The following is a 144,179-nucleotide window of genomic DNA, read 5'->3' as shown; positions in this document are numbered from 1 at the left end:
CTTATTATTCGGATATTTGAAAATGAATAGAGGATGAAAATATTTGGAGATTGCCTCAAAGGCCTTAAGAAGAGTCAGGAGAGACAGGTGGGAGAGAATGCAGGGAGGCTCAGCAGCTGTTGGTATTTGATGCCCTTTGTATGAGTATTGCCGACTCTTAGATGGGCTTCTCCAATGGCAGCAAGCTGGAGTGGTGGCTGCCCACTCCTCAGGACTGCTTTCCCCTAAATCACCAAGTCTTACTTGCAGGCAGAGCATAAAACTTTGAAACTGGTCTAATTAAGGTAGCAGTGCAGGGGGAGGCATCCAGAAAGAAGCACAGTGTGACTCCAGGGGCTGAATACTATCATTCCCACCCAATGATGCCCTGAACCTCCTTTGAAGAATGGAAAAGAAGGCTTTGACCTGTGGAGGCAGCTCTCTACCCAGCCAGAGCCTGTCCCTACGCTCAGTGTTTAGCAGCAGACTATCTTAGCAAGAGCCAGAATTAGTGAATGGTTCCTAGCCAAATGTGCAGCAGAGTTAGGGATATAGCCCTGTTCCCTGCCAAGTGCCGGGCTTTAAACATTTCAGCACTACTCTGTGCTAGGTGTTGTCACACTGTTACCTGCTTCCATTTTCATAACTACCAGGTCCAAACAGAACTAAAGTTCTGAGTGACTCAGAGTGACTGGGCCTGTCTGGACTTCCCAGTGCTGATAGGCCCCACATCTGAGATGCAGGTGGAGCCAGCCAGAGGCATGTTTCTGAGGTTGTGACAGGCACACACTCCCTGCCTGACATACTGTTGGGTATCCCCAAAGCTGCAGTGCACTCCCCCCCCCCCCATAATCCCTCTGAGGTCATTTTGCCTTCTCTACTTCTCTGAGTACAGAGGCTGCTCAGACTGCAAGGATGGAGAGCCAGTGCAGAGATCAAGGGACATGGACAAGCATCGAGTCCCGTGGAGGCCAGAGATGGAGCCTGTGACAGGGAGGGGCTGGGATACAGATAGCCTCTGTTGGTCTGGAAGACACAAGCACAGTGTCCCAGGAAAACACTGCTGTTTGCAAACAAATGTCACAAGCTGGGGAAACAGCACATCTTTGTCTGTCCTGGCTGCTGCTCATGTGGCCTCTTTGCCCCCACTCCATCTCCCTTCCTAGCTAGGGTCCTTTTCATCTTTGTCATTATAGCCTTGGAACTGAGTAAAAAGGGTGACTGGGTGAGCTGAAGCCCAGGCTTAAGGCACCTGGTCTCCAGCCTTTGGGATACAGTTCTGGCCCATGGCCTCTCGGGTCTGACTCTCCAAGCCAAAGGTCATGGGAAGAAGATGACAGGCCACTGCTCATCCTGCTGGCCTGGGCCTGTGCTGCTAGGCCAGCAAATGCTCAGACTACACCAGCAACAAGGCTACATCTCTGTGCTATGTCTACCCAGAATCTCAGGCTCTCATAGGACCTCAGTGATAGAGACAGATTAGATGGTTTGCCCAAAGCTGCTGACTAGCTGAACTAGTTCCCCATGTCCTTAGAACCTTCCTCCTAGTCCTGCTCTTGTCCCCTTTGTGTTTCTCCTTATCTGTCTCTCTCTGTCTCCCTCTGTGTCTCTGACTTTGTCTCTGTGTGTGTGTGTGTGTGTGTGTGTGTGTGTGAGAGAGAGAGAGAGAGAGAGAGAGAGGAGGAAGAGAGAGGAGAGAGAGAAAAAGAAAGGTGGGGGGCTGCGATTGGGGATTGAAGCTAGGGCCTTATGCATACTCTACCACTAAGCTGCATACTCAGCCCTCCTCTTCTTCCTTATGTGGGTCCCTCCCAGACCCCAGCCCACCCAGGCAAACTCAGACAGGGCTGGGCTGAGCTTTCTCCACACATGTGGTGCTTATCACGCAAGCATTGCCTCGGAGGGTTTCGCAATGAGCCTTGTCTTCTGGTCACCCCAGTGGGCCTGGAGTTACAGGAGAGCAGGGGGCCTCTCATGCTTTTCTCAAACTGCTGCCCGGGTCATACCTCACCCATGGCCAGAGTTGGGGCTCACCAAGTCCCCTGCTCAGTGCAGGAGGAGTTGCATGAAGGCCTTAAGGATGAACCAGATATTTTGCCTCTGAAGATAGAAAGGCAAAGAGATGTCTGTAGGACCAAGCTCAGGAATGGGACTTATAAAACAGGGAGGTGGCCAAATCACTCACATTGGTCTTGGAACAGGCTCTGTTCACAGGGCCAATTGAAACACACAGATCCGAAAGCCAACCATGCTCCCCAGAGGCTTCTGGAGCATGGCCCAGCCTAGAGCTGGCAGTAGAAGCGCCAGGCTAAAGAGGTAACGGGTACCCCAGATTGGTTGCTGGCTTTCAGAAAGGCGGCTAGGGCTTTCCTGGGATGCCCTTCTTCTAGATTAATTTACCCCTCCTCCCTCCAGTCAGCCATTGAATCCTGCTTCCCGTATGCCGGGCAAAGTTAGCCGGGTATAGTGCAAAGGAGGCAGACCCTGGAAACTGCCTTCAAAATGCATTCAGAGTCTGCCTTCAAAATGCCTGTAAACAATCCAAAAGATAAAATGAGCACACACAATTCAGACTTCAGCTGAGAATGAGAGCGTGGCCAGCAGTGGGAAACCAAACACAAGGGCAAGGGAGGGGACAGCCATCCATGGACGCTGAGTTTTTATTTCCTGCCTTTCCTGCAACCATCCCCCACCCCACACAGAGTGCTGTAGAGAGCAGGGATCACAGCCAGCAGCAGTGACCCAGGAACAGCCACCTAGTAAATCAGGAGCCTTGAAGCTTCTGAAGCATCATAGGGACAGTCCTGGATTTATAGCTCTTAAAAGACACACTACTTTCAGGAAATTCACTCTGCTCTGAGGACACTATACTGCTGACATCAGCTCCAGGACATCAAGGCTGTGACTTGACAGGCTAATAATTCTCGGTGGCTTACAACACTCATGGTATCAGGGAAGATGGCACACACGGGAGGGAAAAGACAGTATGAACCATCAAAGCCAGCCAGTCTCGTGCTGGAGGAGCAGAATGGATTCTGCCTGCTGCCAGTGACATTTTTCCAGAGCAGATTCTTTGGTTCTCACTTCTGAACCTTTGAACTTTCCTAACAGCTGGAACTTCCCCACCTCCTCTCCCCAGAAGCCCCACCCTTATTCGGAAACCAGACTCTAAGGAACCAGTTGTAGGTCTTGCTCTTTGACCAAACCTAGTGGACCTGACTGAAGATGTTTGGTGTGGGCACCCAGTGGTTGGTCTGCACTAGCAACATCTTACCCTCTGGTCTATTCTTATGTTCAATACAGCTTTTACACACAGAAAAACCTTCTGAGTACCCACACCAGACTTACTTCTGTGATATATCATCAGGAGATAAAGTGGTGCAGTGGTTAGTTCTACTGTCGCCACGCCTTCCCCACCATGATGGACTGACTACTTACCTACAGAGCCAAAATAAAATCTTCCTTTCTTAAGTTGCTTCTTTCAAGAATTTTATCACTACCACAGAAAAGTTACTAATCACAACCTGGAATCACCTGAGAAGAGAGTCTCAGGGGTTCTTGGACAGTAGGCATGTCTGTGAGAGATTGTCTTGATTGCTTTAATTGATGTGGGAAGACCCAGTGTCTTAGGGTTTCTATTGCTGTGATAAGAACACAGAGCCCAAAAGCAACTTGGGGAAGAAAGGGCTTATTTATATTACAATTCACAATTCTAACACTTAGGGAAGCCAGGGCAGCAACCTGGAGATAGTAACTGAAGCAGAAGCCATAGAGAGGTGCTACTTACTGGCTTGCTTCCCACGGCTTGCTCAGGCTGCTTTCTAACAACTCTGGACCACTTACCCAGGGGTGGTACCACCCATGGTGATCTGGGCCCGTCCCTATCTATCACTAACCAGGAATATGTCCCACAGACTTGCCTATGAATTGAGGCATTTTCTCAATTGAGAAAACCTCAAGCTACAGGTTCTAGATTGTGTCAAATTGACAACAAAACAAAACAACAATGACAAAAAAAGGGGTGGGGGGACAAACCAACCAGGACACCCAGCCTGAAAGTGGAGACCTCGTTACTTGGTTCTGGGCCCTGGACTATATAAACGTAGAGAAATCTAGCTGAGCTTTAAGCATGTATGCATCCATTTCTCTCTGTTCTTGAAAGTATATGTGACTAGTTGCTTGAGTTCATGCCTTAACTTCCCCTAACTGACATACTGCAATCTGGAATTCCACACTAAAAGAAGCCATTTCTTCCCTGTGTAGCATTTTGTCAGGGCATTTTATCATAGCCATGGGGGTGGGGGTGGGGGTGACTAAAAGAAGGGCTAAGCCTCAGACCTTACTGCTCCACCCCAAAGCTTTAGGAAGCACAGATACACACCCACCAGGATGAATTTAACCTCGTCAGAGCCTCCAGTCAAAGTCACGGGAGCACAGGAGGCTTCCACATTATCTTTTCTTTTCTTTTTTTTTTTTTTTTTTTTTTTTTTTTTTTTTTGTTTTTTCGAGACAGGGTTTCTCTGTGTAGCCCTGGCTGTCCTGGAACTCACTCTGTAGACCAGGCTGGCCTCGAACTCAGAAATCCGCCTGCCTCTGCCTCCCAAGTGCTGGGATTAAAGGCGTGCGCCACCACTGCCCGGCTACCACATTATCTTTTTGCTGGCAGCTGCTGCAGTCATAAGTTCTAAAAACAGAAACAGGGAAAGTAACTAATATACAGATCATCTCATGCAGTTACTGTCCCACCCTCGGCCCCATAACAAGAAGAGTTCTAACAGGCTACTTAACAAAATTCCTGACTACAATACCTTATGGACCACGAGTTTTTACACACTGGAAAAGTACTCTAGTTCTTCGAAAGAATCAGACTTCAGAAGAACTGGGACAAGTGAAAGAGAAAAGAGGGGATTTCAGAAAGAGGAAATTGCTTTAGTTAAATATGGAAGGCTGAAAGGGTGTAAGCCAATGTAAGGCACACATGACATGCCTCCTGTCACACACTGTGACTCTTGTCTCTTTCCCACAGCAGACATTGCTAATTGACTGTAGCATCTTTTCCCACTAACTCAGGATGTAGGCTCCTCAATGAAGCCATTCCAAATCAATTAAAGCTAATGTGGGGGGGGGGGAGCAGGGGTTGACTTGTCCTCCTGTCTAGAGTCTTGAGAAGGTGTAAGAAAATGGATCAGGCTGGAGCAGATTTGTGCTTTGGAGGAGAGAAAAAGAAAAGGCCTACTGAGAACAGCCAGCCACAGGACCAGCTTCCATAACTTTCACTTAAAGTCTAGAGGAAGAAAGAAAGTCCATGGAGGCCAATGGCCAATGGTGTTGGAGTCAAGCCTTGTGTCCCTTGGGCAATAGGGTAAGGCCAAACATTTGAAAGCTGCAGTTTGCAAATGCTTTTGTGTGGTATAAGGCTGGCCACACAGGGGCTAAGGTCTCACATGAAGGTCATCTGAGCTCTCTGAGTTCTCCTTGAACCTTAAGACACTCTCCTTGCCCAGATTCCAATGTTCATATAGACTGGAAGCCTGTGGTGGGTGGTGAAAGGGGATATCAGAGAGGGAGGCATACCCAAGTTCATAGAGACTTTGGGACAGACGTAGAAGACCCACTCCTACTATCTCCAGAGCCTAAACCAAGGGAGTAAAAGTCCAACGAAGGATCTCCTCTCCCCTAACTTCCAGGTATGGGGCGCTTCCAAAAGTTTTTGAGGATGACAATGTTATGATTTAAAAAGTGATATTTATAAAAACATAATCATGAAAGATTTGTATGTCCTGAGTCCTGTTGGGAGAAAATATCACCTGGTAGGCCATCTTTGAATACGGAGCTGTGTGGAATGGGATCCTCTCAGCCTGAGAGCTCCAAGGGATAGATTACCCACAAATGGCCAGAGCACTTGAAGGGGATCTCTGTGGCTGAACTGAGATGAAGAAGAGGAGGTTTCACCAAAGGTCCAAAAGGTCAAAGGCCATGAGGCTTTGACTCAGGGAAGGGACAGGAACACAGACAAGGAGCTAGACACAGCTGCAAGCACCCTTTGTCAGGATTCCTAGGTCCCCATCATGGTGGACTTGTTGCTTGTTTTGATCTTTGCTTTCCTAAAAGAGATGTGGATAAAGGTGGTTTTGTGTTTTGTCTTTTGTTTTTGTTTTTTTTTAGAATGGTAAGATGAGGTGGGGAACTAGGGAAGCCATGGCTCCTTTTGAAGGCAGACTTGGGCTCATGGGAGGGAGAGGTGCAAGGCAGACTCAGAAGAGCACATGGCAGTGGGGGGCACAGAGGGCCAGTAGGGTGACTCAGTAGATAAAGACACTTGATGCCAAGCCCAACAACATGAATTCAATCTCTAGAACCCATATGGTGGAAGAAGAGAATGAACTCCTACAAGTTGTCCTCTGACCTCTACACACATACACACATACACACACAGACATACAGACACACAAACACGTACACATACCACACTGAATTAATATGATAAAAATATTTTTGAAAAGAGAGTTCAGAGAATAATGCAATCTTCAAGAGCTGCCTTGGAATCAGGGATCATTTCTTAGCTGATAAGGGGCAGAATTGAGTTGTAGACATGCCAGACACTTCCATTAGATACCATACCAGGGTGGAAGCTTTATCCATATCAGAACATAGTTCTAGGTTCTCAAGACTAGACAGATAAGCTGTAGCCTACCCTACATGGATTGGACTTTATCCAGACATGCTACTGACCATCCTCCAAGTTAGAAACCAGTCTCCCCATTGTAGAACACAATGGGGGTGGGGCAGAAAAAGAGGACCTGGTCATTGAGGGTCCATAGAGTGATAATGGAGTTAACCCAAGAAATGCTCTAATGTTCCTCTTTGGGCTACTGCTGACATCCTTTTTTCCATGCACAGTAGTCACTTCCCAGAGCTCCCCCTTTCTGGGGCAGCTGACTGTTGCTCAACCTTTGCTTCTTAAGTGCTGCCCTGGTTTCCGGCCTTTATACCTCCATGTCCTCCTTCCACCTCCACGACACTAGTTCCTCTTCAGTTTTTGTTTACTCACTCCTGTTCCTACAGGAAACCATGTGTCTGGGGCTAGCAAGTTCTCATTGGTCACTTCTTGGGCATCTCATGTTCTCCAAGATGGCTCTCACTCCACACAGTGTTGTGATCACTTGCTATGGTGGTTCCCAAACTTAATTTATCCTTGATCAATCCTTACTTCTAGGACACCCCCTACCCCCTTTACAGCAGTTTGCTAAGCAGGTATCCTAGATACCTTCCCTAATCCCCAAAGGTAACATACAGCTTGCTAAGCAGTCTTCATGGAGGGTGGAGGGCCATGCTGGAAGGCCACACATCAGGATCTAGCCCTGGAGACCAAGCTGCCATAGGTGCCGACTTCTGACTTCCACTCATTAACATCGTGCTGCTAGAGGCTGCCAGGGCCTCCATCTGACTGTTCTGCCTCTCTCCTGTGGTTATGCATAATTCAAAGAACACCAGAGAGGGACTGGGCTTTGACACTGAACCTGGAAGACTGAGACACTCCACTTGAAGACACATAGGTGTAAAATCTAACCGTCTTTTTTTTTTTTTTTCATCTTTGAGGCAAGATCTTCAGTGAACTAGACACTACCACTGACAGCATCAAAAGCCTCAGGGGGTGGGGGTGTACACAAAGCTATCACTCTCTGTAAAGGAAGAGTTTCTCATGTTGGCAGCAGTATACATTCTCAGGCAGAATTCTTGGTGGCTAACAGAGTACATCCACTATGTGAGGGCCCACTGGGAATTTGGTGACATGTTTATGTCAGTATAGAGCCTCTTCAGACCCTGGGCATCCTCAAAAGAGAAGATTATATATCAATACAAAAGGGTTGAGGCTGGGGACTCTGTTCAAGAGGCACTCCCTGGGGTACTACTCAGAACTCAAAACTTCAAAGGAACAACAGGCCATTACTTGGGTTGCTTTCTGTCATGGTATTTGTCAACACTCAGCTACAGAGCAACCTCCAATGCAAGTATCCTGGGGGCACTGTCCTTGTGGACACTTCATCTTGGCCTGGTGACTCACTGGGCCTCCAGATTGGAGGTTCCACTGACAGGTAGAGCCACTTGTACAAGTCATCCATCTTCACCTAGTCATCCATGCACTCTTCATCCAGCTAATATGGCCACTGTCACTCTTGTCTATGCCTCTCCATCATTCCAAAGTGCTGCCAGAGCTCACTGGTAATTCCATGTTGCTCAGGTCATAGTCTCCCTCATTTGGCTCCAACATACTCTGTTCCTCTTCGGACAGTTCTGTCTTCATTTATGAATGCCTGAGTCCTACTGCTGCCATGCAAAGGCTGCGCAGACCTTTTGAGATATAAAGAACTGTAGTGATAATCTTCCCAAGCCATGGATGGCCACAGAAGGCCCGAGAATGCTCCCAGACTTGTACTCAGAGCACTGGGATCCTGTGGCCCTTCTGTAGGTATTCTGTAGGTGACTTCACATCTAAGCCTTTCCAGTATGATAATGTTGTTAGCACTATGCATACATTGAATGAAAACATCGAATAAAACAAAATCAAAGCTCTCCATCATGAGATCCCTGCTGCTCTCTCTGATTGAGAAGGTCCAAGTGGACACTCATGGACACGCAGCAGGCCAGTGGGCATGCAGGGGTCTTTTCTTTTTTTTTTTAAACATCCATTTCTTAGGGCTACTTTGTTCTGGAGCTCACAAGAAGACAAGAGGAGCCCTCTGAGGATGGGTGGGGAGGAGGACCAGACTCTCATTCATTCCTGAAATATGAATTGCACATGTTGTCTGTACAAGGTTCCGGATACAAAGGAGAAGGCAGACCAGGTCCTTCTCAAAGAATATCAGGAACTGATCTGGTCAGTAGAAGATGACACATTCTCCACGAAGGAAGTACAGGGTTGAAAGGTAACAAAGGACAGTGGCTAAGGCCTAAAGGGCTATCCTGAGCTAAGAACAAGAAAAGAGGAAAAGGTTATTCCAGGCAAGGGAGTGTATGTGGGAAAACTAAAGGTAAGAACAAACTGGGAACTCTGAAGGAACTATGAGAAACTTGGAATGGCAGTAGAGAGAGGAGCAAAGGCTCACAAACAGGAAGGAGGGCAAGAAAAGGCTGTGCCAGGCAGGGCATCAGGGGCTCATAAGAGTTTGGGATTTTAGAATTCAAACTAATAAGAGTCATAATAAAATATGAATAAAATAAAAATAAATAAAATCACTTGGCCATTGTGTGATAATCCCTCAACATCCCCAAGCATCAGAAAGAACACTGTGGCAGGTGGAAGATTTGGGTGACTTTGGCCAGGGTGATTAAAAGGCTGGACATTCTCAGGCCTTCTGTAGCCATCACATGACATATTCATTTTAGGGCCATTTGGAAGGGCTTAGGAGCAAAGAAGACCACAGGAGTCAAGGACTCTCTTCACTTGTATAACCCAGTGGATAGTTCATCGGAAGTTCACCTATGGCTCTAATTGTGTGGAGCAACCTACCTGTAAGGCCTCAGATAAAGTTGTCAAGTCACAGGGTTGCCAGATAAACAAGGACACTCAGTTAAATTTGAGTTTTAGATGAACAACCAATGATTTTTATTATAAACCACTCCTAAACAGAATATACTCGTGTTTTTTAAAATCACTTATTAATCTGAAACTCAGATTTAAACAGACATTCTAAGTGTTTGTCTTCCATGTCTGAAAATCCTACATGCAATTGGTTATGCAGATCTGAGGCTCAGGAAAGAGAAGTGCACAGGACAAGGTCAACATGGAAGGCACTTGAAGCATCAGACATGGGGCAGCTGCCAGTTGATATTTGAAAGAGACAAACCCCACTGAGTATCTTATTGGCTCCAGTGTTTAGTGTTTGAAAGAGGAGGCAAAACAGGAAAACATCATAGAAGCTGAGGCAGAAGAAAGAAGTGACTCACCACGGGGGGAAATCGCACATCTGAGAGCAAGAGCACCGTCCACATGGAGAAGGTCGTCAGTGACACTGTGGACCACCATTTACTTACATTGTGTCTGAGGGAGAGCATCACGGCTGCCGGTCCAATGGTGGGTGTTTGAGATGCTTTTTTAGGAAAGAGGGATAGTCATAGGTGGAAGAGGTTGGATCAAAGGAAAGATTGATTTGATAGTGGGGGAAAGGAAGACATTTAAAAGTAAGGAAAATAGGGGGAAGGGCCCAAGCAAAAAGAGTTATGTATAGAAGAAAAATGACAAGGTCAGACAGGGCACATATCTTCCATTAAGCCAGGAGGCCAAAGGCAGAGGAAGGAACTGGCACATTGGTTTATGGGACAATTGGAGGAGTTCTTGTCTCCAGGCTTTATTTTATTCTATCATTTGTTTTGTGTTAATGGGGATTAAATACAGAGCTTTGCACCTGCTAGGCAAGTGCCCCTCGCTGAGCTGCACCCAAACCCTTTAGTGTTTTTAAACTGGTCTTTATACCTTGCCCAGGCTGGCCTGATGGTGGCATGCACCACCATAGCTGGCCCATTTTTTTGTTGGAAGAAGAATCTTTATCATCTGCTGAAAATTCAGATGTCAAAGGCTTAAGAATTAGAAATGGGATTTTCAAAGAAAATTGTTCAAGGAGAAAAACAGATGTTCCTGAGAAAAGCATAGCAGGTTTTTCTGAGGCTCAGATTGAAAAAGAGACCATGATGGTCCAGGTAACTTTCTTCAGCAGAAATTCATGTGGCCAGGCAGCCAACATTCCAAGGAAGAGGAAAGCTGTTTTATCCATGTTTGGGATTGTGCCGGGGGGGGGGGGGTGTTACAACAAAGAACTTGTGTTCTAGAGGAGATTCTGACCTATTAGAGAGGCTAGTAAACAAGGAAGATGGGCTTCAGACTGAGGAAGAAGAGGGCTGAGGGCTCAAATAAAGAAAGTGTGATTGAATAGAGACGATGAGGATTTAGAATGATGTCAGGATGATTAATTTCAGAGCTGAGGTAGTTCTGGGTAGTGACACAGTCTAGAAAGTGTAATGGGAAAAGCCAAGAAGCAGTAGGATGAAGATAGATGTACCAAGTGTCTGAAAGGCTAGGGTGTGGGCTGGACCAAGGAGGTCATCCATGATGACAGCAGAGACTCCCTGTGTCCTTTGCACTATCCCACTTCTCCTGACATCCCTCACCTCTCTGTTGCTAAGCATAAGAGTTGCTATGGTGGTGGGTGGCAAAAAGAGGGGGTGGTGGCTAAAACTGGGTGAGGTCTTTGAAACATTTTCATAAAATAAAATGATGTAATTTGTGTAAGCTTTGAATTCCTTTAAACACTCAAGGCAGAAGGCATTCAGAGCTTATTATCAAGATGTCCTGGAACTAACGATGACTTCTAAAACTCTTCTTTCCTCATTGTGATGTCAAAGTCTAAGGATTACTTCCCTGATAACAACTCAGAACACCATGCCGTGTCGTGTCTCTCTTCCCCTGCCTTGGCATCTGCCATTCTGTGTCCCCTCAGCCACTCTGATTAGACAACACAGTCTCACTTCCCATATCCAGTTGCCACTAACTTTGCTTCTGTCTTTCTAGTCTCACTGTCATCTATTTCCTAACATTACAACACTTTCCTAAATGACTTCTTTGCTAAGTCCCTACTGGCCTCTTCGTCACTCCCAAGAGGGCAGAGGTAGAGGCAGAGAAGGCAGAGGTAGAGGTAGAGAGGCAGAGAGGCAGAGGCAGAGAGGCAGAGAGGCAGAGATAGAGGCAGAGAGGCAGAGATAGAGGCAGAGAGGCAGAGAGGCAGAGAGAGAGGCAGAGAGGCAGAGAGGCAGAGAGGAGGCAGAGAGGCAGAGAGGCAGAGAGGCAGAGAGGCAGAGAGGCAGAGAGGCAGAGAGGCAGAGAGGCAGAGAGAGAGGCAGAGAGGCAGAGAGGCAGAGAGGCAGAGAGGCAGAGAGGCAGAGAGGCAGAGAGAGAGGCAGAGAGAGAGGCAGAGAGAGGAGAGGCAGAGAGAGGAGAGACAGAGAGGCAGAGAGGCAGAGAGGCAGAGAGAGGAGAGGCAGAGAGAGGAGAGACAGAGAGGCAGAGAGGCAGAGAGGCAGAGAGGCAGAGAGGCAGAGAGAGGCAGAGGCAGAAGCAGAGGGGCAGAGGCAGAAGAGACAGGAGATAACTCTATTAGTGATTCATTCCCCCAAATAGACCCATCACATCACTATCAGTTTAATCTTCCTCAAATTCTGTCCCCTTCTTACAATTTCTCAGAGGAACTCTGAGTCTATAGAACAAAGAACAGACTCACTGTCAGACTCCTCGATCTGAGGAGGTAGGTTTCTTTTCCCCATCTTCTGTTCCTTCTTCTAGGCATTATGCACTAGATCCTGTAGTAAACCATATACACGCTGGCTCACGGCCTTTGCCCCTGCTGTCCCCTTCCCATGGGATGCCCTTGGCCTGTTGTTCTTGAGGACCTGGATACCCTCAGGGCCTGCCTACAATTACACTTCCTCCTGCCTCTTTTGATCCTCATTATTCGGAATTAATCATTTCTTGTTCTCCAACAAAGCAAGTGTGCTGCCAGTGTCTCTGGTATGTATTACAGTAAGATGTTTCAAAGTCATCATGTTAAACTTATTCTGAAAATGTGTGCAATTGTGTAAGACACCAAGGAGACCACAGAGAGCAGCTGTTCCCTCCAGATGCTCAAGCTCTAGAGGAGATGGGTGCTGATAGACTGAAAGGTAACAACAAAGCCTCATAGTGTAATCGGTGGTAAGTGAAGGACAGCCACACAAACAGGGCTTAGAGAAGACATATTGGAAGGTAGACTATGAGCCAAGGCTGGAAGGAGGAGCCACCTGCTTTTCAGGTACTTCTGGGATAGAATGGACTTACAGGTTTCAGTGTATCCGCCCCCAAATACAACCTAAGTTCTTTGAGTTGCATGTTGGAGGAGTGTGGGGCCATAGGGGTGTGTCTGAGCTTTCCCCAAAGGCTAACAAAGAACTGAACACACAAGGATCAATGTGAGTAACGAGAGGTGAAAACAAGTATTTACTGAAGCCGAAATCAAAGATCAGAAAGCATGTTGTTAGGAGGAATAGGGTCTCCAGAGCTGGTAGACAAGTGTATTCTAGGGATAGTCCTTTATAGAACCCCATGGGCTCTTTCCTCCTTTTGATAGCCCCTTTTATCTTTCTCAGTTCTCTCCTGCCCACTCTCATTACTCCTTCTCCTTTGCCTCCATGTCCTTAGTTCAGGGAGATAACAAAGAGCAAGGTGTTAACCCAGCTTCAAAGTGGAGATGTTACCACTCGCCATAGTCTAGCTGCTATGTGGGAATGCTATCTTCTTTTCTTCTAACTTCCTCCCCGAATGCCTATCATATGCTAACTCCACACTCACACCCCAGCCCAGAGCCTGACATCCATTGAAGCATGTATATCATTGTTAGGACGAGCCTGGCAGCTACTGAATGACAGAAGCCATGATATCCTCATTCTGTGTTCTTCCCCCATTCAGTACCTTGTTCTGAGGCCTGGCAGAGACATCAGTTGATGAAATGAATTAAGAGACTGGCCCCGAGAAGAGGCAGGTGCTCTGAGACCCATGAGTCAACAGCTGGCCTGGGACATGTCTCAGACCAGACACATACTCAAGATTCATGTGGTTGCTGTCTAGGCCCTAGACACCAGCCAGTAGACACTTACTTACTCCACCAGGGTCCCTGAAGCCGCTGCTTAACCAAGTCTTCACAGCTGAGCCTCTGCTGAGCCAAGGGGAGGAAAAGAACACTTAGAGTAGGCAGAGGCAGGGTGAGGGACTGTATGAGTGTGCTGGAGTGACTCATGTGACAGACAGCAGGAGGCCCCCTGATATGTGCCAGCAGAGTCTGAACAAATGCCTCCTCCCTAGCCAGAAACACAGACTCTGGGGGTTTGAGGGCTATAGGTTCAGCAGCCTGGGAGTGTCAGCAGCTGAGTGACCACCTTAATAGAGGCCATTCTCTAAGCGTGGCCTCCAAAGACAACAATTTCTGAGGCAATAGTGGGGAGAAAATCTGCTCCAAGGTGTGTATGTGTGTGTGTGTGTGTGTGTGTGTGTGCGTGTGCGTGTGCGCGTGCGCGTGTGCGTGTGTGTGTTTGGGGAGGGGGATCAGTAGGTGAAAGGTAAAAGCATTATAGTAAAAGCTAAGATGTGTCCTGAATTCCTAGGCTAAGGAAAATTCCGCCAAGGCTCCAGTCTTCCTATCAGGAAGTGGGGAATTCCCAGAAGCCTGAGGAACAAGCAAACTGCAAAGATTCCAAGGGGAGGGTTTCAGTAGCAAGGGCCCTCCCCTCCAGAGGCAAGTCCCTGATTTTCCCCTGGACACTGACCGCTGGGACCCAAACTGTCCCTTAGAGGTCCAGTATAGTTCAGTGCTGCTTGATTCTCAGAGGGGAGTCTTGGCAGACTCAGCTCCCTACAAGCCGGGTCCCTCTCCCCAGATCCTCAGGGTCTTCTAATTTCTTTTAGAGCCTATGTCCCTGATAATTTCCTCCTCTGGATATTTTTTCCTTCACCACACTCACCTACACTGGAAAGAGTCTGAAGAGAGAACCTGGGGTTTGTTTTTCTCTGGTCTGGGCATATTCCCAGAGTAGCCTGTGTTCTCTGATGCTGTTGCCATGAGCTCTGTCTTGGGACTAGTCTCTGAACCTTTCAAGTCCATGCATGCCCCTCTGTACCCTGGGGATGCCCCTTCACAGCCAGTATCATCAAGGCTCTGCCAGTTTGCCATAGATATTATTACCAGGTTCAGGGAAAACTTAGAGGAGGAGACACTTGAACAGAGACCTGAAAGTGGTGATGGAGAGAGAAGACAGTAACTTTGGGAGAGGCTTTCCAGCAGAAGGATGCTCTCTGGCAAGGGTGGCTGTAAGGGTGAAAGGAGGGAGTATGGGAGGTGAGAGGAAAGAAGTCAGAGATGCCCTTAGGGCCTCATCTCTCCAGGGAGCTTGGCTTTTAGTCTAAGTGTCAGTCTTTTTTTTTTTTTTTTTTTTTTTAGACAGGGTTTCTCTGTGTCGCCCTGGCTGTCCTGGAACTCACTCTGTAGACCAGGCTGGCCTCGAACTCAGAAATCTACCTGCCTCTGCCTCCCAAGTGCTGGGATTAAAGGCGTGGGCCACCACCGCCCGGCCTAAGTGTCAGTCTTGAGCAGGGAAGTAACATGATCCGAGTCACACTTTTGAAAGATTTCTCTGTATGGAGAATTCCCTGCCAAAATGTGGTCAGAAGAAAAGTTAGGAAGCTGAAGAAGTTATTTAGCACCACCAATGGCCGTCAAACAAACTCATCTGCATCTCCCTTCTTCTCATCCAGTCACAGACTCCTCCCTTCTGTGTCTGCATGAGGAAAGCTGTCCTGGGTCTTGCCCTAAGGAGGGATTTCACATGGAAGCTATGAAGCATCTGATGCTACACAGTCACTTTTCAACAAATCTGACTAGCCAAGGGTCCTGTGAAAGTACAAAATGCAAACTCTTTTAAAGCTAGATACCCAAGAAGCACCCTCTGAATGGTCTGCCTCTCCCCTTCCTTCTCATTTTTGAGGTGTGGCATCATGACTCCTAGGCCCAGGAACTCTCCTCCCTCTGTCCAGACATCCGCTGCCATGTTTCTCCTCACCTCCAGTGCAGGTTCACACCCCTGTCAGTCAAGTTGCTTCTGGTCAGCATTTGCCTGGAGATCCATTCAGAACACTCCTAGATACCTGCTCAGTGAAGGGGAATAGACTAAAAACTTGGCTAAGGGAAGCTGAATTCTAATGTGGAGACAGAAAGCTATGATCTGCTGTTTTGGAATTATAAATTAATATAGGGTAAGGGGAAAAGGGCAAGGTCTAGCCAGGACCCTCAATTACTATAACTCCAGACATTCCTCAGCCTCAGACTCCAATGTCCAGCGACCCACTGCACTCCTCCAGCTACCAATCTGTCAGATGTCACTAGGAGCTTGGTGGGTCTATAATTCAGCTCTTCTTTCTTGCACTTCTTTATCTTTTCTAGTGCCACTTTTTGTAGCACTAGAGCAGTACTAGAGAATCAACATAGGACCTTGTCCATGCTGAGTAAGTGCTCTACCACTGAACTATATTCTCACCTCATTAATCAGTCTCTTAATCCCTAAAGCAGCTCCTCTAACTAATCCCTAGTCTACTCTATCCATGATGGTTAAGCTATACATGGTCCTGGCTGTTCTCCCTTTACCAGGTACTCCTGGTAATCAATCTCACTCATCAGCACCCCTTAAAAGTGCTTTTAAATCTCCACTCTTTCTGGGTCAGACCCTTATCCCTGCCATGATGGCCATGATTGGCCAGGACATCCTCACTGACGAACCTTTGATAGTTCCCTGGTCACGAACATGATCATTCACAGAGAAAGTTGAATAACAAAAGGCAGAATGCTGTGTGCTGGGAATAGCTAGGGTCAGTGAGCTGGGGAGGGTCTCTTCTCAGAGACCTAAACACTTGTCCTGGACTGGCCCTCAGGCAGCTCAAATGGATACATTCATATTTGAGCTGACCATCCTCCTGCCCCAGGATCTTCGTGATCAAAACCAGGAAGCCATGTTTGTCCCTCCTCAGCACCCCACACCTCAGCAACCACCAGTCCTCTTTGCTGGAAAGCACCTAGATCTCTCCTCCTTGCTTTTGCTCCCCACACCACTTGGATTAAGCTACCTTTGCTTTCACACATATCTCTTCATTAGCCCTCCGCGCGCGCGCGGCACCTCCAGGCCCTCTTCTAGCCTGTGCGCTAGTGACTCCAGTCACTCTAGAATTTCCAAGGTATAAGCCTGTTCATTTCAAGTCACTGCTAACTCTTCATTGACTTTTTGTGACTCTTTGGTTAGCTTACTAACTACAAAAGGCCCCTGGGTAAACCAACCTCTCACCACCCAGTTTACACCTTCTACTCCAGACTGTCAGTCTTTCCGTTCCTAGAATGCATCGTCTTCCTACTTTCTGCTTCCTCCTTCCCATCCTTGTTCCCTTGCCTACCCAACTTCTACTCACATCACAATCACTCAGCAGAGGTGTTCCTTCCTCCAGTCATCTTCTCTGATCTCTCTAGGCTGGGGAAGGTATTTCTCCCCGTACATCAGCCGAGTACCCCCTAAGATACTCGCCACCTTACAAATATGTGAAAATCTGCTCCTCAGGCCTGGCAGATCTGTGTTTGTCTAGCATGAATTAAGCAAGATCTTCAGATCAAGGCATTGGGCTGGCACATACAAACTCAATGGCATCTCCCCTCTCTGGAAATAAGGCCTTAAATTTATGATCCTCCCACCCTAACCTTCTCAGCACTGAGATGACAGGCATGTTTCATCATGTTTGACTGATAGTTTTCTAATAGACAGATGAGTGATGTGAGGGTGGAGGAGTGTGGGCTCTGGGTGCATCTGGAGAGCAAGATGTATTCCAGAGAAGGAAGCAATGCAGAAAGGCAGCTTGATGAAGGTACAAGTGTGGGATAAACACGTCCACCATGTTGCAGTCAGAATGCAAGAGGCCAGCCTACTGGGGCAAAGGTCATAAGGTAAAGAAAGGGTGATGAGGATGGATGTTAAAGACAAGCTAAGGTATTTGAGCTTTATCAATGAAGCATCACAGAGCATTGCAGCCAGGGTTCGGGACACACATAGCCGTATTTAAGGATATCAGTCTAAATCAGCTACAGTCAGACTTGTGCGGGGAGACAGGAGGAATTTGAAGAGTATCCATATTCTGAGGAGCCTATTCTGAGATCCTTCTTCAGCCACAAGACTTTTCTGCAGCTGCAAAATCCTAGCCATTTTGACGGCGGCGAGAAGGCAAGTTCTTTGTGCCAGCACTTGCTCTTCAACTGGGCAGAGGTAGACTGCCTTTCCTGATGACTCACACTGGAAGGGTCAGCTCCCAGCGGAACGTCATTGTTGACAAGAAGAGGGGCCAAGTTTTTCCTTCTCCAGCCAGCTTTCTGGGTACCAAGACAGCAACACAAGACAACAAAGTGTGTGGACTGGAGAACACATCCACATCATGTCACCCGCCTGCATGCTAGGACCCACGGTGCCACGTGTCAGCTGGCCTAACAATTGGTGGTGACTCAGGCAGCTGTAGAAACTCTCAAGAAATGACATAGGGCCATGAAGGAGAGATCAGTGCCACTTCCCCTCAGGCCTCAGGCAAGGGAGCAAGGCAGGCCTTCCAAGCAATGGTGGTTACCAAACTCATATTAGGAAGAGTACAAGAGTCAGTAAGTGTAACTTAATTGAGGACAACATCTGGTGAAGCTTCTTTGGAATTAAGAAGTGAAGAAAGGGGAAAGAGACATGTTCTCCCAGAAGGCTATGGCCCAGGCCCAGTTCGAAAAAGCTGTCACTCTGATGAAGGAGCTGCAACAAGGACCTTGACAGGCTGGCTGAAGTTCCAACTGTCAATGTTTATAATTTGTTCTCTACAGAAAACTGATGTCACATGGCTGGCCTTCCTGGGGTAGGCCATCCTAGAAGTCTGTATGAGCAGAAAATGCAAAACAATGAGAGAAAGCTACAGACCTGAGAGACAAGGAAGAAAGTGAGCCTGGAGCATCTTCTGGGCCCAGAATCCACATGCACACATGTATATTCTCAATCAGATGTAAAGCTCTTCCCTGTAGGAGGGATGTTCAACCCACCTGGTACAAGAGACCGGGGTATCTAGGCTTCCCTCACCTGTAGGGAACAGGAAAGGAAGGCTCTGGCTTAAGGTGGTAGTTAGTTAGCCGGCTTAGCCACACTAGGACTTAAAGATAGATGTGGGGCATAAAAATTATTCTATATCTAGGCTGATGGCTAAGGCACTAAGAGAAAGAAAGATCCTGGGAGAAGGGCTGAGGGTCAAGAGGAAGGAAGAAGCACTCCATCCTGCATCCAGTGCTACGCACCCTAATGAACAAGATGCCAAAGAACTGGGGTTTTCCTCCTGTCCATTGCTCTTCCTCCCTGCTCTCCTCTCCCCCTTTGCATTCCTCCTGGCCTTTCCCACACCACTCTGCTGCTGGTGCAGAGCTAGGCTGATGGACCAATGAGAAGCATGCTAGTTTGTTCTCTGCCTGGAATCTCTTTTGACAATAGCCACAGAGCTGGCTCCTTCTGGCCACCCTGGTCTTAGCTTACAGGGTACACTCTCCAAGAGGCCTTCCTTGACTTCTCCTTTGATTTAGCCAGCGCTGGTGACACTACTGTTTTAGTTCCATGTTGCACTCACTGCTACCTAGTACTAGTCTCTGTTTCCTCGTTTTGTTTTTCTTGTGTCTCTTCATGCAGAATGGACACTCCTGGGGCACAAGGACCTTGTCTATGTTGTATGCAGTTATATTTCCAGAACATAGAGCAATGCCTGGTTCCAAGTAGGCGCTCACATGTTTAGTTTATTTGTGAGTAATAACAGCTAGCATTTCTTGAATGCTCACTGAATGCCAAGCACTTTTTTCATGTATGGCCTCAAGAGTCAGCAAACTGTGAGCTTCAAAGCAAATATGGCTCCCTGAAAGTTTTCATAAATAAATCTTACTGGAACACACCCATTCCCATGTGTGCTGTCTACAGCTACTTGTGTGATACAATGATAAAACCGAGTAGTTGATACAAGGACAGAGCATAGCCAACCAGCTAAAACTGTTTACAGCCTGGCACTTCACAGAGAAGTGCTGGCTCTGTATTGACTCACTTAACCCCTACCAGCAGCACTGAGATCACTGCTGTGATTGATTCCATTTTACAGATAAGGCCACCAAGGCACAGAAAGCATAGCATACAGAGTTACTAAGTGCACAGGCTGGATTTGGATCCAAATAGTTTTGATCTAAGCTCCTTGCTAGCTACAATGTTTCCTGATTTTTCTAGGAATAATGAAAAGGGAGGAGAACTGAGCTTCTCCTAGATTTTGGGAAGTACTATATAAAAAGGAGAAAATGGGGAATAAAGAAACCCATGGCAACAGAGCCCTTCCAACTGTAAGTCAGTAGAAAATGTTCATTGTTCTGAGGTTTTGTTGTTGTTTAGGTATTATTATTATTATTATTATTATTAGTTTGTTCACTTAAAGACAGAGCTTTTATGTACAGCCTAGGCTGATCTTAAACTCTCATTTCCCCTGCCTCAGTCTCCCAAGTTCTAGAATGACTGGTGTGTTCTATCATACCTGAGTTTCCATTGATGTTTTATTAGGTTGTTTGTTTGCTTTTTAACCAGTACTGGGGAATGGCCCTGAGCACTACACATGCTAGTCAAATGCTCTACTGCTGAGTTGTATCCCCAAGTTGGATCACTGGTTTTAGCTTGACTCTCTTTTGAGACCCAGAGTCTCTCTGCTCGAGCAGAAGCCCCACCCCTAGATATGAATAGAGGTACCCTCTTCCTTCACTGTGAAGATGAAGTGCCAAATATTTAGGACTTGGAATGCCAACATTTCCCTTAAATCTTTGATGTCTGGTTTTCCCTGCCTACATAAAAAGCAAGGTTCTAGTGGTCTCTGATGTGCAGTTGATGTACTATTTTTAAAATTGTTTTTGTAGCTACACACACACACACACACACACACACACACACACACACTCAAGCTTCGAGAAGCCTCACTGTTTGAACATGTTTGAGAACTTCTCATTCCTCCGATTTTGAAATGTGGATGCAGTTCAATTCTGTGGTTACAGAAACCCAGAATTAGAGACTTGGTGGATAAACTGCAGGCTCAGAAACACAGCCCCACACAGAAAGCCTCCCAGGACGGCTGCAAGTTTCTCATGGCCTCTAGAAATGCAAGAAAAGCAGCTGGGGGAGGATGCAGCAAGCTGCAGAGGGGGGCTGAGCCTGGGATGGCCATCTAGGCGGAGAGTTCTGGAAGACACACCAGAGCAGGAAGGGGGCGAGGTGGGGAGGGGGGAGCACCTTCCCTGGCTTCTGGCTTTGAAGGCTGCTTTAAGATTTATCAAGCACTTTCACATTTTGTGAAACATTTCCCCATGATAAGTTTCTGAGAGGAGATTTCCATTCCCAACACCGATGTTACACAGTTGGGTGAGAGTCACAGTTAGGGGCACCAGGTGGGAAGGGACCGACTTCCTTCCTTTTGGACAGATTCCTGAATCCTTTGGAGCAATCTCCGAGGGCTTTCTAGGAGGCCTGATACAGGGACATCAGGTGAGGGCTAAACTATTTTAATTCAGTTTACCCACCTCATTCTCTGGTACAGCTCAGTGCCAAACCCCTGGCCCAGCCCAGGTCCTTAGTAGACATGTACGCAGGGAGATGAAATGCCATCTCCTGTTCTAGAAGTGTCCCTACCCTGGTGGAGGTGGTACAACAGGTGCAGACATAAGGCTAAAACAAACTGAACCATAAAGAGACCCAGGAAAAGAGTATGCCTCAGGGCTCCAACAAAGACACTGCCATGGGGGTTGCAGAAATGGGATCTTCCTGGAGGAAACAGCTGCAGAGAGCCTTGCATTGGGTTGCCTCTGATATGGAGAAGGTGTCATGGAGCACCGAATGGCAGCCTCTACCACCTTGACGATGCCTCCAGCCATCTTACACTCAGCCACATAGAACCTCTCTTCCTGCTGCCCCTTGTCTCTGCTACTCACTTTCCCTGGCGTACTCTACTTCTCTGCCTTTCTCTTTTTCCTTGGTTTACCCAGCTCTAGAAACTTGTCCATTGCAAGCTGTCCCTTATCCATGCCCTTTTAATGATGGATTGCAGTAATTGCCTGCTTGCTTGCCTAATTGCTTGCAGCCCCACAGGACTGTAACCTTCTTGATAGTAGACTGGCTATCTCTATATTTGGGAGATTCCAGCAATTAACCTTGAGTAAACTTCAGCCAAGACATAGTAAACATTTAGTGAGACTATGGCCAATGGGCAAGTATCCAATTTATGTGAGGTCTAAGGATACGTAATACAAGGAAAGGCTGCAGCTGAAGGTTGGGACCGCTCTAAAAGTGTTAACATTGGTGAGTGAGTGTGTGGGGCTGCCAGCAGCACCAGAAAGGTGTTGCTGGTTGTATTAACTAATAGAGTGACAGCCATATGGAGGGGTAGCATGGAGCAAAGGCAGACTAAAGTGGGGGGGGGATGGTGGTTTCCCCAGAATTTTGGTGCACAAACAGGTCTCTAGAACCTTTGGAGGAGCCTGGGCATGCTATCCAGGTTCAGCTTGAACACTGGGTCACAAACAGTGTGAATTATTGGCCTGTAGATTTGCTATTGTGCCAGAATTTATAATTTCACCCAAGTGGTAGAGGGCCTGTGACAAGCATGTGACTCTTCAGCCAGCCTGGGACAAGGCACAGTGAGATGGCTAGAGCTCTACTTTGAAGTCAGAAAAGTGAAAAGTCATCTGCAACATTTGGAAATGACTTGAGCTCTTGGACTCCATTCATTCATCTACTTGGCAAAACTTTATTAAGCACAAATAAGTAGAATGAGTTCTATGGGAGATAAAAGGCTGCCTCGAGGGATGGAGAGATGGCTCTGTCAGTAAAGTGGAAAGTGTTGTTTCTCAGATATTCCTCACCATATTTTATGAATCAAAATCAAAGGGCAGTATCCTAGTCTCAAAAACATTTGCTGAATGAATGGCTGGATCTGATCCTGACATGTGACCCATGACTTCCCAGCAGTCTGCAGAGCAAAGTCAAATGTCACACAGTTGACCTGTAGGTGCAATTAATGGTGTTGACACTGTCTCTCATCCACTTTTCCTGGTCTCCCTCACCAGCTCCAGTTATTCCAGAGTCTTTGCATTACGTAGACCCCTTCACACTGCCACCATCTCCTCCTGACTCAGTGCATGCTGCTGCCTCTCTCTGGAATACTTGTCTCCTCCTTCCATAGTAGGGTCACATTGCTCTCCATGTCCCTGCAGGATCTCCTCAGAAAGCATTTCTGTCTTTCCACTCAAGCACCTCTCGAAATGTGAGAACAATGTGTTACAGGGTGGCCTCCTCTACTGTGAGCTCTCTGGGAGTTAGGATGAGTCTGGATTTCCCCTCTAGTGTGTAGGGCCTTCCAAAGGGAACTCAAGAAACACATTTTAAGTAAATGACGTGGGTGGTACAGGGAGACTGACTGCTGGAGGTCTCAGGAGCTCATGTTGATAGCCGCAGTTCTCTCTTGCAAAAAAAACGAGTGTTGACCCTTGGAGGCATAAAGTATCCAAGTTAATGTGAGTCTACAATAGAGAAGCTCCTGAAACTCAGCTCCAGGAATGTCTCCTCTTGGAAGCCGGAGTTTGCTTTTTCTTAGTTTTAAAAACTAGGCACATGATCCACAGTTTTATTTTTAAAACTCTAGGAAGAACAGGAATATGATTTCTATTGTTGTGTTCTAAAAATACATTTTCTAATCTTCTGTTTGCTTCACAATAAGCTAGCTTTGGCATGACACTCTCCTTGCAAAAAATGAAATCACAGTGTAAAGAAATAGTACACTATGAGCTTTAAGGAAAGTAGACATCTGACCTAAGCTGGGGTGAAAGGAAGGGAACAGGTCTCTAGGGCCATTGTAGCCCTAGAGAAGGCCCAGAGCCAGCAAGGGCTTCAGGCCTCAGAATTTCAGGAAAGTTGGCACCGGAGGCCAGGGTCAACCCTCCTCAGTCAGTTAGCAAACATTCACTGAGTGATTAGAGCATGGTGAGCTATGGCAGAGAGGGATGTAAGATGTACGCACTCCCAGTGTGGTTTTAGTGGTGTGCTCTTTTGGATGACACCGTGGCCATGATTTCAAGGAAAAACTGTAGCTAGAAGGCACTGGAGCCCCAGTCTATGGCAAGGCCCCAGGGGACACTCCTCTGACTTTCTACCATGCTTGGAGACAAGCTGTATAGCTTCTACCCTGTGAACAAGGAAACTGAAGCTCCAAAGGGTTTCACACATTATTCCTGGCCTCACAACTAGGAACAACAGATCTGGGGTCTGAGGGTAGATAGCTCTGATTTCAGACAACACTGGCACATTGCTTCCAAGGCAACAGAGCATTTTCTGGTAAATTTACAATTTGATCTGATCACTAACATATGAGATTCAGATTATGATGATCCTCATTTTACACATAAAAAACCCTGAGGCTTGGAAAGCTCAACTCATCAAACATCCCTCTGAGTAGGTAGATAAGGTTAAGGCTTAGGCTGAAGCCAAGTCCTCAATTCCTGCTGCTACATTATAGAAGAGACCAGGTCCCTCAGCTACTTCTAGCCCAGAGTGCTATGATGAACCCTAAAAGACATTTAATTCCTATAACACAGTTCTTACCTAACAGCCCCAAAGGTCTGTAGACCGAGCAGTAGGTCATACCTGGACTTTGCCTCAGGCTCTCCTGGGAGGAGAGAAGAGGAGGTTGCTCCAGGGTGAATGGCCTCTAGTGTTCAGCAGCTCAGAGTTGCATGCCAGCATGGAAGGGGAAGGACTGGGAGCTGTTTGGGGCTTCAGCAACCAGGAGGCTTTCTATTGAATGGACAAAATGGTGGTTATTCGTTTGTGGGTCCAGTGTGCTCAGAAAAAAGAGGTTCTCAAGAAACAGAGTATTCCTGTTCCTGACAGCAACTCTGAAAGTTCTACACAAGGAGTGGGGACAAATACCTTTCCACTCCTTTGTCTGCAAGGGTAAGCCCATACCTCAGGCCCTTGGTCCCCAAAGCAGGGTTTTCCCACCACATAATATCCAGAAGTGGAATTCCTGGCTACACCCTGTCCTGGCCATATGGCCTCTTTCCCAGCATTCCTTGGTTGGGGAGGCCATAGTGGAGCCTCTCTCTAGAACCCTCCCTTAGTAGAACCAGGGTGGCCCTGCTTGAACAGCAGATGCCATACCCTGTTAGCCTCAGCAACCCTTCAATAATGACAGCCCTGTCTTACTGGACTTACTATAGTCCAGTGGTGATATGGACATTGTGCAGAAAACTCAACTGCTCTTCATAACAATTTGTAAGAAAGGTGCTATTGGTTATTCTCATTGTATAAATGGGGAAACAGGATCCTGCACAGAGCTAGCATGGAGTGAGATTTTTAACTCAGGCATGCCGATGCATAGCTAATGGTCTTCCTTGCCATATTTCACCTCGAGGAATGTTATGACATTTCCTTTTCCCAGGGGAGAGATGGCCAGCACTAGCAAACTGAAAGGAGAATTTTTCAGCTGGCTGAAGGCCCTGGGGCTGACTGGCCAGGGAAAACCACAAAGATGAGCAGTTTAGAATCTCTTAGCCCTCATAGGGGGCAATCCTAAGGTGTGTCTTCTGCCCCTCACTCTCCTCTTGATTCTTCTACTTAACACTAAGCAAAACAGCCTAGAAGAACCAAGGCAAGGAAATCACGTGGCATGAAACAGAGAGATCTGCACCCCCTGGCTATCTCTGACTTAAACTCTTCCGATTGTCAGTCTCTGTTGAGTGCTTCTGGTTGTACTCGGTAACTCTGGGCACTGGGAACCTTCTCCACCATCACTGCCTCCTGTTTAATTGTCCCTTGACACATCTGCCCTGGTAGCCTGTAAGCAGGAAGAACATACAATTCACCTGGCCATGAACAAGCACAGGCCAGCATGCAGCAGGCACTCAGAAATGTTTATTGCACTAGCAGACAAGTTCCTCATATCCTCATTCCAGGTAATTCTCTGCTTCATTTGCTCTGAAACCACACAAGACCAAGGATATGAAGCAAGGTTGGTGCATGGCCTAGACAACAAAAGACATGCTTTCCTCTTAGTGAATCTCTTTTCTCAGGAAAGTTCCTCTGTTGGAGATTTTGACTTTAAACTCTGTGGAGGGCACTGGATAAGTAAAAACTGAACTGTAAATAAACTGCATCTTAATTTTGGGTTAGATTCATCCAGATTACAGGAGTCAGGAACTTGGAGCCTGGGGAAACAGCTGGGCTGATGAGTAGACAGGCCTCCTAGCAGACTCTGCCTTCCGAGGGCAAACCAACATCATGAGCCTGGAAGCAAGCAAGCCTTTTAAAGGTAATGATAGGAACAAGGGAAAAGACTGTCTTCCTCCCAGTGGGGAGAGGTGGGCTAGGCAAACATTGGTAGCTTCTCCAAATATCAACTACTGGCACTTTGTAATTTTTAAATCCAAAGTCTACTGTAGCCTTAAACACCAGAAGGTTGGAAGCTACCATTCCCATTTAAATGATGGAGAAACTGGGTCCTGAGGGTCCCTCCATTATGGCTGCTCTGCAGATGTAATTTAAAGAGCAGTGGGCATTACCAGAGATCACATGGAGAACCCTACTTTCCTAATCTGGTTAATCTGGTGTGTATGTGCAGTGGTGGTGGTAGGGAGGTCATCTAACACACTCTAACCTTCCTGTAGTACCTTGCCAAGAACACTGAGACTCACAACAGCCTTGTACAACTCCAGGCTGTAGTATCTATTTTGATCTACTTCCATGGACCCACTTTGGTTGAAAAGAGGAGGGAGAAAGACAAGAAAGGGTGGAAAAGATAAGAGATAAACTGTGGTGGGAGGAGCACCCTGTGTGATAACAGTCAGTTTGCTAGAAAGATCTCCAGAGGAAATTGCTTGACAAATCATTTCAGAACAATCTACAAAGGAGGTTTCCTCCCATTTCCTGCCACCCATCTCAATTCTCTCTTTTCTATCACTCACCCTTCCCTTGATTCATTGCTCTAGCAAGGAAGGTCTCTCCCAAATTCCCTCAGCCTTACCCCAGGGTCAGCTGAGTGCTGCCTCCTTGGTGATGCTGCAATTTGAAAATCCCTGGAACCCCAAATCTCAGACAGTGCCAAATTCCTCTCTCCCTTCCCCCAGGACCTGGACCCAGACATGACTCTACCAGTAGTCAGCATGGAAGACTACAGATGATCTCTGATCAACCACATGGCGACCAGAGTCCTCTCATTCCAGACTTGACTCTCAATGTCCCCATCCCAGACTCTCATAATTCTTGTGTGATTCTGGAAGAGGTGGCTTAGACTGTCTGGGACTCCATTTCCTCATCTAAAGCAGTACATGGATTTAAAAAGGTTTCAATTCTATGATTCCATTGCTTCCCTGGCATGGAAGGGCTCACACTGGCCTGTCTGGATCCACAGGACCCTGAAACCCAGTCAAGACTCTAGTGAGTCAGGCAGGGAAGGAGATACCAGAATCGGTCCCTTTGGGCAGTCAGAGGAGACCACTTGGAGCAGCCACTTTAAACACATCATCAGCTCTTCCAAACTTGACTTCCCTGTGCATGAAGATAATGCTTGTTTAGCCCTCAGAAGCACAATGTCTTATTTTAAAGTAACATAAGTAAGGTAGCTACAAGTCTCACTGTGGAAGTTCAGGTACGGATGGTCTTGTTTATTTCTCTGCAACACCACATGAACAGAGATCTTTTCCCCCCTTTTTTATTAGATACTTTATTGTATTTATTTACATTTCAGATGTTATCCCCTTTCCCCATTTCCCCTCACTAGAAACCCCCATCCCATCCCCCCTCCTCCTTTTTGCTTTGATACCATTTTAATTACATGTAAGTATTAAGGTCAGTTCTAGTTTGAGGAACTAGCAATACAATAGATACAAATAGTCAAGAGACAAGCAAGACAATAAACACAAATAGTCAAAGAACAAGCAAGGCAATAAACAAAGTTCTGTGAACATTCCTACCATCACTGTTACTAAGGGCTTATCAGGATGATAAAATATCTGAGCCTACTTCCCTGTCCTATCCCAAAGCCATTTTCATGTCTGAAGTCTACTTCTTTGTTCTAGCCTAGGATTTAGATTCCTGCCTGAAATTACTTCTTTGATGAACAGAAATCTTATCATTGCCTTGGGTAAATGAGAAAAGAAGAACAGAAAGGTACTAAAGTTACACAGCAAGTGAGTGGTCAAGATGGGAGAAAGTTCTGACATTGAGATTCCCAAGTCCACACCACCACTGCTGTGTCAGTAATTAGAGAATAAAGAATAAAAATAATAAAATAGGAGCTGGTGATATGGTCGGTGGTTAAAGTTGTCTGCTACCAAAACTGATAAACAGAGTTCAACCCCTGGGACCTTTATAGTGGACAGAGAGACCCAACTCCATTAGTTTTCTTCTGACTCCTACACAAATACCATGGTATGTATAACACACAACCACACACACACACACACACACACACACACACACACACACACACTATTGCTTTAGTTTGCCCAACAACTTGATGGAAGGGAAATCATTGGCTTCATTTTATATATTTTGAGGCCAAAAGATGTGTATCCATCCACAGCCACACAGCAAAGGACTGGGTAGAACAGTCAAGGGCAGATATCTTGTAAGTGGTGGGTTCAGGTTAACCCTAATAAGTGAAGGGCTTCAGTAGGGATAGGATAGGGTTCCATGCTTTGCACTTATGTGATGGATGGCTGAGCATGTCCTTGTGCTGATGTAGAAGATGCTTGCATTCTTCCAGACTCAGTTTAGCTCTAACTCCAAGCTTCATGAGCCTGGGCAGAAACCAGTTGTTAAAGGAGGACGGACCCAGTAAACTGTAGTCTTTTGTCTCAGCTACTCTGCAGGCTTACCTTGCTTACATGGCTTCCTCTTGCTTTTTGTCTTAAAAGCTGTGGTTAAATTTATTTATTGCTCCAGACCAGAATAAAGAATATTCCACCAAAGAAGGAAGTAAACCTCGATCATGTCGTTAGCCGAGTGCTGTCTCTGCATTCCTCTAAGAAGACCTGAGACCCTATCAGTACCCCGACCCCTCAGCTTCTAGTGGCTCACAAATGAGTAGGGGGGCCATGTTATCACGTTCACTGTTACACCTCCAGGGTTCAGGGGCCTGGCCTGTAGTTAGCAGTGAATATCTGTCAAGTGACTTATCCATTCCATCTACCCAGTTAACTTAACTCCTATTATGTGCTGTGGCAGTCAAAGGTAAGTGAAATGGGGTGCCACCTAGAGGAAGTCTCCTGACTCAGGGTGCAGGTCAAATGTAATCACTAGTATCACTAGTATACAGTGGTTCTAAACCTTCTCAATGCTGAGACCCTTTAATACAGTTCCTCGTGTTGTGGTGACTCCCAACCATAAAATTATTCCATTGCTACTTCATAAGTATAATTTTGCTACTGTTATGAATCATAATGTAAAACATATGATATGCAGGATATCTAATATGCGACCCCCAAAGAGGTTGCCACCCACAAACTGAGAACCACCAGTTTAAAATAATGTAAAGAATGAATGAATGCCAACTTAACTGGGAGGAATGGGTTGAGTCCAGTGGGAACACAGAAAAAAAAGGAATGATCCATCAGCCTGAAGCATCCCAGAAGGCTTTGCAAGACAAGGGGAGAAGATGAGATTATAACCTTAAAAGGTGAGACATTCACCTTAAAATGGATGGAGGAGAGGAAGAGGTTAATTTAGATCCATTCTCATGTAAAGACAAAATGTGATTATCTCCACAAATGCATTTCCAACAGAGTTGAGGGAAATCTAGGGCCCAGACACACCAACCTTAACACCTAAGCTGGATTTGGCAGCCCAGGAGCAGAGGACCAGCCAGAATTTTCAGGTCAAGCACCTGAAGTGTACAGAACCACCCAGCCAGTTGTCACAGATCTAGGTCCTTCCTCTCCTGGCCAGGTAGCTGGATTGCTCCCCACTTCTCCCTATAGCCAGGGGAGAGGACATTTAGCAGATTCTTTGAACAAAGCATAGGAGGGAGCAAGCCAACCTGCAAACCTGCTGCCCTGGGCTCCATGAGGGAGTTGAATGGAGCTCCACCAGAGAGGCGTCGGTCTTCTGTGGTTAGGTTAGTCCATCTCCATTCAAGTCCTGTTCAATGTATTCTGTCCGTTTCCTGCTCAGATTTGAGGATTTTCGGGCCTAGAGGGAAAGTCCCTAGGGGCCAGCATTAGACCGAGAACAATCACACGAGATTGACAAGAGTGGCGAGCACAGAAGGAAAGAGCAATGTCTTGTCCAGAGCTCGAGAGAGGAGGGGGAGGGCGCTGAAGCCCCGGTTACTTTGCTGAAGGCTGCGGAGCTTGCACAGCCACAGAGCAACTGGGAAGAGAGCTAGCGAGGACGACCAGGCTGCCCGCTTGGGGGAAGGGAGTCGGCGGCTCAGTGGGCCTCTGGGGTGTAGTATGTGTCAGTGCCTGTGAGTGTTTGTGTGTGTGTGTGTGTGTGTGTGTGTGTGTGTGTGTGTGTGTGTGTGTGTGTGTGTCTGGCGGAGGGCCAGGGTGATTTCCCATAAACCACATGCACCGCCAGCCCGCCCGCTTAAAAGGCTGTGCCGAGGGCTGGCCAGCGAAGCTCGTCCAGGGGAAAGTGAAAGTTTGCCTCGGTGCTCTCGGTGTCGCTGCGGCTCTCTGCATCCCAGGACAGCGGCGTGGCCCTCGACCGGGACGCAGGCTCTCCAGCCACTATCAAGCAAGGGGGCGAGCGAACCAGGACGGCCGACACGCCGTGCCGGGACCCAGCTGCCCGTATGACCGCGCGGGGCGCCGCGGGGCGCTGCCCTTCTTCGGTAAGCTGCAACCGTGGCGCGCGGGGCCCGGTCCGGGCTGGGGCAGGAGCTATGCAGCAAGCAGCAGGCGGCTTGGCGCGGCCCCTTGGAGCATACAGCCACTTCTCGCCAGCTGCCCAGGCTTCCCGACCCTGGGTTCTGGCTTCCTTACAACTTCTATGCTAGGGCTGAGGCCCGCGGTAATTTCAATAGCTGCTCCTGGGGTTGCAGTGCTTTGCGAGGTAAAGGGAAGGCTGCTCATCCCATTGCGCGGAGGAGAACACTGAGCTATCCACGAGCAGGAGAGAGAGATGAGGGGCGAGGGGTGTCGCAGCAATTGGTACAGGCCCAGTGTCTGCCAGAATAAGAATAGTTAACCAAGTCTCCAGGTTCCTAGTGACAGAGACCCGAGTGTGGCATCATCCCCAGTAGACATCTTCCTTTGACTGTTGCACATGTGTTTAGGCCCCAATTGGGAGTGGGCCTTCTGGGTAGGGAAAATTCAGGGTCATTCAGCTTTATGCCAGGACTTGTGCTGAGCAACCTGTTGGCAGAAAAAAAGAGATGGGCATGCTGCTACTTGTTCAATGGATGTGCAGGAGTTGTTAGGGACTTGGGTGGCTCTTTGAGGGGAATTGGATCTGATTTTCTTGAAATATTTGGTTCAATGAAATGGGGCTATTCTGGGCTCTTCTGCTGACTGAGGAAAGTGCAAGGAGAGTTCAGAGCTACAGGGCTAATGACTGCTGCTCAGAAGAGTCCCCAGTAGTGGCAGCAGATGATACTGTGACTCTTACAGAGCAAAGGATGACACTTTCAATGAACAGCAAGGGGGCTTGCTTAGGGGAGAATGAGAGAAAAAACCTAGAGGGCAGAAACAGAACTTGTGACAGGCAGAGGTTGCAGATGTTTGGGAGGAGAGAGAAGTACGTCCACAGGGAGGGAGGGATAGCTCAGTAAGAGGAAGAGGTGGAAGATGGGGTAAAGAGTTGTGCCATAAGCAACGAGAGAGAGACAGAGACAGAGACAGAGACAGAGACAGAGAGAGAGAGAGACAGAGAGAGACCCACAGAGAGAGACAGACAGAGCCGGAAGAAATCAAGAAAGAAGACTAGAAGGGGAAAGAGGAAAGTGGAGGCCAGCATTAGACAAGGTGAGTCGGAGAGTTCAGTCAGGCAGTCAGGCCAGGTCTCTGCAGACTTTACTGATTGGGAAATGGAACGTGATGTCTTCAAATGCTCTGAGACTGCAGCAGTTTCCTTCCAGGGCTGCTCTCATAGTCAGAGGCTGAAGCAGTGGGTGGGAGGAAGAAGCAAGCCAGGAAGAGCTTGTCCAGCCAGATGCAGGCAGAGTATTAACCCTTGGGCGTCCATCTTTATCCCTATCTAAGGTAGTATTGGGGTTACACATCCAGATCCAGGAGTGGCCCCCTTTGCTCATCTTTGAAGCTAGCGGCTGTGCATTATTTCTGTGCATGCTTGAAATGCCACCAAAAGCCAGGTAGCCCTTTACCTTGCTATCTTCAAACATCAATGACTTGAAGTTCCCGGATTGAGGTGTTTCTGAACATCTCCACTCCCAGGTCCTTTCCTCCACACCGTACACACCATGGGCTGACAGCCTGGGCCAGAGTTATCTTCTGCATAGTCATTTCCTTTAACAGGTCCTGTGCCTGGGGTTCTGGAGGTCCGGGCTGCCACTCCTACTCAGGGCTAACTTTCCAATTGCCCAACTGTACCCAATGCAGTTTATCAACCCATAGCTGGCTGCACCTTCTCTCTCTCTCTTTCTCTCTCTCTCTCTCCCTCCCTCCCTTCCTCCCTCCCTCCCTTCCTCCCTCCCTGAGGTCAGGCAAGGACCTCAACAAGTCCTGTACTTAATGGCATTGGGCAACCCTGTGCCTTAACACCCATCACCATCTTCCACCCTTTAAGGCCTCACTGTGGTCCCTCTTCTGCCCGCACTTCCCAGCAAATGCTGCCTTTTCTCCCTGGTACGAAATGGCAAAGCTTTGGGCTTTTAGATGTAAACCAGTGTTGTTATGGACGATTTCATAGCTTCCCTGTGTTTGCAGCATTTGTCTCATCATCTGGACTATTGGGGCAGAGCCCAGATCCAAGAAGGTGCCAGTTGTCACTCCACCCTGCCAGCATTTCCCTGAATTGGGGATATCAGCAGCCAGAATGCTCAGAATGGCAGCCTCAGGCCAGGGAAAGAAAGCCCAAGAGCCCCTCTGCCTCAGGCTGGCATCTCCTGGGACACCTATTGGAGCCCGAAGGGATGGAAGGATCTTAGGGTAGAGGAGAAAGGGAGAAAGGAGAAAGGATTGACCTAGTCAGGTATCAGGAGCCAGACCTGTTACTCTAAGGACGAGCAGCTACTGGGCCAGGTGGGTGTTGATGAGAGAGAGAGAGAGAACTTCCTTGCTGTGGCAAGAGCTTGCAGACCAGATGAAGGGCCTGATGGGCCTCAGAGAAGCAGATGCAGGCAGTGCAACACAGCATCATCTTTGATTAGTCAGATGGACTCTTCTCGAAATGCAAGTCCAAAGCTCCAGGAGGTCTCCCACTTGTATTGAGTTCCCAGTGTTTGGGCCTGGGGAACCCTGTAGAACCAGACCTGTGGAACCAGGTGGGAAGAAAGGTAGGTGACAGGGGTAATGAGTGTTTCTGGCTTGCAATCTGAAAGCTAGTGTCTAACCACAAACTTGAAGCCAGCTTACAAGGTATCTATTTGTCTCAGTGTTAAAGTTGAAAGGACAGAAAATCTTATCCTTGAGTCTCTCAGTCACTAAAACTTATACTGGTTATCATTAGATGTTCTCTGTAAGCTGAAAAGATGGCTCATCATTTAAAAACACTTGTTGCTCTTGCAATGGATCCAGGTTCAAATCCCAGAACCCAGATGGTGGTTCACAACCATTCATACCTCCAGGTCCAGGAGATTCCAACAGGCAAGCACATAGAGTGTGTACATGCAAGCAGGCAAAACATTCATAAACACAAAACAAAAATAAATAAGCTTTTAAATTTTTTAAAAAAGTTCTCTGTATTATTGAGCTGCCCTGGGTTAACCTGAAAAGAGTTCTTGGAGAAGATGGCACTGAGGTTATTATCAAGGGAAGAGTGAGGTGGTACCCTGGCTGATAAGAATCTATTTGGGGAGTGCTGCATTAGGGGAATGGGGCTTTTATTTTAGTGGGACATAGGGGTATCTAGGGAGAGGAAGTACGGGAAAGACATGACTTTCTTCTATTGTAGACATGGATGGGCTCCCGGCTGCTGCTGGTGTGTCTCCTCGTGAGCAGGAGTATTGCCAAGGAGGTGTCAGAACACTGTAGCCACATGATTGGGAATGGACACCTGCAGGTCCTGCAGCAGTTGGTGAGTATGAGACATGCCTTCTCCTCACTGAGGAAACTGAGGCAGCAGCCAGAAGACAGTCAAAGCGAGGCTTACAGAAAATAGTTAACTGGATAATGGCTATCCTGGTACTTCTCTCATTGATCTTCTTGAGGTGAAGACCTTAGGTCCTCCCAACCCCTTTGTCTAGGTCCTCTATAGTGAATAGGGTGGGCTTTTAACTGTTGCTTGAGTTAATGGTAGCCCAGGAATGTCCACTATGGATTCTAAAAGACTCCTTGACCTGTTCTGACTCAGACAATGCCTCCTTTGGGAAGTGAGCCCGGTCTGCCTGTTGGGTCCAGATGGTTCATCCAGCTCCTAGATAGCAAGATCCCCTGACAGCCTGGCACCAGGGCCCCACCCAAATTTAAATGGGAGGCTCTAGCCTAACTCCCTGCCTTCTGCCTTTACTCTCCTGACCCTTACCCCTGAGGTTGGGGTACCCTGCTCATCTGGGCCGTGAAGGAACCCAGATCCCATTCTAATAGGCTTAACGGAATCATCAACAATTCTAAATGTCATCTAGCCAGGCAGGATCCAGTTGTTGTCATGGCTTCTGCTCCTCTCACTAAAGAATTTATCGTCTTTCAACAAGCTCGGCGGGGTGGGGCACCAGTGGGTAAGGCCATCTGCAGAGCCTGAGCTTGGGCCCTGGAGCTGAACCTCCCAGTCTCCCTTCTTAACAGCACTTTCTTTGCATGCAGCTTCCATGGCAGGCTGAGGTACATGAATGCCATCATGGTCTCTGAGGGTTAGAACATTGCTCCAGGGAGAAGCAGGGGCTGGAGACCCAGACTTCCCAGAGCTTGGCCAGCCTCTCTTTGAGGCTTTTCATGATAGAGTGCTTACCATCTTCCAGAAAAGATTACATCCTATATTTTCCTAGAGATAGTTCTTCCTTATACAGACTAGATTGTGTGATTTCATAAGTCAAAGTAGAAGTGTCTGTCTGTTTGTTTGTTTTTAAGTTCTCTGGGCATTTGGAAGATACAGCTTTTCCCCTAGCTGTGGCTCTGTCATTTTGGCATTGTTTTAGGGAGGTAAAGTTAAAACATCCTTCACCCCCAAACCTGGGTCCTCATCCTGAAGCTGAGCTGATCTGTAGGTACCATGTAACCACTGGCCTGTTCTATCTCACAGATCGACAGCCAAATGGAGACGTCATGCCAGATTGCCTTTGAATTTGTAGACCAGGAACAGCTGGTGAGTAGCAAGTGTTTGTAAGCCCTTTGTGCTTAAGGGAATACTCACAGCCCCCCTGTGGTGGCATGGAACAGCATGAAGGCAGCAGAAAACCTAGAGCAGACAGGATGAAGATATGAGGGTCTCTGGGTGCTCAAGTGTCAAGTTCCAGCTTGCAGGGCTGGGCAGGGTCCAGAGCTTAAGTCCTTTGCTGTTTCCTTACTTTGACCTGGCATAAATCAGGCACTTGCCAAATGCTAGGCACATTCCCCAGTTAATCCTAACAGTACCATTCTAAGGCCCACAAAGATTGCTTGTTACCCATGCAGAGATTAAGGCGCATACTTAGTTAAGTGATAGAGGCCTAATTTGAATCCAGGAATGTTATACCTTGTAAAATAAAAATGTGCTTTATTTTTTTAGATCACATCTCCTCCAATCCACTAGCCAGAGACAGGAAGGCAGTCTAGACTGGTTTTCTACCCCATACCTAACCAACTAGCCACCCAATGCTGCCTCTCTGCTCCTTAGGGTGCTGTCCCTCTATCCTCCCCAGTTCCTTGGAAATTTTCAGGGGCTTCCTGACTTCCCTGATTCTAGGGCACTCTTCATCTTACCACTAGGGGGAGCCCTCTGAAACCCCAAAGCCTTCACTTATTTCTCTTTACCTGCCAGGAAGCCCACGGCTCCAGGAGAAAGCACAGTCTAGTTCCAAGTCTGCAGTACCTACCACACCCAATGCTCATTTCCCTCCTCTGCTTGATTCTGCCCCCCAGCTTTTGCCTCAGCTCTTTGTAATGTCTTTCCATCACTTCCCATGTGCCCCACAGATCTCTGTGCCACACCTCCCTGTCTTTGACCCTCAAGAGAACAGTCAGGCTACCCAGAATTCCTTCTGTCTCTGAGCTCTCATGCACTAGACCCATGCACTTCTGTGAACATGCCACAGCCTGCATAGTCACAGGGTTTCATCCATCCATTCTCTTGCTCCTTCACTTGCGCCATGGCACCTATTTACTGGATCAGGCACTAGAGATACCGAGATAAAAGTAGTTTCTGTCTTTGAACCAACTGCTGTATCCTTGGAGACAAAACACAAGGCTACGCTTTTGACAATAAGTTAGTCCTCAGTATTTTTATATTTTGGAGGATTTGAAGGGGCCATATGGCAAAAACTCTTCTGTGGAAGTAAGCTGAAAGGAGAAAGAGCAAGAAGGGTGGGGGGAGGGATGGAGAGGAGGGAGGGCTAAGGGGCAGCAAGGCTAGAACCCACCCTCCCTGTGTATCTCCTGACTAAAGCTGCATTTCAGAAATCCAAAGCTCTCTCTAATCAGAATCCACCTTTCCTTCAATCCAGTTCAACTTTCAGTTATGGTTGATTTAAAGAAAGAGAATAAAAAACAGGCCAGGGGTATCATCATCCTCATCACCAGGGTGGTGTGTCCCTTCCTCAAGAGTACAAGAGGGCTTGGTCGTCTCATGCAAAGCCTGGGTTCCCAGGCCACCATGGCCAGGTGCTCAACTCTTGGTTCTTGGTTCCAGGATGATCCCGTTTGCTACCTAAAGAAGGCCTTTTTTCTGGTAGAAGACATAATAGAGGAAACCATACGTTTTAAAGACAACACCCCCAATGCCAATGCCACTGAGAGGCTCCAGGAACTCTCTAATAGCCTGAACAGCTGCTTTACCAAGGACTATGAGGAACAGAACAAGGTAGGGTGAATTCTGGGGCTGGAGCACCAGGGAAGGGGCAGAGGGAGGCTACAGAGGTCCCACCCTACCTCATATGCTTGCCTTGCCTGAACCTTACTAAGTTACTGCGTTGCCCATTCACTTCTTTACTCCATCCACCTTCATCAAGCATTCATTAGACAGAAGGCACAGTGCTGGACCCTGAGGATATCCTTGGAGCAGGAAATTCCCCTTCTCACTCTTACAGGGCTTATAGTCAAGTGAGGTAGGCAGCTGTTAAACGATGACACCTGTAAATGTAATCAGAAGGGCTCTTCATCCATTTGCAAAACCTTATTGAGTGACTACTATATATCAAGTGCTGTTCTGGAGACCAGGAATGAGCTGTGATTTTTTTTTTTTAAAGGCAAAACTCCCCACAATCATGAAGAGAGGAGGGTTGCTGAGCCAACTAAAGTGAGCAAGCGTGTGAATGGGTGGTGGTGCTAATAGACTGGAGAACTGTAGAGCGGGCGAGGGGAGCCCTGAGTGATGAGAGTGACAACAACAGGAACCCGAGACTCTGACAGTGCAGTGAGGAGGAGCTAATAACATAATGAGGATGCAGAGGGGAAGAGACAAAGGCAGCTTCTAAGCAAGAAAACTTGAACTGGCGTTCCAGCATGAGGAAGAGCAGTAAGAGCCAGATGGAGAAACATTCCAGAGTGAGGAGCACTACACTCAAGCCCTAGGATAACCAGAAAGGTTTGCATTCAGAATCCCAAAGCGGGTCAGCATGGCCCAAGCATGGGGTGTGGACAGGAGGGAGCAAAGTCAGGAAGCACACCATTCATTCATGGTGTCAAAGAGGTGGGGTTTTTGTCTTAAATTTGAAAGAAGCCACCATAAGCTAGTGACTAACACAATGTCATATATGATGGAAGACCATCTGGTGGTAGACTGGAGAGTAGGCTGTGGAGAGCAGGAATGATGGTCAGGAGGCCAGCAGAAGGCTCATCCAAGCTGGAGATGGTGGTGAGTTGAATCAGAGGGAGCAGAAAAATGAAGGTGAGTGAGCGTGATCCCTCCAGACAGATAGGACTTGAAGCTTCCTGGTAGAAAGGGAAACGGTGAGTCAGGATGCTTTCATCTTGAGTCCCTAGAGTTCTCACTGGCAGAGTAGGTTTGAGGGAAGAGCTCAGTCTGGTGTGAGGTACATCAGACAGTTCCAGGAGTGGGTCATGATTGTGAATGCTAGACAGACAAATGCTGTTTGTAGAGCCACAGAATGGCACAGCCCTGCCCACCCTTCAACCCCAGTGAAAAGAGAATGAGATCCAGGATCCTGAATGGAACACAGCCTGAGGTAGGAGGAAAACCTAGAGAGGGCAACACCTCAGGGCTTCCAGATGGAAGGAGCCAGAATCTTTATCAAAGGAGGCTGAGAAGTCAAATAAGATAAGGGTGAAAGCATCCGTCGGTCTGACTTGGCACCATGGAGATTGCTGTTGGAGGCAGATGGAGAGAAAAGAGGGGAAATAGAGACCACAAAGTAGAGGAACTTCGCTCCAAAAGGGAACAGGAAACCAGATTTTCTGGAGTGGCTGTATGGTTGAGGGAAGCATGGTTCTTTACTGTGCAGCGATTCACCTGGAGAGCTTATTTAGAATGCAGAGTCCCAGCATACACCATTATGGACTCTACTTTCCTGGACCCATAGGCGAGCCTGGGAATCTGCATTTTGAGAAGCTGCCCCATCAATGGTTGAGATAGAAGCTCCTCAGTCTCTCCTGGGCCAGTGACTGTTCACTCAGTGCATGCTGAGAGGTGGCTCAGGGGGAAGACAGGCTGGGCAAGGAGCCAAGTCCAGCCACACTGCTCAGAAAAGGAGTATGAGCTCCTGAACTAGCAGGCACCTCCATGCTGAGAAAGCTTGGGTGTCAGGGCTTTAGGTGAGGATGCCTGGTTTCTTTTACAGCATATAAGGCCAGGTTTGAGGGGGAACAGCTTTATAAAGACACATGCAGGACAGAGCCAGCTGGCTTGCCTTAACAGCTCCTGGAAGAGGCTGGGGTGCTGTTGTTCTAACATCAAAAACAAGATGAATCCACATAAAGCCGGTCATTTGTCTATTCTCACCTAGCTGCTGAGCAATGAACCCAAGCCCAGGTTATTTCATTCAATATTTACCTAGTAACTGTTCATAAGCCTGCTCTGGGTGGGCCAGAGAGATGCAGTGATATAATCAAGGGAGCTATAGTAGTGGTGAAACCTATTGTTCTTCCCAGAATAGCTCGGCTTTAAGGGGGAAAGCTGGCATACTGGAAATAGGCTGTAACACACATAGAATAGCTTGCTGTGCTAGATGAGGTGGGCCTAGAGCAGAACCCTGAGGCACTGCAGTATTTAGAAGAAACTCTCTGGCACAGAGCCTGAGGGAGCAGCTGGTGGGGAGGGAAGAACCCAGGAGGGCATGGCTTCTCAGAGCTGCAGAGGGTGTGAGTGTGAGCACCTGGGCCCAATGCAGAGGAGAAAACCACTCAGCAGGCAGGCCAGGGCATCCTCTGCACTTCCTCCAAAATGTGGCACCAGCTAAGGACCTCATCTCTTCTGGTCTCCCCAGGTCTGTTCTCTATACCATACCAAGATGATTTTCCTAAAATACAAGTCTTACACCATGGACCACCTCCCCAGCAGGTTTTCAGTTTCCTCTTGGCTCTGTGGATTACAAGTTCCTGGCCGAGTCAACAAGTTCTTGGCCTTGGCAGAGCTCTTTCCAACTGTATCTCTTGCCACTCTCTTCCTACATGGCAGAGCTGCAGCCACTCCAGCCTTCTTTCAGTCTTTTGCTGTCTCGTGCTTTCCTGCCTCAGAGCCCTTGCATCTTCTACCGTCTCTGCCCCCACTTTCTTCTCATCCCTCGCTCATCTTTTAGCTGTTCCTTTGGAGATCTTCTCCCTGGGGTCTCATTTAGCACCCATTTGTTACACATCTTCAGATGGTTCAGGACGCTCTCTTGGAGTCACTGTGACTTGTAACAATGTGTTTAGTGCTAGTGTCTGCTGGACTCAGTGTCCAGCTTGGCCAGGAACCACTTCTATTTTGCTCATTGCACGATGCCCAGGTAAGTTACCATATACCTGGCACTTAAATATGTGTTAGATGGATCTCTGAATAAATGGCGCATCTCTCAAACTCAAGACTGATACTTCTGCAAAGCAGAGAAGATGTAAGGGAGGAAACAAAAGGGGGAGAGAAGATGCATGTGAGAAAACCCAAGAGAATTTGGCAGAGCTAACAGTGAGAGGAGGCCTATGTTCATGCTTACCAAAGGAGGCTCCACTCTTCTCCCAGGCCTGTGTCCGAACTTTCCATGAGACTCCTCTCCGGTTGCTGGAGAAGATCAAGAATTTCTTTAATGAAACAAAGAATCTCCTTGAAAAGGACTGGAAAATTTTTAGCAAGAACTGCAACAACAGCTTTGCTAAGTGCTCTAGCCGAGGTAAGCACAGAAGGGACCAGCTACAGGGAGGGTGTGTGCAAGGTGAGATATGGGGCTAGGGGGATCCCAGAGGCAGCCTGGGTGCTAAGTGTGTCTCTGTGTTTTGTGTACTCGTGTGGCTTTATGTACCTCAAGGTCCTGGGCACATGTCTTTGCTGACATGTGTGTGCATGTACACTGACTTATGCCTGCATGTACTGTCTTACTGCCAAACTTCATGTGGCAGCATTCAAGAAGGCCCCTGCTGGTGGCTGTGATGGTACTGAATAGGTAAGGGGACCTTTCTCAGAAAGCCATGTAGGCATGGTGGCTTCCCTACTGGGTTCTGCAGGCTGGCTGAATAAACGGGGGTTCCGTGGAAAGAGCAGGTGCTCCACCTGGCAATCAGGGTCCTTGCTCCAGGAGCTCTGCTGCAAAACACCAGGATAACCTGGCTCCAGAAGTCCCCAGGATGCCTTGGATGTCCCCTCAAGGGACAAGGCTGGATTTGAAGTCTGAACTCAAAAAAGTCAAACATCATTCAAACTCTCTCTACCTGTGCACGCTGCGTGTACTCGTCTCTGCGTCCTGTACCACGTGTGTCCTACATTCAGCCTCACTCCCCAAGGCAGGGGCTGAGGTTCTGCAACCGAACAATAGCCAAGTCCAGCCTTAGCGCTTCAGTTCCAAACTCCCATACTCTGGCTGCTTCCCAGCCTCAGCCTTGTCCTGCCTGTGGCATCGGCTGTGGTGGTTCTGCTCCTGGCTGTGCATGAAACCAGTGTCTTGGAGGCTTCCCAGTTTTGCTGAGCCCCCTGGCCTGGGTGCTGCTAACCCCTGGCTTGGCCTCTGGTCAGCTAGAGCCCCCAGTACATTGTCCTGTGGTCTTCCTCACCCCAAGCCCTGTTCTGTTTGTCTGTACCTTGCTTTTGGTTCCCAGTCCATAATTCCCTGCATATCGATCCCTCCTGCCTGAGTTCTGCGTCATGATCGTTTATTACTGTCCTGCCCTCTCCCCAGCCCCAGAGCTGTATTAGAAGGGGGACCCCTTCCCATGCCCCAGGGCCTTATCCCCTTCTTAGCCCCTCTGGGGAAGCTGTGCTGGAGGCTGGTGACTCTATCTCCTCCACATCTTTCTTTCTCCCCCTCTCTGTGGTTCTTTCAGATGTGGTGACCAAGCCTGATTGCAACTGCCTGTACCCTAAAGCCACCCCTAGCAGTGACCTGGCCTCTGCCTCCCCTCACCAGCCCCCTGCCCCCTCCATGGCCCCTCTGGCTGGCTTGGCTTGGGATGATTCTCAGAGGACAGAGGGCAGCTCCCTCTTGCCCAGTGAGCTGCCCCTTCGCGTAGAGGACCCAGGCAGTGCCAAGCAGCGACCACCCAGGAGTACCTGCCAGACCCTCGAGTCAACAGAGCAGCCAAACCACAGGGACAGACTCACTGAGGACTCACAACCTCATCCTTCTGTGGGGCCCCCCATCCCTGGAGTGGAAGACATTCTTGAATCTTCACTAGGCACTAACTGGGTCCTAGAAGAAGCATCTGGAGAGGCTAGTGAGGGATTTTTGACCCAGAAAGCAAAGTTTTCCCCCTCCAAGCCTGTAGGGGGCAGCATCCAGACAGAGACGGACAGATCCAGGGCCCTCTCAGCATCTCCATTCCCTAAATCAACAGAGGATCAACAGCCAGCGCATATAACAGACACGCCGCCTTTGACAGAGGTGAACCCTATGAGACCCAATGGCCAGACACAGAATAATACTCCTGAGAAGACGGATGGTTCATCTACGCTGCATGGAGACCACCATGAGCCACGCTCTCCTCATATTGCGACACCGAATCCCCAACGAGTCAGCAACTCAGCCACCCCATTTGCTCAGTTACTGCTTCCCAAAAGCCACTCTTGGGGTGCTGTGCTGCCCCTTGGGGAACTCAAGGGCAAGAGAAGTACCAGGGATCGAAGGAGCCTCGCAGAGCTGGAAAGAGGACCAGCAAGTGAGGGGGCAGCCAGGCCTGTGGCCCGTTTTAATTCCATTCCTTTGACTGACACAGGCCATGTGGAGCAGCATGAGGGATCCTCTGACCCCCAGATCCCTGAGTCTGTCTTCCACCTGCTGGTGCCGGGCATCATCCTAGTCTTGCTGGCTGTCGGGGGCCTCCTGTTCTACAGGTGGAAGTGGAGGGTAAGGAAAACTCTAGGAGAGAAGGACATCCTATGGGGGCAGAACAAAGACTGAGTAGGGTACAGGCTGGAGGCTAACCAGGTTCCAAGAGGTTATGCAGTTGCTGGAAGGTGGGGATGACAGTCCAAAGGGTAGAAGGTAGTGATGAAGTGTGGCTTCAAGAATCAGGAGCTGCCAGGTTTAGTGGTGTGCATTTAACCCTACCAATCCAGAGGTACAGGCAGGCCTCTGATCTACTGGTGGACAAAGCAAGTTCTAGGCTAGCCAAAGCTACATAGAAAGATCCTGTCTGAGAAATAAATTAATTTATGAGGTCTCCAGCCTCCTTAAGACCATTGAGAAAACATGAGTTCTAGGCTAGCTAGAGCTACATAGATTCTGTCAAATTAATTAATTAATTTAAAAAGTCTCCAGACTCCTTGAGATCAATGAGAAGGGATGAGAACATAATCGTGTAGAAAAGAGACTTCTTGGCTGGGAACTCAGGAGGCTGAGGCAGGTGGATCTCTGTGAGATTGAGGTCAGCCTGATCTACAGAGTGGCCGAGCGGCCAGGGTTGTTAACACAAAGAGACTCTATCTTGAAAAAATGAGAGAGAAAAAGAGAGGGAAGGGGAAGAAGGGGGAATATTCTTGAACAAACAAGTGGGAGATGGGAGGAATGGGGAGGAATGCTGTCCTGGGAGCTTGAGGGCCCATAGGTGGTGTTCTACATGGGAGGGGACAGGAGAAAGGATTGCCCATCCTCAGAGGCCCAGGAATCTCCCTCAGCTGTGCATGCTTTGGGGTAGTGGGAGGAAATACTCTCTCAGTAACGCTTGGGGGCATGCCAGCACCTCCATGAGATAAATCTTTCTTTTCTCAGAGCCATCGAGACCCTCAGACATTGGATTCTTCTGTGGGGCGACCAGAGGGCAGGTGAGAAGTTGGAGTGGGGCTATGGAAGTCACTGGATGTCTGTCTTGGGACCTGTTTCCCCTCTAGATTGGAAGAGAGGTGTCTCCCCCTTGCCCTAAGGAAAGAGCTGCAGGGCAGGGTGGGTACAAAGAAAGAAGGGCCTCTCTTCTTCCCATGATAGTGGAGCTTTCTCCTGATTTCTCCCTAGAGTTGGGCGGTTCTGGGTCTTCTAAAGCTCACAGAGACGGAATCCATGTGCAGGGTTGGGGATAAGCTAGAAGGTCCCTTCAGTTCCATGCTCCTGCTGAGGCCTTATGTCAACCCTGTGTTCTGTCTGCAGCTCTCTGACCCAGGATGAGGACAAACAGGTGGAACTTCCAGTGTAGAAAGGATTCTAAGGTAAGATTCTGATTTTGATATCTCTCTATCCCTTAAAAAGAACTACTTCCAGGTACCCACCCCTGTTGTACAAACGACTTGACTCCCAGGAGGCCCATATATTTTCACCCTTTCCTCTGTCCCTCTCACAAGTCCACTCATTCATCATCAGGTCTAGCTAGGCCCCTCTCTTCCAGGCCTCCCCTTGCTCCTGAATCCCCTCCCCTGAGACTAGTTCCTGCAATCTCTGAATTATGTTTCTATTCTTGCTGTTGCTACATCTGATCCCAAAGCAACCACATTTCTCCTCCTCCTCCTCCTCCTCCTCCTCCTCCTCCTCCTCCTCCTCCTCTAATGGGGCTTTTACAAGGTCTTTACCACCCTGGAGAATTTTCATTAGCCTCTGCATGGCCGCCAGCCCCTTTCAAATACAAGCATTTCCAGCTTGGTGCTGAGCCCTGACCTCAGCATCCTCTTCTTGCCAAACTGTGCCTTATCTGGTCCTGCTCCCAAGCCAAGGTTCTTACTGCCTCCCTGATTTAGGATGATGGTGCCACTGAAATTTAGCCTTGAGAGAGCTGTCAAGAGGTCATTTGGCCCAGTGTCCCAGCCTAAAAGGGCTACTCTGCATCCCCCACAGGGAGTCAGCCAGCTTCCTGCACACACACATACTCCCAGTTCCAGGCAAGTTCTCTGCATGCCAGTCTGCTCAACTACGCACAATACTGGGGTCACAACACTGGGGGAATTCCTTCCTTACGTGGGCAAAGCTGCCTTCCTTTTTCCCCTTCCCTAACCAGTCTTCTCTCATCTTCATATTTAAAGTCAGCTATTCATGTCCCCTTTTAGAATTCTCTGTGTTAAGTGTGGCCAAGCCCCTCAAACATTCCTTATATGATATGGTTTTCAGACCCCTCACCATCCTGGACACACTCGTTTGTCAATATCCCTCTGAAAATGTGGCGCCCAGCCCTGGACACAGTATTCCAGATGTTGTCTGACCAGCTCAGAATACAGTGGGACGGTTGCCTTCCTTGATCTGGACAGTACTCTTCTACTCATGCAGATTAAGATCACATTAGTTTTCACAGCTGCATCATAAATTGTCATATGTTGAGCTTGTAGTCTATTAAAAACCCCAGTTCTATTTCCCATGAGCCTCTGTCCAGCAGACCTTCGCTGTTTTAGCTCCTAATTTGGTCACTTTATAACTCCTGGTTGGGTCCCCTATACACTGATGCATGTCTTTGTTGTCCTTGCCCGTAATATTGGTGGGGATGTGACCTGTATTCTTCCTCTTCATGCCCACCCACACCAGCTGATTGGGAAGCCTTCCCTTCCTGAAATATTCCACATCCCTCTGGTTGTTCTTTTACTTCATACCCCTTCTGCTCTGTTGTATATGGCTAATGCTATATCAATCCGCACACATTGGATGTTGTTTTATTTATTTTAAATCATATTTTATGTGTATATATATAAATTTTGCACTACTAAGAAGATTGTAAGCCCCTAGAGGGCAGGAACTATCTTCTCATTTTTTTCTGCACTTCATTTTCGATCCAGGATTCTAGTACAGACAGTCCTTGACAGTCTATCCTTGTCAAAAACTTAGTAAATGTTGGTATCTGGTTTCAGGTCTGAATCACCAACTAACCCTGGCCAGATTTCTCTAACTGACCAGCCTTCTGGCTGAGCAGTTAACCAGCCAACTAATCAACTCATTTTGCCAGCTAGTTGGCTGACTACTTGGCCAACTAGCTGGTAACTACTTAACTGACTAGTTCTTGACTGATGGGCTGACTAACTAGCTAGCAGAGTACTTAGTTGATTTGCTGGCTGACTGGATGGCAAACTAGCTGTGTGATCCATTGAAGTTTCCAGTTATACCCCTTGCCGAATGTAAGCAAACTGTCCCATGTGTAGGATGTGTCTAAGCCCCTTCCCCAGACAGAGGAAATCTCATAGATGCTCAGAAACTAGGGAGACTTATTTGGATTCAAGTAAGCAGCAACCTATATCTAGAATCCTGGGGACCCACTTGGCAGTAGTGTGGGTAGAGATGAGTGAAATGAATTAGCTGGCTCATTGGAGCAGCTACAAGAAGGACATAGGGCCCCTCCAAACTAAATCAGAGAGTAAAGGTTGCTGGGGACTTTGGGGCTCAGTGCTGTCTCACCTTACCAAGGGCCACCAGTTTTCTTCCCTGCCACCTGTATGACCTTGTCCTCGGCCCTGATTTCTCTGTACCCAATTGTCCTTCCCATGCCTCCTAACTCTCAGACCTGCCCAAGATTTCAAGTTCCTCACCTAAAGAATTCAAGATTTCACTCAGTCGGCTCAGATCTAAATTGATCCCCATTCCAGGCTCAAGGAGCCTATGGGCCCTGAGTGCCTGTGTCCTGATTGACCAGTACTCTGACAAGGAGATGAGTGGGACACACAGAAGCGGGGACTAAGGGAAGGACATTAAGCTGCATTAAGCTGCAAAAAACTTAGGTCCTCAGCCCCAGGAAGCTGAAAGTTGAGTCAGAGACTAGACCATGCCCTTTGGAGCCTTCTTCCCCAATGGGCTCTGCCAGAGCCTGTGGCCTGGCTGTACCACTATGGCTCATGTCCAGTTTATAGTTCCTTCTTGTTTCCTATCCAAGGCATGGGAATAGGCTGGGGGCCAAAGGCTGTAGGTCTCATCTTTTCTTATCCATCACAGGCTTGACCAGTGGGGCTTATGAACATTACTGAGGAGGCGCCACACGGGGTCCAAAGTCAAACTGTTGGCTGAAGTCCAGGGGATTTCTGCTATGGAACAAAGAGTTCTGAGGATGCTGGGCAAGGGGACAAAGATGGGGGTGGGGTGGGGAGAGGGCAGGGCCCTGGCTCCCATGGATGACAAGAGGCAAGTCCCTCATCCCATATAGAAGAGGCTAGGTTACTCTGGGTAAGCATGCCTGTTGACAGAGCAAGCCCTCCCTTTTCCTGGCATTGTCTCTACCACCCACCACCCACCCCTCAAGCCCAAGTTCTTTCTTTTCAATTGCTTTTGCCCAAGTGTCTTCTGTGCAGACCCCCTCTAAGGAATGGTATGGAGGTAGCTATGAAAAATTCTTTGTTAGAGTTGGCAAAAAACACCTTAGATCATTGGTCTAAGACTACTGAGAAGGCCTTACCTGAGGAGTAGCCCAGCAGGGACGGACATTCAAGAGCTTGCTCCCTGCTCCCATCTGGTTGAGCAATAAGCCCTCTCTCTCTTGGCCTAGACCTCCTCCAGTCCCAGTCCTTCATTTTGTGGTCACTACTCCCCCAGGAAGAGAGGTAGGAGGTGAGGCCAGTCTGTCCAAAGGCTTGGACTGCTGCCAGGCAAAGCTGCCTGGTGTCTCTGTGGTGTCTAGGGTCGCCTAGAGGGCCAGGGAAATGACCAGAGGAAGACTTGCCTGAAGCCAGCCAACAACCCACAGGAATGCCACACCTCCCCCAACTATGTCCTTAGCGACCCTCCCCACACTCCTCCTGCTGACCAGCCTTCTTCCCTTCTTTCCTCTACAGCTGGGCACACAGGACTATCTCTTTATGGAAGGAGACATTATGGGAATGTCCATCACTACCCTCTCCTGCCATCTTCCTGGGAATGTGGCCTGCCACTACCAGAGCTCCTGCCTACCAAGACTGGATGAAAGCAGCTTTGATGAGGTCTTCGCATCCTAACCCTTAGACTCTCAACTAAAGAGAGAGGGCTAGAGGATGCCCCACATACTGCCACTATTTATTGTGGGCCCTGGAGGCTCCCTGAGGAGGGCAGCTCCACAGCTCAGGACCCTTTCCCTTAGGGGCTGTTCCCTCCTCTCAAAACCAGAACCTGGCAGGGACCCACTAGCCTGTATGGCCCATGGGAGACCAAGACAGACGAGAAGGAGCAGAAGAGCCCTGTGCCCAGAAGACCCAGCTGGTGCCAAGGAATCCCAACGTGGACAGGCAGGGACCTGTTTCCCAAGAAGAGAGCCTGACATTCAAAGGGTGGGACAGCATCTGCCTGATTTCCTGTAAAGGCATAAAGGCACACAGCCCAAAAGACGGGAAGAGGAGGCCTTTGGCTGCTTCTGCAACAGCTTAAAGGGGTCTGTACCCTCAACTTGCCTAAGTGCCCTCTGCTGATAGCCAGGAAGGAGGGAGACCAGCCCTGCCCTCAGGACCTGTCTGACCTGGCTTATGATGCCAAGAGGAAGACAGAGCTCTAGCCTCATCTTCTGCCCATAGCCCCTGCCAGAGTTCTTTTGCCCAGCAGAGGCACCCCTCATGAAGGAAGCCATTGCACTGTGAATACTGAACCTGCCTGCTGAACAGCCTGTCCCATCCATCCCTATGAGCGACCATCCATCCGAATGTTCTCCCACTTCCTTCAGCCTCTCCTTGGCTTCTTGCACTGAGCTGGCCTCACATGCTGACTGAGGGAGCCCCTGAGCCCCGACCTTCCCCTGCCTCAGCCTTTGTCCAGGGTGAAGCTGTGGGAGAACTGCCTGGGCTACCAGTCAGAGCTGGTCTTTAGGCTGGGTTCTTTGCCCAGGTTTCTGCATCTTGCACTTTGACATTCCCAGGAGGGAAGTTGACTAGTGGAAGTGAGAGAGGAAGGGGAGGCAGAGACAAAGGCCACAGGCAGAGCTATGAATAAGAATGGGTCTTGAAAACACATGTGTGCCCCTAAGCTTGAAGTTGATCTCTATACACCAGCTCCTCAGCCAGCCTCCTTCCCATTGCCTGAAATCTGGAGCTGAGCAGGTTGTCCTGTCATGAGCTCTGGGGACTGAGCTCCATGATCCCCGTGCTTGGCTCCAGCCCCACCCTCTTCTGGCCTTTGTTCTCCAGACCTGACCCAGGTAGGCAAGGATACACTCCCAGTCTCACCTGCCCCACCCTGCCATCTCTAACCAAGCAAGCCAGCTCTAGAGAGGGGTTAAAAATAAAAAAAAATGGGTTGTTTACTTCCAATTCTGCTCTGACCTGGGCATGGGTGATGGGGCTCTCACTTGCCCCTGGTCTCTTTATGCTGCTGTGTTCCCCTTTCCTGTCCTCCCTGGCTACTGGGTCAATAATCTTTCAGGCCATGGATCCGGGAGGAGAATGGTCTGTAGGCTCCACAAGCCCTGTCCTGAGATTGGGGGGATGGGGGGGGGGTGGGGGACATGAGACTTTCTTGTGGGGCTTACTTAGCCACAGACTATTTCCATGCTAGAAAAGACATATTTTAAAATAGAAGGAAAAACACAAAAACAAACAAAAAAGGCATTTTCCTTCCCCTCCACCTTAAACATATATTATTAAAGACAGAAGAGCAAATCCAACCCATTGCAAGAAGCTCTTTGTGGGTGCCTGGTTACATCGGAGCAGGAGGAGTCCCAAATCCACCTTTGGAGCCTCCCCTGTGTGCATAGGAACCCCTTCTTTCCTCTGAGAAAGCGTCTGAGGGAGCACTGCCTCACGAACTGTGAGACTGCATTTTTTATACTTGGAAGTGGTGAATTATTTTATATAAGGTCATTTAAATATCTATTTAAAAATAGGAAGCTGCTTTTATATTTAATAATAAAAGAAGTGCACAAGCTGCCACGTGTGACTCATGGGAAAAGTTGTTTTTGGGGTATGGGCAGCAACAGTAGGTGGGAGTGAGCTGGCTCTGAGAATTTTTTCAAGGTGCATGGAGAAACTTTTCTCCGGGTTCCAGTCTTGTTTCTAAAGCCTTCTGTACTATTGATGTCCAAAGGCATTCATCTGCATATCTGTTTAATAAGAAAAGGACAGAAAGCAGCCAAACCTCAGACCTGGCTGCTACCCCCACCCCTGCCACTTCAAGCCCAGCCCAGCCTGAGAAAACGGCTGGTTGGGCTCTTTCCAAGGGCCCAGGGGTCTGAAAGGAGGAATCTATCTCTAGGACCACAGATCCCTGCTGTCCAAGGGAGGGAGAACTGGCAGGTCCAGTAGGTGCTGAGGTATTTAGGTGCTGGTAGGCTGGAAAGTGGACAAGCCTAGTAAGATGGGAAGTTGCAGTTGCATGCAAGGGATTAGACCGGTTCTTCCTATTAGAAGTAGAGGGAAACCAAAGATATGGATTTCCCTGGGGAGATCCGTCAGGGTGGACCGGAGCAGGTAAAGGTCTGGGTATGCACAAACACCCACACCCATGGCAAAACTGAGACAACAGGGGCTTTCCTGTTTTGGTCAATATAATGGACAAAGTTTTAGAAGAGAGGTGTCCAATCCTGGCTTAAAGCAGAATTATCTGGATTGTTTCCAAAATCCTGATATCCAAACCCTGCCCTATATCTACACAATCAGAATCTCAGGGTGAGGCTCAAGTACCAGGTGCCAGAATTGTCAAGACACCTCAGTTATTTAAGTGTGACCCTCTGGGTACATACTGGGCTATCAGGGCCTGGCTATACTGCCAGCTAAGTGACAGAGCTGGAGTTGTACCCTAGGTGAGGCATCTGATGTTGTGTAACTAGAGATTTATGCCTGGAGGGCGGGGCTGATAGACTGCTGGAGGGTAAGATACCCTTCATTACAGCCATTGCTGTTTCACAGGCAGCGTCAAGAACTCTAGCTTAGAGATCTGAGCAGCAGGGCCCAGCCAAACCTCTAAACCTCTATCCGGCCAGAGGCAGGAAAATGAATCAGAAGCAACTAGGAAGAAACCTGAGGTTAACCTCTTGCAGACTGCCAGCCTCAGCAAGAGAATAGAGGGGACACTGGTGGGTGTCCTATGGCCCCTTATAGAAGACTCTGAAGTCAGTAGAGGTGGGTAGTGACTATGCAGCTCTGGAGGAAAGTCCCTATTTCCCAGGACAAGCCCCTCTACCAATGAAGCACATTTGTTCCTTGGGTTTCCTTTTTAGTTTCTTGAGGGTAGAGGTTGACCAGACTCTGCTGTCCTGGATGCTGGAATTGCTGAGGGAGCAGAGTATCTCATGCCAGCTACTGAACATAGAGTGGCTGGCTCTCTCTACCTCAGCTACCACAGACCACAGAAAATCCCACAGGCCGAGCCCCATGGCTCTGTCTAGAGACCAGACTCTGCGCTGCATGACTGGTAGCTGGAAGTCTGAAGAGGTCACAGATAACAGCCCCTGCAGTACACTAAGGTCCAGGGAGACGGTGCTGCCCGTGAAGACCGGGCTCAGGGCCTTCTCAATGAAGAAACAACAAAGACAAAGGACCCTACAAAGCAAGGGCAAATGTCATAATGCAGAGTTGCCACGGGTAGTACAAGAAGAAACACTGTATGCTTTTGTCACCAAAGTGCAAGCATGTTCTCTAAAGGGAGGAAAAATCTGAAGACATGGCAAAGGCCACCAGGAAGGAGACATGAAAACAAGGATCTGGGCATGGGGATGCATGCCTGTAATCCCAGCACTGAGGAAACAATCAGGAGGATCGCAAGTTCAAGGCCAGTCTAGGCTACATTAGTGAGTTCAAAACATTGGAGAGGGGAGGGGCAAAGAAGAGAGAGGGGGAGAAAAAAAGAAGGGAGAGGGAAGAATGAAAGGCAGAAGGGGGGGAGAGCTGAGGGGCCTATATCCCTCTTACATGGGAAGCTGAAGTTGCAGGTCAGTGGTAAGCACCTGCTTAGCATGCACAAGGTCTTGGGTTTGGTCTCCAGTAATATAAAAAGAAAAAAATTGAAGGATCCCAATATATCCAAGAAACTTCCCTATTCAGCTTTCTTTTTTCTGTTCTGAGTCCTCCAATCTGAAATCAGAGAACATCCCAGCTCATCTATTGGTGATGATGTTGCAAAGAGATGGGGAAATATGGAAAACCTCTGCGTCAAGGGGCAAGTAGCCTTCTGAACAGAAGGCTGCTGAGCTGAAGGGAGAAGCACAGAGTACAATGCTGCAGACTGAGCTCAAGGAAAACCCGGCGCTACAGAAAAGAGCAGCCTCAAGACTTCTCACTGGAAACATCAAGAAGAGGGAAGAGAGAATCAATGAAGGTGATATTGATAAACAAGTTGCTTTTATCAATCTTTCCTGAAAATCACTTAATTCATCCATACACAACTTGCTCCTTTTAAGGGAAAAACTGAAATATAAAGAGAGCTAAGATTTTGGTTAGTGAGATGGTTCAGCCTGACAACCTGAGTTGGATCCCTGGGAACCAACTCCTGCAAGTTGTCCTTGGACCTTCACACATACATTCATTCATTCTCTCTCTCTCTCTCTCTCTCTCTCTCTCTCTCTCTCTCTCTCTCTCTCAAACACACACTCACACATACACACATGTAACTTAAAAATTTAAGTATATAAAAGAAAAATTTTTTAAAGGCATGGTTTTTTTAAAGTTATTCCAGAGAATAGGGATTAATCAATCAACTATCCAGCTAAGTCTCTAGTCATCAAGTATAAATGGAGGTTAGAAGACATGGGTGCTGTAACAACTCATCATAAAGCCCCTAAGCCAGGCTTTCAGGCAGACGAAGGTGGAGAAGGCTGTAGAGAAAGGCTACATGAAGTGAGGAAGTGGTTTATTCTTCCTTCTTTTCCAAGGCTGCCAACAAGATGGGCCAGAAAAGTACTTACTAATTACCAAGTGTGTGTGACACACTCTTTAAATATGCAATCTTATCCCCTACTACAGTCTTGCAAACCAAAGGCTAATATCCTCTTTGACCAATATAGAAACTAAGGCTCAGAGAATCTTAACAATACAGCCAACTCACCACAGTGGTTAAGTGGCAAAGCCTGCAGTTAAACCCAGGTCTGGCAGTATTCAAATCCCATACTCTTGTTACAACACTATACCCAAGTAGCCATTCCATGGATGCTTGCACAGATGGACAGCTTGGAATATCTGGTGGGGTTGGAGGTTGGAGGACCTTAGTGTTGTCTTTGTGCTCCTCTCAGATGAACTGTATAATCTGGAAATGGCTGGAGGCACCTATGACAGACCCCTGTTCTCATCACCTTACTGCTAACCCTAAAGTCACCAGGAAAGATACAGGAGCCCTCCTAGGTGGTGTGCAATTTACCAGGAAAGATCACTCTTGACCATTACTCCCTTTTCCTGGCTTCCTTTGAGCTTTTGTGATCCATATATTTTCTTCTTACCTACCACAGACAACTCTAACACCCCTGGCTAATTACCATCCCAGGCACTGATCATCCCAGATTGAAGCAGTTTAGGCATCATTCTTGTTTGGCGTGAGCATGAATTAAGAGGCTAGAAGATGGCTTTAACTCGTCCATCCAGTTCTCCAGAGAAGGTTGCCCAGGCATGGACTAGGATCCCTGAACTTGACAGCTGGAGCTCAACATGTTCTAGTAATTCTGAGGAAACAAGCCAAAGGCTATAGATCACAGGGCCTAGGGGTAGGAGAGGATCTTACTATGGTATTTGGGGACCCTTAAAGGGCATCATTATCCAATATATTGGGATCTCAAACCATGGGCTTTCCTGAAATGAGTTCCACACCAACATGTAAAAAGTCCTCTCTGAAGAACTTTGGGTTTGAAGGCCTTTTAGCTCAAGTCCTGTGCTATGCTCAGAATATTTTACACAGCAGCAATAACAACAAACCTTGGTTTCCCTCCATTACATTAAGTGTCTGCTTTGAGGGTTGCTGAGAAGACTTAGTGTATAAAGGTACTTTTGACCAGGCCTGACAATCTTAGTTCCATTCCTGGAACATCTACATGGTAGAAGGAAAGAACCAACCCAGAAGTTCTCTGTTCTCTGACATCCATATTAGCACTTTTGGCACATGAATACCTGTGTACACACAGATAATAAATGTAAGAAAAAAAAAGGTCTTGTTTTCAACAACAAAAAAGATGCAAGACATATAAAAATGTACCGAAACATGCCTACACACAGGGGCAAGAGTAAACAGTTGAGACTGTCCCCAGGGAAGTGTGGGCACGGCTTGACTAAACAAAACTTTAAACTAGCACTTCAAATATGTTCAAAGACTAAAGGAAAACATGTCTAAATATGAGCATTGTGTCTTACCAAATAAAGAATATCAATAAGGATGTGAATCTTTTTAAATGGTACAAATAAATTATGGGATTGAAAAGAGAGCACAATAATTAAAATTAAAATTCCCTACCAAAGTCTCAATGGCAGATGAACAGCTAGAAGAATCAGTGAACTTGAAGGTAAGCTAGCTGAGCTCTGAAGAAGGGAAATAATGAATAGCAAAGGAAAAAAATTTGAACAAAGCCACGAAGACCAATGGGCTATGTATCCCACACCTTCATGATGGGACTCAAAGGGCAGGAGAGGAAGGACAAAAACCAGTATTTTTTAAATATTTGAAAACTTTCTTAATGTGAATAAAGATTGTAGTCTACACATATAAGTTCTGCATACTCCAAGGAGGGTAAACTCAAAGCAATCCAGACCTAGAAACATCATAATAACTTTTGAAACACAGACTCTTAACAAAGAAAAAGGCTCTTTCAGTAAAAAGATCCTTGTTAGGTTAGCAGCTGATTTTCTTAACCCACAGAGGCTGGAAAGTAGTGAGATGGCATATTTGGAATTCTGAGAGGAAAAGACTATCAACCAACAACTCTATGCCCTTCAAAATTAGTCTTCAAACTGAACAAATCAGTCACAAAAACAGAGTTTATTACTTCACTAAGCCAATCTTATTTTTAAGAAATACCAAGGGAGTTTTCCAGGAGCAAATGAAAATACACTAAATAGTAAATTAAAACCATATGAAAAGATAAAGGGGTCAGTAAGGGTAATGACAGGGGTAAATATAAACTCCATTACACAATTTTCTTATTTAACTTAAAAGAAAGAAAGAAAGAAAATTCCCAATGCTTGCATCACCACCAAAAGAATGGGGACAGGAATGGGTGGGTTGGGAGAGCAGAAGCAGAACTTTTTGTGAACAATGTTTTTGTATACTAGAAAACTGTAGTGAGTGTAGATTGAAACTGAAACTGGATTGTTTGTTGTAAGGTGATAATAGTAACTGCCAGAAATCCTTCTATAGTCCAGCTGGAGCTCACTTTTGGATATATGGACTTCCTGAGACCCAACAGTAACCACTAGGTAAACAACTCATAAATACAAAATGAATGAAATGGCAGAATCACTCAAGCAATCCATAAAAGCTGAGGGCCAGCCAGGCATGGTGGTGCACACCTTTAATCTCCACTCAGAAGGCAGAGGCAGACAGATCTCTAGTTCAAATAGACCCTGGTCTACAAAGTGAGTTCCAGGATAGCCAGGGCTACACAGAGAAACCCTTTCTTGGGGTGGGGGATGGAGGGTGGGAGGCTGAGGGCCTCAACCACTAGGGAAGAAAGAAGTGCATACCTTTGTTCACCTTATTCCATCTTCCACACATAACTTAAAATACCCAAGTTCCCCCAGTTTCCCAAGAACTTTCCCAGATAACATCATGTTTCCTTTTCAATGCAACCCCATGAGGCTTCATAACCATGTGAGGATGTTGGGGCAGCAGGAAGATGGCTTAGTGGGTAAGAATGATACAGCATAAGCATGAGGACCTAGATTCAGATCCCCAGCACCTATGTAAAAAGCTTGGTGTGGCTATCTGTTTGCCTGAAACCCTAGCACTGTGGGAAGCAGAGACAGAAGGACAGACAATCTAGCCAAAACAGCAAACTCCAGTTTCAGTGAGGAACTCGGTATTAAGGAAATAAGGCAAGAATAACAGAGGACATTCAACACCTTCCTCTGGCTACTCTACACGAACACAAGGACACACACACACACACACACACACACACACACACACACACCAGAAAAGTGAAGACTGGGGTTGAGAGGTTGAGTATCTCAGGGACACTAGTAACTGTGACAGCTGAGGCTACACTGAGTTCTCTCCTATTCAGGATCTGTTCCCACAGAGCAGGTCTGCAACTGGTCCCTGAGATGCTGACTTCCATGTTGTTTCATCCTTTTTCTAACAGTCAGTTATGGGACGCATCACACCTAGAGCAAAGTAAAGAGAGGGCAGAATACACCTTCCTGCATCCATCACTACCTTCAGTTTGTGTCCAGTCATGACAGAGTCCTTTCCCAGGACAAGCACCTATGTCTAACCAATTATATTTTTAATCAGATCCTAAATACATCCATTCAAATGAAACTTTTTGGTATCTTTAAAATATATTCATTTTTAAAAGCGTACCAACAATGCTCTTATCACATTTAAAGAGATTAACAATACATTAATGTAATAACCAAATTTCTAAGTATTTCACTTTCTGGAAAACATTGTTTTTATAGTTTAAGTGTGAACCCAAATATCATTCATATGTTACAACTTGATGGAGCCTCTTGACTTCTTTTCATTCAAAAGTTTTGTCCATTTCTTTGTCCCTGGTAGTTTATTTGCAAAACAAAACTATAATCTATTTGTTTTGTAGAGTCTCCAAGGTCTGTAGCTCCCGAATGTCTCTAATATGTTTGTCTGCTACCATATTTCCTATCATACTACTTGGAAGTTAGATTTAGAGACTCAAGCAGATACAATATTAATTTTTCTTATAAAAATAGATACTGTTTGTCCTCTGGTCTGGGGTATATAGGACTGGGAGTCTACTTTTCCCCCACAAAATTTAAATTTTTCCAGCTAGGAAATAGCTTACTTTCTGATGTTGGAAGAGCCATTATAGACGGCTAGTTCATCATTACATTGGAATTTTATGCAGTCATCACTGATAAAAGTTTTCAAAGAATACTATGTTACATGAGGGAAGAAATGCTTACAATGTTAAAGAAAGAGTAGAAACCAACAAAGTATATGGGTCTAGTGAGACACTCAGTTGCCAAAGGCACTTTGCTGCAGCTGGTAATATGAGTTTGATCCCAGGGACTCCCATAGAAATGGAAGGAGAGAGCTAACTCTACAAACTTGTCTGGGACCTCCACATGCATACCACATGCATACACATCACATACATGCATACACGAATAAAATACAAAAGAGTACTGTGTTTGTTTCATAGAAGTTGGGCATAATGGTTCAAACCTATAATTCCAATGCTTGGGAAGCTAAGAGCAGGAGGATTGACAGTTGTTCACAAGGCTGTCCTGGACTATCTAGTGAGTTCCAGGTTAAGCAGGACCAGAGAGTAAGACTCCATCTTGGAAAAAAAAAATACATATACAAAAAAAAAAAAAAAAAAAAAAAGCAGAAGGCACTACAAATTACAAAGAAAAACAGTTGTGTTAGCAGAGACAATTACCAAGATTTATAATTGCAGTAGATTTTTTTCTTCATTATTTCCATGTTTTCCAGCTAGCCATAATACATTTATACCACTTTCATAATCAACAAAAACACTGTTAGTGCTTTTACATATATATATAATATACATATATATATATATAGTACCATAATATTTGTACTATTTACTTAATATTATAATTATGAACATTGTTCTAAACCTTCCCAGTTTCTTATAGCTGTGTTTCTGTTCTTATCTGCCTACACTTTTCTGAGCTAATAAGCTAATCCATGATCACACGCTGGGTTTCTATGTAGGAGACTGGCACAGAGGAGCATTCAATGGACATGTGACCATGACTGCTTCTATCTATTAGTGTGAAAAAGACTCTGGCAAAGTTTTCAGGAAAAAAACCATGTATATTTGAGGAGTGGGAGAGAGATGATGGCTGACTTTGGGCTACAAAATCTGACCAAAAGGACTTTGGATGAGTCATTTAACGTCACTGCACCTTACTTTCCTCATTCATGTTTAAATGGTGGGGGAAAGAATGATGCCATGCAAGTAGTTGCTGTTTATATTACCAGAGAACACAAAAATACTTCAAAACTGTTGCTTAGTTATCCAAATATTTGCATTTCTACTGCAATTTAATGTGAGAAGGGAAGACAAAATATTTGAAATTTGAACTTTCTTGACAATATAGAATAAAATATCACCACTCACATAGAAACGGGTACAGAAGGGGAAGGATGATGAAAGACAGAAAGAAGGACAGAAGGAGGTAAAGGAGGAAGAGAGAAAAGAAGGATACAGTGGAGGAGGAAGAGAGGAAGAAGAGGCTGACTTCCAGCCAAGGATCAGCCAGAATACATAAAGGAGAGAAGATTGTGGGTTTTACAATTTTTCTTAAAAATCATAACCTTTAATTCCCAAGTTCAAACACCAAGGTATAAGAACTTCCCCTGACCCCAGCACTCCCTAGCCTGCGCTGTGCACAGGGCTGCCCAGCACCGAACACACATGGTAGAGAGAAGGCATTCAGTAACCTCCCATGCCCTTGGAGAAGGAGAATACAACATTCAGAACAACTATTTCCCTCCTTATTATTATTATTCTTTAACCAGGAACTAAAATCTGAACAGAGCTTTCTGTTCCAGTAAAAACATTCTCCAGTAACTTCTCAACATAATGTAACATGATCTGGCAATATTAGCAGAGGTCAAATAGAACATAGTTTAAACATCATTTGACTTTTGGACTTAAAATGATAGCCTTGTCTCCCCAACAACTATTCTCTTCATTTTTCCTGTGGTCTGACAATGAACAATTTTCTCATTAAAACAACAACCAAAAAAAAACCCCTCTTTTCTTAAGTGCAGCGGGATGTTTTAAAGAGAACAAGGCGGGGATGGAAGCTGAAGTTCTGCTATTAATTCCGGCCTGGTGTTGAAAGAGATTGCTGACTGCAGTCATGCAACCAGGCTGGCCTCGCCCACTGTGATAAGCAGCCAGGCAACAGTTTTGAGGGGAGATGATAGAAACCGAGGAGCCAAGGAAAAATTGAGAGTTACGAGTGAAGATGGCAGCCTTTACACAACTTCATACCAGGAGACGTTTGTACCTCGTCTCCCGGGGACTCAAGGTCACCTAAGAAAGTGGCAGGTAGTGACCTTGCATCTTGCCTCCCATCAAGCCACACTCACATTTCTGTGACGACCCTCTTCCACTTGCACATGTCTCCCATTGCCTGCTTAACTATGACTCCAGGAAGTGCTTCTGATGCTCTTGGCTGAAGCTGGCATCATCTGTCACTTCTGTCACTCCTCAGGAATCCTATACCATCTATCTCTTTCTCATGTGCCTTGAAGCTGTTAAGATGCAAGTCTTATTTTTCATATACCTAATTGCTATAATTTTTACTTCTATAATGATTTACAGTTACAAAATAATTCCCCAGGTATTTTATCACTCAGTCCTCATAAAATCCAGTGAACCACCATTTTTTTATGATTAACATAGAGGGACTTGAACCCAGAGAGTTTAGCTGGTTCAGTATGATGATAAGCCAGGAGTTTTATGACAAGTGTCCCTTCTGGACCCTCATCTCCTTGAAGCTCCTTTGTTGTCTTCAAATCCTAGTAAGCCTAATGCAGGACCTAATTTAGAACAGATGTTCAAAAATGTTGGCTCAATCAACAAGCACACGTGAACTTGCATAGTTCCCTAGCTCCCCTTTTGCAGACAGCCTCCTTTATTGAAAGAACTGGTAGCATCGCTTCTCTGAATTCCCTTATGACACCTTCTGACAGTGCACGGCATCTCCTACAGCGTGATGGTGAAAGCACCCATTCCATTTTATGCCTTACTTCACTATGGCTGCTGTAACAAAGAATCACAAAATTCTTGGCTTAATGCTACTGTAGTTCTGGGAGCCAGAAGTCTCACTGGGATAAATCAAGGTGTCACAGGCATGGTTACCCTAGGGAGGTTGGGGGAAGAATCTGTTTCTTCTCTGTTCTCATTTTTAGAAGCCTACTTTATTTTGTTGTTGTTGTTGTGGGACATCTTCAGTGTGCACCACTCCAATTGTCATGTCTTTAATCATATCATTTTCTCTCTGTGATTAAATCTTCCTCTTATAAAGTCTCTTGACATAGTATATAATGCCCATAGGGTATGAGAGCATGCCCAGGTTCCAGGGACTAGGACTTATACATTTTTTAATGGCATTCAGTCTACTACAGTGATCACTGTACATGGAATTTCCCATCCCTCCAGCACACTGTGGACAATATGAGGGCAGAGCTGTGCCCTAACTATCTCTGTATCCCTATCTTTTATCACGGCTCCTCAGTACAGGGGTGTTTGCCAAGTTATTATTACATACGAAGCAAGTGTGATGCTCAGCAGGTAGAAGTGCTTGTCACATAGGCCTGAGACCCTAGGGATAACCTCAGGAACTTATATAAAGGTGGAGGAGAGAATCAACTCCACAAAGTTGCCCTCTGACCTTTACACATGAGCTATAGCACATACGTACCCCACACGTGTCACACACACACACACACACACACTAAAAATAAAGTTTCAGGGGATCCAGTGCCTTCTTCCAGCTTTGTCAGGCACTAGGCACACACAGAGTATGCATACATACATGCAGCCAAAACATTCATACACACAAAATAAAACAAATATTTTTAAATTATATGAGTAAATAACCCTATTTGGCCCACTATTGTATATGCACTGAGGATCATAACATTCCATGAGGCACAACAATCCAAATAAATCTGATTCTGGCTTCCAAAAGAGATCTTAAAATAAATGTCAGTTTTTAATGAAATTCTCTTGTGAACATGGAGGGGGAGGTCACAAAGAACATTATACAGCAGAGCTTCCTAAAAGTGCCCAGGAGACACTTCTCACTCCCCTTCAAGCCCCTTCACTTAGTCTCTATATTTGCTAGCCATCCACCACCCAGACAGCCAAGTCTCTAGTTGTTCCCAGGAAAAATGCAAGCACATCAGGGTTTAATTTTGACACTACCCACCCTCAGCCAATAGACAAGCCTGGGAAGGAGAGGAAAAGCACTAGCCACTTCCTAAATTCTTGAATGTGTTTCTGAACATACCTCCCACACAGTGGGGTCCATGAGGCCCCGTAGTCCAGAACCAGTGGTCTCATGACTCTGCTTAAGAACATCGCTGCTTCACTAGAACCAATTCATAGAGGAAGTGCCCCTGTTGTCAGACTTCCAGCAAAGGGAGACACTGGACAGGCCTCCCATGTGATATTTGCAGGCTCAGGATATACCCCAGCATCTCCAGAAAGGATGTCTAAAAGGCCCTCCTTTTCCATTCTCCCAAGTTTAGAGTTTCCTCACCTATTTCAGTAATGTTTAGCTATAAATTACCAATAGATCTGATCCAACCTTTTCCAAATCTCCAAGATGTGCTCCTGGGCACTCTGCTAAGTGTGTAATAATGACAAGTTATATAACAATACAACAATCACATGGGAGTTCCAGGCATCTGATCCTCCCAGAAACATAATAAAATAGGTAATAGTGTTGAGCCAACAACAACTAGTGTTGTTCCTGTAGAGAAACTGAGTTACAGCAAGATTTACTCTCTGATGAGGCTGGGCACAGCCTCTGATGTTTCAGTACTGTCTCCCTAGGCATTTCCCCTGCCTTCTCCTTCCTAGACAAGGGAAAGCTACATTTTTGAGTATAAGTTAAGCCCTAACTTCAAAGCTTCAAGCCTCCCCAAGGGTTTTCTTAGACCTTTTAGTGTAGAGAAAGGTTACAAGCCAACATAAGGTAATTTTTTTTTTATCTTGAAAATAAGTTCTAGACAGTGTATGCTCCCAAATATTGAATTCTCATCGCAGGGTGACTGACCTCTTTTGGCTGTCACAGGGAGATGACACCAGCTCAACATTACATGTAGAAGCTCTACTGTGTTGATGTTCACATTCCCTCAGGTTAAAATAGTCTTTTCCAATGACCCAACATGTTTTTAAAATTAATTTTGCTTAAAAATTCACTTACTACTTGAAATTTGCCTTATTTCCAATTCTTCACTGTTCTGCATGGCATAAATAGATTGATTATTATTGATTGGCTTAATTTTTAGCTTATTTACTTCCTTGTAGATAAGCTTCTTTAAGTTAGAAAAGTCCAGAAGGCAGACCATCCTTACGGCTTTTTGTTTAGAAGGTTCAACAACCTCTGCTGAAAGGTTTATTGTTCTTATTTTGCTTTCTATTGGCTCTAAAATCACCACTTTTTGCTTTTTTCCCATTTATTTATTTACTTTTATGTACAGGTTGGAGTGCATGTGTGGACATCGGAGGACAACATTCAGGAGTCAATTCTTTCCTTCCACCATGTGGGTCTCAGACAAGACATTCAGGCTGTCAGGCTTGGTAGCGGGAGTCTTCACCTGCTAAGCCATATTGCTAACTTCTCAACAGTGTTTTTATATAAATTAGTTTCAACATGCTTTTTCATGCAACTATTGGCTTTCCCTTTTACTTGATAATAAACTATTTGCCTCTTTTGGCAACTTACGGAGTGGAATCCAGACACAAGCTGCTTATATATATCAGACCTTTTCTTTATTAGACTAACTTTCTGTCATGTATATATTTCACGTAATTTGTATTTCTTTAGCCTTTGTTGATTATATAACTTGTAAATTCCATAGTAACCTACATAATTTTGTTTTTAAATATATTTTACACATTCTTCATAAAAATAAACTGTATTCACTTTTAATATTGTTCATTTTTAAAATATTGTGAATCCTTCAAATATTAGATGTTCGTATAACATTTTTCAAGTTTTAAAAATTGTGGTATATTAAAAGCTGCATTAGCATGTTTTGCTCTGATCCACCTTTTGATTTGTATTATTAAACATGATATGATGCATTGCTCTAAGGCAGGAGTTCCCAACCTGTGGGTCACAAACCCTTTGGGGGGTTGTATATCAGATATCTTGCATATCACATATTTACATTATGAATAATAACCACAGCAAAATCACAGTTATGAAGTAGCAATAAAATAATTTTATAGTTGAGGATCACCACATGAGGAACTTTAAAGGGTCACAGCATGACGAAGGTTGAAAACCACTGCTCTAAGGTAGAAACTTCCTTTCTGCTACACTATTATTCCCACATTAGCAAACTGGGAAATCTTTCCACGGTGTGTGTTGCTTCTGCTTACCTGTAAGTTTAGAAAGCAGGAGAGTTGTACTAGAAAAGGTTTTGGTCTATTTCATTTGATTGCTAGTCAATAAATATATGTCAAACCCCTCAAGGTGCCAGGTAGGATAGCTGTAATCAACAACAAAAATACAGCCTCATAAAAATAATATCGTGCTCGCAGTAGAGAACCAAGTTTAAAAACAGGTGATAGGTGGGTAAGTAAACAGCAAGTAAGATAGAGAATGATCAGAGCTAGCAAAGAAGAGGAGAGTAGAACTTTCCTGTGGAAGCTTGAAGGACTTTGATGAGGTGACATCTGCACAAGTCCTGAAGGAAGGGAGGCAGTGAACATACAAACATCTGGGGGAAAGAAGACTCCAATAGAGAAAACAAGTGCCCAGGAGTGTGAGGTTCCAAGACCAGGAAGGTAGAGGCCACCACAGAGTGAGTAGGGAAAAGTGGTCATCCAATAGAAAATTGAGGTGTTTACCAGAGGCTGGTAGAAGTCTTTGAATGGCTTTGCACAAAAGACAGGTGGTATCTGGCTTAAGAGCTTACCAGGGTTACTCTGGTGAAGCAAAAGCCACAGGAGAGCAATGACAGAGGCAGGGGATCTGTTAGAAGACTGTTGTGTACACAAGAAGCTATGATAGCTTAGACCAGTGTGGTGAGAGAGTAGATTCTGGATCTACAGCTCTTAGTGAAAAAAGGCAAAGAAGGAAGGTCAAGGATGGTGCCATAAGTTTTGGCTAGGTCATTTATTAGAAAGGTGGTTATATCAGCCAGCTTTTTATCAGTACAAGGAAACACCTCAGGCAGTTTAACTCTATACAAGAGTTTATTTAGCTCACAGTTTAGAGGTTCAAGGACATAGCCACCTCCATCAGCCCAGTTCTGGTGATGGTTCAGCTAAATCATATGGTGGATGGTAAGAGCAGGAACATGTGTATGACCAAATGACCACACTGGCAAACAGTAAGCCAGAGAGTCACTTCCAGCAAGACTTGAGCTTTCATATGAATGCCTTTGCAAATTGCCAACCTTTACCCCTTCCCAAGGATGCAGTGATATAGTTCCCACCACATCAATTCAACACCACTGCACTAAGGGCATGCAAAGTCACCAACACAAAGGTCTTTATTAAAGGAAGGCAAACCATGGCAGTTTGCTGCAGTAACAGTTTTACTAAGATGGAGCTGTCTGTAGGAAAAACAGAATTTGGTGCTTTCTCTCTTAAGCTTAAAAGGTTATCCTAAATACATTGACCAAATAATGCTACACCAAAGGCTTACAGAACATTGCAGAAGAGGGAACAAAAAGAATGTAAGAGACAGAGGATCTGGGAGTTCTCTGTGAGATTGTATCTCCTAGTAATATTAGAAGATACACCCATAAATTTTCACCAACATGTCTGCCCAAACATTAACTGGGCAAAGATGACACCAATAGCCATACCTAAGTGGATGGGGAAAAGCCTATGAAACTTCAATCCTACCCAAAGAACTACAGGCAACTGAGGAAAGCTGGGAGGGGAGGAGAGAGTCTTCCCCAAGAAAGAGCACATCAATTGGTTATCCAATGCCAAATGGTCAGCCCTGAAAACATATATACAAGTAGCATTATACAGACTGAACAAGTTATACCTAGGAATATATGTGAATATACATATATGCATGCAATTAGTGGAAAAAAAGCTCCAGTGAGAGGAAACGATTACACTTACCTGACTTTAAAAATGACTAAAATATTCGTTCATTTAAAAGATGTTTGTCTTTCTCATGTGTTATTTAATTTCCCTCATTTTCTCTTTTTTGAAAATGAACATTTGCTAGTTAGTGAAATGACAAGGAATTTGGAGGAGTATGAGGAGGAGTGTATGGGAGAGTTTGGAGGTAGGAGAAGGAAGGGGGAATGTCATTATATCATAACCTCAAAAAGCCCTACATGTTAAGCTGATTTTCCTCCTATTTAGAAACTGAATATTTTGATAAGTGTGGGTTTGTTTGTCAGTTTTAATGTATTATAAATCTTGTGGCAGAGCCCTATTTTTCCTGTTCTCTAAGACTGGTACCCATTGTCACTGAGTGTTGTTTTTCCAACAATGATCTGGTGTAGCTCTCTATCCGCTCCCATCCTCCTTAAACTGCTATGGTTTAATTATTTTCTTAGAGTAAATCTTGAGGCTCAAGGAATATTCCCAAGTAGCTTATTTTTATTCATGGTTATGAATGGAATATTTCCTTTTATGCTTTTATTAATAAGCAACTATTTTTCACTGACAGAAACACAATGGTTCTGTGTGGGTTTCCTTTGGCTTGAGTCTTTGCTGAACTCATTCATTATTTATAGCAGTTTAGAGGATGCTTTTCTTGGAACATTTAGGCCTATCATCATGTCCAGTGGATTACTACTTTTTACCCATATATTTTATGTCTTTCCCAAATAGTTATTACCAGCATTTCTAATACCACGCAGAGAAGAAAAACCATGTGATTCTATTGGGCTTTCGAGGAGTGAACTTCCCTGGCTCTCAGTAAGTGTGACCGCAGTGCCTCAGATAAAATATATGGTTCTTCTCTGCACGTAACTGTGACGCTCCAGTGAGAGGCACTTACCTGACTTTAAAAATGACTAAAATGGTTGTTCATTTAAAAGATGTTTGTCTTTCTCATGTATAACTTAATTTCCCCCATTTTCTCTCTTTTGAAAATGAACATTTGTTAGTTAATGAAATGACAAGGAATTCAAATATACCTCTATTTTTTCTTTTTCTCTTTTCAATTGTTTACCAGATTTTTGCATGCCTTTGTTATTATATCAATTGGCATCTAAAACTTGAGAATTGATCATCATTCTTTGCCCAATGTATGTTTTCATGAGTCATGTTCATGATGGTAAAATCTCCTGAATTTGATTTTCTCATTAGAGAACTCAGGATACTCTTATCAAACTAAGTCTGGCTTTAATTATTTTTCTTGTAGGTGATGGGCAATTACATTTCTTCTTAAAGACTTTAATAAATTAGTCTTTAAGTTGACTGTGTTCTCTGAGGAAAGCTTATCTTCTTGGCAGATACTAGAAGTGCTGCGGGCCCAGGCCTTCAGTGCTCTGTAGATCCCCTCCTCTGGGCCATTCCTGGTCCTTTACATTCTTCTCTGTCTGATCTCTATCAGAGAGGAGAAACATCAGACTTTGTGTTTATATTCCAGTGTTATGGAATTCTTTTTGAGAGTGTAGAATCTAGACACTAGGTAGAATTTGACAGATATTTGAATTGCAGGCATAGTTCTTGCTCAAGGTGTCATTGATATGGAGTAATAAATCTAGGTGGTAGATATCATAGTCATTTGCAAACATTGAGGGGATCAGGAAGGTTAAGTGTCTTGTCAATGTTTTACATCTTGCAAATGGTTGAACTATCATTAAAACTTTACTTTAATGTTGCCAGTGGCTTTTCTTTGACTCAGTAACCTTGCCTTTCAGCAATTCTTCTGGGTGACTTTCTCCTCATATGCATCTGAAATAGCAACTATTGGTGATGAAGAAATTCCTGAGCCCCACTTTAGATTTACTGAGTCAGAAAATCTGACTGAATGTGTTGATGTAATGCATACCTTTCAGCCTTGTACTCAGAAGGCAAGAAGTGTCAAATGTTCAAGGCCAGTTAGGGACTGAGCTGGCTAGTTTTATAACAATTTGACACAGGGTAGAGTCACCTGAGAGAAGGGAACCCCAAGTGAGAAAATGTCTCTATAAGATTGGGTTGTAGGTAAGCCTATAGTATATTTTCTTAACTAGCGATTGGTGGGGGAGAGCCAGGCCATAGTGGGTGGTGCCATCCCTGGGCTTGTGCTCCTGGCTTTATAAGAAATTAGGCTGACCAAACCATGAGGAGCAAGCCAGCTAGCAGCACTGCCCCATTGTTTCTGCCTCAGTTCCTGCTTCAGCTCCTGCCTTCAGTTTTCTGTGTTGTTTAAGTTCCTGTTGTGACTTCCCTCAGTGATGGACTGTTACCTGGAAGGACAAGCAGAATAAACCCTTTCTCCCAAAAGTGCTTTTGGTCATGGTGTTTCATCACAGCAATAGTAATCCTAAATAAGAGACTTATAATAAGACTCTGTCAAGAAAAAGAAAAAAGAAAAAGGAAGGAAGGAGGGAAGGAAGGAAAAAAGGAAGGAAAAGGGAAGGGAAAGAAGGAGGGAGGGAGGGAGGGAGGGAAGGAGGGAGGGAGGGAGGGAGGGAGGGAGGGAGGGAGGGAGGGAGGGAAGGAACAGAAAGAAAGAAAAATGAAGTATGAGAACAAGTCCCAGGGACCTTCACTATCAGTAGATTCCAGGCAACCCTAATCTGGACTTATAAACTCCTGTGCAGCTCTGACACAGACTTCCTGTAAGATACACCAAGGCTGACCCTGGGTGTACCATCTCTTTGTTCCCTTGAGTACAGGCAGAATCTGTGACTTCTGTCTGACAACAGAAAATAGCAATGATAGGCATGTGATTAACATTCCGTGTTGTTGGGAGGCATTGTCACCTGGTATAAGACTTTGTTGTGGTGAACTAGAGGAGATTTTTTTGCTGGCCTTGAGGAAGCAAACTGTGAAAGGGCACATTTCAGGGAAGGCCAGTGACCTCTAGAAGTTAACAATAGGCCCTAGATAACAGCTATATGAAACAAGCCTCAGTCTTACAACCACCAGAATCAAATTCTGTTAAGAGCCATGTGGACCAGGAGTGGATGCTGAGCTTCGTAAAGAATGTAGCTGTGGGGCTGAGGGCATATGTCAGTTGGTAGAGTATTTGCCTAGTCCATGAGCTCTGGGTTCAATACCCAACAACACATCAAATTGGACAGGGTGACACAAGTCTGCAATCCACTCAGGAGGATCTAAAGCTCCAGTTATTTGTCTGGAGATATGGCTCAACAGTTAAGATACTTCCTTAAGTGCACACAGGTAAGATCAAATACACACACACAATTTAAAATGCAATAAAATATCTCTTCAGTTCAAATCACCTACATTGCAAGTTCAAGGCCAGTCTGGATACATGAGCCCCTGAGTCAAAAGGATTAAAAAAGAAGAATGTAATTCCAGAAAAACCTTGTTTTCTAGAGGACCCAAGTTTGTTTTCCAATACCCATGTTAAGTCCTTCACTGTCACCTGTAACTCAAGCTCCAGGGGATCTGAGGCCTTTTTCTGGCTTCTACAGGCACCTGCATCCACATATTCACATGCACGAAACCCCACCCCCAACCCCACATAAACTTAAAATACAATAAAACATTTATTTAGTTCAATTCGGCTACACTGCAAGCTCAAGACCAGTTTAAGATACATGAGATCCTGATTCAAAAGGATTTTAAAAAGAAGAATGTAATTCCAGGGGAACCTTGTCACTTTGTAGAATTCTTTTTTTTTTTTTTTTTTTTTTTTTTCCCCAAAAGGAGCTCTGGCAAAGTTTTATTAAAGGAAAACTTTCTTGTTCACTTCTCACCAGTCTGCTCTGGCATGCTTCTAATAATATCAGAATCACCTGGGTCAATGATAGCCAGTGTGCAGACTCTGTAGTATTTTCCACATGCTGTGCCCAATTCAATATTATTGCCACTGTAGTGATGGACACCAGTTTTAGCCAACATGGCATAGTATTCTACTTCAGATTTCCTCAAAGCTGGGCAGTTGTTGGCGAGGATAACCAACTTCGCTCTGCCTTGTCTGATCATCTTCAGAGTCTGTTTGTACCCCAGCACGTACTTTCCACTTTTCATAACAAGCTGGAGCCTAGAGTTGATCGACTCCAGAGACTTTTTCGTCTTCTTTGTGGCCACCATCTTCCTGCCTTAGGTGCGAGACAGCCCCCAACCAAGATCACTTTGTAGAATTCTTAACAGAGCACTCAGCAGAAAGCCTTGCCTAGGCTTCTGGCCCACAGATAAGGTGAAGTAATAAATGTATGGTATTTCAAGCAGCTACATTTGTTGTAATTTGATGCATAGCAACAGAAATTTAAAATAGTTCCTGATACACTTTGGATCTAGAATGTTCTGAAAAGATCTATGTTGTAGTAAAGGCTTGGGGACTCCTTGTGGTGCTATTAGAAGGTAGTGAAAAAACGTAAAAGGTAGAGCCTAAAGGAAGTTTTAAGGTCCCTGTGGGGAGGCCCTTGAGGAACACTGTTGGCTACTGATAACTTCTATTTCTTATTCTTCCCATCACTCCGTGGTGAGCAACTTGCACCACATCCTACTACCAAAAGGTTCTGCCTTGCCACAGGCTCCAAACCAAGTAACATGAAATGAAACTGTTAAAATTGAGGACTAAAGTAAACTTTTTCTGCTTGACTTGATTAACTCCGGTATTTTGTTACAATAGTGAATGGAAAGTAACACACCTTCCTACACAAAATTCCAGTACCCAACTGCTTTACAGTATTATTTCCAGACCTGAAGGGAGAGACTGTAGTAATCATTTATTTATCTGTTTTCTCTTTTAAATGTGTCTTTCAAAGTAGTGAGTATATCCCCACATACTCATTATAACACTTAAAAAAAAAAAATAGAACCAGGGGCTGGAGAGATAGCTTAGTGATTAAGAACACTGACTACTCTTCCAGAGGTCCTGAGTTCAATTCCCAGCAACTACATGGTGGGTCACAACCATCTGTAATGGAATCCAATGCCCTCTTCTGGTGTGTCTGAAGACAGCTACAATGTACTCATATACATAAAATAAACAAATAACTCTTAAAAGAACCAAGAACAGAATTGGGTGTGACCAATTTTTCTGGTATTTCTTTCAAAACTAGCATTCACCTAACATATAATCTAGCAATTGCACTCCTAAAACTGCCCCCTCAAAAAAAGAAATTTAAAATGTATTTCCACTCAAAGTTCTACACAAATGTTTCTAACAGCTTTATTTTCAGAATCTACATCTGTAAAAAAAAAAAAAAAAAAAAAAAAACAAATGTTTCTCAAAGTTGGCTAGGTAAATAACATGTGGTACATTTAAAGAATAGAACACATATAAAACCACAAATAAATCTTGAAATCACATACTAAATACAGAAGCCAGATACAAAAGAGTACTCATTGCATGATCCCAGTTACATAAAATGAAAACAGCCTCTTACAACAGAAAGTAGATAGATGGTTTCTGAGAGCCAAGATCAATTGGGATGAAGGCACAAGGTATCTTCCAAGGAGCACATATGTGTTCTATTTTGATGGTGGTGTGGTTTTGCAGGAATATACAAAATTTAAGTCATTGCATTGTACCTTAAATGGCTGTGGCTTAACTGTATGCAAATGATTCCTCAATGAAGTTGAAAAGCAGGTAATCCAACTTCATAGAACACAACTGAAAAGGTGAAGAAGATGCAAAATAAGTCTGCTCAGCCCAGAGGCAGCCACCATTAATAGTTTCCTGCATATATTTCTAGAGACATTTTTACTTAATAAACATCTTAGATCTTTACACTTCAGTATACTTTTAAATCACTTTTTAAAAACTGTATAATGGTCCATTTATGGATGTGCCATAATTTACTGAGCCTTGGTCTCTAATTCATATGTGCTAGACTATTTTCATTCTTTTTATGAACAATGAACACAGAATTGCTAGGCTAACAGCGAATCATGTGTGTTCTGAAGATACTGTTAACTCACTCTCCGTTGAAGCTATGCCACTGCATACTCCACCAACAACGACAGGATCTGTTGACAACACATGCAATACAGGTGCTGCAAAAGTACACAGCCCTCACTTTTATTCTGCTGTTCTTACTACGAGTGCCACTGAATATCTTTCCAGTTTTAAGAGTCATTTACATTCATATTTAGTTTTTTCATTTCCATTTTATGATAGTTCTTTATGAACTTGGGTCAGACTCTCTAGGAAACAAAGTTTAGATGCTAATGGTTTATTGAGTGCATGTAATCCCAAGATAACAAGAGTGAAGGGAAAATAAAAGTAAAGCCAAGGGAGGAGGAAGATCATGAGTTGTCACCTCATCAAGTTGACCAGAGTGTCATGAGCCAGAAGTTGTTCACTTAAGTGAATGTCAAAGGTGAGGGAATGCGGTAAAGGAGTTAAGAACAATACACCCCCAAATACGCTGTATTGGTACACTGCTTCTTCAGACTGACGCCCCTAGACAAACTGTCATTGCAGAAAGTACCACCCAGCCCTCCTTTTCATACGTTTAGCAGGCTATAAAGATTTCTTTGGGGTCTTCCCTGTTCTAAGTCAACCAAATAAACAAACAGTGCTCATTGCCAGGCTGGGAATGCTGAGGCAAGGGGACTAATAAACAAACTCAGTGGAGTGACCCTTTCTTTCTATCAGAGTCGGACTCCCCACCACAGTTCTCTCAGTAATCACTCTAGAATTCACTGCCTCTAGCCTAGGACACTCACTTAGTCCTGCAATTTCTTCATAAATCTATTTTCCTTGCATAAAAAGCCTTTCTGCTTTCTGTTTTGTCCATCTCTTTAGATCTTCACTTCCTTATGAGAATCCCATTGATAAAATGTTTGTGCATTCCTCAGATAATCTGTCTTGTGTTCACTTGATTGTTAGAACCAGAGGAAGATTCTACCTAAGATCTGAGGTGGGTAGAGGATGATCAGACCTTTCTACCACAGGAGTTGGGAGGAGACGATTTCATTCTAGTCTCTTGTCAACATGTGTCCCACAGGACAATAGCTGCTTTGCCCTTATGAGCTGCCTTGCCCTGATCCACTAGTGGGGAAGCCAGATCTCATATCTAGTGGCAGTGTGTTTGTGTTCCTTACTCAGCCCACATCCTAGTGCAGTACAAAATGATGATAAAACACAGATGCAGTAATGTAGTTAGTGTGTATAACTCATTTGTTGGATTCTACGTTTCTGACTTCTTACCCTTACCAATGGGTCTGAGGTTTGCAAGGTCTGAGAAATGACTTCTAGAAGAGAGTCATGCAATTGGAGAGCTATACTTCATGTTGAGCTATTGTTCACTTCATAGAAAGCAGTAGTGGTCAAGTAATACACAGTTTGAATGTGATGAGTAATATACTCATCTCATTAGTGTCACCAAGATGTTGTTAATTATGGAGACATCATCCTATCTTGATGAATTATGGTCTAAATTATAACTTCTATCCCTGGAAAATGTTGTAAAATACAATGTAGCTTTAGATGTGCTATTTTTACTTGGCATGGTCTGTGGGACATCCTCAGAGGTATTTCAAGAGGGGTGGAGAATCCAGGAAGATAGGAATGAATATACAAAAGCATGTTTAAAGTAAACAGGACTTCCAAAACAACCTTTGCCCTATAGAATTAACCACTTCCTTAATGTTGTACATCCACTCAACCACCCTCACCACCAAAGTAGCTCTTACATTCTTCCTGCATGATACCCATACAATTTTAATGGCATTTGACTAATTATGGTCCTTCTTTCCTGTTGGAATGTAAATTCCATGAGGGCATAGACTGGAAGAGACTATGTTTCAGTTTAGGCCTACAGCTTTGAATAGAACCTAAAATAGAAAGCTTGCTTAAACTTAAAGCACATTTTTAGATAGTCGAAACACAAAGAGTAACATAATGAATCAACTCAAACAGCCTCCTTTTAAAACCTTACCTGATACTGCCGCACCTCCGTCAAACCCACCATTCTGAACTCTGGGGTCCTCTAGTTCCCCATTTTCCCACTTCCTTACATAGGTATCCATCTTTTCCACTAGAGAGTGAGCTCTTTGAAGACACAGGCTGTTATAACCATTTTAAGATTCCTGGTGCCTAATACAAACTCAGTAAATATTTGCTGAGCAAATGAACAAACAAACAAATGAAAGAATGAAGTGCATTTACAGTGGCAGACTAAGTGAAAAGGTCTCAACAACTAGTGTATCTGATTATCATGTTCAGAAAAGAGAAAGGTAAGAAGAAATGTTGGTAAGTAGAGAGAGCATGTGCTTTAGAAATCAATGATTTTAGTTGTGATTCCAAATCTGTCCTTGCTTTGGACAAGTCCCTTCTCTTTTGTGAGCATCAGTTTCTTGTACTAAAGTTAGACACACAGAAGGGTGACAGCAACTGGAAGGTCACGGGATGAGGCTGCAGCTGAACTCTACACTGTGACTAGTCATAGTTACTGATAGATGCAGCAAGCAGAGGCTGGAGTACTGTCACATTTGTAATCGAATGGCCTTCAAGATGATAGTTTGGACAGAGAATGGAGTGGTGTGGAAACATTCCAGAAACCATGCTGGCAACAGTCATTCAATATTGAGTACCAACTCTGTCAGGCACTTCACACACACACTTCATTAAATATTTACAACAAGCCTTCACATCAGTACTGCCACTCCACTTACCAAAACAAGGAAACTGAATTTCAGAGTGTTGCTGAGTTCTCAGCTCACAGAGCTAGCAAGTGGTTGAAACTATTTCAAAATCCAACCTGACTTCAGAGTGTGCTCCAGGCTTAAACACATCTCTTTCTCTGAGCAAATGAAAAGTTGGGCATATTATGGGAATTAAACTAGATTAAAGCTCTTTTAACAAGCTAGATTGTATAAGTTAAAATAGGCTAAGATGTTGATAAATTACTTGGCTGTGTAAGCCTGTTAGTCATCTCCTACACTTATCACTCCTACTGTTGTAAATAAGTCTTAGCATTTTCAACAAGACGCTTGTTCTGAACCAGATGCTCTTCACTGGATGAGAACTCAGTGCTTAGAGAAGAAAGTCTTTACCTGAACTCACCCCATTCTGTAATAGTGGTGGAACACTACCCTCTGAATATAATACCAACTACTATCTTAATCAGAATAGCTGTGGCTATTTGCAAGTGACCTGCAAGCTGAGTCCTATTAACATTCCCTCCTAGAAGAAGGGACTAAGGATCATAAGAAGGTCACCTGAGGTTCCAGCCATTCCCTCCTGTATTGCTCCTCCTTGCTGTGTGTATTTCTGTCACAGCTTTACAAACTTTCAGATAGTGCTCAGGACACACAGAGAATGAGAAGTTCACTGAATGATAGAAGTCCATCCATATATCCACTGGGAAACCATCATCCATACTGTGTGAAACCATCATCCATACTGGATGAGAATCTTTAGTGATATGGCTGTTTTGTGGTCACCCACACTCCTATAAATAACCCATACCTATACTTTTTTAAATAGCCCAATAAGTTCTTGGTACACCAAGCCAGACTAGGGTAGAATTGTTCCTCTGCTCTGCCATCGGTGCTCTATCTAAAGTAATTACACGTGTGTTCATATCTTCCCAAGAAAAAGTTCACAAGTAAAAAGTCATCTGTGTCTTTGGGAAAACTCCCTTTTAGAGGACCTGGTTAGGCCCCAATAACATATAAATAGAAAATTCTGCTGGTTTGCCTTTTCCCAGCCCCTGACAGATATTTACTTTCTCATACCATACATTCTCAAAACACAAGAGAAGCGGAGATGCCCCAGGCACCGCTGGCCAGGGCTTCATCCCGCCGCAGCTCCTTTCACCCTTTCTCTTTGTGTACAGGCTCATCTAAGACATATTTTTTTTTTTCCACCAGAGCAAAATTTAGAAGCATATTCTAAATTCTTATGCAATGTTTGCTGATGCTGCAGCTGTCCTCTACTCTCTCCAGAGGACGCTAAAACTGCTCTGATCAGTACCAATACCCTGGACTGTGAGGTTACTTGACACAGCGGAGTCTAGCACGGTCAGTTACAGCCTTGGCATTCAGGAGGAGGGTGGTAAAACAGGAGAGACTTCTTTGAAACTTCTCCATTTGTATACATGCCTCCCCTACAGAGTCTGGCCAAAAGTAAACATAATTTTTCCTGTGTGTCTCCATCACAGGAGGAGCATATGGTTGGATGCAACTGGCTTCTCTGAAAGCCTTTCCAAAGAACACAATCTAGTTACTTAGCAAATATTTACTGAGCAACATGGAAGGAGAAAGAGCATTCCAGCAAGAGGCGAGTGAGAGGAAAGAGATCAAATAAACTAAAGAATAAAACAACAAGCTAATGTCTGGGGTACAGTGAGCGAGTAGTAAAATTGGAGAGAAAAGGGAACAATTGGGTATAGACTTGGATGCCTGGGAAAGGACTTGGAGTTTACTTCAAAAGGTAAGAGAGACTAAAGAAGGATTCTGAACAAGGGACAGACATGATCAAAATGATCAGTAGAATTCAGTGGGACCCTGGTAAACAATAATCATATAAAGCGATCATCAAAAGCTAAGTACTTACTTTGCACCCAGCAGATGATCAAGGTCTTGCACAGATTGCCTTGCTTAATAAAAATTAATAGTGCACTTAAGACATAGTGCTGGCCCAGGTGATTTTCAGTCCTCACAGCCATCTCCTAATTTGAGTTACTGCATCAATTTGGCAGATGGTACCTGCACTTAAAAGGTAAATGTATTATGCTCAAGATCAGGCAGCTACGGTGGTAGAACCAGGAGTTAATTTCAGGTTATTCTGACTCTAAAGCTAACTACTGCTACTTCTTTCTTCTTCTTCTTCTTCTTCTTCTTCTTCTTCTTCTTCTTCTTCTTCTTCTTCTTCTTCTTCTTCTTCTTCTTCTTCTTTCCCCTTCCCCTTCCCCTTCCCCTTCCCCTTCTTCCCCTTCCCCTTCCCCTTCCCTTCCCCTTCCCCTTCCCCTTCTTCCCCTTCCCCTTCTTCCCCTTCCCCTTCCCCTTCCCCTTCCCCTTCCTCCTCCTCCTCCTCCTCCTCCTCCTCCTCCTCCTCCTCCTCCTCCTCCTCCTCCTCCTTCTTCTTGGCTGTCACTCTACAAAGCAGGCTGGCCTCAGACTCACAGAGCTCTGCCTGCCTCTGCCTCCCAAGAGGTGGGATTAAAGACATGTAGTGATGCTGCCGCCACCACCAAGCTCAAAACTGACTTTTATGAGGATATTCAGGAGCAACTGCAAAATTCTGGAGAGCAGTGAAGAACAATGGAAGGAGCAAGAGGAATAGAGAAAATAGCTATGTAACTAAGTTGCAGATGCATAATAGACATGTTATGACAACTGGTAAAACTTTAGGTGAAATAGTGTCAAATATGAGTTAAGATTTTGAACATGGATAGCTGATAGAAAGACAGTCAGGCACTAAGACTCAAGAACACAGGGAGCCAGGTAAGTGCTGTGGATGAGTAGGAAATGTCTTCCATAGACTCATACTTCGGATGTTATTTCCCAGGGATGCTATTTCGGGATGCCATGGGAGATACAGCATGGCTGACTGAAATGGGTCAATAGGAATGAGCCTTTGAAGGTTATACCTGATTCTCTTTCTCTATAGCTTTCTGGCTAGCACTGATATGAACAACCTTTGCCACATGATTCCTCTGCAATGCCTTCCTTATCACAGTCTGAAACTCTCCTAAACCATAAGCTAAAACTAATCCTTACACTGTTTCTGTCAGGTGTTATGGTCACACTAACTCAAAAGTAGATAATAGAGAAGGTTAAAGGATTCCAAATATGTTGAATTGGACATAATAGTGGCAGACCTTTGGAAAAATCACCTTACACTTTATATCTGCTCCCCATTTATTAATGCCCATTTATTTATTTAAAAAATTTAAAAAATATGATAAAATTTAACATTTTAACAATTTAAATTATTTTAATTAGCATTTTCTTATCCAATATGTAAGGATCTGGGAAGTCATCACTTCATCTCAACAAGGAAAAAAAACAAAAATTTGACCAAACTGAAAAATCAGCAAGTGTTCTTAGATCCCTCAAAACAAAGGGGCCACAGGGAAAACTGTGCCCTGCCCTGCATCAGAAATGCAGACACAGAATTACAACTTAGCAGAGAACTGGAGCAGAAAGCTCCCCAGGAACCAGGGTAAGGAAGCCTAGACTGTAATGCAGGACTTGCTAGCGCTCAGCTCACGCACTGCAGACTGGAGTGGGTCCCGGTCACTGGGGCAGAGTTGGGGAAACAGTCACTAGTTCTAGTCCATGGGCTCTTCTAGTTTCTCCCAAAGACTACAGAGCAATGTTCTCAACCTGTGGGTTATGACCCCTTTGGGTCACCCTTTCATAAGGGTCACCTAAGACCATTGAAAATACAGATATTTGCATTATGATTCATAACAGTAGCAAAATTACAGTTATGAAGTAGCAATGAAAATAATTTTATGGTTGAAGGTCACCACAACATGAGGAACCGTATCAAAGGGTCACAGCATTAGGAAGGTTAAGAACAACTGTTCTAGAGAAAAAACATTTGACACTTCTGAGGAAGAACAGACATTCTGAAATACGGAGGCACTGTGTGTAAGGACCGCCCTCAAGGGAATATTTTCCCAGAGTCTCAGCTAATGACATTTTGCCCGAATCTAGTGACAGGGAGAAGGGAAGTACTCAGCTACAGCACAGCTCCACTCTGTCCTTCAGTGAGAGGTGTGCAGGCCGAGACTAAGAAGCCCCGTGAGCTCGCAGCTCTACGACCAGATTGAATTATCTGGCATGCTACAGAGTATTCCCTCCCACTATCTACATGCATGCACACAAAATGGCCTCTTTCTCAGAGATCCTTTCACTAGCATGTCCATCTGAGATACAGAGGGAAACGGCTGGTAATGAATACATAAACACTAACAGTAACACAAATCATACCTAGGATGTTTAAACTTCAGGGGGAAATAAACCTTACCTATTCAGGAGCAAAGACAGGAATTTCTCTGAAACCATGCAAACGAGAAAATCGTGGAGTGAAATGCTTACTACACTGATGGGGAAAAAAAGACAGTCTAGAACTGTGAGAAAGAAGCCTCCGGAAGTGAATAACTCGGGTACTGTGGCATATGCCGGAGTCCCAGCAACTGAAGGCTAAGCAGGGAGAGGATGACCTGACCTCAGGAGTTCAAGATAAGCCTGGGCAACATTCAAGATTCCATCTTGAATTTAAAAAAAAAAAAAAAAGGTGAAGAAGACATAAAGATTTCTTAGACAAAACCAGGAAATTTGTTGCCTGCCTTACATGAAATGTTAAAAGCTCTTCAGAGACAAGAAAAGATGCACAGATCACAGACAGGCATACCTGACAGAAGGAAGAGCATCAGAGAAGGAGGCTTTGTTTATGTGATTAAAACAATTAATGTGAAGGTAGTTAAAACTTCAATTTAAAAAATCTTAGTTGACTTATAGATAACAGTTTGTACAAAATAATACCAATAATATATTAAGTATGCTTGCATGTGTAATCTTATGAATCAAAGTATAGAAGGAAGAAATTAGGGATATTTTGTTGTTATGAGATGTTTACAATAAGAAAAGTTTTAAAGAGAGAAAGTAATGAAAGAAAAATATTGAAAATAAGTAAAAATAGGAGAGATTATTATAGAAGTGTGGATTTGGATTAGCTGTAAATGTATATTGCAAATTCTAGGGCAACCACTAAAAATATGTTTTTTAGGGAAAGGTAAAAAAAATTTAGAAGTTATTAAAAGAAAAAGAAGGGCCTTTAATCCCAGCACTTGGGAGGCAGAGGCAGGTTGATTTTTGAGTTCGAGGCCAGCCTGGTCTACAGAGTGAGTTCCAGGACAGCCAGGGCTACACAGAGAAACCCTGTCTCGAAAAACCAAAAAAAAAAAAAAAAAAAAAAAAAAAAGAAAAGAAAAGAAAAAGAAAAAGAAAAGAAAAAGAAGGGCACTGCACTGCAGGGGAGGCAAGGTCTAGGGATAGAGTTCAGTTGGCAGTACGCCTATCTAGCATGCACAAAGCCCTGGGTTCAATTCACAGTACCACATCAACCCGGTATAGCAGCACATGCTTATAATTCCATCACTTGGGAGGTAGAGGCAGGAGGGTCAGAAGTTCAAAGTCATCCTAGTCTACACAGAGTTCAAATGAGACCATGAGGCTAGAATACACACAACCATTAGTGTCCTTATAAGAAGAGATCCCTGGTTAGAGAGATGGCTCATCAGTTAAGAGCACTGACTACTCCTCCAGAGGACCCAGGTTGAACTCCCAGCACCCACATGGCAGCTCACACCTGTCTGTAACTCCAGTTCCAATGCTTCTGACAACCTCACACAGACATGCATGTAGGCAAAATATCAATAAACATAAAATAAAAATAAATTGTATTTTTTTAAAAGAAGAGACCCCAGAGTTTTCTCCATCATTCAAGATGATAGCAAGAAGGAAACCTTGGGCTTCCCAGCCTCCAAAACAGTTAAAGATCACTGTATGTCATTTTAGTCACTCAGTTGATGATATTTTGTTATTGTAGTCTAAAATGACTAAGACAATACCTAAGCTTCTACCCTGGGAAGCTAGAAAATACCAAATTAAATATAGAGTAAGCAAATGAAAAGATTTAGTGAAAGTGAGAGGCTACATCAGAAATTGAAAACAAAATACACATGGAGAAATCAGTGAAATGAAGAGCTAGTTGTTTGAAAAGATCATAAGCCTCACACACTCAGACCAACCCACTACAGAGAACAAACGTTTGTGAAAACCTACGGTTAACCTTGTAACTAACTCGAGGAACTAGGAACTTCCCGCTAAAATGAGGAACAAGCCAGGGTATCCTCTCTCCTCATTCTCTTTCAGCATTATACTAGAAGTACCAGCTAATTAAAAAAAAAAAAAAAAAACCAGGAAAAAATTAAAAGGTACTCACACTAGCAAAGAAAGTGTTGTATACAATGCTACAATGGCATATACGTGTCACCATCCATTTTGGAAACGAATATGCAGCACCAAACTGAATCCTAATTTCAATGTAGACTTACAGTAGTAATGGTGTGCTCCTGTGAACTCACTGCTCTGATCATTCCTGTGACAGAGATACCTGAAAGAACCAGCTTACAAGAAAGGCTTGTCTTAGTACCTGGTTGTAGATGGCTGGAGAAGCATGTGACAGTACCACCTTACTTTATGGAGGAAGCAGAGAGATGGAAAGCAGTAAGAGTGTACCTAAGGACCCACACCTACTGACCTGTTTCTTTTAGTTAGGATTTGGTTCCTGACATTTTTCAGAACCTCCCAAAATGCGTTGCACAGCTTGGGCTGAGCTCTGACATTTGAACTTGCGTGGATATTTTAAATTCAAAACAAAACACTCATCAAGAACAAATGTGACACTCTGGTGGGTCATGGTTGAGGAGACTGCATACGGAAGGGCAGGGGCTTTATGGGAGATCTCCTTGTCCTTGGCCACACTGGGAGTCAGTTTTTCCTGCTACCACTGGAGATGGTCTTTCAGGTTTCAGAAGTCCAAGCCAGGTCTGGTTGTTTCTCTTCCTGAGGCCTGTAGATCAGGCTGTAACTCTCAGTCTCCAATCAAGTGCCATATGTATGGCCATGTTCCCCACATGATGATAATGGACTGAACCTCTGAAACCAGCCCCAATTAAATGCTTTTTTAAAAATAAGAGTTGCCTTGATCATGACTTGTCTTCACAGCAATAGAATAGTGACTAAGACAACAATGTTAAATTTAGTTATCAATTTGGATCTATTGAGTTTTCAAATATCCAATATGATATTTTAGACCTTCTGTGATTTTTTTCAATGTTTTGTAGTTTTCAGCATCTAGTGCCTAGACTTGTTCTAGGAGCTCTATATGGAAATAGTGTGTTATTTGCTATCTTAAGTGGAATTATTGTTTTGACTTTTACTCTCCAATTGCTGGTATATAAAAATATTCTGCAAACATCACAGAGATGTTTCCTGGATTCTGAGTTGGTCATATTTGCTGGTCTGTGAACTGGATATGGCTTTATGATTTGCTTCTGAATCAAACACAAGATGGGAGTTGTATAATCTCAGTGGAAACAGACTTTATCCTCTCATTGTCTTTTTTGCTGATTATGAAAATAGTCTTCCCAGATGACTAGTGTTTCAGAGATTGATGCAACACATGCTTACATTTTCCTGCAGCTTCATTATCGACTTGATTTGTTTTTCTTCTGTTTTGCTGCCACACCCATGCCCAAATCTACAAATCAGGGCAGGCAAGCCGACCAAGCAGTTTACAACTATGAGGCGTTCCAGGGAGTTCCAGGCATGACTGTTTTGGTTTTTTTTTTGTTTGTTTGTTTTTTGTTTTTTGTTTTTTTTTCAGAAAAATACAAAATGCACCCTGACATGTGGCATATGCTAATATTCCCAATATTTGAAAGGTGGAAGCAGGAGGATTGCCATGAGTTTAACACAAGCCTAAACTATAGAAAGAGGCCTCATCTCAAAACCTGCCTCACAAACAACAACAACAAAACCCCAAACAAACAAAAAACCTACTACCACCACCACAACAAAAACCCATACAAACTGAGTAACAAGGCCTGTAACTGGTCCTTCAGGTTAAGAAAAACAGAAGAGGAAACCTCCAGAAGGAAGGCTTGGGCAGAAAGTTGGTTGCACACTTGCCCCATTATAGAGCAAGCACTACTGTTTATTCACTAGGATGAGAGATACGTAAACAAGCTAAAGTTCATGTGGCACTTTTTACTTACCACACAGAGGTAACACACACTCACTGAGGAAATCTTTCAGATATGGACAGAAGCAAAAATGAGAAACTGTGTGACCTGTAATCTCATCAAAGGAGATAAGCTCTTGCTTTTTCTCTATATAAACATGCAATTTTATGTTTACTCACAAAATAGGCTACATTGTAATGCTTTTTAAAAAGTTAAACATTTTCAGGTAGTAAAATTATCACACATGTCATTAATTACTGTCGCCTTTTATATGGCTGTCCCAAAGTTTTAGTCACTTGAATTTTTCTTCTGCTTTTGGGAGTGTAAGAGGGATGATTAATTATACACTTATTGCAGTAGAAAAACCTGATTGAGAAATCAACTATATCTAGTTTTCTTGGCTGTGGACTCTTCAGAAAGGAATGTTAAGTATTTCCCCCACATCCTCCCATGAGAGTGGCCAGGACTTCAAGTCTGGTAGGTCAAAAAGGTTGAGAGGTAGCTTTTTAGTTAGGAAGTTGGTTTACCTAGGGCAGTGGCTTCTAGCATCTGGCAGAGAATCAGTGACCACAGATGTCCGACACTGAGACCTAGATGGGTTCTCTTTCCCTTCCAGAGGTTGGCAAAAGCTGATATTCAGATGGCTGTGAGGAACTAAAAGAAAGACTTTTCAGTGGCTAACCACTTGGGCAGGGCATGCTTAATGAGTGGGTGTAGGAAAACTGCTAATAAGGTTGAAGTCTACCCTTGAACAGATAACCTTCCGGGGCTCGTCGAAATATGGAGGACTCCCTTCATTGGCCAGGCTTCTGAATCCCTTATCTAGTCTGGGGAATCAAAAAATCTCTACCTTCATGTCGAATAGCCTTAGAGTACAGGATCAACTTCCTTTCTCCTGATAAGAACCTGTTCAGCTAGCACCTGAGATTTCTGAAATGCTTCCCCATGCTAATGAGGCATTTTGGTACCCTAAGCCTTCAGCTCATGACCTTTGCCCATCCTGGATGTTCCTACCTCCAGTCCCCCTCAAATTATATAAGCCTCGAATCACCCCCATGTAAGGTTGATCTGACTCCCTGAAGTTGGTCCCAGTATGATCACTCATTCTAAGTACTCACAGGGCTTCTGAACCCTGGTAGACATCCCTGCCGTCATTGCCCTCGTGGACCAACATCAGCCGATGATCCCAGAGGGCAGGGAGAGTCACATGGGGGCAGTATACCTGATGAAGTCATGCCCATAGACACGAAAAGACCAGCATATAGCTATGGAGTAGCCATTAATTGCCTGAGCGCCTCCAAACCGACCAGCTGTCCAGTTCTACTTTGATTCACCTGCTTAGGATTTCTGCTTTAGTTTACATTGAGAAAGAGCAAAAGAGTCACAAGGAAGACCCTTTAATATTAGACCTCTAGCTAACTAAATAACTGACTGGGAACTGGGTTTGGAATCTGATTTAAATAATTTTCAAGAAAATAAAGAATACGATGATTTCTTTCCTGCCAACTATCACAAAGCTATTCCTTGTTATATGCTATGTCGTGATGAACACTATGATTTGATGTTCAACTGTGGTCCCTGATGGTTCACCTCTGATGTCTTCTTGGCCCCTAAGGAGTGGTAAGGTCTGTTCGCTGACCTGAACTGGGCTAAGGCAGAAATGGCAGGATATTCTGAGTCTGGCCCTAGCTCTCTCTCAAACGTGCTTTATAGCTCAGAGAATGTTTCTTCACCTACTTAACCTTCAGTCTTTCCATCTGTAAGGTTCTGCCAACCCAAACGTGTTTGCCATATGGCAGTACTCAGTCTACATAAAATCTAGACAGACACATTTCCACAGAACGTAGAAGCAGCTCCTATGTGTTTCAGTCGAACCAGATGTTGTTGACCTGTTCCGAGACAAATCATAAATTTGGCACTTCTACATTTCCACTTTTGCTATTCCATCCAGTATGGATACTCCTCACTGCATTTTCAAGTCCAACTCACCCTTTAAAATTCAACAAAACAACTCCCTTTCACAAGGCTTCCTCTATTTCTCCCATGGGAATCCATCTTTTTTCTTCTTCAACAGGCATCTAATAGCAGTGAGTAGTCATCTGGTTACATTTTGCAAGCTCCCTGAAGGCAGAGGTTGTGCTTCATTATCTGCGCACCCCCCTTCAAGACTCAGCTCAAGGTTCTGAGAGTTATCAGCCAAATGTAGAACTAAAATTGGGACCTAGACTTAGGCTTGGATGCAATTCCAGACTATTTCAGGCCCCAGAATGGGTGGGGCAATGAAAGGAATTCTGGGATTCAGAGATAAGGCTTCTGAACATGAGTGTGGCCTGGGCTTCAGTGCCTGCCCACCAACTCAATACCGCCTTGTCTAGGCCCTACAGGAACAAGGAGACACTGTGTACTCAGGACTCTCTTTAATTGACCCTGGGGCCTTCAAGGGACCTCACTTCACCCATCTCTTCCCTGTGACCCTACAAATAAGGCAAAGGCCTAAGTAGGCCTGCAGAAAATGGTTAGAGGAATTTTGGGAAAAGGCCTATGCCCAAACTCCTAGTCTCTGGCTTAAGCTATGTTCTTGCTCTTAGCCCAAAATGTTGTTGACCCTTTGTCAGGACTCTGGAGTGTGGAAGGGGCATGAGCTCATGCTGGAGGCCTGGGAGCTCTGTTCTCACCACTGCAGAATGGGACAAATGATGAGGGTGGGGATGAGGGAGGTTAACTCTTCTCCCAGGGAAGAGACCAGGCTAGCATTGGTATGATGGAGCCTGCAATTGTTCAAGCTGTACAGGCAGAACCTTTTGTCATTGTGGGCATGAAAAAGATTATCACCTTCAGGGCAAAGGTGTGAAGGCTAACCTTGGAAATCCAGACTGACATAATGAGAGTTAGAAGGGTGAAATGGTTAATGGTTTGTTGAAAAACAGGGAGAGTCCCTCCTCTAGGGGCCCAGCTGGCTGCAAAGCCAGGAGCAGAGACTCCAAGGGTGATGCAATGGGGCCCGCCCTACACACCAGAGAGGGTAAGGAAGGCTGACTCCCACCCAGCAGCAGACTCCACACTACCAGCAGACAACCACTCTCTCCTCTGGCCCCAAGAAAACAGCCACAGGGTGGGTGGGACCTGGCAGGTAGAAAAGATCCTGTTTGCTTGAGCTGTGGGAAATGGCAGCTTCTGCCTACCCTATTCCATCCAACCTCTAAGCCTTTCTAGTCAAGCAAGCCTTTCCATTAGCCCCACCACACATGTTCTGGAGTCTATTCATCAGGATAGCTAACTGGTCTAGTCAACCATTCTCTATTCCAATCCTAGGACTACTTTCAGTCCTAGGGAAAGGTAACAAGCAGAGGGTGAAGGACTCAAGACTGTGAGAGGCACAGTCTCTGACCTGTGCTGCCACTCCCACCCTGCTAGCCTACTCACTATCATCCTGGGTGAGGGTATACTCTGGGTAGAAAACCAGAAGCTTCTAGAAAACTCACTCGAGCTTCAAGGGTGGACAAGTAGATCTGAATACAAGAGTTAGACTGCTGTTCCCTTCCCACCTTTGAAATTGACAGTCTCCTAAAAAATAGTTCTCAGCATGGGGCAGGAAAAACAGAGAATCTGACCTTTTTGAAAATATATTGGGGGACCCAGATTTTCTGACAATGTTCTCAGCTTAACTCTAAAGCCCCATGAGGACTGTGGCTGGTTTGTTTTCTATGGGATCCCCAGCACATCTTCTGTCTTAAGTCAAGAGTTATTAAAGTGACTTACCAGGCAGAAGCTAAAGTCCAACACACACACAGAGAGAGAGAGAGAGAGAGAGAGAGAGAGAGAGAGAGAGAGAGAGAGAGAGAGAGAATACACAAAGAAGCACAACAAACTATCAGAATCGATTCCACGATGTTTACAAACCTTGGCTGCCTTTCCAGCCTTAACTTTAAAAGGTGGCAGCTTCAGAAACTGGAGGTTCTTCTGATCTTTGCTCCGATCCATCATTTAAGAATGTTTCCAGGGGCTGTTAGACCCACAGTGGCCAGGCTCAGGAACCAGCTTGAAGCAGAGAAGTGGCAATTACCCATGGCTCAGGCAGTTTCAGGAGTCCCTATCAGAAAAGCACAATTCACTTGCAAACAAGTGCTCTGCATGAGCAAAGATCAATTCCTCTGCAGGCTATTCTTATTCTTGTAATTCTGGAAGGCAAGGCACAAACAGAATTCCAAATTCTCAACAGCAGCTCCTTTAAAACCTCCAATTTTTTTTTTTTTCTGGAACTTAAACCTTAGTAACTTATGTTTGAATAAATTACTTTTTGTAACTTTCTCCAAGCTCCCTTGTGTTTGTTATCTGATTGAATTAAGTCATCACAAGCCCTAGATGGAGAGCTATATCTTGTTTTGTATGGGGAAAGAGATCCAGAAAGATCTAACATCCCCGTGGCCAAGTTGGAAGCATAGTCAAGATCTGAGCACTCATCTCCACCCACCCAGAACCCTGGTATATACACACACACACACACACACACACACACACACACACACACACACACACACACACACACACGTGCACACACGAGTCAGCCAGTCATCAGAAGTTCTCAAATCCTCAGCACAGAATCTCAGATGCCCTAAGGTGAAGAGGTACCTTCAGATAAACTATCACTATTGGCAGGAACAAGGCTCTCTGCCATTTACATTTTGTTCCTTTTCTCTGTGCTGTGACCCAACTTTGTCTGTTTTGCTTGAAAGCCAATCACACCCACTCCTACTCCTCACTCCCAAATACGAAATTCAACTGCAGTGAGTTGGAAATGACTCCAAATACTCAATAACAGAGACAAAACAAAAGTTAAACTCTTAAGGTGAATGATGAAATGTCTGAGCAACATAAATAATAGCAAATATGTAAAGTGTCTCTGTGCACGGTAACATGTTTTTGAAATATTGTAATTTGAACAGAGCAGAACCCACAACGGCAGGCAGGCACTTACCAAACACAGGTGTGTAAGTGAGCATCTACAAATTACTAACAAGTAGAATGAACTGAGAAGTATGGATGAAAGATTTTCTCTTTATAGGTTTTTCCCTATAATGTTCAATAATAACTAGTAATAACAATTTCCTAATGCATATGGCAAAGGTGATTATCTTAATAAGCAGAGAGGGCACTGTGAAGGAGGAAGGATTCTTGCTATAGTTACTGGAATGGAAGAACCAGAGTCTGGGTTAGCGGCTGCTGAGAGCGCACAATGTGCAACAGGAAGCAGGCCCTCAACTGGCCCTGCCCCTGGTGATCTGGAGTGCTGCTCCAAGGGACCCAACACATCAAAACCATGTGAGTGGTGCCTCTAGGAGCTGTGCAACAACCAGGGCAGAAAGAGGATGTGGGCTTTCCTCTCTCTAACACTGCCCACAGCTCACATCACTATGATTATGGGGCCCTGTCTTAGCTAGGGTTTTACTGCTGTGAAGAGACTCCATGACCAAGGCAACTCTTCTAAGGATGACATTTAAATGGGGTTTGCTTACAAGTTCAGAGCTTCAGTCCATTATGAAGGTGGGAAGCATGGCAGTGTCCAGGCAGGCATGGTGTAAGAGAAGCTGAGAGTTCTACTGCATCCAGGAAAAGACTGATTCTTCCAAAATGGGCAGGGCTTCAAAGCTCACCCCCACAGTGACACAATGCCTCCAAAAAGGCCACATCTCCTAACAGTACCACTCTCTATGGGCCAAGCATATTCGAACCACCACATGCCCTTAAGATGAGGCCTGCTGACAAGAGGGAAAAGGCCTACAGAACAAGTATAGTCTTTCTTTGGTAAGGTGCCAGGCTAGATGGGAGTACAGAGGCACAAACAAGGCTTCCCAAAGACTCAGGGACAAACACATTAAACTCAGTAAGTTTCAAGCTGATCCCATATCTCATCAGCCTCTCCATGAAGCCTTGCTTTTCCTCCTTTGTTCTCCAAATTGGTGATTACCAACACTATCTACCCACCATGGTGCAACAGGCCATATTGGATCTGTCTTTAGCTTTAGCCTTTACTTTGTGCTACTGTACGTTTATTCCCTAAACACACTAAAATAGTGACAGTTCCCATGGCATGCCAAACTGTCTCGATTGTCCTGCCTTGTCTAAGACTGTGGCTTCAGCCTGAATTCTGTTCTCAACCTTAGCCAACTGTTTACTATCAAGACAGCACATGTAGCATCTCTGTCCGTGAAGCCCCTTCTGTTCATCTGCTGAGACCCACAGAACCTGTACCAGCTAGAAGCCAGTGCCACATCTTATTAGTCTCTTAAGCCACATCTAGCACTGTTCCTAGTATATCTCAAGCATTAAATACAATGATGAAACTTAGTTAACCCTGTGTTCTAAGAACTGTACCACTGGGCAGTTTTAACACTGTGAACACCATACAGTATACTTTCGTGGATTGTAGGTCATATAGCCTGGTACACAATGTATATAGTATACCCGTTGCATCTGGTTATACAGCATATACTGCAGGTGGCTGTAGTACAAGGGTAAATACTTTTAAAACATATCAAAAAGGTATATTTATATCAGTACCACCATGAACCTTTGAGGAATGTGTAGTGCTAAAACACTACAACAGCTTTGTCACAAGATTATAGGAATATTTTGATACCATTAAAATCTTTGTTTTTTATTTTAGTCTTGGTTTGCTTTCTATTGTAATAAAGAACATGACCAAAAAATAATTTGCAGAAGAAAAGATTTCAGCTTATATGTCCTTGTCTCAGCCCATTACAAAGCAACTCAAGGCAGAACCCTTAAAAAACATTTATGTAATATGATATAAATCACTATAAAACAACCTAGGGGCAGGAACTGAAGCACAGGCTATGGAGCGCTGCTGCTTCCTGGCTTGTTCCCCATTACTTGTTCAGCTAGCGTTCTTACATCACCCTGGACCACCTGCTTAGTTATGTGACTGCCTGCATTGGGCTAAGCTCCCCACATCCACCATCAGTCAAGAAAATGCTCCCACAGACATGTCTACAGACAGTCTGATGAAGGCATTTGCTCAGTTGAGGTTCTGCTCCCAAATAACTCCAACTTGTGTCAAGTTGACAAAAAGAATCTAACCAGGGAAGTTTGGATGTTATTGTCTTTGTAGAGACAGGGTCTCACTACATATCCCAGGCTAGCCTCAAACTCACAGTGTAGCTCAGACTAGTCTTGAAGTCTTGGTGATCCTCCTGCCTCAGCCTCCTATTTGGACTATAGGCGTGTGCTCCCATGTGTGGCTCCATAATAATTCCATGGAACCACTACTGTATAGTATCTGGCACTGGCCAAATCATCATGCACTGTATGACTTTGTTTTATAAATAAAGGATAAAATTAATTTTGGGGTAGGCTGAGTATATTTGGCTAATCATAACAAGCCCATGTGAGACACTTTTAGTCATGTGATCTTCTGATTCACCTTTGTCCTTCCTGCCACCCCTTTCTAGGGCAGGATTCTCTCTGGTCACCCTACCTTTGGAAAACTTTCTACCACCACATACAACAAGAAGCATTATCCTTAGATCCCTCGCTTTCACAAACACTGGCTCAGCAGATGGTTCTCTAGTCTGGGTGCCTTTGTGGTGTCATGAGGAATTAGCTTGCTTGCTGGTAGAGGTAGTGTCAGGTGAGGGAACAGGCAAAGACAAGCCATTTCTTGGCATCTTGAAATGGCAGTTTCCAATTGAACCATGTAAGGATGTCTTGGGACTGGACATGAGGTAGGCAGCATGCAGTGTTTCTTATAGATGGTATGCTGTCACACTTTGATTACCAGCCTCCACTTGGAGAGCATGGTGGCCACCGTGGCCTTCTACCACCGTGGCTGGTTTTCAGGAATGCCATGACCTTGGGCTGGATTCCATCACAGGAGTGCCCTTTCCACATTTTAGACTAAGTATCCTTGTCCATCTCCCCTAAGACCAAATCATCAGCCTCCTGTCCAGTAAGGCACGCTGGTAAATGGAATCACTTGCTGGTCTCTATCTTGACCTAAGCCACTCAATAAAGTTGTATTCCCTCTAGGTCTGGTCCTGTGGATCTGCAACTAGGACAATTCTCTGCCTCCTGACTCTGAAGGAGTATAAGAGATATACTCTTCAATCTCCAGGAGGCTCACAGCCTGGAGGCCAAAATGCATAGAGAAAGTACAATGCTCCTGGAAAAAAAATGTTTAAAAAAAATCAAATCCAAAATATAGATATGCCAGTGCTTGTTAAAAATAATTTGTATAAAGACACATTTTTTTTTAAAATTCAGGAAACTTATGAGTTTCTTAGCTGATTTCTAAAGACTCTGCTGAACTGAATCTATGGCACTCCAATAATAGTTTGGACAAAACCAAAAAGACGAAAGCTCCTGAGAGGGCCAGTCGTGGTTCCTAGGCCCCAGCTCTAAGGAGAAAGGGGCCTTCCTGTCCCTGTATGGATGAGCTTAGTGTTCTGGTTTCATCTCTCTGCCTTCTGTGGCCATAGAATTCCTACGATGAGAAGTCTGACTGCTCTGAAGAGTGGGCACATGAGAGAATGCTAATATTTTAAGACATAATGATCCTTCTAGGTTCTTCAAACATCCATAGGCTTCTCATAGGAAAAATTCAGTGGTTCCAGGAATAAGTTTTTTTAAAAAAATTTTTTTAAAGATGTATTTATTTTATGTATATGAATACACTGTTGCTGTCTTCAGACACACCAGAAGAGGGCATCAGATCCCATTACAGATGTTGTGAGCCACCATGTGGTTGCTGGGAATTGAACTCAGGACCTCTAAAAGAGCAGACAGTACTCTTAACCACCGAGCCATCTCTTCAGCCCCAGAAATAACTATTTTGCACCTTTCCCAACCTTGAACACAATATTGAGGGAGGGGTAGTGTCTTTTAAGACCACTTTTTTTTTCTTGATGAAGTTGAGTCTTTAAAATGTAAGCTCAGGAATGGTGGCACAGGATAAGAGATCAAGGGCAGCCTGGGTTACACAGTGAGCCCCTATCACAAACAACCCACAACCCAGTGAGGTGCTAGCTGTAAAAGAATGGACTTAGAGAGGAAATTAGGGGGAAGGTCCTCAGGAAGACTTACTCTCAGCATAATAGAGAAGAATCTGGCTTCTCAGAGTCCACCCAAGAGGGGAGGGTGAAGCAAAGGAATGAAAAAGGAATCACAGGAGGCAGCTAGATGTGTGGGGTACTAGAGAGCTTTGAGGGAGATTGTGGCCATTGAGAAATCCCAATGGTGAGATGGCTGAAATCTCTTTTTGGAACATTTCAGAAATGTAATTGAAGACTGTTTGCTATGTGATGTAACCTCTCCCCTGTGACCCACAAACCTTCATTAAAAGTTCTGCTACATGTTACAGCTTCATTTTTGTGGTTTAGGAGTGAGAGTTGGAAAAAGAAAGGGGCTGATGTGACTACAAAAGCTAAAGAAACAGTCGTAAGACTGGGATAGTTACTCAAATTTCAGATGAGGCAGCAAACTAGAGCCAGAGGTGACTATGAAAACCTAGGTCCCCTCAGTAAATCACAGAAATCCTGGGGACAACATTGTACTTTCCACAGGACATAGGAATTGGAGCCAATGTCATTTGAATGACTTTCAAAGGATAGGATACCTCTATTGACCCCAGCTTAGAAACAGGCTTTCCTTTCCCAAATGGATGAGTTCTTGGAAAACATAAATATGCCACATGCATCTTTACCATCCCAGAGCCTTTATACAGGGACTGTATACAGTAGAATCCAGAAATTGTGCGAGTCCAAAACGAATGCCCTGCACTTACACACTCACTGTGAGTGGAGCTGGCAGGGAGAAACTACTGCCCAGAGAGAGCATGGAGCAGGAGAACCAATTTGGCCAGGGCTTTTTGTCAATTTGCTCGGTTTTCTACCCTCTGACCCACCCATCAACCTTATCTTAATGACCTCTTCACATCGGCACTGCAGCCTGAAGGTCTTGTAAACAGACAAGGCCCAGGAGGAGACAGTGATGAAGGTCATAAAGGATTGTGTAGAAACCAGACTGCTCTCAGCTTGTTCTGCCCCCTGTGAAGCAAAAAGCAAATATCGTCCCCTGGAAATAGGCTTCTGGTCCAAAGGGCCCAGGGTGTGGGCTATGACTGAGTAGGATCTCTCCAACACTGAGTTTTCCCAGTGAGGGCGGGAAAATGTGTCCGGTGGGACTCTGGCTTATGCGTCCAAGCATCGCTCTTGATACGCCATCTTCCGGATTCCCGACGCCCTGCCACCTCCCCATCCAGAGGTCTCCTGGAGAACTGATAGTCCAAAGACCCTTAGTCTTGTGCTATCTTTAGAGGAACCACACACGGCTCAATAGGGCTGATGGCACCACCTGGCGGCAGACAAGGTACAACTACTCACCCTGAGAAGCTCATCACCCGGGAGCAGGAAAGGAGAGGCGGTTCCTGCGGCCCAGGCCACCGTGGTGACGTTAGCAGAGCGCGCCATTTCTCCCCGCCTCTTTCTCCGCCCTCCTTGGGGCTGCCAGTACTTGACGTGGCGTCTCCGCCCTCTACCCTTACTCTGCGTGCGTGCTTGCGTGCGGCGGAGGTGGCTACGCGGGCAGGTCGGAGCTGCGTGCTGTTGCTTTTGGTTCTTCCGTGGCCGCCCTCGCTGTCCGGCAGTCTTGGCTTGAGGAGCCGACGAGGCGCGCTGGTCACAGCCCTTTGGAAGCCCAAGCAGCTCGGCGCGGGGCCTGGCGGGAAGGCGGGCGAGCGCGTGGCCGAGGGCGCCGCGCGGACGGGCGGGCGCCCGTGAGGGAAAGAGGCGGGGGCGGCGGGTTAGCCGCGGGCCGGGCCGGCCAGGGGATGTCGATGCCTGACGCGATGCCGCTGCCCGGTGTCGGGGAGGAGCTGAAGCAGGCCAAGGAGATCGAGGACGCCGAGAAGTATTCCTTCATGGCTACGGTCACCAAGGCTCCCAAGAAGGTGCGGGGCTCTGGGTGGCGGCGAGGGCTCTCGCGGAAGGGGCGCGAGCAAGCCCCGGGCCCGGACTCGGGTAGTTCGGGACTTCGGGCTAGGGTTTGGGATGCTCAGGTTCACTGACAGGATGTAGGGGGTGGCCGGTGAGCGGCGATGGGCCTATCTGGAGCCAGAGAGGCCGCTCTGACCTCGCTTTTCTTTGTCCCTCGGCCGGAGTCCTGGATCTTTCTGAAGCCCGACAGGGCCAGGCCTTAAATTCACGACTGACTTTTCCTGGATGGAGGGCCTTGAAGACGAGATTGGGAGGGGGTGAACGACTCAGCTGACCCCTGTGACCTGTCCAGGGGATGAGGGTGTGCAGGAAATGTCCCCTCAGGTGAGTGGGGGAAATCAGGCAGCGCTTTTTCAAGGCTTCTCTTGGGGAGAATTAGCCGTTTGACCAACAACTGCGTGATAGCTTAGAGGCAAGAGGAAAGAACTGTATGAACTGGTTTATGCAACTGAAGGTTCGAAAAGCAACAAGAGATTGAAAGGCAAATAATTAATTCGCCTTGCAGGATTCCACTTGCTAGGAAGTAAACGAGAAAGGAAAATTTAGAGGTTGGTGACAGTAGACACTGTCATGGATGCAGGTTGATCCTAGTCATGTGAATAGATTACTTAGACATCCCTCCAGAAAGAAGCTTGGGTGGGTTGGAGAGGTGGGTGGGAAGAAATGACTGCTCATTCTTTACTGCACTTACTGAAGCAGAACCAGTTCAGCCTATTGTGCTGAAGGTTGAGCTCAAAGGACATCCTTCTATTGCTCCTGGAAAAGGTGATCTATGAGAACTGAAGCTAATTAGCTCTCTCAGTGGTGGGATCGGGATCCCCAGTGCTTTCTGTCAAACATTTTCTGACCTTCCTCTAATCTGGTACCCAATTAGCAATGGACCAAAGAACCTTTGCAAAGAGGTGACCTTTCTGAAAATTTTCCCATTTGTATAAAGTAATTTCAAAGCTAACCCCACTTACGGTATTTGTGAGGTACAAGGATAGTATAAATTCAACAGAGCAAGGTTTGCAGAGATAGTTAATCCCCAAGGTTCCTGCACCTGAACTAGTTAAGGTGCTCTCAGCGCCCGAGAGGGCTTTATTTTCCTCCAGGAAACCAAGTGACTGGTCTCAAAAAAAGAAGTCATCACTGTGTGCTTTAGTTCTGTTTTCTCACAAAATTGAGATTGTTACCAATAACACCTTTAAAAGGTTTGTAGAAGGTCCCTTGCTCCTAAGGGATCCAGTTGACCTCATTTTTAGTGCTCTCATTCCCCTGACTGCTTTGTTGGAGAAGTGACCTTTTGCAATCTGCACTATTTGAATACAATGTTAGAGTTCTTACAAGCAAAATGCTTACTACATGCAGTACCTCGGATGCATTAAGGGAAAGAGTTGGAAACCGTGATAGCCCAATTCCCCCTGACTCTCATGTCTTACCATAAGCCCACCTTCTTGTCTAGGTACTCCAGAGAGTATTGGTCATTTTTAGTGTTTTTTTTTTTTTTTTTTTTTACTTTCAGCATAACTATATTCTTGCACGTCAATATTGATAAGCCAAAATCTGTATTATATATACATGTAAACTCCTAGAGACAAAACTCTTGTTTACCATTTAATCTATGGAGCCTAGCTCTAATCGTTAATCACCAATCTGGCTAACCAGTAACTGAGGTGCTGAATACCAACAGCAGTAAATAGCCCTTTTCTTTTCCTCTTTCTGAAAGGAATATCACAAATGAGTATTATTGTGAATCCAGTGCTAATGACTTTAGAGACTCATATTCCATTAGCTAAAATAAGCAAGTCTCTGCCAGAAGTGTGGGAAGACCCTGTTGTAAATTTCCATTTGCTAGTATATGTTTCCTCATGTTATTAATCTTGTTCTTTGAGCTTTATTGTGTGGTATGTACATTGTACTTGTATAAAAATGCATTAAGATGACTAATTACCTTCCCTTAATGATGGTGATAAGAGACATTTATTTAGTTAATGGACCAGTTAAGGACTAGTCAAGGTTATGTAGTAAAATTCTGGGTAAACTGGTTTTGTTTATTCTCTCTCAGAATTTCAGGTCCTAGACATCATAACTTAGGTCCCTTTTGTACCTCTTCCATGTGCTGATAATGTGATAAAGTGTGGAAATGGTGAGGGTGCAAGAGAACTTAAGCTTAGTCTCTTTAAAATGTTGTAGTCCTTGATCCAAAAAGATCCTAGCCTGACTCTAAACCAGTTCATCTCTGGATCATTCCCATTCCTGAGGCCCCTCTGGAATTGAGGATATTCCTGGTGCCATAGGTGACTTTAATGCTTCTCAATCTGGTCAGATTCTAGTATACTTTTCTTGTCAGTTTTTAATTATTGTTTGCTTTGTTTGAAGTAGAGTATATGCCCAACAAGCAAAAGCGTATCTTATTCTCCAACTGTAATGATACCCAGTTCTGTATTCTTGGATGTCTACTCCAGTGCTATGGATAGCACTGTTGGTTGGATTTAAGACTTGAATATTTGGCAGTCAAGATGCCAGCTATTAATTGGTATCTCCTTAAATGAATAACTCATATGCCTCAGTTTCTGCATTTGCCTAATAAATGTCTGTTGTTGGGAACAGGTGACGCTAGATACATTTTGAAGTTAAGATAGCAACAATATTTTTTTTATTTTAAAAAGTATATTTTATTCCCTCCTTGAAATTTTTTAATACATTAATTTATGAAGGGAGGATGTGTGCATAGAAGAGTCAGGATAATTTACATGCGTCTATTCTCTCCTTCTGTCTTGTGAGTCCAGGGGATCAAACTCAGGTTGTCAGGCTTGGCAGCAGATGTCTTTACCTGCTGAGCATCTTGCTGGCCCTGTCACCTCTTTTCAGTGAGCATTTGTTGTGGCTTGTAGGGGGTCATAAATATCATATACTGGGAAGATAAAACTTAAGAAATAATGGGAAAGTATTGTTAACCTTGAAGGCTAAGATAATTAATGATACAGATTATCATAAGCAACTTCATGAAACATCCTAACATCCAGAAGAACATGAAAAGAATCATAGTCTTGTCCCTTAGTAGACATGAGAAATAGTGGAAGACATTTTTTCCTCACCCAGAATTATAAAGGCAGTTTTCTTGGGACCACATTGATTGCTGTGGTATAACTTATATGATAAAGCTTATTCACAACTTAAAAGTGGTTTCAGGTAGTATGGCCAGGAAAGCTTGAAGTGAGAAGGAGTCCTTTAGTAGTAAGGAGAAGTGTACATTGTACGACAACTGAAGGAGAACCCTGTTTAATGTTGGCAGTTATTCAAAACAAATCCGGTACATTGTTGTGGTGCAGACAGTAACTGTCTTTGGATCTTCAGAAATTGACATTGTGTCAGATTGTTGGTTTTCCATAAATAAATCCCAATCTCTAATTTATTGATGAAATCTCCTTTGATGGACATGTTTCTCTAAATACCTCTCAGAATATTACCCTTTCTGTGAACTTCTGACATCTGAGGAGCAAGGACACAGGATTCTACTGAGTGGCATATTAAACATTTAGCCTAGGTTCTATGCAGTCCTTTTACTGCTTAGTTTCTATTTAATCAAATTGTTAATATTCTCTTGAAGATGTAGAAGTTTATTTTGAGATTTTAAAATGTAAACCCTCATCAATGTTTCTGTCTAGAAGCGGTGACTACATACAGTGTATAGAAGGCAGAGAATTGGAACCGGTCTCACTGTGGCCTGTCTGAGGAAATGCCTTTGAGAGTTGCTGCATTAGAGACTGTACATAATTGTTCTTAATCTTTTGAGCCTTAATCTTTGAAGAATTTCATGAAATCATAGTGTCTGTCCATAGGAAAATTCAGAGGAGCACAAAAATACATATTTACTTCTAGATCCTGACTTTAAAACCTTGCTTTAAGTAGACAGGCTTCTAAGCATAGTATCTCTTTTCTTTATAGATCTAGATTCTACTTTTAAAAAAAAAAAAAAAAAAAAGATTCTAACTTCCACTTTGTCTTTGTGGTTTGGAATAAAGCTGGGGTGGTGGTGTTGTGACCCTGCTCTTTGGGTCTCATTATTGCCTTGAGAGCATAACTCAGAAACTTATGCTCAGAAACCAGATTTTCAGCAACTGTGGGTAAGTACTCTCAGATCTACGTGCTCTACTTCTCTTTAGAAGAAACTGTTCTTTTCAAACTATTTTTAATACTGAGCTGATAAAATATGAATCTTATCATTTGATTGCTCTAGATAGAGCTTACTGAAGTTAAGAACCATGTTTCACACATATAGGGTCTGGCACACACTACTGTTGATGAATGTTTATTGAATCCAACACTTTGAAGAGATTGTCCCCAGGAGAAAGTGAGTTGGACTCATATAGTAACTGACTTGCTTTCCTTTTTTTATTGCCAGAGCTGTTTTTTACAAACTTGTACCCCCCTTATGGATGGTTAAGGCAGTAACTAGGGACTGCAGGAGAGAATGTAATGAGAGTTTCCACTCACTTAGATCTCTTTCTAATGCAGGAAATGGAAGGAAAGGGAGGAGAAAGAATACACATCACATGGCCTTCTCATTAGCTTAGTAGTATGGTAATATAAAGCAGTTGGCTTAGAGCTGTCCTTACATGTAATGAGGGATGCAATTTGAAATTCTCACCATTGGAGCAAACATTTTAAGTACCGGGGACCCTCTGGTCAAAGTTGAAACTGGTATCTTGGATTTAAGAATCTCTGTCCCCAGGGAGTTGCAAGTTTGAGGAATAATGAAAAGTTGAACAGCTGGATTTGGGATGTATGTCAGGGCTCTGGCAGTATTAACAGCCCTGCTAGCAATGCTGACCAGATTTCCCAGCTTTCAAACTGTATAATGCTGGGTGTCCATCCAGCTGAACCAAAAGCTGAACTTGACATCCAACAGTCTGCTGTGCACTTGTCTTTGAAACACACCTTTAGAATTACAGTCTTCTGGGAATGGGCCAGTGCTGTCCTAACCATGAGCTCCTGGTTCTAGTTGGCACTAAATTTTGTGATGTTTACGTAAAATGTGTGGCTTTGGCAAGATTTGGGGGAAAGGGAGACTTTCAAAATCCCCTGTTTTGGAAAGTGAAATAAGTGTTTTGTAGAGATGGCAGATATATGCAGTTACTCTGGTAGCAGATTCAGTTTCCTGTTTGTGTCCAGGTGGTTCCAGCTTCTAATTCAGTACTTGAGTTTTTAGTGCCAGCATCAGTACCAGACTTCTTAGCAAGCAAGACAGGAAGATTCCCAGTGTTGGCTTATTATGAAGAGAGTGACCCAGCTGGCTTGTTGTGCTGGACTTGATGAATTGTGAATCTTAATTACATTGATCAATACAGTGGCCTTGGTAACAGCCTTGTAGCTGCTGTAGAATCTGTTTGCTTCAGGGTTGTAACAGAAAGAGACTAAGTTGATCGGGGACATCGTGTTCTCACTGTAATAAGCTGTAGGCTAAGTCCAAGGAAAAACAAATCCTGGAGGGGCTGACCTCACTACACCCCTTCTCCAGTATTTCCCAGGAGGAAACATTCATTACTCTGGGGGTGGTTTCTGTTCTTATTTGCCAGTTGGGAGTAAATCAGGGTTGACAAAGACTTGGTTCTTAGTGTAAGTAGGGTAAAGGATGCTTCCAGGTTCTAAAGGGTACATGGAAAACACTTGTATTGAGAAGTCTCCTGTCTGCTGGTTTATAATTGGGAATGGGTGATTGATGAAACTAATCTTAGCCCTTGCATTCAGGAATTAGAACTTTTCCTATTTGGGGAGTATGGGATTCATAATTATGCACGTTCTTTTCTGATTCCATAGAGAAGAGATTAGCTGAAAGCTGGGCATGATTGGAATGGGAGCATATTGCCAGTTTTTGCTAAATTTGAACTAAACCATGTTTAAAAATAAACAACCAAGCCGGGCACTGGTGGCGCATGCCTTTAATCCTGGCACTTGGGAGGCAGGCAGAGGCAGGCGGATTTCTGAGTTCGAGGCCAGCCTGGTCTACAGAGTGAGTTCCAGGACACCCAGGACTACACAGAGAAACCTTGTCTCGAAAAACCAAAAAAATAATACATACATACATACACACATACATACCCCATTCTGTCTTGTTTAGATAGACTCATGTTCTCCTAACCCTTTATGGATCCATCAGATGCATGGTCTGGACTAACAAGTATAGTTGGTATTAAAAGTAGCTTCTCCATTACTTTTCCTTGTTTTAATTCGGAGCAAAGCATATTTAGCCCATTTATTTTCTGCATTTTTTGAGGTGCTTTGTCAAAAACCTGGCAAACTCAGTGTAATTGTTTGCTTTTTCAGGTCCTCCTCAGATTGCTTGTTAATAAATCAGTACCTTCTGTGAGGTAGGAGTGTGAAAGATACCTGTCACAAAGGGGTTTGTTTGTTTGTTTGCTTGTTTGTTTCAGAATATTTATTATCTGGGCCCTAAATTAGACATACTTGTTCACAATAGGAGAGGACCTGAAGGTGAGGCAGCTGGTGGAGAATGGGTTGGCATTTTAAATGACCAGGCTGCCAAAAATTATTTTGAAATTAGATATTGGGGTAGGAGTGCAACCACTATCTATGTAAGTCACCTATTTCCCAGGGAAGAAATCTTCCACCCCATGTGAGAGACCAGAAAAATAACTTACTACTACTTTTCTCACATATTCAGAGTAAGTCTGGAGCAGAAGTCATAGAGTCTATCAAGTCAAGTTTGAGTAACTCCTGTCATAGGACCTGTGCTAGAGACAACTACAGATATGTCCTATAGAGTTTAGATTCCCGTGAGATTATTTATGTCATTTAAATTTACTACAGGCTCCCTTACCCATTGGAGCACTCTTAGAGCTGTGTACATATTCCAGAGAGAGAGAAAAAAAAAGAAAAAGAAATAAAACAATCTAAACAGAAGGGAAATTTGTTAACCTGAAGCCTGTCCTTGGACCCAGGCTAGTAGCCTAAGCACCTGGAATGATTGCTTATCTAGAATTAAGGATGTGTTAAGGGGGGAAAAAAAAAAAAGCCCTGAGCTGTGTTCTTTGGACTTTATCTCCTAAATAGTCTTTATCAAAACAGGAAGGCCATTTATGAGAGTACTGGAGTGTATCTATAGGAAAAATAGGGAACACCAGGCCTCTCTAAGCCAGTACCATTTCTGAGTCTAAATTCTTTTTGAAATGCTAAGTATAATTCTAACACATTGTACATACCCTTACCTCTAGTTTCTGGATGGTCAAGTGAGAGTTTAAACTTGTTAGTTTATATTATAAACTCTTAGACTGAAAATAATATTATCTTAAAGATTTGAGAAACATTTTAGTAAAATTCTGACTTCAAAAGAAAAGCAGATTGGTATAGGGTATGGTTAATTATTGAAGAGTTAAGGATTTAACTAAAGAATAGATCAGAAGCTTGTGCTAGGGAGGAAAAGACAGTACTTAGAAAGTTGATTAAGCTGATGAGCCATGTTACCAGCTAAAGCCAGTGCTAATATGGCTCTGGTGTTTGACGTAAAAGAATGGCCAGACCTCCCTCAGGATGAGTGCTGCAGGAGCAAGGGTGGAACTCCTTCAGGGTACTGAAAAAGAACTCAGTAGGTAGACATGTCCAGTTGAGGCTGGGTCCTAAGCTGACCTTAGAATCACCACAGTCCAAATATTCATTTACTTGAAGGCAAGTTCTTAGAGGATTATTATTTAAGGTTTTGAGAACTTGCCTTCCCATACTGAAAGACTACCTAAAGGGTATTATTATAATGAGTGTTCCAAGCTAACTTTGTATATAGACTCAGGTCCCATTACCTCTTGATGATCTGAGGATGATCAGAACCTCATCCCTCCCCGGAGAAGTCAGGAGGCTCTACCTGGTTCCAGTTCTAACTGCTTTCTTGTGGGAAAACAGGAAGCCTGATGTTAACATAAGGATATTTCATGGTTTGCTTAGTGATGCATTAAAATTGAGGGGATATAATCATATACTAGTTATCTTTACTTACTGGCTGGAGTGATGGCTCAGCAGTTAACGAGCATTCATTCCCTGCTTTTCCAGAGGACTGGAGTCTCATTCCCAGTGCCTAAGTCAGGTAGCTCACAAATGCCAGTAACTCCAGCTCTAAGCGATCCAAGGCCCACATCTGTTCATACACAGAAAAATAAATATAAATATTTTTTAAATATAAATATTTTTAAATGACCAAAGGAACTTTAAAAACCTCACTTACTGGGGCTTTTAAAATCTATTTTACAGTTCTAGTCAAGCTGTAATCTCATACTCCAGTTTTTATTTTTCTTCATTAATTTTTTCAGCATTTTAAATATATTACAGACAAAATTAAATGTACTGAAAGGGTACAGTGTTATACTGTGTTATTTGTACACACTGTCAAGAGATGACTGTGACCAAGCCAGTTAACATAGCCATTTCTTCGGTTATCTTTCGTGAAAAATTCAGCACACTGCTAGCCATGCTGCTGCTGAAAGTGCATCCTAGCAGCTCTCCAGAAAGTCACCCAAGACTATCCTGCATCTCTGATATTTACATTAAGATTCGTTAACAGTAGCAAAATTAGTTATGACATAGCAATGAAAATAATTTTATGGTTAGAGGTCACCACAACGTGAGGAAATTTATTAGAGTGTTGAAGCATTGGGGAGGTTGAGAATAAACATAATAAGTCTGTTCATTTTAGGACATCAGAATTGTGCATCCTGTTCTCTCAACCCTGGGACCTAAATGCGTTTTCCCCCTATGAGTTTGACACTTTAGATTCTACATGAGAGATCATTGAGATAAATACTTAACATGCCTAACATAGTAATGAAACCAAAATTTGTTAAGCACATACCATGTTATTTAAAAGTAGATGATCTCAACAAAATAGCCTTATAGTGACTTTTTAGCTATGGTTCTGTAGCATTATGATACTAGGAAATAAGAGCTCATTGGTGACAACTGTTTTTATTTTAACCTTAACCAAATTAAATATAACTTTTTAAAGATTTATTTATTCATGTATTTTACATTTAAAAGTGCTTTGTCTCCATGCACACCTGAAGTGGGAATCCAACCATTACAGATGGTTGTGCCATCATGTGGTTTCTGGGAATTGAACTTGGGATCTCTTTGAGACAGAGTCTTACTATTTAATATTTAACTCTGGCTGGAACTTGATTTATAGTCTTGGCTGTCCTGTGACTCACAAAGATCTGCCTGCTTCTGCCTTGTGGGTGATTAAAGGTCTGTGCCAGCATGCCCAACAGTGTAACTTTTTATATTGTGACAATTTAACTTTGTTGGGTCTTTCCAACATATTCTATGATTAAAAGTGACTTGCACAGGGTGCTTTTTGAATGGTTTACTACAGACATAAAAGGATCCTTTCCATTTTAGGAACTGCTCTCTGTACTAAATGTTAAACATTTAAGAGAAAAGTTTCCTTGTCACCATTTAGTGCTGAATTTTTAAAAATGCATTTAAAATACACATCTGCATATTTTAAAGTATGATACCTCCTGAAAATACTCAGTTTCTCAAGTAAACCCTCTTCCCATACACATACAAATCAGTAGTCAGTTTTAACCACACCAAATTGGAATCTTCCCTATACTAATATAGATAGTTGAGATATAAATAGGAAATTATTTAGTAAATGGTCAGCATTGGACTGCCCATATATTGTCTACACTGTAACAAGGAAGCAAGAATCAGCAGAGCTTTTTGCCTGTGGGGTTTAAATTTAAACCCTGCTGGTCTGCACAGTAGCATCTCAACAGCAGGGCATTAGCAACTTAAAAGTTCCCTTCCTCCCTCCCTCCCTTCCTTCCTTCCTCTGGTCTTTCCCTTATTGTAAAATGTATCTTCTGAAAAAACTGTTTGATTCCCCCAGAGCTAACAATTGTTCTGGAATTATTCTCAGCCTTTCAGCAACCACAATCTTGAGTAGACCAGCCCTTGAAACAGCAGGGGACTGATTTCCCCACCTAGTTCCAAAAGAAGAAATGCTACTGAGCTTGTGGCTTGTTTGGGATTTTTGTTTGTAGTTTTTGCTTTTTTACATTTCAGTGTCAAGTTGCCTTAAGCAAATCATACAGCCCCAACTGCTATCCATCCTGTTTTTTTTTTTATCTGTGAGCATGCAGCCCTTAGATAATGCTAGTTTTTGAAAATAACAAATTGTTTTGTAAACCATAAGCCATTAATTTGAGACAGACAATGTAAGAAAAAAAGTCAAGGAAATCTGGGTATTTAGGATATTATTACTTATTAAATTTTATTTCTTTGTATGTATGTGGGCGGGTGTTCATGTAGAAGTCAGAGGACAGCTTGCAGGAGTTGGTTCTCTCCCCATATTTGTCCCAGGATTGAACTCTGCTCTGTCAGACTGTAGCATTCACCATTTCCCACTGAGCCATTTCACCAGCCTGTTATTAATTATTTTATTGTTTAACATACTAGTACATACTGCTTTTAAACTTTTCTCATCAACTTTAAGTAAAAATTCTGATTTAGTACTTCCTGTGTTGAGGCTTGTTCTTTGTGTATCAGGAGTTTTTTAAAAATTGAAAATTGCTTAGATTACTGATATCTCGGCAGTGTTACTTACTGAGAAAATAACTCTCCTTAAACAAAGTTTGTTTATTTTAGTTTGCTGTGCAGTATTAGCAAGAAAACTTGATCTTTATGCTCCTGCGCATACCACTGGTTAGAAAACAACAGAAGATGGGCTCAGGCAAACTCAAACTTGACTATGCCAGATGGGCGGCATACAGTGCATTACTCACCCTGGAGTGACAGGTAACTTTTGCTTTAAAACAACTCCAGAGAAGCCTCAACTGACAGTCCTTTTTGCTTCTTACAAGCCACATAAATTAGTAGTTTCATAATAAGTTTTTTATGTAAACTTATAGTATGGAAACTAAAATCAGCTGAAGCTCATTAGTAGGGGTTTCACTTTATCCTTTCAAATTGAAACCGTGTAACCCAGCTATAGGATACATTGTGAAAGGTCCATTGGCTCTTTTAGCAATAATTGTGGTTGCTACATAGTTACTAGTCAACGTGGGCTCCTGGAAGTCAGGTTTATCTTCTTATGTTTTGACAGGATGAGCCTATAAGCTTATGGGAAGCAACTAATGGATGACACCTTTTTAAAAAACAAGTGATGTAGGCCCTGTCTGGTTAGCCCAGGGCTCAAAACACCAGTTCTCATTGACATGACAGCCACATATCAATAGCTGCTTATAGTTCTGCCACTTAAACACTAGTTGGCGGACTCTATTCATCTCCAGGTAGACATAGTCTAGCCTTCCCAAATGCTGAGCTGACTCACAGCATGACTCACTTACTAAACAAATGCAGGAATTTAAAATGTAATTGATTTTTAAATCTCACATAAGTTGTACTTCAGACCAAGGAAGAAAAATTTGCTTTTAAATATTACCTTCCTCTTGTTAGGTTAAAACATTACCCAATGGTGCCAGAGAACCAAGTGGGTATCTTTTTAGATCTATCCACTATTTGTTTGCTGCCTGTTAAATTTTCTTCTTGTAGACATTTGTGTGAAGTGTACAGATAGGCCTGTTTGTAAGCAATTGACAAGTTTTCCTGTAAAAAAAAAAGAACATCTCCACCTAGGATGCACAGTAGGATATGCCAGTTTAACTTAAAGGTGCCATTTAGCGTGTCACTGGCTTAGAGAGAAAGGTGAATATAGTAAGTTAGCTATTTTGATCTTTCCCAGGCTAGCCTGGAACTTGTAATTCTCCTGCCTCAGCTGGTGATCACAGGTGTGTACTGCCATAACTGTCTTCTGACCTGATTTTTAGTATGCACTCTATGAATCTAAACAAAGTGACTTCCAAAGAGGGACAGAATGTACAGAATATTTAGCTTGATGCCTTTTGAAAAAGTAAGAGAAGGAAAATGAGAATGTAAACATGTATTTGCTGGAAGAAAGTCAACACAAAAACATACAGAAGTCACTGAAAATAGAGTGGAGGGAAGTGAGACTCTGGATACAAGTGTAAAGCTTGAGTCATGTTATTTTATGTCAAGGTAAGATTTAATTGGGGGGGGGTGTGAAATGTTAAAAGTCTTTAGAAACAAATGAACTCAACTAGCACAGGAAATCTAAGCTAATGTATCAAATTGTTTGTGCAGGCTTCCAGTAAATAGTACTTGGACTGTGTATCCTTCCTGAAATGTGTAAGGACAATAAGAACTTGAAGGAAATCTCCTTACCTTTGTGTTTGTTTGTCTACACTGTGGCATAGAGTGTGGGGGTCACAGTGCAGTCATGGGTGTCAGTCCTCACCTCCGCTTTGCTTGAGACAGTGTTATTTGTTCTCTGCTTCATGTGCCTGTGAGCCTCGCCTGTCCCTAACTCCCATAAAAGTGATGGGACAAAAACAAACAATAACAACAAAAACCAGCTCTCTAATGTGGTTCTCTGGTATCCACTGTGCTCTGTGGCATATGCATGCTCTTCTTCCACATGTACGTCATTCACAATAGTAAAAAAAAAAAAAAAAAAAAAAAATGTTTTTAAATGTGCAAAAAAGAATTTATTAGAATTTTCATGTTTGTACCTTTTTGCCTCTATTATATGAAAGTATGAATGCACATATATTGCGAGTGTATGTATATACCACATGAAAATTCAGAGATTCATTTTAAATCTAGAGTATATACATATTTATTATGTTGTTCTTTTGAAGTTATTTTCTTTGTTAAGAATGATAAGTTTGGAAAAATAAAAGCTCCATAGTGGTGCTGGGAGAGGAAGATCAACAGCCCTTTCTGACATGTTACTAAAGTAATGCATATTTTCTATAGAACAGGAGGCTACAGTCACTAGTGCTAGTTTCCTCTTAAAATCTAGAGGTGCCAGTAGATGCGTGTTAGAAGAGGGTAGGCTAGCATGATATGAGGATAAAGCAATTAGGCTAAGTAGACATGGAAAGTTGGTCTGAATATATTTTACATTATGTTGTAAATTGTGTTTTTTAGAAGATTAGGAAGACCACCTCTGTACTACTTCAACACCTTCAAAAAACACAGAATTAAAAGCCACTAACTTGTTCTTTTTACCTTTAGTTGGCAACTGCTTGTTTAACTGCAGCTCTTAGGGAGACAGTAGAGGCCAGTGAAGAGTTGTCTCTTGAAGAAAAGGGATAGTGGCTGATGTAACACCATTTGTGCTTTGGGAAGTTTTCAAGTGTTGTCTCTCATGGCTTCAGTGACTCAGCTCTATGGGCCTGATAGTACCTCGTTCTTCCTCACACTAGCCTGCCTTGACACTGTATCACATTGAGTTCCATTTTGAAAAGCATAATTTGTCTGACTGTAGAATTAGATTCTAGTAGTGTGTGTTATTGGTAACATATAAAAGGGTACAGTGGAGGAAGTATATGTGTGTTGTGATTAGTCAGCCTGTCCACCCACTCCCTCCTGGAAACTCAGGCGCCATCTGGGGAGAATGAGAACTTAAGAAACTTAAGACAGAAGGAAGATGGAACAGCCAAAACCTGCTGGGTCTCAGAAAACGTTTCTATACCAGGAAATGAAAGAGACTGAAGGTGCCTAGTTTGGCTCTGTAGCTCAAAAATGATCCTTTTTCAATTCACATTCTCTGATGTATGTGTTTGAGGGCAAGTTATTGGAAAGAAAAGACCCCCCCTTATTTATTTGTTTGTTTATTTATTTATGTACTTAGTGTATATGAGTGTTCTGTTTTCATGCACACCAGAAAAGGGAATCAGATTTCATCACAGATGGTTGTGAGTCACTGTATGGGTGCTAGGAATTGAACTCAGGACCTCTGGAAGAGTACCCAGTGCTCTTAACCACTGAGCCATCTCTCTAACTCTACTTTAGGAAACTTGTAATTGAAGTAAAAGATGCTAGACTTGGGTATTTCTTGTTTCACAATATTGGTGTTTATTGTTGGGGCGTTTTGTTTTTTGGATACATTTAAAACAGGAATCAGACAGATCTCTGCTAAGAATCAAAAAAAAAAAAAGATGCTACATTGGGAAGAGGGGCTGACTGTTTCAACCTCTTTTCTATCTGAGAAGGTAGTGGCTGAGAGTAGAGTCTTGAAAGGAATAATTAGCTGGAAGATGTATGGAGAAGGGATTAGAAAAGATGACGGAGCCTTAGTGTTTTAATACATATCTTAGTAATTGTCCTTGTTAAATTTTCTAGTTTCTGATAGTATTTTTGGCTCAGTGCTGTTACCTAAGAAATATGCTACCCATAATTTCTAAGCAGCAAAATTCTGTGTACAATATGCCAGAGAAGGCAATGGAACAGAATATATATGTTTTCAAATTCATCAGAAAACAGAAAGATACTGGGCCCTCAGATAATCTCAGTAGGTAGAAAGACTGGTCCTTCCATGCACGTCTAAGGTATGCTTTCTTAATGATTTGTTTTCCTAGTACTTGCTGTTTACCTTTGAGTCTAGTTCTTCACCCTTAGGAAAAAAACCTTCCTGAGGAAATTAAAAGCCATTAGATAGATATGTGAAATAACAAAGTTAATAAGATGTCTGGTCTAACCTCTAATTTTTGGAGGACCCATGTTAAACAATATCTGGATAAGGCATAGACGCAAGTCATCATATCTACTAAACTGTATGAAAAGCTGCCTTAAAATAGCACCTTAACTTGGCCTGAAATTTAATTAGATTTTTAAAGATACAACAAATAGACTTCCATGTTTGTATGTGTTATAGTAGCCAGCATGTTCCTAGGGGAGCAGTGAAAGTCATGGCAAAGCTGTCTGTTACTATTACATGGAGAATCAGTTCATACACAGATTTTAGAGAGCCTTAGTTCTTGCATCGATCTGTCATAGGATGAAGTGGGGACTTAGTGCCAAGCAAATATGTTGACTAGAAGAATATATTTCACGTTGTATATTGTCCTGATCATTGTCACTTAACCATAGGGTTATAGTAGTGTTCTGGTAGCTTTTAATTTCCTCTAATTTAAGAGAGAGAAGGAAAATTTGAATTAGGTATGGGAAGGAGGGAAGGCAACTGAGCTATTTACTTCTGAGTGTGTAGACCATACCTTTTCAGAAGTAAACTCAACTTTGGGTAGTAAAAAAAAGTATTAAGATCAATTAAACAAATAATTACAGTTATTTTTCTTTTGAAGTTTATAACTTTTTTGGGTTGCCTGTGTTCCCTTTGTCTTGGTAAGTACTGTAGCATCCTGTAGATCACTCTGTCACTACACCCACCATAATGAACCCAAATTATTAGGTCCGGCTTTTCCTAATGAGCCTTAGTATTACACAGAAGTCAGTCCAACCATCATAAGTTGTGCTTTAAAATAGCACACTATACTAATATGTACTATTCTGGCCTTAAGATGCAGCAAGTAGACGTCTGTTTGGATATGCTCATTGGAGAATGGTTGATGTAGCCTATCCTTTCTCATATATGCTGTTATATGAGCTGAGTGGTACTTTGGGTATTTTTCCTTCTTTCTTCCCTGTATTTACTACCTTATGCTAAAGCATCCCAGTGAAAACCTAATGGTTGGAGAAAATCATGACAGTAAGAAGTAATACAAAGCATGCTTTTACAATTGTCTTGGGTTTTCTTTTATCCAAATTACCATATTTTTCCACTTAACTACACTGAGTTTAACCCAAACAGAAAGCTGCTATTAGATCCAGTTTCACTAGAAACCAGAAGTTGGTTTTGGCAGCAGTATCCTTATTTACAGCATAAAGGTGAACAGCATGCAGAGATTCCTTCCACCTATGGAGAAACAGCTGCTAGCTGGAAAGAACCTGTAGAGTTAGACTCTTGGAGGAAACTGGCAGAGTCCCAGCATTCATTCTGTAGCAGCTGCTGTGAGACAAGTCTCTGCAGCTTGTTCAGGGTAGCAGAGAGGACAAGGATATCATGCATCCGTGTGCTGTTGGACCACCTTACAGACAGCTATCCACTATGCCGTTACTTGAGTTAACACTGCCTACTTCAAATGTGGACAATATCCATTATTTGAGAGATGGGGTGTTAGGAGCCCTGCACACAGTAGTAAGCTACTTGCCATAGCCTACTATTTTTAGATGGGAAAGATTTTGCTAAGCTTTAGACCACTGATAAGCTTTATTAATACAAGGAGAGATTATGTCTATTAATCTCAGGTTGCTAAAGAAATATTTCTAGCTTGCTTCAACTGCTTTTCTATGTTTTTTTATCTAAAAATCTGCAAGTGTTACTGAAGTTCCTTCCCCCACTTCACCACAGTGTAGGTAGTATCTGGAATCATGCCCAGAACCTTTTGAAAAAAAAAAAATAATAATAATAAGATGAAGAGGAGAAGGAATCTAACAGCCAGGAGAAGGGAGCACTTCCGAACAGGCTGCCCATGCCAGCAGCAGGGAGCCTAGAGGTAATGCTGCCTCTGGAAGCTGTTAGCAGCCACTGATGGGCTGGCTCTTGACTATACTTTTTTTTCACTGCCAAAGTAACTGCATATTAGGTTGAAATTCATTACCATGGTCATCTCTTCTTGATTTACATCTTGCTGACTGAAGAAGTAGTGAACATGTAATTGGAAATCCTATTTAGAGGATTTAGCTTTTTGTTTGTTTTTCTTTTTGAAAAAGTTAATACATTTGAATTTAAAGTACTTAAAGTTTTAACACTTAGAGTAAAAAAAATGTCTTGGGCTTCATGATGGTATTTGTTTATCATATTCTGAAATGATATATGTGGCTCAGCTTGATTTGTGATTGTCATTTGTCTTTGAAGCTTGACTTAATATTGTACAAGAATGGAGTTTTAATTCTTCAGATGATTATTAAATCCCTTCCCGCATGTGTGAGGCCCTGACTTGCTCTGGGGGTATGTAGTTCTTTTTTATGCCTTCAGTATCTGTTTTCAGACTTAATAAAATAGGTTCTCCCTTTCTGTGTCAGAATTGCGTGAAAAAAAAGCTTCCACAATTAGATGGTGAACCAAGATGAGTTCTAAACCCCCAGATTTCTGTCTGTGGTCTGCTATTTGATTCTGTCCTCTGCAATTGTTCTTAGTGGGAAGCATGCTGGATAGGAAGTTCAAAATACAAGCCAGTGACCCCTCGTTTGCTACTTTATGACTGTAGAGTCCTACTAGTTCTGTTTTTCATTTGTTCATACTAACTGCCCATGCCAAAGCTACAGACCAAAGTTTGCTTCTTGCATGGAGTGCTACCCCAGCAGAGGATATATGTGTTGGAAGAGGAAGATTGGACAGCTGTGGCTAATGTAGAGTTTACTTTTTAAATTTTATCATTTTTTAAATATATGAACGGTTTGCCTGTCTGCATGTGTGTGCACAACAAGAGTTCAGTACCTTCAAAGGCTAGAGAAGGGAGTCGGGTCATCTTAGGCTGGAGTTATAGACAGTTGTGAGCTGTTATGTGGGTGCTGGGGATAGAACCCAGGTCTTCTGGAAAAGCATCCAGTGTTTTTAACCACTGAACTATTGCCCCAGTTCCTGGTTTATTCTTTCTAGCTTGAAAGTATTGATGATTGGGCCATTTGTATTATGCAGAAAAACTTTTCACCTATGATAGTATATAGTTCCAGAGATACTATTTGTTAAGGACATAATTTAATAGTTTCTCCATAGGAACCTTTTCAGAGTTCTGAATATGAATCCAGATTCTCAATTTTTACTCTTTTTATCTCAAATAAAATTTTTATCTCAAATATTGTAGAAAGAGGTCATCAAAATTTATATGAGAGTTCAAGAGGAAAGGCTTAAGCCAATGGTTCTCAATGTGTACATTGAGACCCATTTGTCAAACTTCTGTCTTCAAAATTATTTACATAATGAACATAATTTTATGCTTGGGGGTCACCACAAATGAGGAACTATTATAGGGTCAAAAAGTAGGAAGATTCAGAACCACCGGTTTAAGCCATATAATTCCATATTTTCACACATTTTGTTTATAAATAATATTGATTGCAAACTATTTTCAATTTATTAAAGCCAGTGGTCCAAGTATTTTACCGTGTAGATACAGTGACACATACACATAGCCCTAAAACTCAAGTTAATGAACTGATACAGAAGAATTGTGAGTTCTGAGTTAGCCTAGGTTTTTCAAAAGACCTAGTCATTAAATATATATATATATTTAATATATATTATCTAGTTCTAATTTATTCTACCTACAAAGACCTTTAAAACTTGTCATTATTTTCTTCTTTTAGATTTATCTTGATTATTTAGAATTTAATTAGTGGAGAATTTGGTGTTCGCTTTAAACTTCTCTTTCATCTGTACACTCTGGTATTTTAAATTTTTACCAGTGCTACAAAACTCTAGGGATACTGCATTGGTTTTAGGAACTACAGATGACATAGCTGGGCTGTAATGTGTTTTGCTATTGCTAGACATCCTATTCAAAAGCAAAGCCACTGCCAAATTCAGAAAAAGAATATGGCACAAGAGCGTACACTTAGAGAATACAAAACCAGATTATGATATTATATCTGTTTTCTGATAGAATTGAGCGAAAGGATAAAGAGTTTAGTGTTAGTATGTAAAAGTTATATAAAATGGAAGGGAGAAACTTAATGAGATGAAGAAAATTTAGTAAAATTGGATAGTTACTAAAATAAATGGCTTTTCAGAATTACCCTCGTCCCTGTCCAGCCTAGATCTTCCTGAAATAACTGGAAAGAGACAGTAGTTTTAAAAGAGTTCAGAAAGCAGCCTCTTCCCTACCTTTCTAATGAGAGTTACTGCCATAGTAAGAATATGGTAATCATGAATTTTAGGAAAGTTAGTGTATGGCTTTGGAAAATGACATGTTTTGGTACAGCAAGATGGGTGAAAGTGCCTGCCTCCAAGGCTGACAACTTAAGTTCTATTTCCAGGACTCACATGGTGAAAAGAGAAAACAGAGTCCCACAATTTGCCCTCTGACTTCTTGTGTACCTTGGTACATGCACATACGCATGATAAATAAGATCTATACAATTCCCTTGTACTAAGTTTTCAGCTTTTTACCTTTCTCTTGTAGCAAATCCAGTTTGCTGATGACATGCAAGAGTTCACCAAATTCCCTACCAAGACTGGCCGGAGATCTTTGTCTCGCTCCATCTCGCAATCCTCCACAGACAGCTACAGTTCAGGTAGGTGTGACTTTCATGTTTCTTCTGTCTCTCCTTATTCACTGGTGCTCTTCACTAATACTTACAACTTGAAAATCATTCCCGGCAAGACTTGTAGCTGAGGATGCTTTTGTTGAGATTTTCTTTCCCAAGATTTTCTTTACTGTGTGGTCTGTGACCATTGCCTAGTTAGCGGTACTAGGAAGTTCCTATATCCACATTTGCAAGGGCCAGTGGTATTTTTGCTTTCAGAACTGGCATTTAAAAGGAAATATACTTTTAAACATAAGTTATTTGTATAAAATATACCCTTCCACCCATGTTTTTCTTTTTGTTGCTAAGACAGCTTGAATTATGATAATAAAATTTATATTTTTGTCTCCTTTTATTTACAAGATTACCCTTTATGTTGACATGTCTTTCCATGTTAATTTCTGGAATGGGAAGATTGTATTGTCATGTAACTCCAGCTGTTTCCCTACCCTCCTGTCTCAGCCATCTGCAGTAAGTCAAGTCTTTGTTCTGGTTAAGTTGTGCCTATCTCAGCCACAGAGAAGGTATTAGAAAATAACTGGAAAGGCTGTTAAGAGGCTGAGATGACTCAGTAAAGTACTTACTCTGCACGCATAAGAACCTGAGTTCAATCCACATAAGAAGCTGGGTGGGGTGATACATTCTTATAATCCCAGTACTGGGAAGAAAAGCAGATTTCTAGATTGACTGGCTGGCCGGCTGCCTGTCCTAACCTAATCAGTGAGCTCCAGTTCCCAGTGATGGACCCTACGTCCAAAAAAAAAAAAGGCACTTGAGATGAGGTTGACCTCTCTGACTTCCATATGCACAGACATACATTCACAAAAGCTTCTGAATCATAGAAAAGGAACTGAAGAAAACATTTAGAGCCATCTAATACAACTCCTTCATCATTCTACAAAAGAAATAGTTAAAAGATTAAAAGGCTTGCCCAAGTCCAGATTGCTATTAATGTTAATGAAGATTTGTATGAAAAGCCTTTTATTGTTTCTTACCAGTAGTGTTTGCATTGTTTTATTAACTCCAAAGGCTGATTGTGAGGTTTAAGCAATGCAAAAAAAAAAAATTATCAAAGAAAATTGTATATCTTCTCTGTGACACTGATATCCCAACCAATACAGGCAGGATGGGCAAACTGAATAATCAACTGAAATAAAGGGTCATATAAATTTTGTGGGGCTGCAGCATGCAAGAAACAATCCCAAATAGGATGTCTATCAAAAATGAAAAGGTATCTGAAGTGACAAACTAAATTTGTGTGAAATGAGCAGAGCACCTATAGGTAAACAAAGAGGGGAATTTCATGTGGGAATATTGAGTTCTAGAAGGAAAACAGATGGAGGAAGGGAAGTTCTCAAAGGTCTTGATGGTCATCTTACAGAAACCCATTAGATCGTCTAAAGCCTAGAATAGAGCTGAATTGTTAGAGTGGGGAAGGTGACCTTTCTTAGTGTTTGTGTTGACTGCACTTCTGTCCTTTGGGAGGACATATCTGTGGGAGTCAATAAGAGAGCCTGAGTGCAGTGGCCAGGGAAACATCCAGCTCACAGAGGAAAGAAGAGACTGGAAAAGTAATGCATGACTGTAGATCTTATTGCATATCCATCTAGAGGATGGATTTGAATTTTATGGGAAGTTTTTATCTCAGATTTGTCTTCTTGACAGATTTTTTTTCCTCCCATAGTTGGGAGAAAGATCTGCTTGTTTTCTGTCCTTTTCTGTATTCCTGAACACAGCCCGGTATAAAATTCCCTCAGAATTGCTTTTATCTCTATTAGTGGTTCTCAGAAGCAGTACTTGGAAACTTGTTGGAAATGCTACCTTAAATACCTCCCAAGACCTGCCAAATGCTTAACTTTGGCCAGGGACCTAGCAATTTGTTGTTTAAAAAGCAGATCATCCTGATATATGTGTAAGTTGAGAACCAGTAATCTATAGAAATGGCATTTATCACTGTTACTCCATTCTTGTAGAGTCTGGTTACAGTCCAGAGGAGCCAAGTAAGTGTTCAGGTGGTACAGGATTAGGCTCCATAGTTCTCTATTACACACACTGCCGGCAAAGTATCACAGGGTGAGTGAACGGAGCTGCGGTGCTAAGAGATAGTTTCATTCACACCAGATGTTAGAGCCTGGAGGAGCAGAACTGATGACTGATGACGTAAAAGGGACCTGCAATTAAAAGTGTTCGCTTCACTTAAATAACAGTCCCGTGGGGACTGTACTCAGTGGAGTTTGGGCCAATGAGGTTTTTCTCTCCGTTTCTTTGCTGTCTCTAGCTGCATCCTATACAGATAGCTCTGATGATGAGGTTTCCCCTCGAGAGAAGCAGCAAACCAACTCAAAGGGCAGCAGCAATTTCTGTGTGAAGAACATCAAGCAGGCAGAGTTTGGACGCCGGGAGATTGAGATTGCAGAGCAAGGTAAAGGAGGGAGTGAGCGGAAGGCCAGAAGCACCCTTTGCAGTGCTTATCAAGACCTGGGCAATTTAAGTGTCATGGAAAAGAGTTTCTCACACTTTGGATAAACACTTCTCTCTATATGGAAACTGAGCCTTAAGGTTCCTGTGTATGTTTTCTTTTTCTTTTTCTGTTCCCAGTGTATGGTAATTACAGAGTGGTTTCTGTTCTCCTCATCTTGACACCGTACTCACAGGTCTACAGTGTATAGTCAGCAAGTGTTGGATCATAACAGTGGTTAGTTGTGTGGGATATTTTTGTAGCTGCCAATACCAGAGACCCAGATTTCCCAGAAACAGCTTATATGACAGGTTTCTAACCTAAGGTTGTGGTAGCCTGGGGTCTCATTAAGTCCTAGACACCCTCAGCTGGAACGGAGCACAGGTGACTGACAGTCAACTGCATCTTAGTGTCTCTCTTCCTCTACACTGCTCCAAGAGTCTCTACTCTTCTGTCTTTTGGGGGTGTTTTTGTTTTTTTCATGTTAAAGGTGTGTTTCATACTTCAAGCTTGACAGGCTCAGGTAAGATAACAGAGAAAAATAGAAATGTCTTCCACTGAGTTCAAAGTCATTCCTCCTAGTCTGACGAAGACATACAGAAGTCTGTCCACTTTGGCCAGTTTTGAAAGTTTAATTCATTCTCTGCTCAGGCCTTTGTATATATAAAGCAGAAGCAAGACCTGCCAATTGTGCTTACATCATAACCTTCATTTACTCCACTGATGAAACTTCCAGTCATCAGGGAAATACGTTTGGCATGTTCTACCCCATCTCACCATGGGTTAACAGACCTAACCCTGCTTGTGGCTGGGCAGGAGCGAATGGTGTTGGTATTGTGGACCTGGCTCAGATCCTCTGTTCTTCCACAGACATGTCTGCTCTGATTTCACTCAGGAAACGTGCTCAGGGAGAGAAGCCTTTGGCTGGTGCTAAAATAGTGGGCTGTACACACATCACGGCCCAGACAGCGGTGAGTTTGTTGGAAGAAAATAGAGGGACTTCTGATGTAAGGGGAAGAAAACTTTTTTTTATTAAAAATAAACATGCCATCCTAGGCAGTTGTGGCAAAGAAGCAGACGGATCTCGGTGAGTTGGAGGCCAGCCTGGTCTACAGAGTGAGTTCAAGTACAGCCAGGACTACACAAAGAAACTCTGTCTTGAAAAACTATATAGACAGACAGACAGACAGATAAACGAACATGCCTTTTCTTCCTACCTAGCTGTCTTAGGAGGATGTAAAATGATTGTTATAAAAATGTTTGAAGACTTTTAGGAACATGTCTTTCAGGCATAGATAAGTAACTGTGTGCCACGCAGCTGACTGGTACCTTTGTGTACTTCTCCAGTGGCGGGTCAGCTCTGTGATGTTACAAATATGGTCCTCTTGCTAACATTTATCCCCTGCTCCTTGGTAGCCCCATTTTTCCTCACCTATCTTTCTATACATCCATAGGTACTAATTGAGACACTTTGTGCCCTGGGGGCTCAGTGCCGCTGGTCTGCCTGCAACATCTATTCAACTCAGAATGAGGTAGCTGCAGCACTGGCTGAGGCTGGTAAGTTCCATTTTTTACCAACTCTGCCTCTAGTAATTAAATACAACACAACAAAATTGTCATTATACCATGTCTCTCCGTTATATATGGAGAGTATAAATTTGGGCAGTCTTAAAACAACAGAGCCTGGATATAAAACTTAATGGTGGAATATTTCCCTGGCATGCAGCGCAACAGTGAATTCCATACCCATTATCATGACGGGTAAAGAGAACAAGAAGAAATTTATACTAAAACCAAGGTATACTTTAAAACAAAAATAATAACAAACAAACAAAACCTAAGGAAATACTCAATTCTAATGTTAAATGAATGAAGGAAGGATAGTAAATGTGAGCGCAGCTGGTCTCTTCTCCCCAAACGTCTTTCTATTTTGAAAGAACATTGTAAGTAGTGTCTAATGGATTACTGGTATTTTGTAGTACACTAAAATTTTTGTGCTATAAGCTTTAATTAAAAATAAAATAATTTTTATTGTCAAAATGTTCAAAAGTACATCACCTTGAAGTTGGTCTGAAGACCTTCCACCTTCTAGGATCTTAAGAAAGTTACAGTATAGACTTTATTTCATTCTTTTCTTACAACTGTTTATTATAGAAGAAGATTTAAGAAATTTAAAAAAACCCAAGATTTGACAAGCTTCTCTTTATATATTACATTGGTAAACCAAATCTTAGTATGTACATATTTTTATACCCAAAACATTACATTTTCAGAAGTAATTTCTCACATCACTTACAAGTGATCACATGATTCATTCCAGTGGCCACGTGGTTTTACTTCTTCATTTTCCTAGAATTGCATGTTTAAATTATCCTGAGCTGTCTATTGACATGCAGTGCTCTAGAAGGAGCTTTGTTTTACATACTTTGCCTCCTTAAGATGCAGTGTAAAGTGTAAAATTGGCCTAAAGACAGTAATATTTTATGACTCCAAGATATTTTTAAAACAGAAATCTCTTAATCTCTTAACTAATATCTGAACTAAAAAGTACTATTTTGACTTTTATTCTCTTAAGTTTTCCCTCTTCAGAATTGTTTCTTTTCTCTTTCATTCTTCATATGTATCTCAGAAGCTGGTACTGATTGATGTACACATCAGAAGCAACATTAATTGATTTATTTCTGTCTCCATAGGAGTTGCAGTATTTGCTTGGAAGGGCGAGTCAGAAGATGATTTCTGGTGGTGCATTGACCGCTGTGTCAACATGGACGGGTGGCAGGCTAACATGGTAATCATTCGTGTCCACTCCATAATTTTTACTATGGATTTATTTCCTTTTCTCCCTTAAAGCATGGTTCCCTAAATATAATTTTTGTATGTTTGTTCTTATTTACTGACTATATTGCTAAAGTGTTCATAACACAATACCTACTTGGTATGGATCTAAGATGCACAAGGCCCTGGATTCAATCTCCAGCACCAAAAAGAAAGAAAGGAAGAAAGGCAAGGAAGGAAGGAAGGAAGGAAGGAAAGGAAAGAGAAAAGAAAAGGAAAGAAAGCAAACTTTGAGAAGTGAATAGGAAGGTGGGGGAAGGGTAAGCTGAGATGGACACATGGCTCAAACACAGCAGAGTAAACTGAAGGAAAGGATGTGGTCCCTCTTTGGAGTAGGAGTCTTATTTCTTTCCTTCCTGCTCCACTTCTCCTTTTGTATTCAAAGGAGCCATATATTTCAACTAGACTGAAAATGAGCCCATGATTTGTAATATTTATTTACTATAGCTGGCCATGGCACATGCCTTATGCCCAGCATTTGAGAGGCTGAAGCAGGAGGAATCCTCAAGCTCGGGAATTTTAGACTAGCCTGAGCAACATAGCAAGATCCAGTCTCAAAAAAGAGCTTTCCAATGTAACCTAGAACTCATTTAGGGATTCTTTTAACCATTTTACACCAACAGATTTAACTATATTTCCACTGTCTAAGCCTATTTTGTGGAGCGTTAAGAAGTGCTCTTTCAAAATATCCAGGGCTCTCTCACTAGTGTAGAAAATGGGCTCAAAGTTCCCCCTAGCTCTAGCAGCCTGAATGCCCATAGAAGTCTTCTGGCTGTTCTATAGATCCTGGATGATGGGGGAGACTTAACCCACTGGGTTTATAAGAAGTATCCAAACGTGTTTAAGAAGATCCGAGGCATTGTGGAAGAGAGCGTGACTGGTGTTCACAGGTAACAGATTCTGGAGTAGCTGCCCCTTGTGTCCTTGCCTCATCAAATTCTTCTGGTCTCTCCTAGACTTTAGGCCTGTGTTTCAGACTTAAAATAACTAAGTGGGAGTGTCTTCATTAGATAAAACTGAGTTTCTACTTTTGCAAAATCAAAGTGACCATAGAAGGAATTTTGAAGGAATTATTTTTCAAATTCTAATTCACATGTTTTTATCTCTCCCATTTGCTCCACTGAGTAATTAATTAACAGTTATTTGGGGGTAGGGGTGTAGAGAGAAGTGTGTCTTGGAAAACTTGTGCTCAATGTTGTATTATAATTTTTATATTTTAAATATGGAGGGAAAAGTCTATTGAAAAACTACACGCGATGCAACAAAAACTGGAGATACACTCTTCTTGGCTTGGTGGAAATAACTAACTGGTATCTAGGAGTATTGCTCTACAGGGGCACAGTGTACGTGATTGCTCTCACAGACTCAGTAAACCACATCAAAACTATTGTCATCTTTGTTTAGCTGAAGTAGACTTGAGTATTTAAAGTTAGAACAATGCCGACCTAAGGTTATAATGTTCCCTTCGCAGAAGAGGAGTAAATTACTTCAAGTGAAAATTTTTTTATTTTTTTTCCAAGATTAAAGGATAAAATAGAAGGAAATAAGTTGAGGAGAGATGACAAGAAAATAGTCATGTTTCCAAAGAACTTCTGGGCATAAATAAGACTAAGGAGGGCAGCATGGAACTTGAAGAGACAGAAGCAGACTTGCTGTTTATTGTTATTGTTTATCACCTAACTAGTTGTGTGTTTGTTTTGTGGCTTCTTCTCCTTTTTAGGCTGTATCAGCTCTCCAAAGCTGGGAAGCTCTGTGTTCCAGCCATGAATGTCAATGATTCTGTTACCAAACAGAAGTTTGATAACTTGTACTGCTGCCGAGAATCCATTTTGGATGGGTATGTTGAAATGTATATATTCAGACTTTCAGGGACTAGTGGTATTTGTTTGATGTGTTAGTCTGATACCTATAGCTTGCCCCTGTAGTCTCCCTCTTGTACATGTTATTAAAGGGGCCCACTTCACACTGATCTCAGCCATCTTTCAGTTGAGTTTCTCCTGGGCATTGTCCTACACTTGAATTTAATACAAAGGGACTGAGTTGTAAATGATATTTGAGATGAGCCCTTGTCTGTTTCCACAGCCTGAAGAGGACCACAGATGTGATGTTTGGTGGGAAACAGGTGGTGGTGTGTGGCTATGGTGAGGTAAATAGTTGGGCCCCCATGTCTCTGTCTTATTAGAGAAGGGCTTTAGAGAAACATTGGATGGAGACAATCTAGAAATACTGATGAATGTTTTTTGATGCTGTGCTTGAAAATAGTGATAAAAGTTCTTTTCATATTAATTAAAGGCAATGTGTAGTGAATTTTCATATTTTACCAGTTTATCTTATTGATTGATGTCAGCATTACTGCCTCCCACTTACAACCTTTTATGAAATAAAACTCAAGTGAATAAGTATCATTTTATCCCGAACTTATGACTTTATTATAATGGAGAAACTGAAGTGATATTATGGTTGAACATCTGTAAATTGGACTAGGTCCTAGGAAGTTTCGTTGTCTTCACCAGTGGTCCACTGAAGTTATTGGGCTGCTGGATATTAAGTAGATACATTGGAAGTGAGTTTTACCAGGTTTTTAATGGAGTAAATCAGTTGTTCTTGTTTGATCTTGTTTTCATAATTAATACCCAAAGCCTCCCTCTCCCCATCTCTTGTTGCAACTTGTCTACTAAATTATCTCTAATTGAGGTTTACAGCCTAGTTTGGGTTTCTTTCTACTCCAGCTGGGCCTGGGTGTTCACTGGATGATGACTGACTTAGAGAAGGATAATTCCTATCTCCTCAAAGCCTGTCTGCCCCAATGATCATGTCTTCTTAACCCCTATTAGACAACTTGGGTTTTCCTGTGTTCTGTAGGTAGGAAAGGGCTGCTGTGCTGCTCTCAAGGCCCTTGGAGCAATTGTCTACATCACAGAAATTGACCCCATCTGCGCTCTGCAGGCCTGGTAAGGATGGGGCGCTGATGGCACTGTTAGGTTTGGTGTGCATGCTTTGTATCTCTGAGAGCTGGTGGTTGGTTGTTTTTACAGAAATCTTTCAGGAAAAGAGAGTGAAATGCTTTGTTCCTTTGCTCGAAGCCTTTTTGGGGCCTCTTGGTATTTTCTCCTCCTGTGTAGGCACGTGGGGCTCCTCAGAAGCCAGTCTGTAGTTCACTACAGCTCATCGTTTACCACTCTGGGATGGGGCATTAGGGTTTACTGCAGAAGGGGATTTTGTTGTCTAATTCTGTGGCCATTTCAGAACATTTTGTCAGTGTGAGACACACACACGATTTGCTTTGCTTATAGTGTTGCTTTCCTTTCTTCCAGCATGGATGGATTCAGGGTGGTGAAGCTGAATGAAGTCATTCGGCAGGTGGATGTTGTAATAACTTGCACAGGTGAGTATCAGTACTTTGGTGCATGGAGAACAGTGCTAACTCTCAGGCTAAATCTCAGAAGTGACACAGGAGGTAAGACCTGTATTCAGTGTCAGACTTACAGTGACTTCTCAAAGCTTTTAGCATTTTCTAAAAGAGTTTTTTACCATGGTGATTTTTCATATTAAAGCCAAATAATTGAGCTCAAGCATTTTCCGTACACATCTATTTCACAGTGTGTGCAAGCTCTTTAATGGTTAGCAAACACCTCCCAGGTTCCAGCTGGAAACAGTTGCTATTCTTGTTGCCCAGCATCTCTTTTCTTTAAGCCACTCTTGTTTACTTTTAGGAAATAAGAATGTAGTGACACGGGAGCACTTGGACCGAATGAAAAATAGTTGCATTGTATGCAATATGGGCCATTCCAACACGGAAATCGATGTGGTAAGGTTTCTCTCCATTACAGCGAGGCCTTCCTCTGCATTTATTTCACTAGAGCCACAACCAGCTGTCTGTTCTTCCTTCCAGACCAGCCTCCGCACTCCAGAGCTAACATGGGAGCGCGTACGTTCTCAGGTGGACCATGTCATCTGGCCTGATGGCAAACGGGTCGTCCTTCTAGCAGAGGTAACATACACCTCTGACTACAGGCAGTGCTAGGTACACAGAAGGAAAAGGAAGCAGTGGGAATACTAGTTCTGTGTTCCGGTGAATTCTGTCTTTAGATAAAGATGTGTTTTCCCAGTTGTCTATCCCCTAAGAGAAGCACACCAAGAAAACCTCCTTTTTGCTAAGTACATGCACTATTTCCAGCCCTTAGCCAATTTTAGCCTTCGCACCGATTTGTAAAGAGGGAGGGTAAATCCTAGAGTCCTGATCTGAGTGGGGTGCAGAGAGGTCTAAAATCTTTCCTGTTTGTTTGACATGGGTGCCATTAGAACCTGGGAAAAGGCAGCGGCTCATCCCGTCTTTTCTCTTCCCAGGGTCGCTTACTCAATTTGAGCTGCTCCACAGTTCCTACCTTTGTTCTTTCCATCACAGCTACAACACAGGTATGTGGCAAGATGCCTGGTTTTGTCCACTGAGATGGAAGCTGTGGGCATACGCAGATAAGGGCTCTTGTGAGTGTACTGTGTGTTCTTACTGGCCTGTTGCCTTTTCCATGTCCTAGGTTGTTGAGGTTCTCATTTTTCCTTTGAAGAGGTATTTGTGATTGTGTCTCTGAATTGCTGCTCAGCTGAAATTATAGTGTTCCAGCTTAGTTATACTTAGTTTGTTCTTTTGTTAGAAACTAAATAAAAACATCACTTTCTCTTGTATCAACTAGCCTTTATCTCAGGGCAGAGTCCTGGGTGCACTCTTAACAGATGACCAATCACTGTTATGCTTATCCTAAGTTGCTTTTAAATTTAGTTTTATTTTATGTCCTTGTCTAAGAAATGCTTTATTCTCCTGCCCTCTGTCCCACCTTAGGCTTTGGCACTGATAGAACTTTATAATGCGCCGGAGGGACGCTACAAACAGGATGTGTACTTGCTTCCTAAGAAAATGGGTAAGTGACAACTCAAGCCTGTATTGACCCTAGTTGGCTACATGGTTTTATAAAATGACTTTCTTAAAGCACTAGCTGTAGAGTCAGGGTTCTGATTGTTCTTCTAGTACCTAGCCTCAGGAGACAGTCTGTTAGCACCATGAGCCTCTGTTTTTGTGAGAAGTAATGTAAGAATAGTACTATGTAGTTTACAGAATTGTAGTATGAATCTAACCTAAATTAAGGAAGATATTCTTATTCTCAAGTACCCTTCCAAAGCTCACCAGACTTCCCAGAGCAACTAAGTACAGTTTAGACCAAAGTGAGAGAAACAGAAACAAGTTGTATTATTCATCTAATATCTTGATTGACAAATCACCTCCAGCCCAACCTCTGCGCCTCATAGGACCACTTACACTTTGCTCACATGGCATAAACCCTGTCTTGTCCTTTGCCTTTCTACATACTGGCCAGTCCACATGCCTGGCTTTACACTTAAAAACAACTTGCATATTAGGGAGATGCTAGTAGTTAAGAGCACTTGCTACTTTTACAGAGGACCCAGGTTCAAGTCCCAGCACCCATTTAGTATCTTATAATCATTTTGTACTGGGTAAGGGACTCAGTGCCTTCTTCTGGGCTCAGTGAGCACCAGGCACAGATATGGTCCAAACATATACATACAGGAAAACATGTATACACATAAAATTTTCTTAACTTACTTTATATTGCTTTTGGATATTTTGTTGTTGTTGTATATTTTTTTATGTGTGTGAGTGTTTTGCCTATATGTATATGTGGCCACAGGCATGTCTGTTACCTGTCAAAGCCAGAAGAGGGTATCAAAATGACTGGAACTGAATTTATATAGATGGTTTGAGCTGCCATATCGGTGCTAGAAATTAAACCTGGGTCTTCTAAAAGAACAGCCAGTACTTTCAACTGCTGAGTCATGTCTCTACTGTGTAGTGTTCTGTTGTTGTTGCTGTTGTTGTTGTTGTTGTTGTTTTAAGAAATTATAATCATAAAAGTTAGGGAACAATACTAAATATATGCCTTAGAAATCCATCAAAGATAACGCGGGTTTAGGGATTGAGTCGTAAATAAATGTCAGTAACAGGAGGCTCTTTTAAGCCTATTGGATTCATCTTTATGGTTCATGATTTGAAGATAGTTTAGTATAGTTAACAAAGTTGTCACAGGAAACTGGGTGTAGTATATGACATGATTACCCATGATAACTACTCAAGTGAAGCCAAAATCTGAGGGGAAAGTACAAGTACCCATTTGCCAATCTGGTACATGGCCCTCTGCTTGCCCAGTGCATATGCTTAAAAGAGTAATTTCACAGAAATACAACTTTGAAAGCTTTCTTAATTAAGCAGATATTTCAAGTTGTGGATTCTTTCAGGGTTGTTCCATTCCTCTTCTCTTCCTGAATAGTTTTAAGAAATGAAAATAGAAGGGAGGCTGTACCCTAAAGACATGTCTGACAAGAAGTCTACTGCCCTTAACACTTTTCCCAGATGAATATGTTGCCAGCTTGCACCTGCCATCGTTTGATGCCCACCTGACAGAGCTGACAGATGACCAAGCAAAGTATCTGGGACTCAACAAAAATGGGCCATTCAAACCTAATTATTACAGGTAACTTGGAAGAAAGCAATGAAACGTTCTTCCCCAATATTAGACCAACCAGTTTAAACCAGGTTTCTTCAGTAAAGATGAGTGTCATGTCTGATATTTAAGTATAAGGCTACCACTACAGGCTAGCAGTGCAATGACTAGGTTATTCAGTATTACGTGCTTGCCCAGTATAGTGAGGTTCAGTCCCCAGCTCTGCAGAAAACCAAATTTAACAAGTAGTCAGAGAAAATGTGTATCTACCAATAAATGTAAAGAACTAAGTATCTTAAGGTTTTAGAAGGTGAGCCTCACCCCAGGAGGAACCCATGCAGATACCCCCCACCCCACCCCCGCCGCCACCTCCTGGTCTGGGCTGTGAGGAAGCTTGGGAAGATGCTGTTGCTGATGTCAGAAGGAATGTTAACAGCTTCATATCTCTCTCTCTTGCAGATACTAATGGACATATTACAGTGACCAGTCCACATGAACCACACAACTCTAATAGAGTATTTTTTAAGATAACTTTTACTTTATTCTTATTACTTTCCTTTTGATTTTTTTTCTATAATTTCATTTTTCTTTTCTCATCTCATCATTTGAGTTTTGCAGACCACACAGGAACTTGCTCCATGGCTCTTTAGGTGAAACTGAAGTCAAAGGTTTCTCACCCTAGTCACTAAAAGGGGTTAACTCTGCAGACCAGAAAGTTGATTCTTTAACCATTTCTGGTGACTTTGATCGCATTTAGTTACTTATTAACAGAAAATGCTAAGGCATCTTCTATGTGGAACAATCTACAGTGTCTAAATTGCCTTAAAAGAGCCTGTTCCTAGCTGCTGGAACTAGTGCTCTTTCACTTCTTCAGAGGAGCCAGGATGGTACTTCCCAGCCAGGTAGGTTAGATTAGGTGGTGCATGTCAACTTCCTTAGAAACTCTAAGCCCTGTTTCCTGTGTAAGGTGGTGGCATGTCTGGCACAGAGATGTGTTGCTTGTTAAACTCAGTAGGTTCACTTGGATTTGTAGTTCAGCCCTTCCACCAGACTCTCTCATTGTTCTAGTTATAACTAAACTGCATTCTATCAAGTTGAATTTGTCCCTTAGCATTTATTTGTTTTATTTCTTTTAATTAAGGAAAACTTTTAGTGTTATCCCTGAGGAACAGCTCAGGTGGATAGTTACCAGTGTCTCTTTTGAACCTTTGAAGCAAAGTGTGAAGAGTTGAGGCTAGAAAAATACTAGTCTCAGACTCTGATGTTTCCAGCTCATAGTTTATAGCGTCAGTGAACTGGAGCCATAAGCAAAATTTCTCAGCTCTGCCTCACGCAGCTTATGCTGACGGCCAATTTCTTGAGCCATTACTCAGTATAAAACACTGAGCTCTGTCTTTAGGGTTTATCCTTTAAGAGCAAACTTGTGGGCAGCTGTGCTTCTGCAACCTAAATTATTTGAAGGGAAGTCTGTATAGATGGAAGAAAGAATGATAAATTGGGCCAAGGTGAAACAAATGTAACTGTATAATCTGTTCAGAACTGTAGACCTTGTCTGGTGTTAGTTTTATAGACATGGTGCCACTTTTGATTGACACTTGCCACAAAAATAGAAAATAAAAATTATAAACTGAGATCTTAAAGAAGACTTGGTGGAGAAAGTACATCCTGATTCATGCTCTAAGAGAATTCCAAGAGGCCCTCTAAAAATCAGAGAGACTCCCAGGCCACGCACCCCGCTTGCCAGTATCTCTGCATGGTCAAATGAGCTTTCTGCTCACAAGCTTTAAGTATATAAGTATCCAGGATTTTAAGTCCTCAACGTGTTCTAGCTTGTGATCCTTCAAAGATGGGTTATGTGTTAATGATAGGTACTACAAATGTTTACTTCTCTCTTTCCACTGATCAGAGAAACAGGCATTAAAAACAGAAATACAAAAAAGGAAAGCTTTTACCCTGCACCTTCCTTGCAGGGAACGATTATCTTGACAAACTTCTTTCCCTTTCATCTCCCATTTCTCTGTACCCAGCCCCTTCCTGTTCCTTGCCAATGTGATCATGCTTTCTTCTCTATAGATGCTAACATTTGAAGACCCCTTTCCTAGGGCACTTAACCATCTAGTCAGAATGCCACATTCAGTGGGGACTTATCTTGGCTAACAGCAGTGTATCCATCTGGTCAGCTGTACTTTAGGGAAGGGGCCGAGTTCCTGCTGCCCTCTAATTTGCCCTCTGGTCCTGTATCTATTACTGTGTCCATAGGAACAATAGGTAAGGGCTAGTCTCTGTCAAGCCATGTAACAAAGGACACTGGAAAAATGTCTGGCATCAGAGGGAACATTTGGAGACCAACTTGGGAGGAAAATATTCATTTTGTATTGAATGATTTTTAATGAATGCAATATTAATCCTTGCAGATGAGCAATAATCATTAAAATCAATTAAAAATGATAAGACATTTGGTAGTCTTGTGTCTTTTTTGGTTAAATAGCAAATCTTCATTAGACCCTGTTTCCTAGGATGAGACAAGCCATTTAAAGACAAGGTCTGTCTTACATAAGCTGGCCTCAGGCTTCTTGGATCAAGTCATCCTGACTCAGTCTTCCCAGTAGCTTGGACTATAGCATTAGACCAGTGTACCCTACTGTCATTAATATCTTAAGTTGCTATGATATGGATATTGATTATCCTCCTAAAATCTCTGTGTTAAGACTGATGTCACTGTTCAGTGGTGCACTGGACCTTTAGGAGGTAGGACCTAATGGAAGGTGCTTTGGTCACTGGAAGTGTGTAGTTAATTATTTTGGGTATTCATTGTAGTGATGAAAAACTGACTAATACATATGGATGTCTGTCTTAATTCTTGGTGCTGTAAAAGAGCATTGATGTCTCAGTTGATAAAAGTTCTTGCCTTGCAAGTATGAGGACATACATTTCTTTCCCAGAACCCAGGTAGAAAATGTGGGTTGTGTTGGCACATACTTATAATCCCAGCACTGGGAGACAGAGACAAGGAGAATTCCTGGCACTCACTAGATAGGCAGTCTACCCTAATTGGTGAGTTCCAGGCCAGTGAGCTGTCCTGTCTTGAAAGAGAATTCTGTACCAAACAATGACACCTAGGATTATTCTCTAGCCAACAAATGCACACATATTCATATAGATAGACCTGCATGCATGCACACACGTACATAAAACAATTGTGAAACTGGGCATTCTGGAGGATAGAAATTTACTCTCAACATTTCTGGAGGCTGAAATGTCTAGGATAAAGTAATCAGCAAACTGATGATTACAGGCTGTTCTCTGCTTCTAAGATGGGGCCTCTTGGTATCATCACAATGAGAATCCAAACAGGACCTAACACTTTCCCCTAGTCCATTCAAATGATGTAATAAAAAGCCACATACGTAATATCACATTGGTAAATCAGTTTCAGCTGATGGAATTGAAAGGAGTACATTTAGGCTGCAGCATTCTACCTGAGCCTCCAAAATCCATGGGGTTTTGTTTTTGTTGGTTGGTTCGTTGGTTGGTTTGGTGGGTGGGTGGGTGGGTGGATGGGTGGGTGGGTGGTTTTTTAATCTAGAAAGTAATCAAGTAGTTCCAAAAGTCTTAACTCTAGCACTGGCTCAAAAGTAAATCCAGAGGCTCATCAAAATCAGATATGGTGATAAAATATAGTTCATCCTGAGACCAGTTGCTCTCCATCTATGAGCCTGCAAAACTAAACATTGTGCATTTCCAAAGTGCACAGGTAGTTTGGCTTTGGCTAGATACTCTTCAAAAGAAATGCAAAGAATAATAACAGGTCTTAACTCAAAACTATCTCCTGAGCTTCCAAATTTAAAACATCATTCACCTTAGTTGCTAAGTGGCAATGGGTTGCCCTCAGGATACTGACCTGCAAACCATAATATAATGGGCTGTGGTATTAGTCCTCAAATAAACTAGGAAGTTTGCCCAGCTGCTTTTTGGGTTTTGGCATCCATCCACTTCACTTCTAGTTGAAAAGGCTCTAAATTGACTTTGAGACCACCTCTGAAGGTTCAGACCCCTCATCAAATACAAGGGTACATAGAAGGGAAAACTCAGCCATGCCTGGAGGCTGATGCCTAACCAGATGTCAGACTCATTTGGGACCTAACTCTCAGTTCTGTCAGATCTTTGATCTGTCCATCCTCACACCTGCCCAGGGCAACAGTTGATTAGCTTACATGTATAGGAACAACACACATGATTTAAGAGATGAGCTGGTCAAATAAGAATAGTTTATTAACATTAGAAGCTTTATAAAAGATGAGGGACACACGTGGAAAACCAGCATTTCATTTAGTAATACAATATTGCAGGAGGACTTGACTCTGGTCCAAGTGAGTGCATCCCAGAGTAAGGATTGACAGATGGACTTCACCCACATGCCACCAACACAAGGCCTTACTTAACCTCCTAGTCATTACTGACACCTTATGATATGGAGCAGTCTCTTCTATAGCCCAAGCCGGCCTTGAACTCACTGTCCTGCCTCAGCCTCCCAATTGGTGGGACTACAGGCATATATTATCCTACCTGACATTTAAAGGGATCATTCAGTTACCAAGGCTCTATGGAGTATTAATGGGCCTTCCTTTACAGCAAAATAACCCAACTGTCAGGAGCCATCTAGGAAAGGCTGAGGCTAGCAGGTGACTTTCCTGGATGTGGCCCACTATTTTTGAATGGCCTATGGTGGGTGAGCTCTGAGAGGCAAGATCCCAAGAGACTTCATCCCAGGATTGCTTCTTGCAGCTGGTATGCCTTTTCCTGTCATTAGTACATAGTCTAATGGTTCCTGGGCATTAGCCCACCCTATTGGACAGATTTTCTGCAGATCAACCAAAATGTACCATCATGTAGAATTGATGATTTCTTAATTCCTGATAATGATTTTATAGAATTCCTGATTTTTATCAATTTTAGGAAGAAAGTTTTAGGACATGGTTTTAGTTGCTTTGCCAGAAAGATATAGGTAAGTTTAAATCAAGAATAGAATGCGCCCACTCCTCATAGAATAGTAAGTAAAGCCTGCATAATAAGGAATACAATATGCTTTTATAATAACACTAAAAGAGAAATCGGCTTGGGACAAAGTTGTGATCAAGGAAAAACATTCTATGTCAGATCCAAGGATGAAGCCACAGTTATGTACTATGATAAAGGGAGGTCATGGGAAACGGTTGCTTTGAACTTAAAATGAGCTTATAGAATGAAACACTGCTTTGAACTTAACTGTCAACATCCTTCTGTAATTCTCCCTTTATGTATCATTTTATCTATGAGGTAACTTTATAAAGAACTTTAAGAAGGTATAAGAAGGCCAAAGAGAAGGAATAAAGTGTGGCATCTGGGGCTCTGCCCCATCAACCCACCAAGTATATGTGTGTGGCTTGGGGGGCTTGTTCCAATCCACCAAATATATATATGTATGTATGTAAATATGCATAAACACTTGTGAAGTTGATGAGACCAGAGTGTGTGTATGTGTGTGTGTATGTATGTATTGCCTATGTAAACTATTTTAATTCTTTTTCTTTCTTTTCTCTCTGGTTCATAAAGAGTTAATGAATTCCAAAACTCTCTCCTGGCCAGGAAAGATCCTTCAGCAAGAGAGAAAAGAAACCAGTGCTTAATACCACAAAATAGAGTTACAGAGAAAGAAACCAGCCTTTTTGAAACAAATATTAAGAGAAAAGAAAGCAGCGCTTACTAAAGCACAAACAGTAAGAGTATAAGGCTAGAGATCATCAGTCTGACCTTCATCTGCTGCTGTCTCCCAGCCAGTCCCATTCCCCTAAAGGCTGGGGCAGGCCCACGACAGCCAACAGGTCTCTTCAGTACTGAGAATCACCAGTTACTTTCATGTAATATGAATAACATTAAAAAAATGCTAATCATAGACATAAAAACACCCTGGTCAAGTTATTTCAGAGAACTCAATCCTGGCTAAAACTGCTCATCCATAGGCCTTCTCGGGGTACGAAGAACTGATTCCGTAAAATAGTCCTTGTGAGGTGCTTTACAGTTTTGTTTATAGAAATCTAACCAGCTCCTAGATTCCATAAGGAATTTCTACCTAGTTCTAAGAGGTACAAGCCTGTTAAAAATTTGAAAGATCTAGGTGAGGTTGTTCAGCGGTTAAGAGCACTAACTGCTCTTCAAAAGGTCCTGAGTTCAGTTCACAGTAACCACATGTTGGCTCACAACCTCTATATAATACAATTTGATGCCGTCTTCTGGAATGCAAGAGTACATGCAGACAGAGGACTCACATATATAAAAAAAAATACATCAAAACAAAACAAACCTTGAAGGTTCACCCTCTGATCAGCTCCACTCTAAATGGAAGGGTATCTCAGCCTTGTTGCTCCCACTGTTGTGAATCTCTCTTAAGAGCTCACAGGAAAAACTTGTCCTGCAGCCCTAGGGAAGGCTTCTCTTCAAAAGGGACTATAGAAGCCAATTATCAGGTAAGTAATATGATTAATATGACTCTCTGCCTGAGAGTCCTCTTGGAGGTTTTCTTGCTAATAGTTTTTTTTTTTTTTCATTTTTTTATTGGATATTTTATTTACATTTGAGATGCCATCCCCTTTCCCCATTTCCCCTCCCTAGAAAACCCCTATCCCATACCACCTTCTCCTTTTTGCTTTTATACAATTTTTTAAATGTTAACCGATGGCTTTATAAATTTGCTAATGTTCAATATCAATCAGAACTGTAACCTAATACCCAACCTAGATATATCAACTATCTTTGACTGGCGGAGACATGTGAACATCTGCCTCCATGTCTGGCCCCCCTCTCTCTTTCTCTCGCATCACCTAGCTCCTCCTCTCCTGCTCCTCCTCCTCTCCTTACTCCTCCCACCTTAGCTCCTCCTACATATCACCCTTCCTGTTAAAACTTTTCTCTCAAAATACAATTAGAGCATAACTATGCCAATTTATGTCAGTAAGGTGCAAGATAGACCTAATACCCAGTCCATCATTTTGTTGACTAAGCAGAACCTCTGTCATCTCTCCTAAATAAAAGACTTAGTTCTGAACCTGGCTTTTTTTTTTTTTTTTTTCTTGGCTTTAGAATGAATGTCAGCTGAAAACCATCTCTCAAATCTTTTCTCTCAAAGTAAACAGCAAGGATTGACTATGAAACTGTAAGTTTTCAACCCCATCAAAAATCCAGAATGACTGAGTTAACTGAAATTATGGGAAGCACAAAACATAGCTTCTAAAACATAGCCAATTTATAGAGACTGCTGAACACCTGGACAGTCCCTATACTACAAAACATTGGAGCATCTGATCTTCAGCCTTCTGGCCCAGGATCATCTGACAGACCTAGTGATGCAGAATTATTAAGGGCTGATTACTCTGTCTTGGCAGATATAATCAGTCGACTGCAAGTGTGTCCTTTTCTGGACAGTGATTTGTCTGTAGATGGAAAGAGGCAATTCTTGCCTAGTGGCTGTCTCACCACAACTGGAGTAACTCCAAAGATGCTCAATTTCTTCTCAGAATCCAAGACAGGAAGCTGTCAGGAGCAGACGGGTCTCTAATCAAAATGAACATTAATACAGAAATGTAACGTCAAGTCTGTGGATTTCTGATGTTTTGAAAACCAACTATTTATGTAAGGCAATCTGGACTGTTGTCTGTTAACTCCTCTCAGCTATTTCTAAAGAAAATATAGAAAACACCCTAACAATAAACTCAAAGCCATGAATTTGCTATAGGCCCTTAACTCACAGGCTCACCGTCTCAAATAATTTAAAAGTTAAAGAAGGACTGGGTCTAAGCCTTGTATTCCTAAATGTGTTATACAGGCGCTATGCCTATGATAGTAACAATATTCATCTCACTTTTATATTAATAAGAAGCTCGTACCAATGAAAACCTTAAATTTGAAATCAAAGTAAATTTTGTACCATTTAAGAAATTATAACTTCATCTTAATAACAATTATACATATTTCTACCAGTAGGTTATGGCTATGCAATAAATCCTAGCTAATCCTCCCTGTTCCACCAAAACCACTACTTTTCCCTAGAAAGACAGCCCAATATTAACCAACTCAGTCCTCAAGTCCAGGGAATAGGGGCGCCGAGTCTTCATTAACTTCTTCAAGCTGATTATGGGTGTTGAGATATTAGAAGAGGGGTTGGGGGAAGAGTAAATTGATAAGCCTCTGACACTGTGTCTTCACTGCATCCAGCTGGAATTCCAGGACATCAGGTCTGCTCAGCTTGCCTGATGAGTAGATACACCAAGGCTATGTATTCTGCAATATACAATTCTCATAACAAATTTTAGTATCAAGGTAATTGTTTGTTTGAATTCTGGAATCTAGTCTTTTGGCGGCCTGACTCTGTCATGTCTAATCCATATAATTCTGGGAGTTTCTATGAGGGTGTGCTCCCACCATCCTCCCATTTTTGCCTTCCTGCTCTTAAATTTCCCAACATCAGGGAATCCAAACTTTCGGGCACCTAGGCCCTCTACTTCCACTGATGCCTAACCCCTTACCCCATCCCCCCCCCCCTCCAATTACTATGAAGGTGTGCTCCCACCATCCTCTCATTCCCACCTCCCTGCCCTTGCAATTCCCCAACACTAGGGAATCCAAACTTTCAGGTACCAAGGCTGTCCGATTCCACTGATGCCTGGCAAGGCCACCCTCAACTACCTATACCGGTGGAGCCATGAGTACCCCCCCACCCCCTTTGTGTTCTCAGGCTGGAGATTTTTAGAATGGCTACTCCAGCTTGTTTCTTAGGACCATTTGCTTGAAAATTTGTTTTCCAGCCTTTTACTCTAAGGTAGAGTCTGTCTTTGCACTGAGGTGGGTTTCCTGTATGCAGCAAAATGCTGGGTCCCGTTTATGTATCCAGTCCATTAGCCTATGTCTTTTAATTGGGGAACTGAGTCCATTGATGTTAAGAGATATTAAGGAACAGTGATTGTTGTCTCCTGTTATTTTTGTTATTAGAGGTGAAGTTATCTTTGTGTGGCTATCTTCTTTTGGATTTATTGGAAGAGGGTTACTTTCTTGCTCTTTCTAGGGTATAATTTCTCTTCTTGGAGCTTTTCCTGCTATTATCCTTTGTAATGCTGGGTTTGTGGAAAGATATTGTGTAAATTTGGTTTTGTCATGGAATATCTTGATTTCTCCGTCTATGGTAATTGAGAGTTTTACTGGGTATAGTAGCCTGGGCTGGCATTTGTGTTCTCTTAGGGTCTGTATGACATCTGTCCAACATCTCCTAGCTTTTATAGTATCTGGTGAGAAGTCTGGTGTAATTCTGATAGGTCTGCCTTTATATGTTACTTGGCCTTTCTCCCTTACTGAATTTAATATTCTTTCTTTGTTTTGTGCACTTGGTGTTTTGATTATTATGTGATGGGAGGTATTTCTTTTCTGGTCTAGTCTATTTGGCTTTCTATAGGCTTCTTGTATGTTTATGGGCATCTCTTTCTTTAGATTAGATTATAGAAGTTTTCTTCTATAATTTTGTTGAAGATATTTATTGGCCCTTTAAGTTGGGAATCTTCACTCTCATCTATACCTATTATCCTTAGGTTTGGTCTCCTCATTGTGTCCTGGATTTCCTGGATATTTTGTGTTAAGAACTTTTTGCATTTTGCATTTTCTTTAACAGTTGTGTTGATATTTTCTATGGTATCTTCTGCACCTGAGATTCTCTCTTTTATCTCTTGTATTCAGTTGGTGATGCTTGCGTCTATGACTCCTGATTTCTCTCCTAGGTTTTCTATCTCCAGGGTAGTCTCCCTTTGTGATTTCTTGATTGTTTCTACTTCAATTTTTATGTCCTGGATGGTTTTGTTCAATTCCTTCACCTGTTTGGTTGTGTTCTCTTGTAATTCTTTAAGGGATTTTTGTGTTTCCTCTTTAAGGGCTTCTACCTGTTTACCTGTGTTCTCCTCAAATTCTTTGAGAGTGTTATTTATGTCCTTCTTAAAGTCCTCTATCATCATCATTAGAAGTGATTTTAAATCTGAATCTTGCTTTGCTGGTGATATGGGGAATTCAGAACTTTCTAGTGTGGGAGAACTAGGTTCTAATGATGCCAAGTACCCTGGGTTACTGATGCTTATGTTCTTGTGCTTGCCTTTTGCCATCTGTATCTCCTTAGTGCTACCTGCTCTGTCCCTGACTGGAGCCTGTCTTTCCTATTATCTTGGTTGTATCAGAACTTTGTGGGGTGGGTGTAACTACTGGGGTAAGTGCTGGGGCCCAAAATCTGCTCAGTGCTCAAGCACAGACAGGATGCTGCCCTGGTTAGAGCTCTGGGAGCCCCGTTTCCTCTGGGTTCTTAGAGATTAGGGGCAGAGCTGCCGCCCAAGATCTGCTCAGTGCTCTGGCCCAGACGGGAAGGAACCAGTGCTCCGGGCCGGGAGTGACTTACTGGGTCCTTGTGGGTCCCAGTTACTCCCTGTTTGGGGTGAACATTGCTGTCTGCTTACCTAAGATACTGCCTGGGTTAGAGTTCCTGGGAGCCCCACTTCCTCTGGGTTCTGTGTGATTGGGGGCAGAGCTTCCATCTTGGATCTGCTCAGTTCCTGGGCCCAGACTGGAAGGACGCTAATAGTTTTTCTTAACTGACTTTTCTATTGCAGGTCATCCTAGCCCACTTCACTCTGAACTAACCTCGTGTTATCCTTATTCTCCCTAACACAGAGATGATGAAATAATGCTATTTATAGTCTCCTCGCCTGTTACAGTTTAGATTTTCCCCATAGGCTTGCGTGTCTTAACACTTGGTGTTCACAGCTGGTAGCACTGTGTTGGGAGACTGTGGAAACTTTGAGGCATGAACTCTAGTTGTCTGTGGGTCACTGCAGGCACTGCAGGGTAATTTTCTAAGATGTCAGGCATGTCTTTATCATGTGTTCAGACAAGACACCAGTGATGTTGGACTGAAGCTGTGAATGGAAATCAGTCCTTCCTTATGTTGCTTCTGCATGGCATTTTGTCACAGAATAGGGAGGAAAGATAATAATAATAGTAGTAATAATATAATAATAATAATACTATAATGCTTCACAGAAACCTTAGGCAAACAAAAGTCTGGCTGGTTGCTGGATTTGCCACCAACATCCACATATGGCGCTTTTTACTTGAAATCCCTGCAAAAAAAAAAAAAAGTAGTCTCTTTAGACAGATTTTTTTTTTCCAAGCAAAGCTTACCCACTACAGTGCCCCTAGCTGGCTAAACAAAAGAATTTCTATTCCAAATCTATGGTCGAGCTTACTAACATTGTCACAGATGTTGAATCAGAGGCCACTTATGTGAAGAGACTCAATGCTATGAAAATGACCCCAGGAAATCCCAGGGTACATTTTCTCAGGTACTCAGGGATGGAATTTTATTTGCTATTATAACCAATCCTCTGGAAAAAACAAACAAATAAACAAAATCAACATCCTCCAGCTCTGTACTGCTTCCTTCGAAAGGCCTCAGTTGGTTGTGTGCACCCTCCTGTTAAATTGTTCTCTATCAAAAGACATTGCCAACTGGGTGTGATGTCACATGCCTCTACTCCCAGACAGAGGCAGGCAGATCTTTGGATTCAAGGCCAGTCTAGTCTACAAAGTGAGTTCCAGGACATCCAGGGCTATGAAGAGAAACACTGTCTGGTAAAACAAAAACAAAAAACCCCAAAAAAACAAACAGACAAACAAAAAGTTTGTGAGGGCAAGCTGCATGGCCACCAATCTGATGACTTGAGTTGCTGGAACTGTTGTGGTAGGAGAGAACCAACTCCCCTGTTTCCAGCTGACCTCTGTGAGCATGCTGTTACACACACACTAAGCATGTGTAATTTTTAAAACATGTTTGGAACCTTAGCAGCCAAATACAGGTGATCACCAGATAAGAACACAAAGCCCCAAAGAAGAATACTCTCTTTGTATTCTTCAGATATCCTGGATGGAGCTTCTGCCTCTCCAGGTCATTACTCTCTCAAAACCTTAAAGAAATCCCAATGTAAACCAGAGAATAACCTCCTTTTCCTCGGGCCTGGCATGTTGTTTCTTGTCCAATTCCAGGATAAGGGTTAGTTAGTTAGGTTATATGTCAACTGGAATCAAATGGCAGAACATTTGCCTCAAACAAAAACCTGTTTGTAACTATGCCTTTACCCTGAACACGACTTTTTCATCCTTTGACCATCATTGAATGATTGCCAGAGGAGTTGTGTTATTATGAAGGCCATTTTTTTTCAACACTAGTATTTGGTCCCTGTGTTTTTAACCTTGTGTCCTAGTTTGCTCTCTCTTGTGATAAAATGACCAAAAGCAACTCGGGGAGGAAAAGGGTTTATGTAGCCTATATATCCTGATCACAGTCCATCACTGAAGGAAGACCCAGCAAGAACTGAGATTGGGGCCATGGAGAATTAATTGCTGCTTTACTGGTTTGTTCCTCATGGCTTGCTCAGCCGGTTTTCTCCAGTCTGGAACCACCAGCCAGGGTTAGCACTGCCCACATTGAGCTGGGCCCTCTCACACCAGTCATTAAACAAACAAACAAACATGCTGCACAGACTTGCCCACAGACCAATCTGAAAGAGGCATTTTCTCAATTGAGACTTCCCCCCTTCCCAGATGACTCTAATTTGACCAAAACAAAACAAACAAACAAAACAAAACAGCACACCTTGTAAAGTTGGTGTCTTAGGAGGCTCAGCATCTTCATGCTAAAATAATGATTTGGTCAAGTTTTTAGTTGTCCCAACTTGAAAACCCCCTGTGATGCTTCTGGCTAACCTAGGTTGAACAACCAGAGATTTCTACCCTCAAAGCAAGCAAAGTCAGCTCCCTTGACTTCAGCAGAAAGAAGTCCCAAATGCCAGATGTCTGCCCTTTGACAATCTTTAAATCTGAAGGGGTAGAAGTCTCTGAAACAGTGGTTCTCAGCCTGGGCCCAAAAGACCCTTTCATAGGGGTCGCCTAAGACCATCAGAAAACACAGATACTTATACTACTATTCATAACAGTAGCAAAATTAGAGTTATACAAAAATAATTTTATGGTTTGGATCACCATAGCATGAGGAACTGAATTAGGGGGTTGCAGCAGTAGGAAGGTTGAGAGCCAGTGCTCTAAAATGAGATAAGAGAGTTAGGATAGTCTGGTCTAAACAACTTCAAGACTCCTAAAAGCTATGCAGCCGCAGAGCACATTACATCAGGGCATCATGTGACTGCTTAGTGAAAAGACGACCACTGTGGTCAACAGACAAGCTCTAACTGTTCTTTGCTTTGTTATAATATCATTTCCATATTATGAGCACTGTGGTTTTGACCAGTTCCATCATATATCCAATGCTATGACACATATAAAAACCATAGGTAAGAAACAGGAAGGGAGAGCAAATCGTATTCTGGGGAAAATTGCAGCCCATCTGGAAACTCCCCATCTTAGTCCATGAATAATCCTTCCCTCCATTGTCCATGAAAGGTACTGTCCAGGGGATGGAGAAATGGCTCAGTGGTTAAGAGCATTTCTTGAAGAGGACCTGACTTTGATTCCTAGCACCCACATGTTCACATGTTCAGTTCCAGGAGATCTAATGCCTCTTTGACCTCCACAAGGTCCTGTACACATGATGCACATAATCCAGTCAGGCATACACATATCATATACACAAAATCAATATTTTAAAATGTATTGTCTAGGGACAGCAAGGTCACTAAGAAGATAAGGTACTACCCTTACCCCTTGAGGGTGTGCTTTTAGTTGTTGATTTGGGGGAGGGGTTATTTGTTTGTTTGTGTTTTGTGGTGCTGGGAATTGAACCTAAGACTTCACACAGACTGAGTAAGCTTATGATCTATTTTTGTATCAGTGTGACTAAAATACCTGACAGAAACAACTTTAGAGAGGAGAAACATATTATGGCTCACAATTCAGAGAGGTTTCGCTCAATCCAATGGGGAAGACATGCTAAAATGGCTCAGTCCATAGCAATAGGAGTAGCTGGTAACCCCTGCTTACATGAAGTGAGCCAGGGGATGGAGTGAGCAGCCAGCCAGGGGCTTCAGTGCAGATTGGTAATAGAGCTCTTGCCTAAAATGCAGAACCCAGGCCTACTGAAGCAAATTTTCTTTTTTTTCTTTCTGTTTGTTTTGTTTTGTTTGTTTTGAGACATGTCTCCTCCGTGTAGCCCTGGCTGTACTGGAGCTCACTCTGTAGACCAGGCTGAGTACAGAGATTAAATGTGTATGGCACCCCCATTGGGCATCTGAAACAAATTTTCAAAGACATGAAATGTTTATAGTCAGTACCTCTCCTGATCAAACATGCATTTGATAGGGGAAGCTAGAACTTAGCCCCAAGACTGTGGGGAGCCGACAGAAGGCAGCTATCATCCTTGCAGCCATCTTGAGCCATATACCCTGAGAAGAGACTTGATTACAATAGCCTACAACAGCTGAGCACACTCTGATAACATCTTGTTTTAGATACCCAGGATTTTCCCTTGGGTGTGTGAGACTTAAAGGTGTGTGACTTAAGGGCGTGACTTAGAGATCAGATTTAGAGATAAGACCTAAGGGTGTGACTTAAGGGCGTGACTTAAGGGCATGGCTTAGAAGTGAGACATATAAAAGGTGAGAGGCAGACAGAAGAGTTCAGTACAACTTGGAGTAGGAATTAGGCATGAGGTAGGATTATTAAGTATTAGGCACTTGGAAGGGAGCTTGGAAGAAGAAACTTGGAACTTGGAGGCACTAGGGACTAGGAACTCAAGACTTAGGACTTGGAGAAAAGAAGAGAAACTGAAGAATAAATGGGATTGAATCACACTCTGTCTGGTCTCCATTCTTCGAGTCCGTCCTCACTGTCTCTCTCTTGCTGAACCCCAACCCACAGACCAGAGCTGCTTTTGGCAGTGCGGGTCCCAACATTGACAGAACAGTCCGAGACATTTTGGCCCCCAAACGTGGGGTAGTGCAGTTCTCAACATTTCTGGCCCCCAAGTGTGGGGCAGCTCAGGCCAAACACATTTGGATAGAGTGGTCCAAACACTCCAGTGGTTGCGGCCTGAGCTGCCTCACGCTTGGGGGCCAAAAATGTTGAGGACCGCTCTATCACTAGACTTTGGGACTCCCCCTGACCTTTTTATATGCTGCTTTGTATCTATGAAACTGCTCCCTACTCTCTTTGATATGAGACCTGGGTCCTGTATTGACAGTTTGGGTACCCAATGTGGGACCCCAAGAACAATCCGCATCCACCAGAGGAGTACCAGGTACCAGCATAAATCTATTTGCCCAAGCATCCATGTCACCTTGTCATGAGAATGCTTCTCTAAGAGGACTGCTGACAACCGGGCATTTGCCTCACAACATTTGTTTACTTCAGTGAATTTTGGTCAGGACATTTCTTTGATAGCATTGGCCTCTTTTTATTTGGTTTTCCTTATGCTGAGCCTGCAATATCTAACTTCATGGCTTCCCTGCATCCTTTCCTACTCATTAAAATGTCTCTTAGCTTAGAAATTCTATGAGTGGGGAGTCATGAAGAGGAGGATGCTGAGAGGTAGAGGCAGGGCAAAGGTGTCAGGGGGAACTCCTCAGAACGTGCAGTAGGGAAACCCAAGACAGCACACACTATTCCTACATTGAAAGAAACCTTATTTCTGCAGCTCTGGAGATGTAAAAGTTGCTTACCCAGTGTCCTGACCTTTCGTGTTCTCAGAACTGTGTGGAATAAATCCAAAATGCAACAGGAGAAACCAACCTTGGAGTGACCCCTCCAGGAGTTACATAAGTAGTATATAAATCTGATCCAAACCACAAATCTTAGCTAACACAGAAGATTGTGATTATCAAGAGGAAAAAAATTAAAAAAATTAAAATAGGGACTAGAGAGATGGCTCTGTGGTTAAGAGCTCTTCCAGAGGTCCTGAGTTCAATTCCCAGCAACCACATGGTGGCTTACAACCATCTGTAATGGAATCTGATGCCCTCTTCTGGTGTGCATGAAGACAGGAACAGTGTACTCACACACACAAAATATATCTTTTTTTTCTTTTTTAAAAAATTTTATTTTATATTTTATTTACATTTCAGATGCCATCCCCTTTCCTCATTCCCCTCCCTAGAAAACCCCTATCTCATGCCCCCTTTTCCTTTTTGCTTTTATACATTTTTTAAATGTTAATCAAAGGCTTTATACGTTTGGTAATGCTCAATCAGAAGTGTAACCCAATACCCAACCTAGATATATAAACTATCTTTGGTAGAGACACGTGAACATCTGCCTCTATGCCCTCCTCTCTCTTTCTCTCTCTCTCTCTCATCACCTAGCTTTTCCTCTCCTTCATCTTCTCCTCTCCTTACTCCATCTCTTCCTCTTGGTACTCCTTCCCCCTTAGCTCCTCCTACATATCACCCTTCCTGTTAAAATAAAATAAAATAAAACCCAAAACATTAAAACAGAAAACCAAAATTCAAGTAAGAAAGAAATGTTTGGAGAAAAGCTGCCATTTGTTTTTTTTATTTTTAATAACTAAGATAATTTAACTTGTAAGTATTTTTTTAAAGTAGGGAACATTTCCAGATAGTGTATGTGGGCACATGCATATGTGAATAGGGGTGTGTGTATGTGTGTGTGTGTGTGTGTGTGTGTGTGTGTGTACTCACACACAGTTGCACTAAGTTAGAAGGACTGGGCAATAGAATTAAATACTATGGTCTAGTTAAGTAGTATGTAAGAAAAAGATAATAAAGTTGTTGATTTTTGAGGAATTTTGAGAGGCAGAGACAAGAAGAGGATTACCATGTGTTCATGGGCCTCAAAGACTATGTGTTATGGCCTTCTCTCTCAAAAACAAAATGAACAGAGACAAATTTGGAAATTGTAGCAAGTGTTTTAAAGAGAGCTGTTAAAGAAACACAAATTCATTTAAACATTTTAGAGATTGTGTCAGAACTAAAAATGAATTCTGAGGAACGTAAATTACTCTCATCTTCTTCAATCTTGCCTCTTTTCTCTCCTCCTGCTCTCTGCTCCTGGGGAGCGATACTGTGTCAAAGTGCAACGTTGTGGGACTGAGAAATGACTTTGCCAGTAAAGGCTGTTCAACCAATCCTGATGGCCTGAATCCAGTTCTCAGGGCCCACACAGTGGAAGGCAAGAGCCGACTTCCACATGCACACCGTCACATGTGCATGTTCCGTTCACACATACACTCGTTAAATAAATAAACATCATTTTTAAAAGAGAAAAATATTTGTGTAGCCTTTATATAGATCAGTCCTGAAGAGGCTGGAGAAATGATTCATTGGTTAAGAGCACTGCTACTCTTCCAGGGAACTCAGGTTCAAGTCCCAGCAATACCCTGTAACTAGTCCCAGAGTATCAGGTGTCACTCTTCTGGCCTCTTTGGGTACCAGGCACACACATGGTACTCAGACATACATGTAGGCAAAGTGCCTGTCTCAGGGTTACTATACTGTGGTGAAACATCATGACCAAGAGCTAGTTGGGGAGAAAGATTATATTTCACTCACACTTCCAGGTAACAATCACCTGGGGAAGTCAGGACAGGGACTCAAACAGGGCAGGAACTTGGAGGCAGGAGCTGATGCAGAGGCCACAGAGGGATGCTGCTTACTGGCTTGCTCATTATGGCTTGCTCAACCTGCTTTCTTATGGAACCCTGGACTACCATCCCAGGGATGCCACCACCCACAATGGGTTGGGCCTTCCCCCATAAATCACTGACTAAGAAAATATTGGGCTCTCCCTCAGCAATCACTAATTAAGAAAATACCCTACAGGCTTGCCTACAGTCAGATCTTATGGAGGCATTTTCTCAGTTGAGATTCCCTCCTCTCTGATGATTCTAGCTTGTGTCAAGTTGACATAACACTAATCAGTACAACACCCATATGCACATAATATACATTTTAAATAAAAAATATATGAGATTAAACCTGGAGGGAAAGATGATCCTGATACTGTCTATGCACTTAGGTTATATTATCTTGGTTCATCAGCATGAATGTTTCTGAGTGCCAAGTTTTTAGATACATTATATGTAGTGTGCTTGTATAATAAAAATCTTCCCCTAAAAGGTTCAATTCAAAAATGGCTCATACACAAGTAGTCATATAAATTCACACGACTTGTGGTGGTTTATATTGGCAGCTTAGTAGATTCCAGAATCACCTGGGAGGTGAGCCTATGGAGATACATGGGGAGAATTATCTTGATTATATTAAGGTGACAAGAACTGCCAACTTAGGTGTCACCATTGCCTGACTGGGGTCCTGACTGATATTAGGAGAGAAAGGAAGCTGAAAGGGAGCTCGCTTTCATCCTCTCCGCTCTCTGATTATGTATGTGATGTGTCAAGATACTGCAAGCCCCGCCCCTCCCCACACCCACACCCACCCACCCACACAGATCCCCAGCACGTTCTGCCATGATGGGCTGTAACCTGAACTGAGCCAGATTAAGGCCTTGTTCCCTTAGGTGAAATTGTCAAGGTATTTTAGCATAGCAATAGGGAAAGAAACTAGGAGAGGACTTAACAAATCTTTAACTAACGAATTAATTAAAATTTGTTGGCAAGAAAACCTAGCAGTGCCTTCCAGAGTTGTAATCGTATTTGCCTGTGTTGATATTGTTATATAGTTAAGATAAAATAGCCACATCTTATGTGTTTCAAATAGAGTTGTTTGCAGTTTTATTAAAATATAAAGTTATCTTATTGTCCTAAAAAATAATTTTTATAAATTCAGAGATTTGTAAGGAAAAATAAGATCATGTATGAAAAAGAGATATAGAAAGTTACAGGTATGGGATATTATTTTGGTTTTGAAAAAAAGAAAGCATTTTCTTTTAAAAAGAAAAAAGAAAATGCTTTCAGATGAGAAAAGGCTCTGTGTTATTGTAATAAGATTTTGTCCTAAAGTTAAGGATTTTTTTTCCAAAATGGAAAAGGAAAGATTTGGATCCAAACTAAAAGTTTAAAGTATGTCAGAAGAAAGTTTGTGAAAAATAAGACAGTATGTAAATTATTAACTTCATTATAATTAAAGGTTATTAAAATCACTGTGGTTGGAGAGATGATTCAGTAGATAAGAGTGTTTCCTGTTCTTCCAAAGGACTCAAATTGGGTTCCCAGCATACATGTTGTGTAGCCCATAACTTGTTACCAGTTATGCTGGTAACAGATTGCTCTGCCAATCTTCCATGCTGTCTCTACAAGGTTGGGCTGAGCCCAGACCATCTCACCATCCACATGGTACCCGGTAGAAATGAGACTCTAATGTTTAAAGATTATCCAATAGCTTTATATATTTGATAATGCTCAAATAACAAGAAGCCCACACAATTAGAAGTGCTACCCGATACCTAACCTAGATATTACAACTACCTTAGACTACTGGAGACACGCGTACATCCGCTGCCATTTTCCCCTCTCTTTCCTCATCCTTTTTCCTAGCTCCTCATCTTCCTTCTCCTTATTCCTCCATTAGCTCCTCCCAAAATATCTAGTTTAATATAGTGGGAAATATACCGCTACACATCACCCTTCTTGTTAAAATTAAAAAAAACAAAAAACAAAAAACTTTCTCACAAAGTAAATGGCCTGGGTTGGCTATGAGACTATAAGTCTTCAACTCCATCAGAAATCCAGAATGACTGAATTAACTGAAAATATGAGAAGCACAAAGCATGGCTTCTAAAACTTAGTCAATTTATATAGACCGCTGAACACCTGGACAGTCCTTATACTACAAAACGTTGGAGCATCTGATCTTCAGCCTTCTGGCTCAGGATCATCTGACAGACCAAGTATTGCAGAATTTCTAAGGGCTCATTTCCCTGTCTAGGCATAGATTATCAGTTGACTATTCTGCATATTGCGTCCTATTGCTGGACAGTATTGTCTGTAGATGAAATGAGGCAATTCTCACCACTACTGGAATAGTGCTCCAAAGATGCTCAATTTCTTCTTAGAATCCAAGAAGGGAAGCTGTCAGGAGCAGATAAGTCTCTAATCAATTGATTTTTAATAAAGAAATGTCTGTACCATCAATTCTATAGATTTCTGATGCTTTTGAAAACTATCTATGTAAAGAAATCTGGACTGTTGTCCATTAATTACTCTCAGCTATTTCTAATTTATATCTAGAAAACACCCTAACAATAAACTCAGAGCCATGAATTTGCTATTAGGCCCTTAACTCACATTGCTTAATCATCTAAAAACAGTTTATAATAGCAGTCATAGAAGACTGGGTCTAAGCCTTATATTCTTAAAGGTGTTATATAGGCACAATGCCTTATGAGAATAACAATATTAATCCCAATTTTATATCAATAAGAAATTCATACCAATGAAAACTTTAAATTTGTACAAAATAAATTCTGTACCAGTATAAGAGATTATAACTTCAACTTTGTATCAATTATAAAGATTTCTACCAATAGGTTATGGCTATGTAATCAACTCTAGCTATTCCTCTCTGTTCCAATAAAACCATTACTTTTCCTTAGAAAGACAGCCTAATATTAACCACCTCAGTCCCCAAGCCCAGGGAATTGGGGCACCAACTCTTTATTAACTTCTTCAAGCTGAATACAGGCATTGAGATATTAGAAGAGGGGTGGGGGGAAGGGTAAATTGATAAGCCTCTGACGTCTGTGTCTTCACTGCATCCAGATGAAATTCCAGGACATCAGGGGTTCGAGCAGGTCTGCTCAGCTTGCTTGATGAGTAGATACACCAAGACTGTGTATTCTGCAATATACAATTCTCAAAACAAATTTTACTATTAAGATAATTTTTTGTTTGAATTCTGGAATCTAGTCTTCTGGCAGCCTGCCTCTGTCATGTCTAATCCAAATAATTCTGGGAGATAGAAATACCTTAATCATCTTTTCTGAAAATACAGAGACAAAACCTTTTTCCCAAAACAGCTTATCCTTGAGCCAGTAACCAGAAAAACCTTTATCTTGACCTCTTTCCCAGAGGAAAAATATAACAAGACTGAAAATCACACCCATCTTGAAAATAAAATCAATTTAATAACTAAAGTACTGTATGTGCCTATTCTTAGGCCTTTCCT

General features: G+C 43.2%; 2 protein-coding genes, 1 long non-coding RNA gene and 1 pseudogene across 8 annotated transcripts; 2 read left to right on the top strand and 2 right to left on the bottom strand.

The window, feature by feature from the left end:
- The first annotated feature begins 30,358 nt into the window (after window positions 1-30,358).
- Window positions 30,359-49,267, top strand: Csf1 (colony stimulating factor 1). Of its 3 annotated transcripts, none has more exons than XM_034500019.2 (9): window positions 30,359-30,496; window positions 33,736-33,858; window positions 35,020-35,082; window positions 36,604-36,774; window positions 40,087-40,234; window positions 42,267-42,397; window positions 43,262-43,314; window positions 43,634-43,692; window positions 47,215-49,267. In XM_034500019.2, the coding sequence occupies exons 1-8, from the start codon at window positions 30,458-30,460 to the stop codon at window positions 43,677-43,679; spliced, it is 774 nt and encodes a 257-aa protein (XP_034355910.1). In that variant the 5' UTR covers window positions 30,359-30,457; the 3' UTR covers window positions 43,680-43,692; window positions 47,215-49,267. The 3 variants fall into 3 exon arrangements, with proteins under 3 accessions (XP_034355910.1, XP_034355907.1, XP_034355908.1); XM_034500016.2 differs by having other exon boundaries at window positions 41,379-42,397; XM_034500017.2 differs by lacking the exon at window positions 47,215-49,267 and adding an exon at window positions 44,582-45,102 and having other exon boundaries at window positions 41,379-42,397.
- LOC143442095 (uncharacterized) lies at window positions 30,490-91,632 on the bottom strand. Of its 2 annotated transcripts, none has more exons than XR_013110015.1 (3): window positions 91,456-91,632; window positions 84,959-85,148; window positions 30,490-31,019 (listed from the first exon to the last, which is right to left on the bottom strand). It is a non-coding gene; the product is annotated as an uncharacterized LOC143442095 (long non-coding RNA). The 2 variants fall into 2 exon arrangements; XR_013110016.1 differs by lacking the exon at window positions 30,490-31,019 and adding an exon at window positions 32,796-33,094.
- LOC117707160 (large ribosomal subunit protein eL30 pseudogene) lies at window positions 68,037-68,464 on the bottom strand (annotated as a pseudogene).
- A 37-nt stretch (window positions 91,633-91,669) lies between the features above and the next one.
- On the top strand, window positions 91,670-125,488 carry Ahcyl1 (adenosylhomocysteinase like 1). 3 transcript variants are annotated; one of them, XM_034499712.2, is made up of 17 exons: window positions 91,671-92,021; window positions 111,105-111,216; window positions 113,507-113,650; window positions 114,557-114,657; window positions 115,141-115,243; window positions 116,380-116,474; window positions 117,305-117,411; window positions 118,242-118,358; window positions 118,604-118,667; window positions 119,384-119,472; window positions 119,836-119,906; window positions 120,235-120,329; window positions 120,414-120,512; window positions 120,869-120,937; window positions 121,359-121,437; window positions 122,943-123,063; window positions 123,493-125,488. In XM_034499712.2, exons 1-17 carry the CDS (start codon window positions 91,902-91,904, stop codon window positions 123,497-123,499), a joined length of 1,593 nt encoding a protein of 530 aa, XP_034355603.1. In that variant the 5' UTR covers window positions 91,671-91,901; the 3' UTR covers window positions 123,500-125,488. The 3 variants fall into 3 exon arrangements, with proteins under 3 accessions (XP_076789221.1, XP_034355603.1, XP_034355604.1); XM_034499713.2 differs by lacking the exon at window positions 91,671-92,021 and adding an exon at window positions 92,031-92,391; XM_076933106.1 differs by lacking the exon at window positions 123,493-125,488 and having other exon boundaries at window positions 91,670-92,021; window positions 122,943-123,067.
- The last annotated feature ends 18,691 nt before the right edge of the window (window positions 125,489-144,179 follow it).

This window comes from Arvicanthis niloticus, chromosome 4, assembly GCF_011762505.2.
Source record: "Arvicanthis niloticus isolate mArvNil1 chromosome 4, mArvNil1.pat.X, whole genome shotgun sequence".
Classification (NCBI taxonomy): Eukaryota; Metazoa; Chordata; class Mammalia; order Rodentia; family Muridae; genus Arvicanthis; species Arvicanthis niloticus.
Note: the sequence above shows the minus strand (reverse complement) of the source record. Positions and strands in the feature narration are given on the sequence as shown.

What these genes read in the sequence shown, in the direction of transcription:
- Csf1 (XM_034500016.2), top strand. Translation starts at nt 30,458, where the DNA reads ATGACCGCGCGGGGCGCCGCGGGGCGCTGCCCTTCTTCG. An exon ending in ACTATGAGGAACAGAACAAG is followed by an intron (nt 36,775 to 40,086) that starts GTAGGGTGAATT and finishes CTCTTCTCCCAG; the next exon opens with GCCTGTGTCCGAACTTTCCA. An exon ending in GTGGGGCGACCAGAGGGCAG is followed by an intron (nt 43,315 to 43,633) that starts GTGAGAAGTTGG and finishes TTCTGTCTGCAG; the next exon opens with CTCTCTGACCCAGGATGAGG.
- Ahcyl1 (XM_034499712.2), top strand. Translation starts at nt 91,902, where the DNA reads ATGTCGATGCCTGACGCGATGCCGCTGCCCGGTGTCGGGGAGGAGCTG. An exon ending in ACGGGTGGCAGGCTAACATG is followed by an intron (nt 116,475 to 117,304) that starts GTAATCATTCGT and finishes GCTGTTCTATAG; the next exon opens with ATCCTGGATGATGGGGGAGA. An exon ending in GGGTCGTCCTTCTAGCAGAG is followed by an intron (nt 120,513 to 120,868) that starts GTAACATACACC and finishes TTCTCTTCCCAG; the next exon opens with GGTCGCTTACTCAATTTGAG.